Below are 143,806 nucleotides of genomic sequence, written 5' to 3' on the forward strand. Positions count from 1 at the left end.
ACGGTCTGTCCTTTTAGGGTACGTTTACGCAACAACGATGTACTCAAAACGGAAAGGTTTTTTCTTTGTACAGATGACAACATTGTCAAAATGATCCCTATTCACACGGATCTGTAAAAATGACTAAAAATGCTGTATTATTCATGCCAGGCCAGTAGGTGGCGATGTCACTTTGTAAAGAAACACTATGCGCCTATAGACTGAACACGTATTTCGCATGTCCATGCCATCACCGATTTCACAGATTCACGTTTTTGTAGTTTACAATAAGGCGGTAACGGTATCGTTTTCAAAAACTTGCACTTTGAAACCCGTTTTCAAAAGTTTGCATAAAAAATGTATTAAACGTTTTCAGTTTTTAGTTGAAATGGCCCCTTAGTATTGGAATAATGGCGGATAAGTTTACCTTAGCTCAAGACATTCTCGCATCATTTCATTCTTACGCTACCTGATCTCTGCTGGTATCTGTATCTCCTCATTAGAGTCATAAGCCATCTTGGGGCCCTCATTCATTTGAGCGATCATGGTAGCAGTGTAATATATAAACGACAAAGCAGAAATGAATAACAATCAAAAGCAAAAAGCTCCAGGTTGTAGTCATGAAAACTGTGGCTTTTAATGTAAACACTACATTCGATTGGTTTTCCAGCACGAACATCCCACATGAAAGAACAACCATTCACTAAAGAAGAGGGAGAAAAAGCAGCACAAAAGCATTCACTTGGAGAGGAAAAAGAAAGGATTTAAAAAAGAAGGGAAGGAGAATCAAAATTAACAGTAGTGTAGGTAATTGTACAGGTTATTTTTTTTTCAATTTTTCATTGATTTCAAACTGAGAAGGCAGAGAGGGAGGATAGATACATCTTTCCAAATCTACGTGTGATAGGTGAGAGCTGTGCTTTTCTATGCAGACCTGGAAGGTGTTCGAGTACAATTCTCAAAAAACCAAGAGAAAGCGCATGAATCTGTACAGCCGTGCACAGCCCCGCCCTCTCCAGCACCGGGGACGGGGCCGTGCCACCAAAAAGTGGTTCGTTCAAAAACAAAAGAAAATTAAAAATTAAAAAAAAATTAAAAAATCAATACATATACTGTAATTCAGGCTTAGTAAAGACATTGCAATGCAGGGCGAACAGGCAAAAAGAATCAGTACAGTTCATCAACATCAACATGGGTAAGTCAGTAAGAATGATTCAAGAGTGGATCACAGGAACCCTTGCAAAATTCTTTTCTTTTTTTAAAAAAGGGGGAAAGAGGGAAAAAAAGTTCTGTAGCTACAAAGCACAAGAAATATACCTTTAATAATATTACAGAATAATCATTGATATTGGTTTTGTAATCATCATCATCGTTGTCGTCATCATCATCATCATCGTTTGTTGTTATTATTGTCATCCATTTTTTTTCTTTTTTTTTTCTCAATTATTTCTACTTGTAAAGATTCTAGAACTGGAGGATCTACAGCTTTCTACAAAGACTGACAGCCCAATGACCTTCGTCTGTAAGCCTCCACATCATTTCTCTGAGCCCCACATATACCCACCCTCCCCCCTAACCCTGCCCACATGATGCCCTTTCTTTTTGCTGCGTCTGTCTTCTCTGTTTTCTTTTTTTCCTCTTTTTTTGTTCTTTTTATTTCATGTTTTATTCTTTATTTTCGCACCATTAGCTATGTGAAGCAGTTAGCTGTTTCTTTATACAAAGGCTGAGGGGTCATGCTATCAGTGACGGGGACTCCATTACCCAGCCAACTAAAACAGGAAGAAACCTAGGAAAGAGAAGGAATGAAGAGGGAAGGGTGACAATGGACGAGAGGTAGAAGAATGGACAAGGTGTAATAAGTACAAAGGAAGTGTGTGGGACAGATGATCAATAAATAAATTAATAAATTAATCAACAACAATACAAAAGTAAAAGTTCCTTACAAGACAAATGTTAATAAGTTCTCATAACAATGACCTAGTGTTTCTAGTACTATTCCCAGACACGTCATTCTCAGAAGGTTGGCACTGATATGATACTTGCAATCATCGGACTGGTTCGACAGGCGCTAAGCTGAGCCGGGACCTCCCCAGAAAGCTGACCTACGGAAGTGACGGGGACGGGTAGACGAAACGCAAGAAAAGCCTGGTGGGTGCGATCCTGGGTGTTTCCATTCTCTACGATATCGAACGGTACTACGGTGATTACAACTCGGGAGTGGGAACACGCTACAACTGACTTGAACCATAGTGCTTGAAACTAGCATAACTGTGGTTTCAGCTAATGTCACATTATCGTCAAAGTAAATTCATATAGCCAGGCAAACATGTACATCCCCCCTGACTGATATTCATGTAATAAATATACATACAATGACATAAAACATAAAAAATAGTAAAAGAAAGACATTTATCAAAAAAAGAAAATGAGGGTTGTTTAGTTCAAACGATAAAGACACAATGGAAAACGGGGAGAACGAAACGTACGACAGCAAAGGAAAACAAAAACACAAAAAAGGTCCCAACTTTGTTCTAAAACCATAAAGGCTGGGTTTCTATAAGAAATCAGTTCTGTTGGCAGCTCTTTGAAAGACAAACTAAAAACATTTCATATATATATAATATATTTTTATATTTGTATATGCCTATTTTAAAATTATCATTATCATTATTTACCAACTTGCATTTTCAATAGTAATCATTTCCAAAGAAGTGGCTCAAGAGGGAGGGGGCGGGCCTCAGTACAAGCCGCAGCCTCGCAGGTTGTTGGCGATGATGATGTCGGTCACGGCATCGAACACCACCTGGATGTTTCCTGTATCCGTGGCACAGGTCAAATGACAGTAGATCTCCTTATTAGGCGAGCGGTTCTTGCTTTCAAATTGTGCTTGAATGTAAGCAGCTGCATCGTCGTAAGTGTTTGGACCTACGGAGGCAAAAAGAGAACAAATGAATATGTGAGAGAAAGATGTTCTGATATTATGAATTCTACCAATGTTCTTCTAATATTATGATATTAAATGAACGATCTTGTCCAGTCTCAGTCCTTCAGCTCCAGCTTGCCTCAACACACCTGCCTGGAAGTTTCTAGTATGCCTGGTTCAGGTGAGTTGAATTGGGGTTGGAGCTAAACCCTGCAGGACTGTGGGATTGGACACCCATGCTCCAGACGCTCGTTAACCCAATATTTAAAATGACCTCGGTGACTTCTGACATTAACAAATGTCTCTTCTCTTCTGTTCTCTTACACATCCTTATGAAGCAAGTGCTTCGTGTAAAAGCTGATGAATCTATGTATTATGTGTGAGACCTTTTGGACCAAAAATGATTTGGACAATTTTGGTCACACATTCAAAATGTCTGAATTCCATTGCATTGGAAAAAAAATACCAAAACAAGCGGCACCTACATAAAGGTAATACTAGACGATCCTTTTCTCAGGGAGTCCTAGTAAAGTAACCGGATGGACTTTATCAAATTAAAGACATGATCCACAAACGTTTGACAACCACAAAGTGTCCCATATCTTAATTTTGAACAATATATCAAGATGATATATTGTATATTGTTAATAATTTGCTTATTCATTTATAATTATATTTATTAACTGATTTAATGATTAAAGATAATTATAATTGGCACATTTAATTACCTACATATACTGTAATTGCCTATACTTCTTTCTTAATTTTGAACAATATATCAAGATGTTGTATATTATTTATTAATTGTAATAATTGAATGAATTATTAAATATAAATAATCATAAAATAATTTACACATTCAATTTAAATACATATACTATTATTGTCCAAATACTCATCTTAATTTTAAACAATACATTAAGATTTAATGTATATAATCATGAATTAATTAAAAACTTATATTTATAATTGATTTACTAAAGTTAATCATAACTTAAACATTTCATTTAATTACATATACTGTCATTGTCCAAATTATTTTGTCTTAATTTTACACACTATATAAAGATTGCAAGATGTTGTGTACTATTTAATCATTCGTTATTATAATATTGAAAACATAGTGTAACTAATTCGTTCATTAAAATTTTGAAAAGTGTGCTTTAAAAACACTTGGTTAGATATTTGCAAATAAGGAAATATACATTTTCATTGCGACTTCAGTGACCGAATGCTTTTTACATCGAAAGCAACACTGAGGGTGGAACGGGTCTAACGGACGCATTGACTTGTGTTCTGACAGACCCGCAGACATCCCTCTGTGCCCACCTTTTACCCATGACTGCACATGCAAGACTCAGATATCCTTTGCCTCCCACGTTACAGTGACTTTAGAATGTAGGGTGGTCTGAGTCTAGTGTTAAACCTGACCATAACATCAGAGGGCATTCTTACCTGTGTATTCAGGGAAACAGATACTCAGGGGGGATTTCTTGATCTTTTCAGCGAACAGGTCTTTCTTGTTGAGGAAGAGAATGATGGAAGTGTCAATGAAGAATTTGTTGTTACAGATGGAATCGAACAGCATAAGAGACTCGTGCATGCGATTCTGCAAGAGGAAAAGAAACCAGAATGGAGGATAGACAGAGAAAAAGAGGCAGAGAGAAAAACCCGGAAAAAAAAAGTTTAGTGGAGATATATAAACAGCAAGAGTCAAGATAAGCAACTAGCGGAAGCCCACAAAAAGCAAAACATCAAGTGACCACAAAGAGACATCTTCTTAGAGTCGAAATATTGGCATTAGCCACATCATGTGATCACAGATACGTTCAGATTATGAATACAAGTCTTGGTAACAGTTTGGTGAAATGATTATTATCTGCTCACTCCAATAATGATGATTCATCACCACACTATACCCTCGATTATGCAGAGGAAATAAGCAGTACTCAAAAACGGTTAATTTGCAGATGCAAGATTAAAAAATGAGCGTCACACTTTGGATTTCATGACTATTTTATTCATTCATGTCATATAAATAGACATCCATTGTTCAATAAATAATCACAGCAGTGAGACACATCCAAACAATAATTACAGCAATTTGACAAAAAACAAACATACAGAAAGTGATGTGTGGTAGGAGTACAGTAAGAAGTTTGAGTACAGTAAGATGTTTGATGGGAGAATCTGGCTCCTGTCTGCCTTGTCCCCCTGTTTGTAATCAGAATCAAATATGAATTAAATACTATAAAGGAACACACTATTTTATATGTAATTGCCATTTCAAGTGAATTATGCTGTAACGTACCACTTAAACTTATTAAATTAGTCAGTCTGATGAAAGGATTCTGGATACATCACCAACCGCTATTTGTACTTTGGCTAAAGGCCAGGGATCAAATTGGCCTTTGTCCCTCAGCAACGGACAGACTCAATTACCCTTGAGTTTCTTTATCTTGGCAACTAATTATGTGTCTGATCTGGTAACTGATGTACATTATCCATCCGTCTTGTTACTTTACATTCTTTAAAAAATAATAATCAAAATTTTATGGCTGATCAATTTGGGATTAAAGTCAAAGGCATTTACTAAGTGCTTTCCCTTTAGGATCTTTGTTTGGCTTCTAGAATGAAAGTAACTATACGCCAACTCATATGCACTGACCAATAATGTGAGAACTGACCAATAATGGACCTAAACAATGACTGAATTGTACTCAGTACTGACACTGGCCTTAACAGTACACACAACTGCTTATACGCTTATGTCACGCAGCCGTTATTTTGAAATCGAAAGCGTGGCTCCGGTGGGAAGAACCCCGGAAGTAAAGATAAACAACAATGCCTTGGACTACCAACCTGAAGCTGCTGCCGCGATTTACACTATTGGATGTTAATATCCAATATAGGATATGTATATAGTTCGTTCCTGCTTCTTTTTTTACTTTCTGAAAAAAAAATTGTATAAATGATTTTCACTGTATATAGTCTAAATTATGAAAGAAATGTATGTACATTTTTAGATTTACTCATTTCTACATTAAACACAACAATACGCCATCGCATTCGCGACTCTCCTATGATTAAAGGCGACACTTCCGGTTTTCTTCCCACCGGACCCTCGCTTTCGATTTCAAAATAACGGCTGCGTGAAATAAGCGTATAGCTGGCACAATTCAGCATCTTTTACAGTGCAAGGAACCCCCTTAATTATGATCTAATTAAATCAAATGGTTACTGTTTTGACCTTTTCTATGTGAAAGGAATCACTGTACTTTTGCTGTCTGAAGCAGTTGATTGAATTCAATCACATTTCCCATAGATTAACAGTAGCTAATAATGGACTGAGGTTTAAAGGTCATACAAGATGATGTTTTCCTGAAGTCAGGGTGCAAATTATTATGCTTAAAACCTCCAAAGACAGTCAAAGCAAAAGGCTATAGGCTAGGTCTTTTACTTTAGTGATGCTGTGCTACAGGTGCCAAATTCCAATTCTGGTAGCATTTCATTTCAATGGTCCACTTTAGTCATTCTACTAACTATAAGTAACTTTGCAACTACATGTCAACTAACTCTCATTAAAGTATTAGTAGACTGTCTGCTTAATATCGGCAAACACTTTATTTTAACGCTCTCCCAACAGACATTCTACTGACTATCAGTAACTTTGCAACTACATGTCAACTTAACCCGAACCCTAATATACTGTATAACCCTAACCTAACCTAACCATCTACAAACTGTCTACTACTAAGTCTACAGTCAACTAATACTCTGAGAGTTAGTTGACATGTTGTTGCAAAGTTTCTCATAGTTAGTAGACTGTCTAAAGTGGACCATCAAAATAAAGCGTTACCATATTTGTTGCACAACATTTAAAAATAACAATAATTTGAAATTGTCCTCTTCCCTGAAAGTGGATGTATAATTCACACACACTGACTAAAGTGATTGTTTAGAGAGATGAAGATTAAAAGTGCTGTTCACATACATTCATAGCAGCAAACGTCCAAAGCATATATGGCACTGTGAGTTATGGCCAATTACAGATCTGTATTTCACATACTCAAAAGCAAGCCTAATGGTCAAGGCCTTAGTTCAATGCAATGCACGTGTCTGCCTATTCTAGAGCAAACAACAGTTTATCAGCTCATCCGTCTTTTCAGCTCCGGTTCATTCAGTTCCTGTTGCAGTCATATTCCTGCAATGACTAATATCACAGCTTGTTGCTCTATAGTTAAAACTGTGTCACCTCTAGATATGACTAAGCCTACTGCATACTGTGACCAGTTAATCAAGCAAGATAGAATTAAACAGACTGCATTACACACAAAACAGCAATGTGTGGTGAGACAGCTCAGGGAAAACATACTTGCTCCAGTTGTTGCAGGTGTGTGATTCTGGTGTTATTTGTATGTGTGTGCATACAGTTCAAAAGTTTGTGGTCAGTAAGATTTTTTTTTATATGTATAAAAGGAATTAATACTATTGTTCAGCAAGAAAGCATTAAATTGATCAAAAGTAACAGTAAAGAGTTTTACATTGCTACACGAAGTAAAAAAAAGAAGCATTAAAATAGAAAAAAATTCAAATTGTATTAATATTACTGCTTTTAGTTTTGATCAAATAAATGCAGAAGCAGTAAGCATGAGAGACTAAGATGTAATGTGTGTGTATATATGTATATGTACATATAGAGAGAAAGAGAGGCACAGCTAAATGTGACACTGAATGGGTATATGTGAAGATTTATTTTGCCTATTAATGCTTTAAATTATACTGTAATGTTGAACGGCTATCATTACTTATTTAATCTCCAGAAATTAAGAAAAAATCAATTTAATAGAGACATCAGTATTACTGGCCTTCGTTCATGGTACTCAGTAAAAAGATGAAAATAAACAAATTTAAATACATTTATTTGGAGATTCAATGTGAAAATGTGTATTGTTATATAAAAAACTATGTGTGTGTGTGTGTGTGTGTGTGTATGTTTTTAATGATCCTACAAGTTAAATTACACTATCAAAATGTGATGAAAATACTTAATATTTTTTAAATACAGTATGAGAGAAGAATAAAACACAAAAACTTGATTATGGTATTTATCTGACAATTATTTGGGAAAAAACTGTCTAGCTACAGCCTTTATTTTACAATGCTCTTGATTTTGCATGTGTTCATAATTTTTTTCTATGACTGGTCAAAAAATTATTTCCACACAATGTGCCATGTTTCATTGCATTATCACAAATAAAACTATTGACTCAAAGCACAACTAAGCAATATGCTTACAAAACCTATAACACATTTTTAATAAGTTAAATAAAGTGTGAAGATGCCAATTTCCAAGGCCGGACAACACTTTCGGCCACTACTGTATATATTATAGTATGTTATTCGGTTTCAGTTGGATGAATGTGATATTGTGATATCATGTAGTTATTCTCTCCTTATAAATCAGCTTTGTCTTTTCTTTACACAATAAAATAAAAATAATAAAAATACTTCTTTTTTTTTTTTTTTGTCCATGTTCTGGGTCCAAGGTCCAAAATCCAATTTTGAAGAGTAACACGTCCTATTGGTTTTTTTTAGAATGCTAAGAGGCTAACATTTTTGTGGTTTGGCTCAGGGCATAGGACATTTGCACTCTCTTCTAAATGCCAAGTAAATGTCAAGCCTAGTGTTTCATCAACACTCTGAGATGCCAATTCAGAACACATGTAAAATGAGCCAGCTTGTGAATATTCGTGGAATTCATATCCAAAATGCATTAATCTGAAAAATGTGTGTATAGAACATCATAATAATGCCACCTACATAATCACTAGAATTTAAAATATTGCCATAACCTTATTGAATATGGTATCATTAATCTGCATACCATGTAATAAGGACCAAAGGATAGGTCTGAATTTACAAGCTCAGTTACATTAGGATAAAAGTAGCAAGTAGTGGAAGTTTGGCACCCATTTTCCTCAAAATATCTCCTGACCTCTCTCTTACACACCAGGAAGGTGTCAGGAAGGACATTCAAATCCCTGAATCAATAGTTCAGACCTTCGGTTAAAATTTAGCACATACATTAAAAACAGCTCTGTGAGAACTATAACCAGATTTGACCCAGTTCCCACCTTATAAAAGAACATCAAAAGCTGATGGTCACCAATAGAGACAATTGAAAGTATAAAACAAGGACAAAAAGTCACATATCCGACAACAGTTGCCATTGTATTGTGGGCCTGTAAAAGAGCTGGACCACACTGTGAGTTAGTAAAGACCACAGAAGCGCAGGTTGTTAGCGATGATGACATCAGTGACAGCGTCGAAGACGAACTGAATGTTGTCTGTGTCTGTAGCACAGGTGGTGTGCGAGTAGATCTCCTTTTCAATTGACTTGTTCTTACTCTCATACTCGGACTGAATGTAGTTCACCGCTTCCATGAATGTGTCCGAACCTGCAGCACAGGATGAGTCAGGTAAGGATGGAAAAGCAGCAGATGAATAAAGGGAGGAGTGAATAAAAGAAAACAGTGGGAGATACAGAAATTGAGATAAAAAAGGCCAATTTTTTAAAATAGAGGACCATTTGGAAAGACAGCAAAAGAGAGTAGAAAGAATTGTGGTAAATATAAACTGGAAACTGAACACATTATATGTGCATATTATATTTTACAAAGAAAAAAATATAATATATATAAATATAATATATTTTCTCAGGCAGAGAAAATTATTTATTATATATATAGTTCCTCAGCACATGCTCAAGAAAGTTATTTCTGTTTCTCAAACCTATTTGTGATTGTTTGTGCAGCTTGTCTCCCATATATCATTCAGTATAATGAGAATGAGGAAATGTTTAAGAGCAGCTATGGAGGAAGCTGAAGAGCTCAGAAAAAAAGCATAAAAAAGAGGAAATGACAGATGACTGTTTCTCCTCAGTGCTGGAGAATAAAGAAATACAGGCTGTCCAGATTAAGGGAGAGAATCCATCCAAAATGAATAAAATAACAGGATGGTTCTGAAGATTTATTGTCCTAATTGGCTTCTGGAGATTGTTTATCCAATCCTCTCCTCATCAATTGTTTTGTATTTTCATCCTATCTGTCCTTTCTTTCTATTGCTTAACACCGGTGTATAATGAGTTTACCTGTGTACTCTGGGAAGTAGATACTTAAGGGAGATTTCTTAATTTTCTCCTCAAATATGTCCTTCTTGTTGAGAAAGAGAATGATGGAGGTGTTTGTGAACCATTTGTTGTTGCAGATGCTGTCAAACAGCTTCATTGACTCGTGCATGCGGTTCTGAAGAAAGAAAAATAAGACATCAACATCATATACAGACACGAATCCACAAACATCCACATATTTACTTAGCTATATAGTAAGGTTTTGTCAGATTTAACTCACAAAATTGTCTCCAAACTATAGCAAAGTAAACCACACACACACACACACACACACACACACACACACACACACACACACACACACACACACACACACACACACACACACACACACACACACACACACACACACACACACACACACACACACACACACACACAGGTGTAATCACTCTCTAAGTGTAAAATTAGAATATGAAGTCAGACATGAACAGAAAAAAAGAAAGGAAATTTAAAGAAAAGAAAGGAACAGCAAAAAAGCCAGAAGAGGAAACAAAACATATTCGCTAACTGAAGAATGAATTACTCATCTCATCATGATCAGACGATATACAGTGAATCTCATGTTATTTATAAAGGGAAAAGGGTAAAGATATACACTGCCCTTATTTCCATATGTGATTAATAAATGATTATTCTGCTCATTATTTGTTTGTCATCTGAATGGTAATGAATTCAGAGTTGGAAGCAGTGACTCTCTCTTTGATGTGTCCGGTCATTTCAGGAGGAAATGAGGTCAGACTATCATTTTTACCAGTAACAGCCTATTAAAAGTTATGGTTTTGGAAAGAACCAGCAATGCTGGCATATTTCAGAATCAAGCACACAAGCAAACACTTAAAGGGATAGCTCAGAATAAAAAAAAAAAAAAATAATTTCGAGTTTACATTTCACAATTCAGACCTTTTTTCTCGCAATTCCAAGTTTATCTCACAATTATTAGAAGAAAAATCAGAATTGTGAAGATATAAACGCGTTACTCTGTCCTTTTTCCACAGAATTGCGAATTTATTGTAGTCCTATTCATGCTTTAATAGACCGCAAACATCAGCGTTTAAGTCCGAAGGGTCTTTGAACACGGTATTCTATAAAAATGAAGACTCTTTTTTGCATTCCGATTCTGACATCCAAAGGCTGATCAAGACATTTTTATCTTATTCCATTGATTTTGCCCCTTTTCCTCCACTTGTTACCACCGTTTTTATGCCACCACAATGCAAGTAACAAAACTGTGACATCGCTCCCAAATGGTCAATTCTTTATTCTGTGAACTACAAAAGATGATCTTTCAATTGTTTTCATCCATACAATGAAAGTCAAAGAGGTCTAAAACAATATTTGACCCCATTGATTTTCATTGTAAGGATGTAGAATATTGTTGAAATGATGACAGAATTTTTATTTTACCTTTAATTTACCGCAAGGCACAACATAAAGCCTACTGCTTCCAACTCTTTTTAGTATGTACTTCAACTGAGGTTGCTGACGATAATTTCATACCTGTGGAAGGGCCGTCTGTAGAGCTGGGCTGGATTGTTTAGCGATTGCTTAGAGAAGAAAGCCGATGGCGAGAGATGACAGGAGAGCAGCTGAGATGTTTTGAAGGAGAGACGCAGATGCAGAGGTGGCCGCTTGAGGCCACAGGAGCAGCTGAGCGGAACCGGACATGCACCAGAACCCAACACTTCACCACATCACTCACATATCCCACCCCCATTGCTGTTCACACTCACACGTACATTTACACACACACACACACACACACACACACACACACACACACACACACACTGAAATGCTAAACAATAGTCTAGCAATGCAGAATCGTTCCATGCTTTGTCACACATGAAGAAAGGAAGAGCTATAAACAGATGAAAGAAGTCGCACACAGGTCAAACTGGAAAGGAACGCGCAGTGTTTGAAGGAAATAAACTTATGTTTTTTGTTGAAATGGAGGAGGAAAGGGCACAGGGTACACAGGAGGGAATGTTGGGACAGAATGTCAGACAACAAATGCGTAAACACTGATAGAGGGCTGAATGGATGAGCACTGACAGGAGACACGTTCTTGAGTGTGTATTCATAGCATCTGTATGTGTGTTTATCTCTGTCCGTTTGTTTCGCCAGGACATTCTTACAAAATAATAGAATCTGTCTTCTCTTTTTATCACTTCCATAGATCAGGTGAATATGGGCGCATGAGGGTTGCTGTATTTATGGGCGTCCTCTTTTCTAGCCATAAAAGTCCTTCTATATCCAAAACACATCACCGTAAATCTCTCTGATGTTGTAAAAATTCTCTTATCGGAGTTTGTCGAGAGAGAGTGTGTCTAGGCAGATCTGAGGCCTGTGCCACACAGACGTCCAAACATGACTCATCACACCGGCCATGATTCAATTGGTACGGTCACAAAATCAATCAATTGTGGCAATTATTTGTTTCTTCTTTTAAAGGACACTGTAAAAGTGTTCAAAGACCTTAAAAATAAGTTTTGTATGGCTTTTTGTGATGAATGTGTCTACTTAATTATTTTATGTAAACATATTGCCTTTTACAAGTTGTCATAATTTATAATTTGCCTATAAGAAAATAACATTAAATAACATTAAAAGAAAGGTTGGGTCAACTTTATTGTTTCCTTCATTTAGTTATTTCTACTTATTATATTATTTAATATTCCATATGTAGTTCCATTTGATAACATTAGTTAACATTAATTAGAAATAATTGTAAAGCATTTGTTAATCTTAGTTAATGTTATTTGAAATACATTATTTAAAACAAAACTTGTGTCTTTTAACATTATTTAATGGACCTGAGATAACATGAACTAACAATTAACTAACCTTAACAAAGATTTATTACAATAGGGTTTCAGCACTACGTGCTAGAACCCCTAATAAACATTGTAAAAAAAATGAGTTGATGCATTAAATAATGTTAACTAATGGAAACTTATTGAGTTGTTACCATTTTATTTCACGTTGTCTATAAGAAACGGACATGGTGAGGAAACTACTTGTTGACTTAAAGCCCTGTTTTAAGATCGTTTCTAATGAAATCGAACGGTTAAGATAAAAATTTGGACAAATGCTGCTGTCCCGAGAATTTTAGGTTTTTGTGTTAGCACCCCCCCACCTAAACAATGGTTTCATAGGTGCATTGGAACAATCATTCATATAAATGGATTAAATTTTAGTTTACAAAGACGTGAAACTCACCGACTGGTCTGGGGTGTGCACTGATATGCTCACGCAAAAATCGCTGCAAAAGATGCTTTCCAACAGGTTTTATCGTAGTTTTTGGAAGAATGTCCGGTTGTGAGGCGTTGGAAAAATAGGTCCACAGTTTTACAACGAATGCTAAAACACCTGTTGGAAAGCATCTTTTGCAGCGATTTTTGCGTGAGCATATCAGTGAACACCACAGACCACTCGGTGAATTTCACATCTTTGTAAACTAAAATTTAATGCGTTTATATGAATGATTGTTCCAAGGCACCTATGAAACCATTGTATAGGTGGGGGGGTGCTAACACAAAAACCTAAAATTCTCGGGACAGCATTTTGTGTCCAAATTTTTATCTTAACCGTTCGATTTCATCAGAAACGATCTTAGAACAGGGCTTTACTTGTAAAACGCCGAACTTACCCTTTAAACTAATGACAACATCACATGAACACCCAGGAGACAACCTACGCTGATCCCAACACTTGACTAGGTTAACAATCAACAAAATTAGCATTTTAACATGTGGGACAAATGCATCGTGACATCACAAGTTAGAAAATGTGTTAGCAAAAAAAAAAAAAAAAAAAAAAAAATATATATATATATATATATATATATATATATATATATATATATATATATATATTTGAACCTTTGTGACCACATGGGAGCTCCAGCACTCTGAGAACCCATTATATGCACAGTTAGTTAGCACGGGCTAAGCATTTGCAACACGATACTCAAAGCTATGCCGTTATTAGACTTGTCCAAGTAATTGGTCCAATAATGATGGTACAGTGTGTGGAGAACCAAAACATGACCCATTATTGAAACCTAGATGTGACAAGCAGGGCGGGGCCCGGAGCCCAGTGGCGTAGCGGACAGGCACACAGGGCATGAACTGCGAGGGGGTGGGTGGTTGGGTCCCGCGATAAGCCCTGTGCCAGATTGCGCCCATAGACGATGATATTGTGTATTGACGATAGCAGAGATATTGTCAAAAGCATCAGCTATCGGCCTTATCAACAGGATTTGTCAGATATTAAAAGCTCGGTCAGTTTTTACTTTCACTTTCTGTAGTGGATAATAAACTGGGGTTTGAGACTTCTACACCGCCATAACTCTAGAGCAAAGTTTGCCTTTTGGCTTTGCGCTACGCCACTGCGAGAGCCGTACATGCTTTGTCCATCATTAGAAAGGACGCCTCTGAGAGAGTAAGTGCATAGCATTACATTTTCATCACCATACAGGTTATAAAGCTGGCTTTAGCTGTGTGGACGTTCAGTTATATATATAGTGTTTCTTGAGTTAAGAAAAAAACTGTTCTTTATTTACCTTTGCATTGCAAACAAGCACAGATGCTCCACAGACTGAGTGAAGGAATTTTTCATTATTATTTACTATTTCTAAGAATTTTACAGTATGTACAAAATGACACATACACAGTATACGCATTACCGAATGTGCCGCTTAGTGTGGGAGTTCATAATGGAGGCTGATTTATAAATGCCACTGACCTTAAAAATTTCTAAAAACCAGCTATTTAAAGGTCCCGTGGCCCTTATTTAATTATAAGGCTTTGGATGATCACACAGCACACTATGGTCATGGTCACATGATTGGCAACATGATTGTGATTACAGTGTTCTGATCAACTTCAAGATCATTATGCCTGCACCAAGACGTCATGACCATCAGGATTTGTGATAAACATCTCATCTGAGGCAACTTACAAATGAGAAAACATGTTCAAATACCCATGAATTTTTTTTTTAGTTTGTTAGGTGTGCACACAGTGTATTTGAAACACAGTGCACGAGCCTGTGTGTGTCAGAGCATAAGCACAGAAGTGTGTGTTTGTGTATGGATGCATGTCTGTGCGTGTGTATTTAGTGCTCACCGTGGTCTCGTCTTCATGGAGCACCTGGTCGTATCCACTCAGAGCCACACAGAAGATAATGGCAGTCACATCCTCAAAACAGTGGATCCATTTCTTCCTCTCCGACCTCTGACCTCCCACATCAAACAGCCTGAGAAGACACAACTCAACATGAGTTCACCACAATCACAATAATGCACTGCATTACAGGAGCAACACACACTACCATTTAAAAGCTTGGGGTTAGTAAGATTTGTTTTTGTTTTTTGAAGAAAATAAAGGAGTCATATAATACCTTTTACTGTTTTTCTTTTCCTTTAGTGTGTAATGTATTTGTTTGTGCAATGTATTTGTTTGTGCATGTATACGATCTGCAAAGTTACAGTCTCCCAACACAGTGGTTTATTTTATCTAACGGAGAACAATGATCCAGATCTGCCTAAAACACCTCGGTCGAAGTCCAGATATTACTTCATCAAACGTCCAAGTTACAATGTGAAATATTAGCATAATGCCCATCTCAGGGCATACGCAAAGAAAGAAGGCGAGGTTTCAGTGATTTGAAGTGTGTATTTGGCGTTGTGTGTTTGGATGCGAAAGCAAAACCGAGGTTAAGATTTGTTCATAAAGCTGTTCCTGAGCAGTACAACTCAATGTTTGCTTGTGGACAGCACATTTTACAGAGGCCAGCTTCCTGAACCTGGGAGAACACAACGCAGACTGCTTATCACTGTCAAACGTTCTGCTCATGTCGTGTTTGCAAAGTTATTTCCAATCGAACGGCTTGAACATCCGCATTTCCACAATCCGACTCAGACTCAAACTGACATGGTAACCAACGACATAATTATTAACTGTGTTTACAAACCCTATAGAAGCCTTGGAAGCTGAAGCTCGAGATTATGGTAAGGGCCGTTACATTTCCGACACACACTTGATGTGTTTGACCAATCACAATGCATTAGGTCAGCTGGCCAATCAAAGCAATCTGAGCTTTCAGGAAGGAGGGGCTTTGTAGAAACCAGTGCGTTTTTCACAGGGAATAGAGGAGACTTAATAATGTACAGTATGTGAAAAATAATATATTTTTTGAACATCAAAGCATGTTACCTATTCTATTACACCCAATCAAAATAATTAACTTTTAAAATAGTAACATATGACCCATTTAATACTTTTATTCAGCAATAATTCACATTAAATTGATCATAAGTGACAGTAAAGTTAAACATTTATGTTAAAAATTAGTTCTATTTCAAACAAATGCAGTTATTTTTTATTCATCATAGATTATAGAAAATATAGCATATTAGAATGATTTCTGAAGGATCATGTGACACTGAAGACTGCAGTAATGGCTACTGAAAATCCAGCTTTGCCACAACAGAAAATAATATATATTCAAATGGAAAACCGTTAATTAAACTAATAACATTTCATAATATTACAGTTTTCCCTGTATTTTTTATTAAAAAAAATAAATGCAGCCTTTCTGAGACTTCTTTCAAAAACATAAAATATTTCCGCTCCCAAACTGTTGTACAGTCCTGTTCCACAGCTAACATGTGCCGTTTTTTCCTCAAAAACTTTCCTAAAGCGACATGATTATCCATTAAACCAAAATCTTTAAACAGTAGTGGCCAAAAGTGATGTCTGAAGGGGATAGGTTAGGAGATTTGTTTTTAATGACCCAAAAAGTTTGATTAAACCACTTGAATATGAGGAAAGAACAAAACACTAAACTTGGTTAAGATCTGACAAAATTATTCAGCAAAAAAAGGGGTAAATTACAACTACAGGTTCTCTTACGAGAGGTTCTCTCGTATTGCGTAAGTTAAGCTTACGCTACGGGAAAGATTCATCTTCTCAAGATACTGAAGCCAAAAAATTATCTTTAATTTTGTATTCATTGTCAACGCAGTGCAGCAGCTAGCAGACCTAGAGCAGGCCATCTCGCGTGCTCATTGGCTGCCCTGCGGGCAACTGCTGCAGCCTACCAGTGAGCCCGGCGTGACGTCACGCCCAATGAAGGGCGCCCACGCCTTCATAGCGCTACAGCCCGCCAGAAAGGGCGTGGCTTAGCGTATAAAAGTAGGGGCTGTAGGCTGACTTCCCTGATTTTTCGTCTCTTCAGGGAGCTCTTCGTATCGCTGGATCTGAGAGAAGCCGCCGCCGCCGTCGAACAGCGAACAGCCATCTTCGCCACCTTCAGCCATCCGTGCGAGCTACTCTATCCGGCGACGTATCCTTTTGCCTGCTATATATATTCTAAAAGAGCAGCGAGCGTCTTTTTAAAGATGCCTTGCACTTCCTGCGGCTCGTGTAGAGCCCCGCTCAGCGCCGGAGACCGCCTTCTTATCACTGCCGTCGCATCGGAGGATGAGGCCGAGGAACACGCCACGAAAGACTGCTGCTCCATCCTGGCATCGGACAGCGAGGATTGGTCACTTCATTCCGCCACCTCGTCGATCCAGGAATCTACCCGTACCCGCGCTGGAGCTGATGCGCCTGCTGACACAGGCTGTTGACCGTCTTGGGCTCGAGTGGTCGCTGCCAAAGGAACCCGCGCCGAACAGGCTCGACGGTTGTTTTCTTCAGAGTCGCCGCCGCGCAGCTTCAGCAACTAGGCCCGCTCCATTCCTGCCGGAACTTCATTCGGAGCTGACGAAGTCGTGGAATACACCATTTTCCTCAAGTCTTCAGTCACTGGCCTCCGCGTCGCTCTCCCAAGTGGACGGTGCCGCCGAGAAAGGGTACACGGCTATTCCCCCAGTGGAAGAGGCGGTCGCAGCGCACCTTTGCCCGCCCTCTGCGAGATGGCGGTCACGATCAGCCCTCCAGTCTAAAGCCTGCAGAGCCACGTCCGCCTTGGTCGGCCGCGCTTATGCCGCCTCCAGCCAGGCCGTGTGCTACAGATCCTGCAAGCCGAACTCCTCCGTGAATGGGATGTGAAGGGCCGGGATCCAGCTGCGGTTACGGACCTGAGAAGTGCGACGAATCTCTCTCTCCGCGCCATCAAAGCCGCAGCCCAAGCCATCGGACGAGCCATGGCCGCGTTAACTGTGACAGAGAGGCACCTCTGGTTAACGCTCGCGGATATGAGGGAAACTGAGCAAGCCACCTTCCTGAACGCGCCGCCTCTCCCCCACTGGTCTCTTCGGCCCAGCGGTGAACGGGATCGTTGACCGCTTCTCTGAGGTGCAGAAGACCACGCAGGCGATGAACCTCTTCCAGCTGCGACGCTCGAGTTCCGCCACAGGCCGCTCTCGCGAGAGACAAAGCCAGCCTCCTGTGCGAACCAGCACAGCCTCAGCCTTCACAGCGTCGTCAGGGCGGCCGCCCTAGGTCGCGCTCAGACAGCCGTCACAGACCGCCGCCCCCCAGAGGGCCTCGGCAAAAAATTACACTGAAGTCTGAGCACGCGAAGCCCTCCTAACAGAGAGAGAGAAAAGACGCGCGTGTCCCGCTACGGCCGGACCGCCATCAAAGTTAATTTCCCTGTCAGTCCCCTTCAAACAGGCTACTGCAGTGGTTCAATTAGCAGCCAACAAGCCGGTTTATTCACCCTCTCGCCTGCACACAAACGCCGTTTTCAAGGCGACCCAGAGAAATCTCAAAAAGAGTATAATGTCTGGTCAGGCTCACGCCATCAGTGTTTTAAGTGTAGTGAAAGTGCCCACGCCCTAGTGTTCACACCTACACATAAGCACTCCAAATCCCGTGTCACTCACAGAGCACACTCTCATAAAGCGCAGAAAAGCCGCTCGAGTGTTGAATGTAAGAAATGTATCCACAGGTCAGTGTCCACTATCTGCCCGCTCTGTTACACGATCAAAGAAGCAGGTTATGAATGTAAGTCTCGTGCCCGCCAGAGAGCGCTCACGCTTGCTAACACAAACCTCCCCCCGGGCTCCGCCCGCGCCTTTAAGTGTTATCACAAAACGCAGGGCGTTAATAAAACGCTCCCCATCCATTATGATCGGGGCGTCAGATACAGTTGTAAGTCTCGTGCCCACGTACACGCGCTCACGCTTACAGAAAGCTTTTACGCCCGGAGCGCTGCTCGCGCGTCAAAAAGTGAAAAAAGAATGTTCCCCACCCCTTATGATTGGGACATCTCACATAAATCAGCCGGTTTCGGCTTTCAGCGAGCAGCCATTGCCCAGAACCGAGAGCGCGCGCGGCGCACTTTCGGCTCCGGTTCAGTTTCACAAGCCTGCAAATATGGGTATGAGCCAGCGGCTCACATAGCTGCGTTGGAAACTATCCTAGGGATTTCAGAATGGGTGCTGAGCACATTAAAGCAGGGCTATACACTTCAATTCATTCGCCGTCCCCCGCGCTTTCAAGCCCGGACCGCGACGATAGTGAATGCGGAAGTAGCACACCTACTTCACGCAGAAATAGCAAAGCTGCTGTGCAAAGGGGCTATAGAAAAGGTACCGCCTTCTCTGAGCGAGTCAGGCTTTTACAGCCGATATTTTCTCGTACCCAAGAAGGACGGAGCCTTCAGACCTATCCTAGATCTGAGACATTTGAACAAAGTGCTTGCGAAAAGACCATTCAAAATGCTTACGACCAGGAAAATCCTCGCGCACGTTCGCCCGAGGGACTGGTTTATTTCTCTAGATCTGAAGGATGCTCTATTTTCAGGATCAGATAATACCCCGTCACATGCAATTTTTGAGATTCGCCTTTGACGGTCAGGTATATCAATACACCGTCCTGCCGTTCGGCCTGTCCCTAGCACCCCGTACATTTACGAAGTGCATGGACGCGGCACTCGCCCCCCTGAGAAGTCAGGGGCTGCGAATAATGAACTATCTGGATGATTGGCTGATATTGGCACAGTCAGAGACAGAACTGCTATCTCACAGGACAGTGCTTCTCAGTCATCTGGAAAGCTTGGGTCTCACGGTCAACTGGACCAAGAGCTCGTTACTGCCCAGCCAGTCAATTTCCTTTCTAGGAATAGAACTGGACTCGGTGACCATGACGGCTCGTTTATCGATACAGCGTGAGCGCCGTGTTTGCCACCTAGCCGCATCTTTCCAGAAGGGCAGCTTTCTCCCTTTGAAAACATTTCAAAGGATGTTGGGCTGTATGGCATCAGCTGCAGTGGTGCTTCAGCTGGGCCTACTGGACATGCACCTGCTCCAACGCTGGTTGTATACTCGCGTGTCCCGCCGAGCCTGGCTGTCTGGCGGCCAGAAAATCAGAGTGACTCAGACCTGGATAGCGGCTCTGCAGCCCTGGTTAGTGGCCGACTGGTACCAGCAGGGAGTAAGGATGGGAACCATCTCTTATCGGAAAGTCATCTCGACAGACGCGTTCAACTCGGGTTGGAGCGCGCTGTTCGAGGGCAGACCGGTCTTTGGCCAGTGGTCAGACCAGGAGAAGGGGTTTCACATAAACTGTCTGGAGATGATAGCGGTCGAGAACGCGCTGAAGTGCTTCCTCCCATTCATATAGGACCAGCATGTTCTTGTCCACTCGGACAACATGTCTGTGGTATCCTATGTAAACCGTCAGGGCGGTGTCAGATCCAGAAATCTCTGCAATCTGACGGAACTCCTCCTTATTTGGTCTCAGATGCACCTGCGCTCGCTGAGGGCGGCGCATGTGCCTGTCCATTTGAACGACGGCCCAGACAAACTGTCCAGGGACAATGTTCCCCCAGGGGAATGGTCCCTGCACCCCCAAACAGTCCAGAAACTGTGGCGCCTATTCGGCAGAGCGGAAGTCGACCTATTTGAGTCAAAAGACAACGCTCAATGCCCGACGTTCTTCTCGAAGGACGAGGACGAGCTGGCCCAGGTTTGGCCCAGCCTCCCACTATATGCTTTCCCTCCGGTCTCTCTGTTACCACAGGTGATCAAGAGAATCAGGGAAACACGCTCCTCATAGCCCCGTGTTGGGAGAATCAGATTTGATTCCCGGAACTAGCACGGCTGTCACAAACAGCTCCGTGGCCGATTCCGGTGAGTGCAGATCTCCTCTCTCAGGCTCGCGGCACGATCTGGCATCCCCATCCAGAGCGCTGGTCTCTGCATGCATGGTTGATCAACGGGTACTCGTTGCCCTGCCAGAAGGAGTGATGAACACGATCACGCAGTCTTCAGCCCCTTCCACGAGAAGGCTCTACGCGTCTAAATGGTCGGTGTTCCCTGGATGGTGCACCGACAGAGGTCTGGACCCGCGGACATGCGGGGTGGCGCATCTGCTCACCTTCCTACAAGAGCTGTTGGATAAGGGAAGGTCCCCATCCACGCTCAAAGTATACGTGGCGGCCGTGGCAGCGTGCGCAGAATCGACGCACGGCCAGTCACTGGGAAAACATGAGTTGGTCATCCGCTCCCTTAGAGGAGCTAGAAGGATGAATCCGCCGCACCCCCCGTCGGTTCCAATGTGGGATCTTTCATTGGTCCTCGAGGCCCTGAAAGCTTTTCCTCTTGAACCACTAGACTCCGTGGGGTTGAAATATCTATCACTGAAAACGGTCTTTTTTACTGCACTGTCGTCAGTAAAACGTGTGGGGGACCTGCATGCGCTGTCTGTCAGCGCGTCGTGTCTTGAGTACGGGCCGAATGACTCTAAAGTCATCCTCAGACCTAGACATGGCTATGTTCCTAAAATGATGGGCACTCCATTCAGAGCGCAAGTTATTTCGTTGTCATCTCTCCCAGCATCTGACAGCGAAAGTGATGTGAATCTCCTCTGCCCTGTCAGAGCCCTGAGGTTTTACATTATCCGCTCTGCCTCCTTCAGGCGTTCGGAACAGCTTTTTGTTTCGTTTGGTGGGCGCACAAAGGGTCTCGCCTCCTCGAAACAGAGCCTGTCCAGATGGATAGTGGACGCTATAGCAGCCAATTAAGCGTCAAAATGTCTGTAATGCCCTCTGGGCATCAGGGCTCATTCCACGAGAGGCTCGGCCTCTTCGTGGGCATGTTCCAGTGGAATTTCTATCCATGACATATGTGTAGCGGCGGGCTGGAGCTCCCTGTCTACCTTTGTCAGGTTTTATAACCTAGAAATTCCAGCCTTGCAGGCTAAACTGTTGTCAGTTTGAAGGAGAGGTGTATTCTGCCCAGATCTCCTGCTCAGATCACTCTCACATGACTCAGCTCTCCTGGTTGAGCTGCACTAAGTGGGGTATGTGCCATGTGCCTATACAGACCGGCACGCTGCTCTGTATTTCCCTATGTGTGCTTATGTACAAGTGATGGCCCGCGTGGCTGGCCACCTTATTTTTCCACTTATGGGGTTCCCCTGAAAGTTTGGGGTCTCATGGTGGATGCTTGGCACGCACGACGTTGACAAAGTGTTCCCGTAGCGTAAGCTAAACTTACGCAATACGAGAGAACCTCTCGTAAGAGAACGATACTCGGTTAATAACGTAACCTCGGTTCTCTATAGAGAGGGAACGAGTATTGCGTAACCGGCCGTGCTCGCGTCACGAGCGACTTCGCTTCAGTCGACGAAAAAACAGGGAAATCAGCCTAAAGCCCCTACTTTTATACGCTAAGCCACGCCCATTCTGGCGGCCTGTGAGGCTATAAAGGTGCGGGCGCCCTTCATTGGGTGTGACGTCACGCCGGGCTCACTGGTAGGCTGCAGCAGTTGCCCGCAGGGCAGCCAATGAGCACGCAAGATGGCCTGCTCTAGGTCTGCTGCACTGCAGCTGCTGCACTGCGTTGACAATGAATACAAAATTAAGGATAATTTTTTGGCTTCAGTATCTCGAGAAGATGAATCTTTCCCGTAGCGTAAGCTAAACTTACGCAATACTCGTTCCGTCTCTAGAGTTCCCTCATGCTAGTATCAGCTTCAGGACATGTATTTCTGCTGTGCACTGAGGTACTGCCCTTTTCTGTGAAAACGCTAGTTTCTGCCGTAACAGTATGATGTGTTGCTAAATCCGTCTTCAGAATAATGTGGCAGCTCTATCTGTCCAACTCCCATCAACACTTTTTATTTTAGTCTTGTATTTTCATGTGCTATCAGATGAGAACGTGAAAAAAAAACCTGTGAATGAGGAGCTGATATGAAGTGAGAGAATGGCAGTGTTTGGAGATAATCATCTGTGTTAATCTTCAGCTGTATTGCGAGAGTTAAAAACACTTTCTGCTGAAAAGAGTCTGAGTATACATATATTAAATCAGACTTTTTTTTCATCTAGCCATGGCCTGATTATGATTCATGAATGAGTGAAAATGATAATAACTGTAGTACTCTAACAGCCAGAGAAAGGCTCTGAATTACACGCTGTACCTTGAGATGCATAAATAACACACCAATCAGTCTCTCACCTGAAGTGCAGGTTCTTGAAGGTGAAGTGGGTTTCTACAATCCCGGTGGTCTTCACTCGAGTTCGCAGAATGTCCTGCTCTGTGGGCTGGTAGTCTGGAGCACCAATCCGATCTAAACTGTCTAAGTAGCTGGAAGAAGAATGAAAGACAGTATGTTAGGACCCACAGTTTTTCCACAGAATCTGACCAACTGTCATTCACATGATGTATAAAAGTCTCTTGAGATACTAGTAACTTCTCAACCAAGAAGATCCAAAAGTTGCTGTTGTTTTTCTCAAATCATAAAAGCATCATGAATCAGTCTCTTAAGAGATTGTGGGGTGAATTCACTAAACAATAATGCATTTCAGTGCAAAAACTTATCTTTTATACACTAATTCAGCCACAAAATAGCTTAATCATGTGTTAAATGCACTGGAATAGTGTTATGCTGTATTTAAAATCAGTAACGGTCATTTTAGTTTTACAAAATGTACATTAGGCTTATTATAGTTTGTGCCTTATTTTAAAAAATGCTATTTATTTACCTACCACAACTAAAACACTGTTTATTGTGTTTACCATGACATCTGTAATTCATCAGTAATGATGATATTATAATCAGGCATATGCTATACCATTCAAAAGTTTGGGGTCAGTAAGATTTGTTTTGCACCAAATCAGCATATTAGAGTGATTTCTGAGGGATCGTGTAATACTGAAGACTGGAACTTAGCCATCACAGGAATAAGTTACATTTTAAAACATATTTATATAAAAAGGTAAATCATAATATTATTTCACAATATCACTGTATTGCTGAGTATAGGAGACTTTAAATTTTAGGGTACGTTTACACGACAAGAATGTACTAAAACCGGAAAAGTTTTCCCTTTGCGTTTCTCCCAATCCCCTTTCACTACGCGCCTATAGACTGAACGTCTGAGTAGGGAACGGAGACGTTACGTCGGATGACGACGAATGGGGTTTCGCTTAGAAAGCCTATCAACTTTGAGTATTACAAAACGAGCCAATGGCAAAGAAATGCCATGGGTCTGCGGAATTTGCATAGCGTAACTTCGCCCCACCTCGTGGTTATAAAAGGAGGAAGCCGGCAACATGCAGATATGTTCCTTCGCTGAGGAGCCAAGACTGAGCTCAGGCGATCCCCGCGGTACAGCGTAAAGTGGCAGGCAGACGTAACGTCTCCGTTCCCTACTCAGGGAACGAGGGTTACATACGTAACCGAGACGTTCCCTTTCGTTGTCACTCCGAGTTACGTCGGATGACGACAAATGGGGTCACCAGTCTAATCATGCCACCTTCTCGGCTGTCTTCCAGTGCCCTGTGTAAATCTGAGATCCTTGTCGTGAGATTGGCACGGACGAAGGACTCCTATCTAGCACAGGAATACCAAGGTACACTGGGGAGCATATCCCATAGTTTAGAGGAAATATGCAAAATATTGCCAGCCCAACGGCGGAGACTTAGAGAATACACATATGACCCGAAGGATGCATATGGAGAACACTGTGGTGTCCAGGGGTGGCAAGGTGGCTTGCCAAGGGAAAGTGGAAATACACATGTGGGGGTCGCTCAGAGGAGGGACCATGCACACGGGAGGCACCTAGCCGACGCGCAGGCAATAGACACTGGCGCCGACGTAAGGAGTGCTGGAGGAACTCAGGGCTTTCGGAGAAGCTCACCTGATGAGAATATCGAACGTATCCAGTCCGTGGAGTGGAATGGCGAGCAAGCGAAGACACCTGAGCGGATCCAGTACTAGCTGGTTGAAGCGAGTACATGAGAGGACACTGGCTCCACTCGGAGATTGTAGAATCTGGCGAATGTGTTAGGTGTCGCCCAGCCTGCAGGTCTGCAGATGTCTGTTAGCGAGGCGCCATGCGCTATAGAGCCCAAGAGGACGTAACATCTCCGGTGGAGTGGGCAGTCACACCAAGGGGGCACGGTCGACCTTGCTGCTGGTATGCCAAGGCAATGGCATCCACTATCCAGTGAGACAACCTTTGCTTGGAGAGAGCCTTTCCCTTCAGCTTCCCACCATAACAGACAAAGAGCTGGTTTGAGGTCCTGAAACACTGCGTCCTGTCTACATAGGCGCGGAGAGCGCGTACTGGACAGAGCAGAGCCAAGGCTGGGTCTGCCTCCTCCAGGGGCAGCGCTTGCAGGTTCACCACCTGGTCCCGGAAGGGATTGGTAGGAACCTTGGGCACATATCCGAGCCGGGGTCTCAGGATCACGTGAGAGTAAGCCAGCCCGAATTCCAGGCACGCTTCGTCAACGGAGAATGCGTGCAGGTCCCCTACCCTCTTGATGGAGGCCAATGCGACCAGGAGCGCTGTCTTCATAGACAGGAACTTAAGCTCCACTGATTGCAAAGGCTCAAAGGGAGCACTCTGCAGGGCAGTTAGAACCACTGAGAGGTCCCAAGAGGGAACGAGAGGAGGGCGAGGAGGATTCAGTCTCCTCGCTCCTCTCAGGAACCTGACGATCAGGTCGTGCTTCCCAACAGACTTACCTTCGACCGTGTCATGGTGTGCGGCAATAGCGGCAACATAGACTTTCAGGGTAGAGGGAGACAGCCTTCGCTCCAACCCATCTTGAAGGAAGGAAAGAACGACACTAATCGAACATCTCCGGGGGTCTTCTCGGTGAGAAGAGGTTCCACTCCGAAGAGGTTCCACTCCAACGCATAGACGTGTCTAGTGGACGACGCTCTAGCGAAAGGGATGGTAGCCGCCACCGCTGGTGATAGGGTACTCAAACCTGCCTCGTCCCATCCAGGAGCCACACGTGGAGGTTCCAAAGATCGGGACGAGGGTGCCATAGGGTGCCCCGTCCCTTAGAAAGGAGGTCCTTCCTCAGGGGAATCGGCCAAGGAGGTGCTGTCGCGAGGAGTACTAGTTCGGAGAACCAGGTCCGGGCGGGCCAGTATGGCGCGACCAGAATGACCTGCTCCTCGTCCTCCCTGACCTTGCGCAGGGTCTGCGCAAGAAGGCTCACTCGGGTAAACGCATATTTGCGGCCCCGCGGCCAGCTGTGCGCCAGTGCATCCGTGCCGAGCTTCCCCTCGGTCAGGGAATAATACAGGTCGCAATGGGTCGAGTCGTGAGAGGCAAACAGGTCTATCTGTGCGTCCCCGAACTGGTCCCAAATCAGCTGAACCGACTGGGGATGGAGTCGCCAATCTCCCGGGAGGGGCTGAAGCCGTGAGAGCTCGTCGGGTGCACAGTTCTGGGCTCCCGGGATATAAATGGCATGAAGCGACCTCAGATGCCTCTGACTCCATATGAGGAGGTGGCGGGCGAGTTGCGACATACGGCGGGAGCGTAGACCCCCTTGATGGTTGATGTACGCTACAGTGGCGGTATTGTCTGAACGGACTAGTACGTGTTGGTTCTTGAGCACGGCCCGGAAGCGGCGCAAAGCAAGACGTACGGCCAGCAACTCGAGGCAATTGACATGCCAGAGGCGTCGGGGTCCTGTCCAGGAGCCCGCGGCAGCACGTCCATTGCACATGGCACCCCAGCCCGTGGAGGAGGCATCTGTCGTTACAACAACATGCCGCGAAGCTCGTTTCAAGGGCACTCCGGCCCGTAGAAAACTGAGGTTCGACCACAGGGTGAAGGTTTTCCCAGTTGACCCGAAGGCCCAGACGAGCTAGGTGCTGGAGCACTAGGTCCCTGTGTTCGCACACCTGGTCTCGAGAGTGAGCTAGGATCAGCCAGTCGTCGATATAGTTCAGGATGCGAACTCCGTGTTCCCGAAGGGAACAAGGGCCTCCCAACAAGGTTCCCACAAGGGCTGCTTCGACGACCTTCGTGAAGACGTGAGGAAACAGGCCTAGCCCGAAAGGGAGAACCGCGTACTGGTATGCCTGCCCCTCGAAAGCAAACCGTAGGAACGGTCTGTGTCGAGGGAGAATGGAGACATGGAAGTAGGCGTCCTTCAGGTCGATTGCTGCAAACCAATCCTGGGGCCGCACACATTCGAAAATGCGTTTGGCAGTGAGCATCTTGAACGGCAGCCTGTGAAGGGAACGGTTCAGCACGCGCAGGTCCAGGATTGGCCGTAACCCACCGGTTTTCTTTGGGACAATGAAGTACGGGCTGTAGAAGCCGGTCCTCATCTCGGCCGGAAGGACGGTCTCGATCGCACCCTTCGCCAGCAGGGTAGCGTCTTTGCTCTCATGATAGGGGCGTTGCCACCGACCAAAGTGGAGCGGACTCCCCTGAAACGGGGAGGAGACCGCGCGAACTGAATCGCGTAGCCGAGTCTGATCGTCCGCGCAACCCAGCGGGACAGGAGGGGAAGCTCTAGCCAGGCTCCCAAGAACTGTACCAGCGGGGTCATACGAATCACAGACTTCCCACCGGTGGTGCAGCAGGGCGGAATGACTGGCCCAGACGTGGACGGCATAGCGGCCCGGTGTGGAGGCACAGTCTTTAAACGCGCCCTGACAGAGGAGACCAGGGAAGGATGAACGTTCCACGGGGGTCTGCTCTGCCAGGGGGCTGGCGACAGAGGTGGATGAGAGCGGCACGGTCCGGGGACGGCGCGCACTGTCAACCGGCTCTGGAACAGAGGGGGACGAGGGGTGCACAGCTCGGGGGCGGCGCACCGTGTCGTCCGAGAACTCTGTGTACTCAGGGATGGAAATGTCACTTCTTTCTTTAACCACATTAGGGTGCTGCCCACCCGTGTGTGAGCAACGGGGAGTGGAGAACAAAAGATTCTCCCCCGGCCCTCCACCGGGGGAAGGAGTGGTCCTGCTACCATCTGCTGTGAAGTAACTTTCAACATCCCTGAGCAGCCTGTCTCAGGGGCGCCGCTTGGCCCGGCGTTCAGCGGGGGGCGGGGCTGGAGAGGGCTGGGGCGCCTTCTTACGGCTTCCTCCGTGACCGGGCCCGGTTGGAGGCTGCTGCTAGGGCCAGGCGGGAGGGGCGGGAGCCGCAGGAGGGCGCCCTCGGCGGCGAACAGACTGGGGGTTCTGCCCGGGCGGCTGGGTGGAGGCAGCAGCGGGCCGTCGGGGCAGAATATGCTTAATGGCCTCAGTCTGTTTCTGGGCGGTGGAGAACTGTTGGGCGAAATCCTCCACCTTACCGCCGAATAGGCCGGCCTGGGACATGGGGGTGTCGAGCAGGCGGGAACGCTCAGCATCCCGCATGTTAGCCAGGTTCAGCCATAGATGTCTCTCCTGGACCACAGCTGTGGACATCACCAGACCCAGGGAGCGTGCGGTCACCTTCGTCGCCTGGAGGGCGATGTCGGTGGCGGCGCGCAGCTCATCAAAGAGCCCTGGGTACGTCCTACCCTCGTGCATGTCCCTTAGCATCTTGGCCTGATAGACCTGCAGAGTGGCCATGGCATGCAAAGAGGCAGCCGCCTGTCCCGCCGCTCTGAGGGACTTCGCCACTAGGGTAGACGAGAACCTACAGGCTTTGGATGGGTGCTTAGGCTCGCCGCGAGAAGAAGCACTCTGAGGACACAGCTGCATCGCAACAGAGCACTCAACCGGGGGGAGCCCAGTGTACCCACGGGCAGCTGCCCCATCGAGGGGAGGAAAGGCGGATGAAACCAGCGAGCGGTCGCGGGAAGACATGGGAGTCTTCCAGGACTTCGAGATTTCATCATGCACGTCCGGGAAGAAAGGTATTGGGGCAGGCTGAGGACGGGAAGCCGCAGCTGCACCCAAAAACCAATCGTCCAGCCGCGAGTGCTCAGGACAGGGTGGAGGGGTCCACTCTAAACCAATGCTTGCGGCCGCCCGGGAAAGCATGGCCGTCATCTCTGGATCAGACTGAGCCACAGCCGTATTCACACCCGAAGGTGGCAGCTGTGAAGAGTCGTCACTTCCAGATTAATCAGACCCGCCTTGTGATGCTGTGATTGACATCACGTCTTCCTCTGGAGCGCCAAAGGAAACCCGCGGGACCTCAAACGACGGTCCCGTGGGAATCCCCTGAACGCTCGCGGGTTGCAACACTGGTGAAGGTGCTGTGGGGCACGGACAAATAGTCGGCGCTTAGTTCCACACAGTCACCCTCAGATCACCCTGGCCACCAGCCGAAGTAGAGCCTCTCGAGGAGGCGCTAGATCGGGGTGTGGATGAGGGGACTCTCACTCTTGCAAGATCATTGAGTCTCGAGCTAAGTGTTGCGATGGTCATGTTCCCACAGAGAGAAAATGACTCATCCACGAGCGCTGCTCTAGCGTGATTAATGCCCAAACAAACCAGACAGCGCCTGTGCCCATCAGAGTCAGACACAAGCCGACCGCAACCAGAAGTGCACGGGCGAGGCATCTTTAAAAAGACGTGCCGCGTGCAAGCTCTTTTTGTGAGAGAAACTCAGTGCTGAAGCGCCCGCAGAGGACACACTCGCTGGCAAACCACGCTCAGATAGGCAGGAAGTGTGCACTCGCCGGGAGATCGCCGTCACACCAACACTGGAGAGTTGCTCGTCTCGTAAGAAGCTGACAATCAGAGATAGCTGAGGGAGTGAAGAATTACACTTGGCTCCGAAGCGAAAACATATCTGCATGTTGCCGGCTTCCTCCTTTTATACCCACGAGGTGGGGCGGGGTTACGCTATGCAAATTCCGCAGACCCATGGCATTTCTTTGCCATTGGCTCGTTTTGTAATACTCGAAGTTGATAGGCTTTCTAAGCGAAACCTCATTCGTCGTCATCCGATGTAACTCGGAGTGACAACGAAAGGGAACATGATGTCACCGTTTCCACAATTTTGTAGTTTACAGGGAGTAACATGCACATTGAAAGCCGTTTTCAAAACACCAAAACACCGTTGTCATGTAAATGAATGGCCAAAACATGTTTTTGGTTAAAAACGTTGTTGTGTAAACGGCCCCTTAGTGAGTTCATATTTTGTTGACAGATTCTCATTTATGTCAGCTCTGACAGAAAAATTATTGCTTTTCATATAATAGTGACTGTCAACAAATCAGATGAGAGTCCATCCCTACTAAAGACAAAATCTTAAACACAGGACAGTCAATCAGACTATAGGACTATGAGTCAAAATAAAACATCAAACATCCTTCTTGTGCCACTCACAGTTGACACATTTATACACAAGTTATCTCTTCAAAACACAATAGTGATGCAAGCAGACCAGAAGGACCGAGCCTGATTTTCAACAATTTGTGATCTATATTCTCTAAGGGTGTGGATGTCATTTATCCTCCAGATGAATATCTGTGTTTCAAAATTGGATGCCAGTTGAATTGAAGGTTGAGAACCACGAAACGCAGAAACATCCATCAAAGCATGTGGCTGGTAATACTGGTAGACAGTAGACATCTAATGGATGATTACATCAAAAATGCAATTTCAAAAATGTTTTGACACAGTTAGAGGAAAATTACAGCAAGTATTTCTGCTGGAATTTCAGATCAGCTTGATTTTTCATTTTGTGTCTTGTGTAACTATATCATGTATGCTTCGGTGTACATTCTGCTCTTGCTTTTTATTTTGTTTGCCTATCTTTCTTTCTTGTCTCCCTTCTTTTCCTGTCCATCTGTGGCATTGAGATGTTGCAGTCGAAGGTTTCCTTGGTTGCAACAGAATTCTGCAGTGAAATGTGAACATTCCACTGTCACTACTGTCTTCAGTCCTCAACTAACAAAGTCCCTTTAAGACAAGTCAGTTCACTCAACAGGCATCTTGGATATTTCCCCTATCCAACTTATTTTTAATGTAAAAGCGAGCACGGCATTTCGTAAATTGAATGTTTTTAGCAGTACAAAACATCTAGTTAATGCTTATTGATATTGCAAACTGGTATTTCTTATATTATTTTAATGCATTGGCTTAATTATAAACACACTGAGTTTGTAGTGCAAATAGGTTTACCATTGACTGCACTTTGTTATTCTTCTATTTTTCTTATTTCACTATAGCGGCTAATGAATCGAAAGTTTCACACTTTCAAAGGACATATAGCTTACTTCTGTTTGGAACAATAAGGTGGATAGCAACATAGATATTTTTCTATGAACACTACCGTTTGGTGTTAGTACTTTTTTTTTACTGTAGGTATCTAGTATAGGTATCAACTTAAATTTACCTAATTGGGACCGACATATCCAAAACTGTTTGTCAAGATTATGTGGCAATGATATATTAGATTTAAATCTGTCAACAATATCTTCATACAGTAAATGTTTCTTCTCTAGCTCAAATCACGCTTTAAAAACCCAATATTCATCAGGTTTGTGCAGCTGATGTGCAAAACAAGTCTATCACAATGGTAAATGGCACTAAAAGGCGGGACGCCCCCAGTTATTAAGCGTTACAGTTTCTCACATTAATTTTACTACTAGTTATCCATCTTTCCCCCTTGTACCGTCCCTGGCTACACGTACAGCCTTCTGACCTCATAACCTCCCTTCCACCAAATAATTCCACAGACTTACAACATCATGCAGCATCACTTATCACTAAATCATGATAAACAGCAGTTAAATCTCTGATAATAATGTGAAATTCCCTGTGCCAAGTCTCCACAGATGTAGTGACATGGAGCCAGATTCAGACACAGGCTAAAATGGATATAAGGCCTGAAATAGAGGGAGAGAGAATAGAAAGAGGACTGAAAAATAAAAAAATAAAAACGAATAACACAGCACGTGAGGGCAAGGTCTATGTTATGTGGTCCAAAAGTCTCAGACCACTGGGATGATCTGGGAAACAAAATCTATTTTAAACCTGGAAATAAACAGAACGTTTTAGCATTTTAACCCTCTGGGGACGGATTGGGCGGTACCGCCCAAAATAACATACTTTTACAAATGTGTAATTATCTTAAAAACTATTAATGATAGAGAGGTGCGGTCTTTTTTTGCCGTCTTCCTCAGATTCCGCTGAAGACAGTGATAACAAACTTACCCGGCTTGTATACACACTTCCTTGTTGCTCAATACCACTTCGTCAAAGGCCAATGAAATCGATGTTGTTTGGCAGATTCCCGAGCAACAACCAATGGAAAAATTGCCGATGGAGGAATATTTTTCTTACCCAATCAGAGGAAGGTTACCATGACGTATTCTAGCAAATCGGGGGACTCTGTAGCCTTGCAGGGGTGGTGCTATATACTATTACGCAAACAGCATTGAGTGGCAGAGACGACAGAAAGCGGACGGACGCGTCGAGTATAAACAAGGCTTTACGGAGCGAGAGCGCACAGAGATATGAGAGAGAGACAGAACAATTATAATATATATATACACACATACAATTATAGAATTATTTATTGTTTTTGCACTTTTATGATGGCACGCAGTAAACGATTTACGGTGCGTCATCAGGGGTGGTGATGGCGCAATGGATAAGACACATGCCTTTGGTGTGAGAGACCCGGGTTCCTGTGGTGGCTTGTCAGTAGAGGGCGCTGGGGCGCCGCCCCAATCAAGATTCAAGAAATATACATATACAAAAATTATATAAAAATACAAAAATAAAATAGTTTTTTAATACGATATGCCGACTGGTAGTAAGAAAAGCATCAGTATTTAATAAAAACTGGCTTTAATCGGTCAACTATTTTCTAAGTTTTTCAATGTGTTTCATGCGGGACGCCGGACAAATGGAGGTCTATGTGAGACTTTACATTTTCGGGCAGCATGTGACCTGAAGCTGGTCTCTAATTGGTTTCTTAAAGATTTTCCTCGGGGCGCAAGTCGTTGCGTCCCTGGCCAACCAGAATTAGAAACATGCTATTTTATCCAATCTGATTTGTTCTCGTCACCTGTCATTCAACTTTACGCTCTGGACCACTACTGAGTGCGAGTGCGCAGGCGACACCACTTCGACTCCGTCAAAGCCTTGCTAGGCTGATCAACATTTTTGTATAAACAATGGCAGCAGTTCATCCAAATTCTGTAATTTACTTACAAAAAAACCCTTTCACAAGGCTTTCGCTGGAAGAAAAAATAAAGATAAAGGATCTCGGACCGGACCAACCCGTTTTACAAATCCAGCAGCAGGCCAGTGACAGAGGACGAAGCTACACACGGAGCTTCACCCGCGCTTGTTATGAGAAACGGAGGTGGCTGGCTGGATGTCATGTTAGCAATTCTCTGTTTTGTTTTCCCTGTCTTTTATTTCAAAGTGTCGGCACTGAAGTTTTGTGGACAACGACGGGGGTAAGAGACCTCAAACATCTCTCTGACAAATGCAAACGTCATGAAAGTAGCCGCAGCCATATTGATAATAGCATGAAACTAACGTTTTTGGGCAGAGTTAGCATTGCTGAACAACTAGATGAAGGCTACAGGATTGGCATTAGAAGGCACAACGAAGAGGTGACAAAAAATCGACACATACTGTCCAGGATAATAGACTGTGTGAAATTTTGTGGAGCATTTGAGTTGCCGTTACGTGGCCATGATGAGCGTGAGAGCTCAGATAACCCCGGTATATTTCGCGGATTGGTGGATTTTGTTGCCTCTCTTGATGGAGCAATGAAAGAGCACCTTGACAGTGCTACTGTATTTAAGGGAACTTCGAAAACTATACAGAACGAGCTACTGGACTGTATGTTGTCTGTTACAAGAGAAGAAATAATCAAAGAAGTCCAGACAAGTATCAATCCAGGCAGATGAAACAACAGATATTGCCACACAGTCCCAACTTGTGCTTGTGCTGCGCTACATCAACGACAAGAATAACGTGCAGGAAAGATTTTTTGAGTTCATCCCTCTGCAGTCAGCTACAGCTGGGTGCATTACTACTGCACTAAAAGAGCGTCTTTCTTCTATCCTTCCTGAGGATCAGAAAAGTAAGCTCATCTGCCAGGCATATGATGGGGCCAGCGTGATGAGGGGTGCCACTGCAGGTGTTCAGAGGAAAATACAAGATGTGTACCCAAATGCCCACTACATCCACTGCTACGCACATCAGCTCAACCTGATAATGCAACAGGCCACGTTTCACATATCCAAGACCAGAATTTTTTTTTTCTAACATTGGTGGATTTGCCAGCTTTTTTTCTAAGTCACCCAAGCGGACATGTTTTCTGGATAAAGTGGTTGCCCATAGACTGCCAAGATCCAGCAACATCAGATGGAACTTTCATAGCCGTGCCATTAATACGATTTTTTAGCACAGAGAGGATCTCATTCACTGTTTTGAGAGCATACAAGACTCAGGTGACTTTGACCCCAATACTGTCAGAGAAGCAGGAGCTCTGGCCATGCTACTGGAGGATGAGGATTTTAAGTTCTTTCTGGAACTTTATCACCACATCATGCCACATGTAGACTATGCCAAGCTCCAGAAAAAGAACATTGATTCGGTCCATATCAAAGTGAGCATCCAACAGTTCCAAACGGAAATACAAAAGATCAGGTAACTTTATTCCTGTAAAATTTAACTCTTTATCCCTTGCCAAAATTTGATAAATTATCTTTGTCCTTTGCAGAAGCTCTCTCCACTCCATTGGTGAGCAAAGCAGTGATTCTCGTCCAACAAAGAGGCGCCGGGCGCTCAGTTCGGAAGACCGTGAAAGGATTGCAGCAGAGGTGAGTATGATATAGAAATCAGTCAAAATACCATTTTACATTATTGTTGTGCTGCAGAGATGTCCTGCCTACATATCATATTCTACAGACTCAAGAATTTTTTTTTAGTTTGGTATAAATCCTTACAAAAATCATAATTTTAATATTATACAACAGCATCCCAAAAATAATAAATTGGCAACATAAAAATAAATGATAAAATGAAATTTGAAGCCACCAAAAACTACAGTCTTGTATGGGACAAAAACTCAAATGGCTCTATTTTTCTTTTGAAAGTTATTGCAACTGTGACAATTAGTGGTCTACTCCAGGCTACTACCTTACATTTATATATCTATTTGTTTAATTATCTCTATAGGTCTGTGACACAATCTTGGGACACACTAGGGAGCGTTTCTCCTTCACAGACCACCTTGTCTGTGCCACCTTGTTGCAGGGGGACAGGTTTGATGAGTACAAGGATACCTTTCCTGAAGATGCATTGAGCAGCACCATGAAAGCGTATCCGATGGTCAGTGGAAGCAAGCTGAAGACAGAGCTCAGTCTCATCTACAGCAAGGAAGAGTTCAGAGCCTGCCGTGGTGCTGTGGACCTATTCCAGCTGTTTATGGAGAATAATCTCGAAGAAGTCTTTTCCGAAACTGTGACTCTCCTAAAAGTTATCATTACCACACCCATGACCACGGCTGAAGCTGAGAGGTGCTTCTCAACCTTGAAAAGAATAAAAACTTTTCTCAGAAACACCATGACCCAGGAGAGGCTGAATGCACTGGCATTGCTGTCCATGGAAAAGAGACTTGTTACGGAGATGACTGACTTTAATCAGAGAGTAATTGAGAAATTTGCTGGCCAGAAAGAAAGAAGAGCAAAATTTATGTTCAAGTAGGAAACATGCTTTTTGGTACTACTTTGTTGGTCTGAAATGTATATAAAAGAGAGCAACATTTATGTTCAAGTAGGAAACATGCTTTTTGGTACTTTGGTCTGAAATGTATATAAAAGAGAGTGACATTTATGTTCAAGTAGGAAACATGCTTTTTGGTACTTTTGGTCTGAAATGTATATAAAAGAGAGCAACATTTATGTTCAAGTAAGAAACATGCTTTTTGGTACTTCTTTATTGGTCTGAAATGTAAATAAAGATCATCAAAATTTATATTCAAGTAGTCAACATGGTTTTTGGTACTGCTTTGTATTAATTTGCCCCCCTAAATAAAATTTTTCAAAAAATGCGCCCCCTCAAAAATAAATATCACCAGCCGCCACTGGCGGGTTCGAATCCACTGTGAGACACCATTGTGTCCCTGAGCAAGACACTTAACCCCTAGTTGCTCCAGAGGCGTGCGACCTCTGACATAGATAGCAATTGTAAGTCGCTTTGGATAAAAGCGTCAGCTAAATGAATAAATGTAAATGTAAATGGAACAAGCTCTGGAACAATTACTGGAGAGTGACGAGGAGAAAGCATTCGTTAGAAAATTCTAAGCATTCCTAAGAAAAACGCCTGGGACTATTTGTAAATAAAGTTAAATTTTCCATTGTTCTTTACACATTTTATTTAACAATTACACATGTCTGTCAAGCAAAGGCTTTGACAAATATATTTTTTGTTCAAAAACTGTTCACTATTGTTGTGTGATTTACAGAAAAATAAATACCAAAAATCAAATTTCCGTTTTTGAAATTCTCTAGTTTATGGTACATTTTCACTCATACTTCCTTTATAAACATATTACATGTGTGCTTATGTTAGCTTAGGGTCTTCTGAATCCATACATAGCAAACACATAGTGTTCCATCTCCATTACATATAGTTTATAAGCCCAATTGTAAAAATAGAGAAAACGGACCAAAAAGAGCTTAGTCCCCAGAGGGTTAAAAAGTTCTTGCTTCCATTAAAACACAATGCTCCTTTGACCATTCTTAAATGCTGGATCATGTTCCTGGATCAACAACATTCAACAATATTCTAATCAACCAATCAGATTTGAGGGAGAAGTTTACAGTTTATGTCAAGTTTAGGCTTACAACCAGGGTTAGGTGCCTCTACATCAGTGTTATTCACATATTATTTCCCTCTGATTTTAGGGATACGTTATTGGTAGGGTTAGGTTTATGGGTAGGGTTAGGGTTAGGACTACATTTTCGCACAAAATATGTTGATCCATGAACATGTCTTTCTTGGCAAAGTCAAGGTGACACAGGTTTTACACAAACCTGCAGTAATTAAAAAAATAATTTAATAAAAGAATATGTCTGGACCCACTGTATATTGTCAGCCATAAGGAAACAATATAAAGAGCTTTTGAAAGAAACCTCAAAGTGTATTTTGCATATTTCTCTTCTTATGGTGGTTCACTACACTGACTCTAAGGGGTGCTGTTGCTGTGACTGTGACTGGCTAAGTTGTATCAATGTTTATGAGTGGCACTTTTGGCTTTCAGGATCGCTTAGTCAGTGGCACTTAATCTCAGGTTCTTTCAAGTCTACTGACACAGTATGTACTTAAGTATGAACTGCTCTCATAGTACACAGTCTCAAATGGGACATCAGTTGAACAGCACTAATAAGGATGACTGTATACTGACACATTCTCTTCTCTTTGATAGAGTTAGTGCTGTCTTTCTCTCTCTCTGGGGCACGTTCCTTTGTGACCTGTATCTGCTGGCTGTGCACGCGTCCCTCTCAGCATATTTTGTCTATTAACAAATAGCAGATTTAGGGCGGCTATGTTAACTGAGGATTTCCATAAGCTTTTTTTTTAGAAAGCAACTGTCCGCACTGGCCAGATAAAACCACTATAAGCATTGGTAATCTTTCATTTCATTTGACTAAAGGCAAATTTTTCTAGAGTCATGGCTCAGAGACAGGTACAAGTGTTGCCTTTGGGTGAGAGAACAAAAATCCTGGAAATACAAAAGAAAATTGTCTGAAATAGTTCTTGAAATACAGTATTTATTTAGCCATTATATACATAGATACATATATATATATATATATATATATATATATATATATATATATATATATATATATATATATATATATATATAATATACATATATATACATATATATATATATTAAATACATTATTATTATTTTTAAATATCAAAAAATATCATAATATACTAATATACATAATTTCAACTCCTTGTCTGCTTAGTTGGCTATAGTATATTCAGTAAGGAAGAATTGTTGGATTTTATGTACAAGTACGTGTGCGCAAGTGAATTTTGTCATTCGCAGCAGGACTACTGTTTTTATCACATATGCACTCAATGCCCTGATGGTGTTCTGTGGAGTAGCTGTATGTACTATTGTAAATCTTTTATAAATATGACGTCACTATGTGGACTTTACTCTGTCGTTTTAGGCCTAATGGACATGCGTGCAGGGTTGTGCTGTAGGGTTTCTTCACTTCTCTCTCTTTTTAGTATGGAAAACTCGTATCTCTCTACCACTCAGCCTGCTTGCCAGCTCTGCCCTTCCCCCGTCTCCCTCTCCCTCTCTCATACACCATCTTTCTTTCTTTCTCCCTCCACCCTCCCTCTGTTTCCTGCTGCTGCTTGAGTGCTCTGCCTGGCAACACCTCTCAGCGGCCTGCCTGCTGTCTGCTGCTCCCCATCATAGAGAGAGAGAGAGAGAGAGAGAGAGAGAGAGAGAGAGAGAGAGAGAGAGAGAGAGAGAGAGAGAGAGAGAGAGAGAGAGAGAGAGAGAGAGAGAGAGAGAGAGAGAGAGAGAGAGAACTACAGAACATTGGAGACATTGCTAACAAAAGTAGTAACAAAAAGGTTTGGAAATTCAGGGTGCTGCAAGAATGTTACAATGAGCCATTATTACTAATATCATCACATATAGATATATAGAATTTTACCAGTATCTCTCATTGTTGAGAAAGTTTCTTGACAATGACAAATGACCTAGCTTGCCAGGATACAATTTATTTTGATTTTGACAGTAATTCAGTGAAGATACACTATCACACCCACAAAAAAAATTGAGAATAAGTGAAACTTTCTACATCTTCTAAAGGCAGAGCCAATGAAAGTTCATCTGAAAAATGACACTGTCCAAGACTTAAAGGGTTAGTTCACCCAAAAATGAAAATTATGTCATTAATGACTCACCCTCATGTCGTTCCAAGCCCGTAAGAACTCCGTTCATCTTCGGAATACAGTTTAAGATATTTTAGATTTAGTCCGAGAGTTTTCTGTCCCTCCATTGAAAATCTATGTAGGGTATAATGTCCTTGTCCAGAAAGGCAATACAGACATCATCAAAGTAGTCCACGTGACCTCAGTGGGTTAGTTCGAATTTTTTGAAGCATCGAAAATACATTTTGTTCCAAAAATAACAAAAACGATGACTTTATTCAGCATTGTATTCTCTTTCCGGTTCTGTTGTCAATCCGCTTTCACGAAGCCAGTGACGCTGCTGACGTAAGACGCTGCTGACGTGTTATCTGGTGCGTCCGTGTATTCGGGTTCAAATAATATGTCTGGTTAAAAAAAAATGCAAGTCTTCCCCTGTGTCGAAATCCTTAGACATGTTTGCAAAGATTGTTTTGTTTACAGCGTGCGTCTCCCTCAGACTGTAAACGAAGCTCGGGCGCACCAGATAACACGTCAGCTCGTCTTACGTCAGCGGACTCATGAACGCGGATTGACAACAGAACCGGAAGAGAATACAATGCTGAATAAAGTCGTCGTTTTTGTTATTTTTGGGACAAAATGTATTTTCGATGCTTCAAAAAATTCTAACTAACCCACTGAGGTCACATGGACTACTTTGATGATGTCTTTATTGCCTTTCTGGACAAGGACATTATACCGTACATAGATTTTCAATGGAGGGACAAAAAGCTCTCGGACTGAATCTTAAATATCTTAAACTGTGTTCCGAAGATGAACGGAGGTCTTACGGGCTTGGAACGACATGAGGGTGAGTCATTAATGACATAATTTTCATTTTTGGGTGAACTGTCCCTTAAATTAAGAAAATAGGGATTTCCTATATGCTCTATTTGCTCTGAAAACGTCAAAAATGAAGGTGCTGAACTTAAAAACACAAAATCTAGCAAGTTTTAATTCAGGCCAGAGCACCTCCACAAGCAATTATGACACAGTCCGATTGGAGCACATCTCTTTTAACCAGAAGTAGAACATCTTTCTCTTTAACTCTATTATCAGAAAAGAATACTGAAGAAATTAAATTGGCAGACCTAGAATTGAAAAGAAGAAGTCAAAAACAAAAATAAAACTGATCAGGAACAAAACTGAGAGGACAAGAGGAACACAACAGGGGTGTTTTGCGGTCTAAAAAGGGAGGAGCTTTTAAAACATCCGTCAGTTAGGCCGGACAAGAGTGGATGATCCACAGCACCATAAAGTGGATGTTATCAGAGTAATACAGAAGAAGCTGGTGAGTGTGAAAGAATGAGCGGAAGGACAGAAATGGTGGAAGAAGTTCAGATAATGAAAGAAGTTTTCAGAAAACTATAAGGGCTGATCTATTCCTGTTACAGAATTTCACTCTGGAAAAGACCACTGCGCCTCAATCGGAAATGTTCAGAAATGTCTCCTGATATATTCAGCAGTTCAGTGGACCTTTGGGAAAGACAAGACTACAGCAAAAGACAGAGGAAGCCAGTGTGCTCCACATCGTGCACCGCCGGTGTAGATAAACAGCCCAAAAGAAATTATCTTCAATCTCTCTTGAACTCATTTTCTTACAGTCAATGATTGATGTGAAAGAATGATTTAGACATTCAAGTTGTACCTGTCAAGCTGGTCATGTCTTTAGTGTAAATACACACACATCCAAGCTAAGAAACATAAACACTGGTGTGCAGCAGTGTTTCCTGTGCACTGCGTAGCTACTAAATCTAGAGCACAACCACAGGAAATATATTTTGCACTCATTTGTTGTGAGTTAACTGTCTGAATTAAATGTGACGGGATAAAAAGACTGGGTACTGCAAAATAATACAAAGACGCTAAAAAGAGACATGACTTCTTTATATTGGCATACACAAAAACACATACTAGAACAATATTAAAACACACAATATAATAAAATAGAATAAAATAAAAACATAAAACATAATAAATATATAAATAAAATAAATAGAATAGACAATATAAATACAATTATATTAAATGATTATGTAAGAAGAAAATAGTATTGTTTTAAACAGAATTAATTAGGAAACACTGCTGCACAGTAGAAAGTGTTGCAGACATTGTAAATGGGTCAACCGAAAAAAGTATGTGCGAACAAATTCAGGTTATGAATGGAAAAAGTGTGCACGCGTGTGTGTGTGGGTGTGCATTCACAGAATCTATTGAAATCAAATTCTTCCTAAAGAATCAGAGTTTTTTCAATATTAGCAAGGTTACTGAATATGAACAAATTCTCAACTGAATATGGTAATATAAAAAAAGCCTGTTAACAGTAAATGTCGTTTAGTGATGTAGTTCAGTCGTGCATCTCTTTCAGTTCCTAACACCAATCTATCACAAAACATACATAAATCCTCAAATTAAATTTATTGTCCTTCCACCATTTGGTATTTCTGTTTTCATACACCTCACCTACACTTGAAACACTACTGGAAACTTTGTTTGTCTTACTGATCATTCATGTGATGTACTGGCTTGAACAAAAGACAGAACATTTATGCAAAACTTGGTGATATTTATGCAAATAATTAGGAAGAAATCGTCTCTCCTAGGCTTGTCTAGCAAACTTATTTTTTGGTACCCTCAACATTAACAGTGTGGTAGGCAATTTCGGAGAGGCAAGCAATAGCAACCTAGCTTCGAAAGCACAAAGCCACGCCTCCTTCAAAACACAAAAGCAGTATAAGCTCATTGTTTTGGTTCAGGAGGAACTGTAAAAGATGGCTGCTGTTTGTTAACGGCGCTCGGTGCCAGTCTGTCTACAACTCTGCTTTGCCTCATGGTGATGACGTGTGATGTCTGCGCAAGAATGGTGCGCAGACTTATGGAAATACATATGTTGACAGAACATTGTATCATTGCATTCGGACCAAATGCAATTATTAGATTAACATTTTTTGGTCCTGTGACTTCCACAGAAGATATACAGTATGTACATGTTTTAATATTTAGACCACTTCTATTATTGACTGCTATCAAGTATCAACCAATATAACAAAAACCTTCCCTACCTTTAAGTCTTTCTCTCCCCACATGTGCTTCATTGCAACATAATCTATGTTGTCAATCTGTGAGCAAGTAATTTGTCTAACCACAAAATCTGAAATGTAATGCTGAATAAACTCTTTCAATGTTATTACACACACATACTGTACAGCACAAATGCACACACAACCTCAAGACCTTTCATCAGCAGATACTGTAATTGCATCTGTGAATTTATCTCTCTCACTTCAGAGTGACATTTTGCTGATCTCATGTAATACTCTAAAAGCTCCCTGTTCAAACAAGCATAGAAAATAAAGACTATACATATTATAAAGTAGACGCTACCTAATTTACAGTCCATAAAATATATGCCCTGTTCCTCTAAAATGAACAGGACTGCAGTGTGATAGTCAATGATACAATAACAGATGCGTATATTTCAGCAGAATGCTCTTAATGAAGCGTAAAAGCACTAATGGCTCTTCCCAGCAGAGAGCCATACTCACTATTGGGCGGAGTCATTGAGCTGGTACTCGCGGGCACGGCTGAAGCACTCCTGGATGCCTGAGTCAGACCACAGGCGGATCATGGCGGACAGCAGCTCTGGAGAGTAGGGCTCGGTATCCTCCATACGGCTCACAACATCACAGACCATCTTAGCATCAGCCTGTCAGAAAAAACACACAGAAGAGACTTACAAACACAAGAACACTTAGTCACAAACTGTGCTCTAAATTGTAATAGTTGCAAGTTTGCAATTAAAAGTCTGAGATTTAAATATGAACTCAAACATTTCTCATCACAATTTCAAAGCCCTCTTCAGGGTTGTTTACAATGACTGTTTTTGGCAACAAAGGACATTTATTTTGCAATTTTCCAGTGACATGAGCAACCACGGCCGTTGGTGATGAGACAAAGTCAAGCAGAGTTCAACTTTATGCAAATAAGTGTTGCGATATGGGAACGCCTACTAGCAACCCTACTAACTACTATAACCCTACTATATGGGAACGCCTACTAGCAACATCACTGAGAATCATAACCTGCAGCTATTTTTTTCACTGCAAGTGTGATTGTGGCTTTACTGTGTCACGATCGACTCATTTGTGCCTATTTTTATTCCTTCCAAATAAGTTTAGCAGAAACATGGGGCAAAGTTGATGCTAGAGAGAAACTTTTTTGTCTTGCTTTCCAATAAACATGCTTGTTTGCTCACAAAATGGAGGTTTATATTTAAAACATCCTGGAAACTTATATGCCATTTGATTTAAGGTGTGTGTTCTGAAAACAAGTAGGGTTTATAATGCACTTTTTTGCTGCTCAAAATATGTATCCTGTTTTAAATGTTTGTTTTTTATTGGCAAATTCTTTTTGCTGGCACTAAATGTTTTATAAAGCCCTGTCCATAAGCTGGCTCCTGCAAAAAAAAACTACAAAGACCTCTTTGGTCAGTTATTTTTGCATTATAACTTTGGGTTATACAAACTTGTGCAAGGGCACAATGAGAGAGCATAACAGAAGGAAACAGATAACAGAATCAGCGAATATTCTAGTACTATCAACGGAAAGTAACATATTATTATAATCATTGGCTGTGCTGTTCCTCATTTACTGTACATACAGTTGTTCTGTTTGAAAGAGAAGAACTTTAAGGGCACACTCAAATGTGTTGGATTTTGAGAAGGAGCGACTCATAGCAGGTCTTTAATGATGATGACAGTGCTGAGATTAAACTGCATGCAAACCACCAACCTGAGCCAAAAGCACAAACTGTGACTCATAAATCGGGTCTTGATCCCTAATCACCCTTTCTGCAATGATTAGCCCTTATTATACAGCGAAATCTGATGCAGAGATACTGTCTGAGACTATCAGCTGATCCGGCTCACCATTTTAAGAGGGGGAAAAACACAGACGAGACACGAGATTGGGTTCACAAGAACGAGACAAGATTTTTTTTTTCAGAAATCCTCAATGACAAAATTCATGACTGGAAAAATTGTCTGCAGTTGCATTTTGAAATGTTTTAACATTTAACTCTTCTAATGCATGTCATTTTAGGTCTACTTAATGATTATGAATTATCAAATGCATTGAAAGAAAACAATTTGCAAGCACTGTAAAAGTTTTTTACTGACTGGCTTTTCTCCTGTATGATTTCACATGAGTCTCTTCAGACCTTACTGTATACATTTATGAGCTTTCAGAACTTCTGATTGAGGCTGTGTGTGACCTCCTAACTGAACTTCCTTACACAAATTGAATATAGAAATAAAAAATACATTATTTATAACAAAAATAAATAACGGTTTTCTCTTAGTCTTCTTAAGTGCAAACAATAAGTGGAAGTGCAATAATCAAAGAACAGTACTGTAGCGCGCAGACTCTTTATAATTGTAGTCAAATTGTGGTTTTATTTTTATTTACTATATTTATTTATTTACTATACCAGTAGTTACAGGGTTAATGCTGTGAGTTCGGATTTCGGAAAAGGGCGGTAGAGAGAAGCGATATTTTAAGAAACGGAGCCTACCTTGTCTGTTGTCAAGACATTACAGTACTCTCTCAATATTCGAAGTGTAAACAGAGACCATAGCCACAATTCAGAGATAGGTATTGGGTGACAGACTATTGTATGTGCCTGCCTAATTTGCGCGCATCAGGGAGCTCGCGTTTTACTTTCACTTTTAAATTCGTGATCCTAGAAATCTAGACGCACCCTAGCTGCAGCAAAATTTATTTAGCAGCCAGTGCAACCAACAGTTGAGGTGAATGTGAGTGTAGTGGTGGAATATTTTATGCTTATTTCACCCTTGCGCTCCGTCATGGCGATATCGTGAGACAGCTTTTCACTGGACGGGAAATCTCGCCACATTTTAGTCTTGCAAGATCTCGTGGCACGAGATCTCGTCACACCCGTAATATATATATATTAGGGGTGGCACGGTACATGAAAAAACATCCGAACCATTCGGTTTGCTTGTCTCGGTTCGGTGCGTGTGTGCGTTGCACGGTTCGACGCATGCGCAATGTAAGCTCGTGCCTGTGACCTCAGACAGTGTGTTTACTTTTCGCGCGAAATAAGAGATGTGTGGACAATGGACCGATCGATGAATAAAATCAAAGGACCGCTAGAGCAACGGCTCCGTATGCTTTTCAATCACTCTCGCGGTACTTTGATGTCATACACCGATCGGTCTGTGCAGCGCCGGTTCAAGTCGAACAAGCCTATATACAGTCAAAGTGGAGTATGGAGTGCTGCAGGTCTCGTCACGCATAGAAATGGCAAGTGGGAGAGATAAGGAAGGCTAACCGGAGTTGAAGGATGCGTCAGCGTCGTATAGCCAAGTCCGGTGTGTGGGAACATTTTGGATTTCATGTTACCTATGATATTGAAATATATACAGTGACACTAAGTTTAGATACGAACTCCAGTCTATGTTTCCAAATACTGCACTTTAATTTCAAGTGAAAAAAATGTGTCCTCACTCTCAGGGAATAGAAGCATTGTTGATACTGTTTTTGTGTTGAGGTTGAACTTATGTTTCACTTTATGGTTATGGCCTGTACTATTGTTATAGCCTCATTATTGGCAATTATGTGTAACATATTTTGACTTATTTAAAAAATAGTGTTGTAAGAGTTCTTCTCTTTTTCTTTTAAAGACAAACATTTAGTAAGAGCTACACTGAAGTTAACAGTTTGATAAATGCAAGTTAATTTTAATCTTTGTGTGCTAAAAATGCACATAAGTCCCTGTAGAGATAGCAATACACATTCTCCTTTTTTGCCAATTAAACAAAAGCATTTCATCAATGTCTTCTCTCTTGCTGTATCAAAATGTCACCTAGCTTTCCTCAGATATGATTTCAATAATGTGCTTAAAGTCAAGTCAAATTCAAGTCAAGTTTGTGCATGATTACATGATATACAATTTTTTTAATACTGTATCCTAAATTGTGGATACTTAAGCTACAGTATAGCCTATATCATATGGTGAAGTACATTTATGGAGTGTTAAAGATTAAAAGAAAAAATAACAACAAGAACCGTACAGAACCGAAAAACGTGACCCTAAAACTGTGGGTTTTGTGAACCATGCCACCCCTAATATATATATATATATACATATATATATATACACATACCAAGTTCTGTCATGAAACTCTAGATGGACCAGGCTGATAGGTTGCAAATTTAACGCAACTTGCTTACAATTCCACTGTAGACTACACGGCACAAGCTGATTGGTTGCTGTTGCATCTGCAGCCAATTAGCTCGTTGCTCAAAATTTAAATAGTTGGTAAGTGTTTGTTGTAGCTGTTCGCAGCGTGCTTTCAAAGTTCCTCTGAAACCTTCCACCATCCCCAGCTCCACCTGTATAGATCTGCTATGGGTACTTTCATATATGCTATTTGTTCATGCTCACAGCAGTGTGTCGTTTTTTATTCTGAAGCAGCAGCAGCAATAACAGCAGCAGCAGCGTAGCAAATCTTTTCTGCCAAGAGCAAATATATTAACATCAGTGTCATATCCATTATTACCATGCTAAACTCTTCCGAGAGTTGTAATGATAGAAATATACACATTATATACACTATTATAGTTTATATACACATTGCATGACTTCCTGTTTCTCTTTCATTCTTCCCTCCCTCTTCCTCTCACTTATGAAATCACTCCCTTATAAAAACACATTTAAAAAGCTTGACAGCAGTAACCAATTCTGAAAGACCCGTTTAGTTTCTTTTAAAGACATCACAATCGAGCTTACTACTCGAAGGGGCTGGGTTCCACCATCCCGCAAATTCACAACAGAGATGCAACTACGGAAGCCAAAAGAGGAGAGCGTGAGAAATGGACTGGATGAGTGGAGTGAAAAGAAAAGACCCATGTTAAATAGAGAGTGGAAGAGAAGATGGGGTCAGTTCAAGAAGGCTGGTCTTGCACCCTCTCCATTATCTGCGGTGAGAAAGAGTAAAGCGTTCACACACTAAAAGGAGTGAGATGGGGGGCCTGGGAATGAAAACGAGGGGAAGAAACAAAGCATGGATGTCGCTAATTAATCTACAATTAATGCAAATGCTATTTTTTTTAAGTTTTTCTACTGTGAAGATGCAGACATATTCATCTGGATGATGAAAATGGATGCATCTTCCGTATGACTTGTCAATAGGGACAGATATTGCATCTCCATGGTGATTCAGCGGGGGCAGCATCAGCAGCAGGAGGCCGTATGATTGGCTGAGGGAGCCTCCCTTTCCTTCTCCCCCAGTGAGTGTGACCTTTGAGAGCAAGTCCTCTGAACTCAGCATGACTAAACCTTCTTGAGCCCTTATAACTCACACACATCATACTCTAACTGCAATAAATCATAATAGATGCTTCTATCAGATAGATTTTTTTTACAAATTAAAAATGAATGTAATAATATGAGCAGAATACAATGTACTATTAATGATTAAAATTAGTCTAATAATCTATAAGAATAATGAATTTATTCAGCTTTACAACACAACATGAACCAGAGGATTACCTCAACATTACTCCTTCCGGGGAATTATGGGACATCAAACTGGCGTCCAGAGGCTCTTTGAGCCTTTAAAGTGACAGATGCCTTGGTCCCAGGGCTAGAGGTTTGCGACGGGAACATTTTTGCCATGCATTTTTCTTTTGAATGAAAAAATTGCAAGAATAAACCCAAAAAGCAGACAACATTCAACAGGCATGCACCTGTTTCCGGTCTCTCTGTGCATCTATCTTGCAGGTGGGTCCGTCTCTAATGTCACGACATTGGTCACGCCTCTCATTCTTCATTCTCTCTTTCTATCTCTGTTTTAGTTTTTTTGGGGAAGGTACACGGTACCGAAAGACCATGTGATTCCTGAGTGATTGCCTATTGAATTTAGATCAGGCTCATAGAGACACATAATAGCTATTCATTATGGCCCTTGCACAGACTAAAGAGAATGGACCATCAGCATTCATTTATTAGAGGAAACAGCGCGAGGAGAGAACTCAACGCTCTGTAGATTTGAATCGCAGATCAGTCAGTAGCCCGGCGTGACGGACAGTATCCTTACAGACACCCTGACCCTGCACCTGGTGAAAATACAATTATTGTAAGAGTGACGCAAGTAGGCACAGTGAACACACACATACAATAGAACGGTCATTTTACAGAAAATGTTGGATTCCTCAAGAGTATCATTAGGCTTTTTCACTTCTCATGTTGAGTGTTGAGTGCTGAGGGTGTCGCTGGTTGACACAACATGATGGTGTCTGTGTCTGGTATTGTAATAGCAACACTGGCTAGGGTATCTGCAACTACCTTATGATATGTTACACATCGCAATACGTCACGATTAACTATGTGACATTTTATTTGGATCACAGCTGAGACGGACACAGCGTGTCCACGAGACAGGATATGCGGGATCAGTTTCAATACCTCCCGTGTGCTTCGTAAACGTGGCTAGGACCAGACTGAGAAATGCTTCAGTTTTTCAAATTATTTAGATGAGGGACAGACGGATGGAACTGTATGATCTGAAGTACAATGAAGTTCAACTGCAACATGGCATAATCACTCTAGTGTTGTAGGTATTCTAGTGATAGTTGTAGTTTGCTTCTAATCTTGCAATGAACAGGAGAGTAACATACAGTTCCTTATCAGCCCCAAGGTCTGGGGTCTAATAATCTATAACTGACAATTAAACTTTCCCTTTCAAACTAGCACAGAGGAAAGAGAGATGCTCCGCTTTGCTGAAAATGTATAGACCCTACTCAAGTTCTTTATCAAAGTCCATGACATAACTCCCTTGACATGGATTTAAACTACAAATCGTCTTTTCAAGGTTACAACCACTGGCATGTGGTGGACTTCTAAAAGGCTGAGAGGTCAAGAAAAAACAGATTTTTAGTGAATTTCAATACAGACATGACCGAAAGAGGTGCTGTGAGTGGGTGAATTGCTAATTAATCCATTAGTTTCCACCATATCTGTGAATATGGACCTTCACAGCAGTGCCAAAATGTATCTATGAGAACTAAATTAATTCAATAGAGCCAAAGGAGACATGTCGTACTTCGTTATTCACTAGTGTCAGCTGTTAAGAGTATTTAGTAGTGTTAGTAGTATTTGTTGTGGATTCTCTGAGAACCTCTCGGTTTCCTAATCCTTGTTATGATTTGAGTGTTAACAAATGTCCTCATAAGAAGTTTCAAATAAATTATTACTTCTAAATTAATGTCCATGGCATTTCTTGTAAGAAATAAGGGAAATGCTACTAGCCGCACATCCTTTAGTAACCATTGCCGATATTAAAAGCACAGAGGTGTGAAAGGCATAGAAAGTCAAGCATGGAGGCAAAGTCCCTTCAGATAACCGCACGCACGCACGCACGCACGCACGCACGCACACACACACACACACACAACCATTATGAATGTGCTTTAATTATAAAACAGAATAGCTATAGCTATACATTAAAAAAATCTCAGATTCATTTATCAGGGACTCACAAAAGATTCCTTCATTCATACACTTCGTCAAATTATCTTGGTATGTTCCAGAATGTAAACTGTATACTCATACAGACATATATACAAAGAACAGTGCAGCCCTAGAGGATCCCTGAGGTACTGTATGAAATGAAAAAACACTATGTATTTCACTAACTGGAACCACATTGAGTCTTTACCATGTTTTATCAAAACATGCCAATGATGATAATGTATCATGCTAATCATGTTAATATATTTAAGGATTTTGTGTTTTGGGTCTATATCCATGTACACACTGTAAAATTTAGTAGTGAAAATCGCATTTAATCTCATATAAATTATCATGTGAACGGATTACGACTCACTTTCTTAATTGCGATGACTAACACAGTGGCATAGCAAGGTTCTGGCATCTCGCAATATTTTTGGCCAAAGTAACATTACAAAGACCAAAGACTTGTTATTTTTCTGCAATTTTAACTAAACCACCAGTTTAAAAAAAACGATATTAACTAAACCACCTGAGTCTTCATGCTTTGTATTGGAAGGCTGGTTCATCCACTTATTTTAAGTGTTTTTATCTAAAGTGTTTTTGAGCTTGTTTTTTGTTTTAGAATGCTGTTGTCACTTCCATAAATAACTGAACTCTGTATGTACAGAATAGATTTAGGCACTAAAAGGTGAATTGACAACCGAATATAGCTGCAGTGTGTACAGTACGTGGCCTATGAGAACTTGCCTTTTTTTTTTCCAAAGCATCCCTTTGGCCTTCATGTTGTGTACAGTATGGCTCCCAGGGATTACACAAACTTGAAATAAAATTGAATGCAATGCAAGTTGCTTTAGATAAGCGAGTCTGCCAAATGCATAAATATAAAGAAATTGAATCGAAACAATATGATCATAATCAGTCAGTATTTAAAGCAGAGTGAGAAAAAACACAAACCATTCATCTTCTGGCTTTATCATCTTAAGACATTCAGAAATCGTATAGACAGAAAACATACAGACACACGCAGACCTGCATTATTAAGAAGCTGCAGGGTTCGTCTGGTTCACTCACAATGAGAAAGTCACAAGAGGAGAGACTGTTGATGCACATTGGCATAAAAAAAACACGGGGACAGGACAGGACCATGTTTCTCATATGGGTCAGGCATGCTGAGGCCTGCAATGACTAATACTATAGTCCTCTAGGTCTAGAAGACTGAATATGACACCAGAAGGATGACAAATCACTGACTCATTAAGATTATATGATTTGATCTGATATACAAGGCACGCTTTTACTAACAAGCATTCAACTGCAGATCTACAACAGTCACTTGAATTCGAACATCTTTTTAATCTGTCGACACTTGTGAAAAAAAAAAAACCTTTTAGCATATTCTAAAATGTAATGTTTTTGGACACTTAAGCCTGGTTCACACGGCAGGATAATTAGGCCGATTTTAGCCCCGATTTACCCCTTCTGACAATCTTAAGGATGCTCCGATTATCGTAAAATAATCTGATCAGATATTCCTGCCGTGTGTGGTGTGTTAAGAGTGCTCTCGTCTGCTCGGAAGGACGTCGGGACCGCTCAGATCTCAAATCGGGTATATCCAACATGTTGGATTATTTTGGCCCGATTTCTCCTTGTGTGTGGTGTCCCCCGGGGACAAACGAGCACGCAGACTGTGGACTGTGGCATGTAGCCAATCAGAAAGCGAGGTGACGAGGCGCAGAGGAAGCACCGGGAAACAAAATCAAAACAGCCGGCGGCATGGCGCACCAGAAAGTCCGGTGGACGTCGGAGATGGATTCGGTTAAAAACAAACTACAAACTATCACCACTTCATCCTCTTCGTCCACCATGATTGTTTACTCTGAAGTCACGTTTGATCGAGGAATTTTGCGAGATTTTCCGTCTGGCCTGGGAATGCTCGGGAGTCAAATCGGTTCGTGTGTGATGTGTTGATTTTGCCGTGTGGCTGCGCACCACACACGGTACGACCAAAACTGTTAGACCCGTGATTTTTAATCGCCAAGTGTGGGGTCTCTCAGGTTTGGAAAATCGGCCGACAATTTTAAAATCGTCCCGCGGGAACTAGGCTTTAATTGCATGTCAATTGTAATTAAACGAATTATATGTTACATTTACATTAAATGCAATTAGCTCAATTTTTCAGTATTTTTTCACCCACTAATGTAGGACTTAAAGGGATAGTTCACTCAAAAAATGTTGCTCACCCTCGTGTTGTTCCAAACCTGCATGAATTTATTTATTTTGCTGAACACAAAAGATATATATTTCAGAATATGGGTAACCAAACAGTTGAGGGGGATGGGGGGGGGGGGCATACCTCAAAAGTCAATGGGGCCCAGCCGTTTGTTTACCGACTTTCTTGAACTATCCCTTAAAATAGGACACAATTACTTCTGTAGTCTTCAAAATATGGTTAAAGTGTACTGTCAAATGTACTGACAAACATTTATGGTAAACTAAAATATACTTTAATGTAATTTCTATTGAAAATTTAAATATTAAATATAATATAAAATAACACTACAGTTAAAATTACAATCAGGCACTTTATATGTTCTTTAGTATAATAGCCATATCAAAAAAAGCTTTACTTGTTTAAAGCATGACATATAATCAACTTAAGTTTTTTGAAGGATGCCATTCCAGAATGTACTGCAACAAATACTATGAAAAGGTAAATCGAAGTAGGCAGATGAGATGACAGAAATGATTGTAAAAATGTATTTAAAGGGGCATTCGGCAACTCTAGCTATTTCTTCGCTGAATTTCACTTTTGTTGTCGCATGTTTTCTCAGCGAGCTCCCCCTACAGCTGTGAGGCGTATATTTCACAACAATGTCTTAGAAAAACTCACTTGCGGCACCGTCCTCCCCCTTTCTACCGCTGCTCATGTGCATTTGTTATCGGAGACAGCCAACTTTATCGCCAGGAGCTATGTCTACCGAGGTGGGTTATACATCATACACATTGAGGGCGGCGTGTGTGTTTATGTCGAATTGCCGTGAAGCAGTTTGTGTTTCTCGCTCGTTCTAAGACTTCCTATTTCCAACTTACTGTGATGTTAATCCTCATGTTGCAAGGTTGGTTTTCCACCTAGGAACGTTGGGGGAACGGGGGAAGTCACCATTCTCACCAAAACAGGTTATTTAACCATCCAAATGATTCATAAACGGTTTTATTAAGTTGAAATAGTTGACGAATGCCCCTTTAATTCAATACCGAGATCTAATGAATAAAAAAAAGTGTTCAGTCAAAGTAAACATGTAATATTTTACCTAATATTTGTCTGTGCTTTTCATTTTTTGTGTATTAGGGTACCTAGCTGTTAGCTTAGCAGCATGCTAACATCAAATTCTACTGAAATCAATTGCTAGATTTATGATTTACAACAAGTCATGTATGGTGCCTTAGAAGTCAGCTTTCTATGTAGGTGATAGGCAGCTCACTAGGTTTTGGAATAGAGCTCCAGACTATAGGCATACTATATTACACAAATTATATATTGTGAATTATGTAATATGCTTGAACTGAACACGATGTGTGTGGGAACTTGGATCAAAAACATCTAAATCTTGCTAATTAAGTGTGCAGGATATTTCCCACAATTCCAGAGCAGCCTCGTCAACACAGAGCTGCCAAGAAAAAAATGGAATTACAAAATAAACTGAATCCTTTTGATGCTCATCTACATTACAAGGATTTAGCCATCAAAGAGCACCACTATGAAAGGTGTTTCATAAAGCTAAATACAATTTGAGCAGAGCAAGGCCAGTATTAGCTAACAGAAAATGGTCTTTGGTTTTCATACTACGCTACTCTCCTAGTTATCATCCCCTGCCCCCTCCTATCTCAGTTCATCAGTCTTAACATCTTTTAACTCTCTTTCTCTTCACAATTGTTATGTCACACTCATAAGTAAGCAGTCTGGGTGATGGGAAGGCTTTTGGTTTCCGCTGACATGAAGCAGAATTGAGGCAACACAGAACTCGACTCAATCTGCTCTCAACTCACTCCGTCCCGTGATTATCATCTCTCCTCTTCTTTTCATAGGTCCCCTCCCTCTTGCTCCACTCCTCCGCATCATGTGACAGTCATCTCCTGTTACTATGGTTACTGGGCCTTTCTTGGGGAATGTGATTGCAGATTTGCTGTTCTTCGCTTTCGTTTTCTCTGTATCTCACCCTTCCCTCCCACTTTCTCACTCTATCTCCTCCCCTCTTTTTCTTTATTTGCCTCCCATGGCAGCTGTTAAATTATTGATTTGATGAAAAATTTATCTGTTATTCTTCTCTCCTGCTGAAGGCTCCAGTTGTGGCCTAAACACAGGAGGTCCTCAAGCCCAGAGTGGAGACCACACCTCTGTCGATCTACTCACCAACACGGATGCCCGTCACTAGAGAGGCCACACCCACCTGGCACTGTGACCACATGAAAGCTTTCTCTCTTACTGCTTCAAACATCATTCACATCTGTCATTCTCATAACATATAGTTATGTGAAGAAGGAAATCAATGCTCTTTAAGCAATAAGTCCATTTTAAGATCAATTTTCTCTTATCTAGCATCCACAAACCCCTAATCCATCTTTGTGACTGGCTAATGTCTGTCTGCTGAGAATGAAAGGCTATTGGACTTTTTTGTACAATGTCGATACTGAAAAAAACAATATCTTTCTACTATATCAGTTATACAGAATACCAATTGCTGTCACTGCACTCTCACCAAAAAATATGCTAATTATAACTTGTACTGTAATTTCACACAATAATTTTCACAATAATAACTTTGTTTAGTTTTTTATTTGTTTAAAATCTAAATGTTTATTTGAATATTTGGTTCAGATAAATGCCAAGTACTGTAACTGGTTTACTTAATTGTTCTATTGCTAATAAGTTTCTCTGCTTTTTTATATGGATAGCGACCATTTACTCGAATAATTGCTCTCTCTCTCTCTCTCTCTCTCTCTCTCATAGACACACACACACACACACACACACACACACACACACACACACACACACACACACACACACACACACACACACACACACACACACACACACACACACACACACAAGTAGTGTGTTCATAGCCTATTGCTTTTTCTGAAATGGATATCGATGGTTGTAAAGTTCTGGTGTTCATATAAACTGCTGAAATTTTGCTTTCATGACACCCCTAGAGTAAAGAGACGTTAAACCTCCTGCATGTCAGCCTGACCTGGCAATGTTCTCCCAGAAAATAAAGCTGAGCCGGAAAAGTGTGCTGTTGCAAAGGAAAGGTGTGCTGTTCCATTACTGGAAAATCAACATTAAAATATTTCAGTTTCTTTACTTGTGTCTCTCTTTCCCCTCTATGGGTTCTTCAGTGACTCAGAGAAAAAGACCAAAAAATAATAATAATAATTCGGGGTCAGACTGGCCCTCCCTCTGCTCTATGACCTACCCTTAGTAAACTCTTCCTGAAGAGGAGCACACCAACACTCTGGGGAATTCTCTTTTGGGATTTATGGAGGAATAATTACATTCACATTAATAATCACATTCTAAACCCTGCCCCCCACCTACCATCAGAAGCACTTATTTGATTAATGTCAGGTTGGAGAAAAATGGATTAGTTATGAAAGAAAAAAAAATGTCTGGTTAAAGGAATATTTCCCCACAAAATGTTTATTTTCTCATAAAGGGTCCAAAAAAAGACAATAAGCTCAAAAAAAAAAACATCAAAGTGGTTCATACGACTCATGTGCCCTATTTAAGTGCTGTAATTTAAGTCATCGTTGACTGATAGTCTTCCTCTCTAGTGAGTTTGAGAACCAGAGCGATTGGACCATTGAGTCGAGAACCAATGATTTTCTTCTCTTTTTTTTTGGGATGGTTCTTTTCAATTAACCAGTTGATGCTGTTTGCAATGAATGATCCATTCTGGAATCAGACTAAAACATTAGTTTAGGATTCGTACTGAATGATTTGTTCATAAATCAGATTGAACAATTTGTTCACGAATCAAAGCTCCACTCACAGACTCAATGGTCAGGTTACAACAGTTCTAGGGGAATCAGACTGAAAATTCCTTTAGGAATCATTCTCAAATATTCGTTTAGAAATCAGACTGTTGCTCATGAATCAGAGTTCACATTCTGTGAACGATCGAGTCACAATGGATCTTGAGTTCAGAACAGCTTGCTAAAAGGGGAAAAACGACTTGTGTTTTTGTCAGGGTCTCACACAGAGCTAAAGTATCATATGGCTTGAGGAGATTTACTGTATGGCCCAACATTGTATTAACCACTTTTACAATGTTCTTTTATTTATTTATTTTATTTGTATTGAAAAATGCTACATTAGGGTTCATTGTTCCATATTTGAAAATCACATTGGTTAATTTTTGGTTGAACTACCCCTTTAACATTCTTATGTTTTCATGTGCTTTCTCTGCTGATTTTCACACTCTCTCACTCATCAACAGAGATACTGACACAGACAAGACGGAACTGCCCCCCCCCCCCCCCCCCACACCCACACACACTCCTCCTCTCTCTCTCTCTCTCTCTCTCTCTCTCTCTCTCTCTCTCTCTCTCTCTCTCTACAGGCCTGCAGGTTTGTGTGGAGTCTGCTGAGGCCTGGCATTTATTAAAGTGTGCTGTTCGCTCCTCTCTGCTGCATACCTGATCTGCCACCACTGCAGGCCTCTTTTAAATACATTTATTTTTAGCCAGAGGCCAAAAAAAAGCTATCATGCTACCAAATACTATGCTTTTAACACCATAAAGTTTCCTTCACACTTTAAGCCCCATCAGTGCCCTGATATACACACAGTTGTCCCCATCAGTGACCCGATTAACATTTTTTCTAAAAGAAGGCTTTATATACATAGTGTGTGTGTGTGTGTCCTATATATATATATATATATATATATATATATATATATATATATATATATATTCTTCAGGAGATCTGACCATGTCTACTAGCCATAAATGCATTGAGTTGCTGTTAAGTTGGCTGTTTAGATATCTGCATGAATGAGCAGTTGAACCGGTGTAACTAATAAAGCGGCCGGTATTTGTCAGATTTAGGAGCCATTTACACGCCACTATTTTCAACTAAAAATTGAAAACTTTCTATGTGTTTTGGCCGTTCATTTACACAACAGTGCCATTTTGTGGCCCTGAAATTGCAAACTTTCGAAAATAAGTTAAAAAACCGTTTAATAAGTTAAATAAGTTTTAAACCGATACAGTTATCGTCTCTGTGTAAAATGTGAATTTGTGAAAACAGTGACGTCATGCGTATGCTCATTACGTGTTCAGTCTATAGGTGAGAATAGTGTTTCTACTGGCCTTGCAGCAATACCAGAATTTTTACTCGTAATTGCAGGTCCGTGTGAACGGGGATACTTTTGACAACGTTAACATCTGTAGCGAAAAACGTAAAGGAAAATGGTTTCTGTTTTTAGTACATCATTGCCTTGTAAAAGTACCCTCAGTTTTAAAATTTGACAGGTCTGGCAACAACATCTCATCTATTCGGGCCAAGTTCAGGCTTCAAGTTCAGGTCCCAGTGTAGACCTTTGACCCCTAAGTCCCTTTTGCCAGAATGTATAACAGCCAACAAGATGCTGAAATCAATTGAAACAGAGTCCGCTTATAACGACAAAATAAGGCGTCAGGGTCCAGGATGCAGTCAGAGCTGTATTGGCTTAGTAATTAGGCTGAGCTCAAGGTGCTCACACAGGAGGAAAAGTAAAGAAGAAACTGAATTAAGGTGAAGTGAGGTTGACAAATGTAGCATATCCCCGCCCTAAAGAATCCCTGAGGTTCGGCAGGAAACAAGGGAGCAGTGCCACTGTGTGCCTCATTAGCTACGGCCTCACTGGGTCATTACAGTGGGTTGTGCTAATTGTGTGTGGAATCTCTAGGCTGTCATCAGCTTTGTAAAGGGCACTTGGGTGTGTTTTGAGAATTTGGAGATGTAATGGCAATTACAAAGATGTACTGAAAGATCTTAAGGCTTTTTCATCAAGTAGTTTTTGGTTTAGTTTTCCAAAGCATTTTTTTTCATCTTCTTAACATGGCTTAGATTACCATCCTTCAACAAAAACAAGCAAATTAGCAGCATTATTCATCACAAAACATGATGTAAGATTATATTTCTTTATCAGTATCATTAAAATAAATTTACAAAAGATAAAAAGAGTGTAAAAAAGAAAATAGAGGCGCAAGAAAGAGAGAGAAAGAAAATTAGTGGCATAAATGAAGCTCATAAATGGAGGCTAAAATGGCACATATGCAAACCTAGTCTTCCACTCCAAGTGGTCGATGAGCTACATCTCTACGGCAACCGGCAGTTTCCAAGCAGCGCAACACAGCTTATGGAAAAATGAATGAAAATCTGCCAACTGAGATAGAAAGTCCATGAAAAAAAAAGAATGGAAGTACAAAAAACACAGAAAGACAATACGGTATGTTCCTGTCCATATTTAAAGAGGCAAACAGTATAAATTACAAATGAAAGACAAAAAATAAGATGAAAATGACAGACAATAATAAATCACATCCACACCCACAAGAGCACAAACAGACACGCTATCATCAGTTGAACAAGAGCGCCTTGTTTGACGGGAGGCCTAAATATAAATGTAGCCCGACTGATTGGATTAGTTTGATAATGATAAAGCTCATTAAGATAAGGGTTGTTGAATTAGATTATCATACTGTCACACATTGTGGTGCTACTTTAAGGATGCTAACACTGCTAGCTATAAATAACCAAGCAAAGTGCATCACTCCATGAAACACTTTACTGACGAGTATGTGTTGGGTAGACAAAAACACAAATATACACAATAGCATACGCCTTTTATATTAACGTCAGGTTTAAAAGGTTTATATTTGCATTTATTTAGCATATGCATGCTGCAAAGAAAAAGAAATAGGGAGATAAACTAAATTAAATGAGAGGTCATATATTATTCTAATGTTTTATTTTGAAAGGCTAGAGTTACTGGACCAAGGAGGAAAAATCTAACAATAACCATTCCCATTAACCATAAATGTCACTTCCCCGGCCTGGAAGTACATGATATGAAATCGGCCATATTTGCTCATGATTGCTGGGTTGTTTTATCAATATATTCTCTAGGAGTGGTAACCACTGCTCATACAAAATTTTCACCCACCCAGGATTATCAGGGTTACTGAGTCCATCACATCAATCTGTTTATTAATCTTTGATTTATAGTACACTTGTACAGTACTCTGCATTCTCATTCATATGCCGTTAAAAATCTGCATTTCCTTCTGGAGAAGCTGAGAAGTGATTAGAGTGGTTTATTTTTGACATTTACAGTGTGGTCACTGGCTTATCTGTAAATTATTACACAAAATTACTACAAATTCAGATTATCTGTGGCCTTATTTTTTTCATTCAATCTGCATGGTGACTAGATTAAGATATTTAGGATTAAGTCTTTTTTTGTTGTTATTCACTCTTTGGGTGTGAAAGTTATTAATCTGTCTGATGTGTTGAAATGGGTGATTTTAAATTCCCCTGACTGCATTAGGGATTACTCTGTGTCTACACCAGATGCGAGCGGCGTGGCATAACAAAAGCTAATAGAACCCATTATAATCAGTGATGCTGTCTACACTGGATGTGGCGCAACGCGACAACAAATTCCCGAAAGTAAACTAATGCCCTATTTTATTTCTGACATTATCATAGCACTCGCACAACTTTTGACACAGAGCAAACGGATATGCAAAGGTCGCCTTGTCGCGTCCAGTGTGGACATCTTCAAGGTCACATCCAATGTAGACACGGTGTTATTTTCACCTGATTTTCTATGATAACATTTTAACGTTTGAGGATTATCCAGTTGCAATTTTTGTCTGTCTTATTTTATAATTTCAATAAAGTGATTGTTTCTATCACTATCTAATGTTATGTATATCTTTAGGAGATTAAATGTAGGTAAAAAATGATGGGGAAAAAAACATATTTACGAAATCAAAATGAAAGCAAAATTAATTTCTGTACAAATAATTGATATTGTATGTGTATATATAAAGTATTTGGTAAATAAGTATTTGGACACCCTGCTATTTTGCAAGTTCTCCCACTTAGAAATCATGGAGGGGTCTAAAATTGTCATCGTAGGGGCATGTCCACTGTGAGAGACATAATCTAAAACAAAAAAAATCCAGAAATCACAATGTATGATTTTTTTAACTATTTATTTGTATGATACAGCTGCAAATAAGTATTTGAACACCTGAGAAAATCAATGTTAATATTTGGTACAGTAGCCTTTGTTTGCAATTACAAGGGTCAAACGTTTCCTGTAGTTTTTCACCAGGTTTGCACACACTGCAGGAGGGATTTTGGCCCACTCCTCCACACAGATCTTCTCTAGATCAGTCAGGTTTCTGCGCTGTCGCTGAGAAACACGGAGTTTGAGCTCCCTCCAAAGATTCTCTATTGGGTTTAGGTCTGGAGACTGGCTAGGCCACGCCAGAACCTTGATATGCTTCTTACAGAGCCACTCCTTGGTTATCCTGGCTGTGTGCTGCGGGTCATTGTCATGTTGGAAGACCCAGCCTCGACCCATCTTCAATGCTCTTACTGAGGGAAGGAGGTTATTCTCCAAAATCTCGCAATACATGGCCCGGCATCCTCTCCTTAATACAGTGCAGTCGCCCTGTCCCATGTTCAGAAAAACACCCCCAAAGCATGATGCTACCACCCCCATGCTTCACAGTAGGGATGGTCTTCTTGGGATGGTACTCATCATTCTTCTTCCTCCAAACACGGCAAGTGGAATTATGACCAAAAAGTTCTATTTTGGTCTCATCTGACCACATGCCTTTCTCCCATGACTCCTCTGGATCATCCAAATGGTCATTGGCAAACTTAAGACGGGACTTGACATGTGCTGGTTTAAGCAGGGGAACCTTCCGTGCCATGCATGATTCCAGACCATGACGTCTTAGTGTATTACCAACAGTAACCTTGGAAACGGTGGTCCAAGCTCTTTTCAGGTCATTGACCAGCTCCTCCCGTGTAGTTCTTGGCTGATTTCTCACCTTTCTTAGGATCATTGAGACCCCACGAGGTGAGATCTTGCATGGAGCCCCAGTCCGAGGGAGATTGACAGTCATTTTTAGCTTCTTCCATTTTCTAATGATTGCTCCAAAAGTGGACCTTTTTTCACCAAGCTGCTTGGCAATTTCCCCGTAGCCCTTTCCAGCCTTGTGGAGGTGTACAATTTGGTCTCTAGTGTCTTTGGACAGCTCTTTGGTCTTGGCCATGTTAGTAGTTGGATTCTTACTGATTGTATGGGGTGGACAGGTGTCTTTATGCAGCTAACGACCTCAAACAGGTGCATCTAATTTAGGATAATAAATGGAGTGGAGGTGGACATTTTTAAGGCAGACTAACAGGTCTTTGAGGGTCAGAATTCTAGCTGAAGTTCAAATACTTATTTGCAGCTGTATCATACAAATAAATAGTTAAAAATTCATATATTGTGATTTCTGGATATTTTTTTTTAGATTATGTCTCTCACAGTGGACATGCACCTACGATGACAATTTCAGACCCCTCCATTAATTTTCCAAGTGGGAGAACTTGCAAAATAGCAGGGTGTTCAAATACTTATTTTCCTCACTGTATATATACATATATACACACACACACACATACACACAGTAGTGGCCAGATGTCCGGCCAAGGAAAATTGACATCTTCACCCTTTATGAAAATCTTATTAAAATTTGTTAAAGATTTTCTAAGCATATTGCCCAGTTATGCTTGGAGTCAATTGTTTTATTTGTGATAACGCAATGAAATGTGCTAAATTGTGTGGGCATAATTTTTGGTCAGGCTGTCATACAAAGAAATTATGAACACGTGCAAAAACGAGAGAACCAACAAAATATTAACTATGCAACAAAAAAACCTATAGCTGTAATTTGCCTTTTATGCCAAATAATTTTGTCAGATAAATATCTTAACTAAGTTTAGTGTTTTGTTCTTCCCTCATATTTAAATAATATAAAATATTTTCCTCATATATTGAGTATTTGATCTAACTTCCAGATATCAAATATCAAATATCCCCTCAGATATTGGCCCATTTTTTTTTAAAGATAAATTTTTGCCTTTATTGTGATAAGATGGTATAGAGTGGACGGGAAGCGAGGGAGGATGGGATCAGGAAAGGCCCATGAGCCGGGATTCGAACTCGGGTCACCCGAAGCGCAACACCGATAAATGACGACGCGCTGCCCACGAGGCTATCGGCGCCGACAGCCAATCTTATTTTACAGTATAAATGTCTTTATTGTCATTTTGGATCACCTTAACTCTGTTTGCAGAATAAGACTATTAATTTTATTTAATAATCTTACTGACCCCAAACTTTGATGGTAGTATATACTTAAATATTTTCCTCCTTTAGTCTTTTTCTCACCAAGGGCTCCTAGTAAGCCAAGACCAGGGTGTCCCCTCAGACAAAACAGGTGTATATCATCCCTGGATAGCACCCTTAATGAAACTCAGATGCAGAGCAAATGATGCAAGATATAGAGAAATAATGAAAGGAAAATAGATGAACAGATAGACCGATCTTGCAGATACCTGACTGAGAGAGTGAGATAGAGAGAGAACTGCACCCTTGGAAGAAAGGCTGCAGGCTCAGCTTGGCTCACTTCTGCTCTCTGTGTGCTAAATGACTGGAAAGCAGCGGCTCTGCACCAGCCATCTCACTGACTTAGCAGTTTCAATGCACATATCCCCCCTTTATCTTCCATCCTTTTTCTTTTCTCCCCCTCTCTTCCATCCCCTCCCCCTCCAGCCGTTACTAGTATTCAGTGCAGCTCCATTGAGGACCATGGCCCTCTCTTTCTCTCTCTGCTCAATGCATACAGCACTGCTGAGGGCCACAGACACACATGCATGATGAAGTACATTAACCCAAGGAAACCAACAAACACAACAATACATATATGCAGGGGAAGGCACTGAAGCATGAAACATGTGATACACAGCAGAGCACATTGTTAGTTCCACACTAAACAAATCAGCCATTGACTTCTATTGATTTTAAACAGAGCTACTCATTCTATATCCCCTATTCCTTAAACGAACCCTCAGAGAAATACAATATTTTTTCTACTATGCAGTTTTCCTCACAGGGACATTGGGCTGGTCTGTTAAATGTAGGTGATTCAGTTTTTACTATCCTTGTGGAGATATCTGGTCCTCAAAATATAGGTAAAACCTCTCTCTCTCTCTCTCTCTCTCTCTCTCTCTCTCTCTCTCTCTCTCTCTCTCTCTCTCTCTCTCTCTCTCTCTCTCTGTCTCTCTCTCTCTCACACACACACACACACAAACAAACAGACACACACACAACAACTGAGCCATGAATGCTTACATCAAATGGAAAAATTATGAAGGTCTGCCTTGAAAACACACACACACACACACACACACACACACACACACACACACACACGCACAAATGAATGATGAACACATGCAGAGAGGCTGTTTACAAGAAAGAAAACACACACACACACACACAAACACGCATTCAATTCGCAGGGGTCTGTGGGTTCAAAAGCACATGATAACAGAGGCTTTCCAACAATGATGACGTGCGCTCAGTGAGTCTTGAAAATTCTTGAAAAATTCTATAATAATAAATATGTGTTTGAAGTGTTTGTAGCCAACCTCTAAAATATTGTTTCAGGTAGAAATTGATGAGAAATTGCAATTTCTGAGTAAATAATAATAATAATAAAAAAACAGTACCATGAGTTTCAGTTTGAAAATTAATTATTATTTCATTTACAAAATTAATTATTGATAAATTATTTTATTTATTTATTAACCTTCCTAGAATCTGTTAGAAATATCTCAGCCTACATGCTCATGGCCACATTATTCTTGGGACAAAGGGGAACCTTGGAGTCAGAAAGGATGAGAACAAATGAACTACACTATCTTATTCCAAAAAGCATCTCTCTCCATCAACCGCCATTCAAAAATAACCATGTATTTTGAAAAAACATTTTATAAATCATAAATATTTCATTATATTCCGTAGGCTTTTTTTGCCATGCAGTGTCTGATCTGTTTTAGAATTATATATAATATATATATATATATATATATATATATATATATATGGATTTATATAACTCCAGTATGTTGCCTTGTCTCCGCTGTCAGAATAGTTGCTAGTGTATGTGATGCCATTATCCAATCAGCATTGTCATGACATCAATAATATTCCCATGACATTTAACATAATCAAATTATTGGCTGAATGCGGAAATGCCCAAAAATCTTTTATTTCCCGGGTGTCACAAACTGCCTTTAAAATGAATGGGAATGCTAACGAATAGTTTCTCCAGGAGTTGTAGATGTCCTTGTCATGTATAGACCTTATTCAGAGCAGCGCCATGACAGGTATGAAAGGGAGGCTGTGAGAGATAGACTTAACGTGTTTTCAAAGCTGTATAAAGCTTCTAAATCACTTATAATTTTCCACAGCTCAAATCGTCTGGGGGGATTTGTCAACAGAAATTTCTCGGGAAAATATTTTTGCAGTGTTTCGTCAGCAGGAAAATCCAAAGACACATTAAATAACAGTAAAACCCACTGAAGAGTTGCATGTCTATCCCTCGCAGCCTCGCTTTCATTCCCGTTGAAAATCAAAAATGGAGCTGCTGTGAATAAGGTCTATACTGTGCGGATGACTTGACTACCTCAATACCACATCCTTTCTTTTGTCCTCTAACTGTGTTCCTATAAGGGGAACCATCTTCCTCTACATTCAATCAGAATGCCTTCACTCTACGGCAGCTTCCTTGAACTGTGATTTTTTTTTAATCTCTCCCCACTGTCTAGTTGTAAATAATTCAGCATATGAATAAATCAAGAGAGCGGCTACAGTGGAGCAACACAGATGGAGGTGTAGATATAGGTAGCGATGGATATGTTTGGAGTATGCGGGCCGTTAACAGCGATGTAAACAGTTTGCGGCCTGGAGACGGTCACAAAACAATAGGAGTGAAAACAATGAAATGGAGAAGAGAAGGGAGACAGAGCGAGAGTGCATCGGATCAGTCCATTAGGAGCCCAGACACATTGGGGCCTTCCTCTTGTATCATCTCACAGTATCTCCCACCTCTCTGTTTCTCATCCTCTCCCATCTAATCAATAGATGAGCACTTATAGTTGGGCAGAAAGGGAAGCTGGGGCTTCATTATGGGCCTAGCTTCCACAACAACACACACCTTCAGGATTTGCATACTGTTCTCAAGAAACAAGCAGCCGTACAGAAGCGAAGAGCTTTCAGAAAGTCTTCTGAGTGTTCCCATTAGAGGTGTGGATGTGAAGAGGAATTTATGGTGATTTTTAATGGGTGTTTGAGACTATGCAAGTGGGAAGATCTTGAAATTATCCAGCCAATCACAACACAAAAAACATTTAACAACCTCTTACCTCAGCTTACTTTTCAATTCTACTGGTATTCTCCACCTCAAATCCATATTCTATTTCATAATTGGTTCCAAAGGGAACTTCGAGCTCCAACTCCTGTACCCGTTTGCCCTCATTGCTTAATTAGATTATATGAATGTTAATTCATGCATTAAGTCCATTAAAAGCTCAAATCCAACTAGATATAAATGGAAGGGGGTTTTTGAGGGGTAACTAAGTATCTTCATTCACAATATCAAGTAGAGCAGTGGGTCATAACCCAAAAAATGGATCACAAGTATGATAGGGTTGTGAACAGCAGGTTAAAATAATGTAAATGCAAATAATAAAATATAACTAACCTTTAAAAAGATGCATAATTATGACAGCAAATAAAAAGGATCATAAACTTTTAAAAAGGAGAGGAAATGTTTAGTGTATGATTTCTTGCTGATGCCAAAATCCTGCTGTGCATCTAATCAAACTGTATTGCATTTTGGCACCATTAAATATACAAATACATTTTATTTTGCTTTTATTTTTAATATATATATATATATATATATATATATATATATATATATATATATATATATATACACACACACACACACACACATTAAACATTTAAATTATAATTTTCCCAAGTGTAAAATTATTTAAAGAATATATTAAAAATGTATTTACATTTTTTATTTTCTTTATGTATGTATATATATATATATATATATATATATATATATATATATATATATATATATATATATATATATAAATAAGAAAATAAAAGATGTAAATACATTTATAATATATCTTTTAAATAATTTTACATTTGGGAAAATTATAATTGTATATATAAAATGTATATTTATATAGAATCTAATTTCAATTTCAATAGAGTGCCGAAGTTATGACGTCACTTTGTAGGACAACTCGGAAGTTAGCGGCGCATGGGTTCCCTCGATTCGAAAAGCTATGCATTTTCCCCATAGACTTTTGGAAAATCGCAAAAAATAAGATCTGTGTTCAACAAAGAGTTGTGACCCTTACACGTTTTGTCTATCAAGATAATCTTTACAAGTTAATCCAAAATGTATACATTTTGAAGTCTATATAAAGTTGTAAAAAACCACAAGCAGACACAATAAAGTTTAAAAAACCACAAGCAGGTTATAACTAGTGTGTTTTATGTCATAGATCAAAACGTGAAAATATTTAGAGGTTTGTTAACCACAGACCTTATTTCAGGCGATTTAGCAAAAACCCATTAAAAAACCCATAGACTTTAGGGCGAGGGAACCGGAAGTGCTAAAATGTTAACTCACTTCCGCGTTTTGGCCTACAAAGTGACGTCATAACTTCGGCACTCTATTAGGAAAAATTGTGATATACTAACAAGTACAATAAAAACACCTGCTATCTGTGTGCATAGCGGACTGATAAAGATGCGGAGCTGATCCCACCTCTCAATCGAACACCCCCTCCCCATCTCCCTCCCTCGACAGGGGGACCCATTTTAAACGTAAATAATTAATCCACAGACAGATGCAGCTTTTTATTTGGAGTGAATAATTCAAAATGTGGTCTCTGCACTTCAGAGAGGAGGCCCGCTCCACCAGTGGAACATTGTAGAAGACAGGAAAAGAACCGGCGCTTCTTTTTGTTCCTCTATGCTCGTAAAAGCTAGAGACAGATGCCACACCTTGCTGCTTAAGCATTGTCTATCTTGATTGGAGCACCATGGGTCGATTTGTGGTTGGAAAGTAAAGTGTACATTCTTGAACTGAAAAGATTTTCAGTGACCGATTGAGACAAGCATTCATGTGCTTCACACACAGCATCTCCCAACTGGGCTTTGAACTATTCATACCGAGCTTATGCAAATGGAAATGAATCAGGCTTTATGCTGGGAGCCTCACAAATGCACAGACACACATTACCTAGGACACACACAAGCACATGCTCATAAACACAAATACATTTATGTCCACATAAATTCAAATATACGTGCACAGATATTTTCCCTTGTAGAGCTTCAACCCATGATGCAACACTGCACAATGCCTTGACTGCTTGCAAAATATAATAGAGCCTGTCTCATAACAAATGGATTCCATTAAATGAAGGCCTACATTTCCAATCAGAAGACACTTGGTTACAGCTTGGGGGTGTGATTACACACAAACACACACAAGTACACACAAACACCCTGTTCATCACCTGCTAGCTATCTCATTTTCACTTGCACCTGTATTGTCTGTAAGAGAGATTTTTTTATTGTATGCAAAGAAACGAATAAGAAATACTAACATGCAAAAGCCTTTTCATTGATCTTTGACAAAGCAACAGTAAATGATCTACTTACTCACTTCAAGATCTGGGTTTCACAGAATGCAAAATTACTGACTTGGCATTCTTATTTTCAGAAATTACAGCTTGTCCTTCACTTCCTTCAAATTCTGTCTCTCTTTTTATTCAGGAAGGCAAAGTGGTTCTTAGGATTAGATCTAACTAAAGAACATTTTCAAAAAGAGGAAACATGGGGAAAATAATCTAGATAATCTAATACAATCCAAACTAATAAAGGCATTATTAAACATTAAACAAAACTTCCACCTCTAGAATCACAAAATATGTTCACTGGGATTTTGGCAGAATCAATATCTACCAGTTTTGTTTTGTTTTGTTTTGCATAAAAGATCTGTTGGAAAATCCATCTTATTTTGGTAGCTTGGTTTTGAAAAATATTAGCTAGTTTCTAGCTGGTTTAAACTGGTCATTAGCTGACTGACTTAAGATGAAATGATCAAATGGTCAACCAGCTTTTTTTTCTTTCAGGTAGACAGTCTGATAAACCAAAAAACACTTAATTCTAGTATAGGTGCACTATAGTTGCACTATAGTTGCACAGGTGCACTATAGTTTAAGGTAACTTAGCAACAAGTGTTTTTTTCTGCCAAATAATGTAAATGTATTCTGTAATTGCCTAATGTTTGTATTCTATGATGTAAAGCTTGTGCTGTATGGTAAATATGTTCAGGTACAGTACAGTAGGTGTGGGTATTATTGATTGAAAGGGTGATTTTTAAAGGGCAGAGATAGAGAGAGGAATGGAGCCTCTCTTCTGCATCAGCGCCATCTCAGGCACACAGGTCTCTCATCTCTTAACCTTCAATTAGTGGCCACAGACAGCGCAAGGCATTGATTAAGCGCTAAATGCCAGTGCGACACACACTGGCATACAAACACACACAACACACACACACGCACACACACACACACACTGTACTGACTCTTCCTCAGTCTCTGCATTATTGAACAGCAGCCTTGCTAATTACAGCACGGAAGACACACACACACGGCAGGAGGGAAACGCCTACACACCTGTGCTACACACAAACACACATCTAAATGCGCAGATACAAGTGATAAGCTTTGTCCTTTTTACTGACAAAACCACAGACATGAATAATTTGAAAAACTGACCAACAGACTGACAGTATTTCCTTTAGTGAAATGGATTCATTACACACACAGATACAGCACAAATGCACAAACACACACAAGATTAGGCACATTGTGGCTACGTTTTAAAACCTAGTGAGCTGTTTACAGAGACAGCATTTTAAGGCATCATAGCCAATTCATTTACAGTTTTTTTCAACTGCTTACACACATTTTCAAAACTTTGCCTCTTTTTTTCAAAACGTTACACAGAAATCCAAAAATTTCCAACACAAAATGCAAAATGCCTCACATTTCTTGCTAAATGAAGTACTGCATTAAAAATTTCATGAACACATCTCAAAAGCAAACATTTGTCTTACGTTTGCCATCACCTTTGCCATAATATTATATTTTGGATATATCATATACACAGTTTTTCAAAACCTAAAGCTCTTCTTTCATGAGCTTCTATGTGCATTTCTGTACAAGATTGAAACCAAACTATTTATTATTGTTTTATTGTAAGCGTTTGTGGTTGTTAATACAGTATTACACCATCCGAAAAACCTATAACTTGACCTTTGGCCTAATTATAGGCCTAATTCTAAAGTCATGATTGGTTGGTGTTAAGTAAAGCAATGAGTGTTTGCACATGTGAGGAGTTAATGTGAGGTACTGAAAAATTAATGTGGCATTTTGACAGGTTGTGTTTGAAAAAGGAAATCAAGATACTTCCTGTTAGATTTTTGTGTGTTACATAGAGAATTGTGTGTTGTGGTTTGCAAAAAGTGTTTTATCAAAATAAAAACTGAGTCGAAGGCCAAGAATTGGTGTATGGTTTTGCAGATTTGGTGTGTAGTTATGGTGTTTGAGTGTCCGGTTTTAGAAATTTAGAAAAAGTAAGGATTTTGTGTGTAAGCAGTTGAAAAAAACTGTAATGAAGAAAATAACTACAATCCCATGAAGAATTGCAAATGATACAATCAAATTAAAAACATACAACTTTTTATGCTTATAGAACAATATGTTGATGTTTATTTCAAAATAAGCATATAAGTAAGTCATTTGAGAGTATAGGGAGCAGGCGGGTGCAAAAAGAGTTATTTTGGTGTATTTTTAATTGTTTAATTTTTTATTGTTGGTATTAAAAAATCAATTCATCTATGAAAATACATAGTTAGCTTTGCCACAAGCTAACTCAAAGCTCTGTTGAAATGAGTCATGTCTCCAGTTCGAAGAGCTATTTTTGTAGTGCGTGGAGTTGCTACCTGTGAAAAGTATTCCAAATCAATCACTCATGAGGGTCCATTAGGATTATTGTAGGTTACCTTAGAAGGAGGCAGCCTACAGTATGTACAGTAGGCAGCACGCTAAGTTATGGAACAGAGCTTCTGTGTATCGGGAGTCATTTGACTCATTGATGCGGTGCAAATAATAGCGGATTTAATGAAATATGCTTTGCCTCCTTCCATGCTAGCTGTGCGATACTTTACACGAGGCTCTGTAAATCTGAGCTGCCTGCAAACTACAACAAGAGATTTAGGGGATGCTCTAGGTAGTATCTCACTGTTTACCAGAGCAATAAAGAAAGTAAGCTAGAGAGAGAGAGAGAGAGAGATGGGGGGGGGGGGGGGGGATGGGGGAAAGAGAGCATATTGGACAAAGCACTGACTCAGCCACAGCAAAAGGCAAAGGACCATTAAACTTTGCTGAATCAACCACACACACCCAAATGCCTTAAAGGTAAAGTGGGTAATTTTTATACTAGTATCATGAAAAGAAATTGCAAACAATAATGACAGGCTTTTAAAATTGGTTTCTGTGAATATTGTTTACAGTTGGTCAGACAGACAGATCAATCTGACCCATTGTTTAAAGCAGTGTTGTTATATTTGGCCGACTTGGGATGCTCAAACAGACTGTAATTCTGTTTGTTGCCACTAATGGTGAACAAATTACACACTGCATCTTTAAAGTCGGCATGAAACTAACATTGTGATCTACATCCGAGTAAAACAGCTTCTCGAATGAGAAAAAAATGTAGAGTGGGGCTTGATTTTGTCCAGCGGGAATTGATTGGAAAATTGGTTCATGGTCATTTGCCACTTACTGCAATATTATGTGAGTGATAAGTTGCTGGAAGGAAAGGATTATTGTCCCGCCTTCGGGGAGGGGAAGTTAATGATTTTGATTAAAGATTATGAGGGCACATTTTAAAAATAAAATAATGGAGTGCACTCATAAATAATTTTTATGTCAATTTTGATTTCATGATAACTTTGAGATAAACACACACTCACATGAAAACTTCCCTTTTAGTTGAACCTGCTCATTACACACAGTTCTGTAGTAATATCTTGCTGATTCTGATTTATCATTAAAGGTGAGAATATTTCCAAATGTCTGCAAAGAACATCAAAAACAGATGAATAAAAAATATTTTTTGTGTTCGACCTAAAATGGCTAGAGGCAGACAACATCCTTAAAATAAACAGACGTCGAGCATTACATGAGTAAACACTGAACATGTCATATTGATACAAACACACAGGCAGAGAGTGCTAAGCCCTGACCTACAAGCCAAAGAAACAAGGAAAATTCCTTACTGAAATAAAGTCAGCTAATGTTGAACAGTACATAAAAACCATTTCTATTTAAAGCTGCAGTCCGTAGTTTTTTTCTCTGTCGCCATCTCTGTTCGAAATGTGTAATTGCAGTTATTCGCAGAATTATCAACTTTACGTGGGTTGTGACTACATTCAATGCCCTTCCAATATTATCCTTGTTTTCGCATGGGTCCAGTTGCAGTCTCGTTTTTTTCTGTAGCCACTCCAAAGTCTGAACGAAGTCTTTTGCATTTTACAACAGGCGAGTCTCCAGTTGTTTCTGTTGATTGTTGTTTGAACCTTTCTGGATCCGCCATCAAATTGATAAGTTTAATTATATCAAGTGCAGTGAGAAAAGGATATAAATCTCCACCTCCAACATCCTCACACGTAATATAGCCTACTAGCCGAGACACTTATTTATGTGTGCAGATGTGACGTAATGACGCAAAGACATGCTCAAATTTCCTGCGGAAATCCACCAGTACCACTGGAATTAAAAACATTATTACAAGCTTACCGTTTTGAATGAATCAGTAAGAGAGTGTTGTTATATTAACCACAGCAGTGCTCAGTGCATTAAATCACTAAGACCAATCAGTCAGATCGAAAGAGTATTTATGTCTGCAATCTACACTGCAATGGCCTAATATTAGGATAGGAACCATTAACATTCTGCTATGCAAAAAAATGTAAACATTTCTAGCTATGTAAGCTTGACTTTGCGCATTGTTACATTCTGACATGTGTCAGACATAAATCCATAATGCAAGACAAGTACATGAATCATTCTCAGTATTGCCACAAGGGGTGCTATAGCAAACCTTAGAATAAACTGCATAGACAGATTAATATAAGCATATACTTCTATGGCCAGTTTTATCTTTCTAGTGAACTACTCTCATAACGGAGCATCTTTTTCAATGAGATCTAGTTAAACAAATTCATTAGTCCTAATTTGATGGCACAAAGACTTGAAGTTACCGCTTAGTACTGAAAGTTTTGAGATTTATTATTGTAATAGCAGACGCTAACAGTCTACCAGTGCGGGTCCTCCCTATATGCAAAGTACGCAAGTTGCGTATGGCCCCCGAACCACGAAGAATGATTTAGGGCTGTGTTTTAGTTTCGTTTATGATTTTGGTCTCCAACAATTATGAAAACATAATGCCGCTTTCCGTTCCTTTTCATTTAAACCGGTGCACTGTCACCCATACTTGACATCCAAACCAGTCGAATCATGTAACGTCATGTTTAAAATTGTACTGAGCTGCGAAAGAGACTCTGTTCAACAGGCGGCTTTCTGCCCGCGCCACCCCAGATGGAGAAACACACAGAAAGGCTACTTTGGGCTTCGGGCATGCGCTTAAAAGAACTAAAACACAAAAATATGTCAAATATATGTCCATCTTGGGGACGCATTCAGTTATGTCTTCAGTGGACATAAACAGCTGGTAAAGTAATCGATTGCTTGTCAGTGTATTAGGTCTGAGCATTTGGTCCTAAAGTGAAAGCAGCCTATTTAACCTGCTGCTCTCTCTGTCATTTCATGTTAATCAAACAACAAAAGAAAAAGAGAGAATCATGCACTGCTCTTTACTAAATAACATTTGTAACTTTAATAAGAATCAATGTATATTCATACAGTAAAGACTATGACATGTTTTTTTTTTTTTTTTTTACATTTCATTACCTTATTCAATTTCTGCAAAGTAGGCTATTATTAGTAGTAGGTTCAATTGTTCATTTCATTCATATATTTTTCTGTTGTATTTGTCCTATTGTTTTTTTTTTTATTATTGTATTACTGAATGTTTCAACTCACTGTTTGTTGACAGTGAAACTGCTCTGAAAGTCAGGTCATTTTGGGGTTTGAACGTACTGACTTGGGCCCCCGAAAAAAGTTTAGCTTAGAGCCCCCAGAAGTCTAGGAAGGGCACTGCTGTCTACACTGGACGTGAGTGGTGTAACACGTCCAGTCAAAAGCAAACAGATTCCATAATAATTAGTGATGTTGTCTTCACTGGATGTGGCATGACATGACGAGAGAGCAATAGTAAATTTGTGGCCAGTTCTATTTCTGACATACTCCATACACTTGCGCTACACTGTAAAAAATAAATACGTAAAATAACAGAAAAAGTACTGGCAGGTTATTACCCGGACATTATACAGTAATTTTAAGGACATTTCCGTTAACCCTAAAACACAATGCAATGAAGTTCAAAATTCTAAATACGGTAAACACCTTTAAAAAATAAAACGGAAAATTCCGCCAAAATAATACAATGCATTGTTGCCTATTGTTCTGGATTTTTTTGTTCTGAAGTGTACTTCGACAACAAGACAAACAGATTTGGATCATTCACTTTGAAGCATCCAGTGTAGACAGTCTCAAGCCGTTGCGATGCGGAGCAAAGCGACAATGGCCACACCTGGTGTAGACACGGTGCAGTTATGTACAGTTATATACAAGAAATAGTACATGTGATGCATTTGTAAAACACTACAAGTGTTTCTGTCTGAGTACGTCACTTACTAACATTAGCTACATTCTTTCTTGATTGTCACTCACAAAATGTATATGCATGACATTGAAACTCACTATATTGTCTAAGTCTATTGTGTTCCCTGAACCCCAAGCCGTCCCAGTGCACTCTTCCCATCATAAAGCCATGCACAGTTTGGTCAAGTCCTATTCCTGCCATAAATTATAAATGCAAACATTCTGTATTATTCAGAGTAACAGCAAAATTGTCGTTCTCAGGCAGTTCTGGTGGGGCATGCACTGAGGGAAAAGAGAGGGTAAAGTGGGGGTTGGGGATGCACACGTCACAAAAAAAAAACTGGGACATGCTAGAGAGTGTGAGCAAAAAAAGCTCCTGTGTTAAGAGATGTCCCAAATGCTGCCAGTCTCATCACGGCCCAGCTCTGGACACGCAGACTGGAGGAGCATGCAGCTCTTAAACTCGTCTTATCCATCCATCAATGAGCCGAGCTGCTCTTCTCTCTTTTGTAGTCTGCAGTCTCTACTACATCTCCATCTCCAGCTTTAAATCCCAACATAGCTCCTTTGAGCACACACAAAGACATGCACACCTAAAAACTGTTTTAGAGTTATCTTTGGGGTTCTTTGATGAAGGATGTTGGGTAGACAAATTAATGGCACACTCTTTTTATTTTTAGCACATACAAACCACAGCTTCATTATATATGCTTGTGCACACACATAAAGAGTCCTCCATTTTGATTTAACACAAACTTTGCTCGCTCACTCGGTCTAACTCCCTTATGGCTGTCAGATATGAAGAAAATAACAAGACGACAAATCTACCACAATCCCCCACCTCTACAAATATAAGTACAGATTTGTGCTAATGAACTTATACAGACAATGAAAACATCTTAAAGATGATGTAATACTTTATAGCTAAAATACCTTCTGTAATCCCAGTATAATATGAAAAGAAAACTATAAGTAATTCGTTTGAAGGTTGATTTGCCAGAAAATTATTCAGAATGTGCCTGTGCGGTCTGTGGTGTTATCAAAACATTACTCTGTTTGTTTGCAGGTGAAGTGTTCAGAGACCTACAAGAAGGCTCTTAATTTCACCAAAACTGCATTTATTGAACCCTCTGGGGACTAAGCCCTTTTTGGTCCGTTTTCTCTATTTTTACATTTGGGCTTATAAACTGTAATGGAGATGGAACACTATGTGTTTGGTATCTATGGATTCAGAAGACCCTAAGCTAACATAAGCATGCATGAAATGTTTTTATAAAGAAAGTATGAGTGAAAAATGTACAATAAACTAGAGAATTTCAAAAACGGAAATTCGATTTTTGTCATTTATTTCTGAAATTCACACATCACACAACAATAGTGAATAGTTTTTGAACAAAACATATATGTTTCAAAGCCTTTGCTTGACAGACATGTGTAATTGTTAAATAAAATGTGTAAAGAACAATGAAAAATGTAACTTTATTTACAAATAGTCCCAGGTGTTTTTCTTAAGAATGCTTAGAGCATTCCTAAGAAACCCTAAGCAATGCTTTCTCCTCGTCACTCTCCAGTAATTCCAGAGCTTGTTCCACCGTAAATCGTTTACTGCTTGCCATCATAAAAGTGCTAAAACAATAAATAATGCTATAATTGTATGTATATATATATATTATAATTGTTCTGTCTCTCTCTCATATAAATCTCTGCGCGCTCTCGCTCCGTAAGCCTCGGTTCGCTCTCTGTCGTCTCCTCCACTCGACGCTGTTTCTGTCATATCCCTTACTATATATATAAAATATATATATATATATAAAAATAAATGTAAAATGTAAATGCTCATTTGGTACTCAAGAAACATTACTAATATCAATGTTGAAAACAGTTGGCCTGCTTAACATTTTTTGTGGAAATCGTGATAAATTTTTTCAGGATTCAGAGCTTCATTTATTTGAATGAAATCTTTTGTAACATTATAAATGTATTTACTGTGACATTTGATCTATTTAATGCGTCCTTGGTGGATTTTTTAATTTTTATTTCTTTGAATACAATCTTACTGACCTCAAACTTTTGAATGATAGTGTATTCCTGTCATGTTTTGTATGGTAATGGATATTACAATGTTGATCGTTTGGTCTTGGCGGTATACATCTGCTGCTGTAGGTTATTGCTGTACGGGACTACTGCCAGTACATACTGTACGACACGCTGCTCTGAGCAAGAAAGTCATGCTGCTGCTGTATAATATAGGATACGTGAATTACCCATAGCAGATTTAGACAGGTGGAGCTGGGGAAGATGAGAGGGTTTCTGATGAGGGCAAACTAAAAAAGTTTTTAAAAAAAGTATCTGTATCAGTAGCTCATTGGCTACTGATACAGCAGGAACCAATCATATTGAGTTAAGGACCTCAATCATCCTGTGCCATCTAGAGTTTCATGACAGAACTTCATATTTCTTTAAACACATCTACAGAACAGACTGCAACAATGCATTGTCTTAAAGTCCCTGTAAAGTCAAAATGAAGTATGTGTTCTGAGTTTGTCATATCACATAAAATGTGTTATTAGCCACCCAGCCAAATTTGAATGATAAAAAAAGCTGGCAAGTACATAAAATAAGCTATCAAAATCTTGAAAAAATGAGCAGTAGTCTCTGCTCTCAAACGCTGGGGGCGTGTCCGCTGGCTGCGCTGTAACCACGCCCACTTGCGGGACAGCTGCCCGTGCCACACTCAACTGTCACCCGCTACAGCCGGAATTGATGCTCCTAGCAGCTTATTAGGTTAATTATAACATAAGCACACAAGGCAACTTACACTCATTGGTGGGCACGCACTACCGATGATGGCACCAGCTGTCGGCGCGACGGGAGGATGAAGGCCGAGGCGGGAGATAGTCGTTCGGCCCCATTCACCAGTAACAGCGGATTATCAATGAATCCCAGTTGTCTCCGACGAAAGTTTATAAAACTATCCTGTGTAAAATGATCACTACAGAGGCTGGTTTTGGTGGTGATCCTCAGCTCTCTATCAAGGTGGCTCTTCACAAAATTAATCCACCTCTTCTTGATGTGATCGTTTTTAGGAAATTTAAATAAGGACATCTGTTTTGTAGACATGATCGCATCCAGGTAGTACGCATTTCCGTGACGAAGACATAGCTAACTAGTGAACTGTACGTTGTAGTAACAAATAATAGTACTGACAGTAACTCGCGATTGAGCGCCAAACTGATGCGAATGTGCTCTATTTAAATTGTTAGTGGAGCGGCAAGCCTCAGTGGCACTAGTGCGTCATCAAGTAGGAAAATCCGGAAAATAGCAATGGTGAAAAACTGTTTAACGGTCTAACTCCACAATTCAGTACTTCACAGTTCACAGTCTTTGTAATATGTTTTAGCAATACATTTTTAACATTTATAATGTGTTTAGAATTTTTTTTTTTATTGCCTTTACAGGGACTTTAAATACAATAACTAAAGCATTGCATTTGTTTAAAAAAAAAACAGATGTAACGCAATGGCTAAAGACATTCCTCTGCATACCTACATAGACCAAAAGAACTAAACTATTACATCAAAGACCTATGGATCATGTTTTGAAGTTTAACCGTAATCTTGAAATTTATTGTTGAATACAATGAATTTATTACACAAATGCTACTGCTTTAAGGAGGATCAATATAGAGGCATGACATTTTTCACCATAAAACCCCTAGAGAGACGTTGCATCTCTTAATTCATCTACATTTTAGCACCGTTGCTAAAAATATTTTTTAAATCTACACTAGCCAGCCTCACTGTCAGGCAACTAGTTGACTCCTCCCTACCCCTCTTTTTTGCCTTTCACTCCACTTACTCACCACTCACATCTCTTCAACCCCTTGTTACTCTGTCTGAAGCCCAGCCAGTGCCTTGGTATCCGTGTATGTGTGTGTGAAGCAAGCAGCTTCATTGAAAGAGCACTGTGGCCCCTTGTCTTGTCAGCTCTGGTTAAGAGCCGGACTGGTGGAGGCTCAGCTGTTTTCTGGCGGGATTAGTCCAGTTCAGCACACATCGTGTTTCCCAATGCCTTGCCAGCCCTGGCGCAAGGACAAGATGGGAGTGGGGGCGGGGGTGGGTGTGCACTGCTCTTCCAGGCACGCAAAATGCCTCGACTCCACAGAGACACTCAGGTCGAGGAGCTTTCATGGTACGGACATTACTGTGAGATGTTAACAGAATGGAGTGACTGACACAATGTGCTCAGGAGGCCCAGGGGAGAAAGGGGAATCTGCTCCTGAAGGCATTTGAGAATCCAGAAGAATCTGTATATAAATGTAAAAGCTCTTATTCAGATTATCTTCGTTGAACAAAATAAAATAAAACCATCACAAAAACAAAATTACATCATGTCAGTAAAATCAAGGCCCATAAGGAAAGACTTACAGCAGGTTAGGGACGAAAAAAAAATTTCCTTAGCAAAGGTGACCCATGATCACCCCCCTAAAGAACCTCTATAGAGATTCTAATTATAGCTAAATTACACATTAAGAGGAAACTCAGATTAGATTATTAAATCAGCTTAAAAAACTGTGAGTAAAAAGTAAATGAGAAAGGAGTCTACATTAGATAAATATTCACCCTATCGATTTTTGAAATACTTTTTTTTTTATCTTATTGTGAACGATTCATCCATGTTTATTTTTGGAACAGTTTGTTTTCCTTGTAATGTTAATTCGCTACTTCAGTTTAATTGTGACATTAAGCGACGCTAACAGGCTAGCTTGGGCTTTCTGACATCATCATTGCTATATAGCTCAAGAGCCCATTATCTCAATACAGTATGACTGGGAGTCAAGATGACATGGTCATCAGATAGAGTAAGTGACATTACTTTGTATTTATACAGCATCAAACCTATTGAGGACACTGTCCAGCAGATTCTCATGTCCACCATTTAGATGTCTTTCTTTCAGTCACACGAGCCATCAAAAGTCAAGGACATCAACTGAAAATATTTTTTCAGTTGACGTCCTTGTCCTTTGATGCTGAAAAGCATTTTCACTTTTACCTGGTGCCTCCCAGTGTCAGCTGGTACAATAACACAAGTATGTGTAGATGCACAGCTCAACTTCAGTCACTCCGAATCATAATTCATCTTTTTATCATTTCATGTAAATGCTTTAGTGTGACTGAATCGTCTGTGAGAAAGCACATAAAAACTGTCCTGATTCGCAGTGATTTTGTTCCTGGATATTGTATAAGATGTATATAAAAAAACATGTTTTAATTGTCATATTATTTCTTTGAAGTTTATACTCCCTTTGTAGGATATAGGACAGCTTGTACAGTGATGCAGTGCAGAAATCTCTTCTGAGCTCCTAACTCACCAAATAATTTTTTTTCTTCCTGTTGATCACGCCAGCACTCTAAATGTGTTTGAGGTGAAGCCACCTGATATATTGCGAGCAAATGGTGAAGAGAGTTTATATTTACCCTTAATAGGAAAACCCTCACCTAACTATCGTAATTCTTCTGAAAGACACAAATATATACACTATATTACTTCCATAAACAGCCAGAGTGAGACTCGGCAGAACAGCACTAGGGCCAGTCACTATCTGTAAAACTGTAAGGTGAGTTGCCCGCTAATGCCTTGTTTATCCCTGATGCACTGACTATGAACCAATGCAGACGTTGCGTGCTGCTCACGAAGCTCTAGAGTTCCTACTTTAGACATTCTCTGTTATACTAGTCTCTAATATGACAGGCGGCAGCAAAGAGAAAATATCAGCTGAACCAGCATGAAAGAGAGTCCAAACCATACAGAGGTTAAAAAAAAAATTCTTCTAAGTGTTTTGTGTTCAAAAGGGACATGATAATGATCTTTCTAAACAAGAAATTCTAAGCAGTCTGTTTCAAAATGTTATGTAGCTTTTTAATTTTTTGGTAGTTTTCCTCGAGCAGTAATTGATATGCAGATGCATCTGCGCAGCCAACCTTGCATACAAAAATTTAAATCTGGCATCAGTGCAAAAACAGCTTCAAAATATATAATAAAAAAAAAAAAGACTTAATAAAGTAAAACTCATATTATAAAATGGACCGTTTTGACTAATATTAGGATTGGATGAAAAGATCTTGGAAAGATCTACAGTACAGTCGAATACACTATGGCTTTTTTTGGAAAGTAGATCAAGAGTGTAAAGCATCATCACAAATCTTTCGACCAAACAAGGTGAGCTTAAGTGTAAATGATGTTCTACACTGTGACCACAGGAAACTAGGCAATCACAGTGGCCTCGCTGCAATATAATGTGCTATTTCTCTTCAAATTTTCCACTGGATCATTTCTCACATCTACAGTAATCTCACCCCAAGGGCCATTAAGATCTGGCAAAATCTGTCAATTTTTAGGGTAAGTGCAAGAAATCATTTCTCCATTTGTAATTGCGGAGGCTTAGTGCTGTTCTAAACATCATCGCTGCAGGTGCTGGTGCTGTTACATCCCCAGAATCGTCAAATCCCAAACTCCCAGTCCTGTTCCATTTTATTAATGGTGCTGGTAGTTCTACCAGTCACCAATTACATCTAAATCCAGTGCACTACAGAACCTCATTGCTCTCCAGCTTCAGCACTGTGCTTGTTTAATCTGGCTGGGGGTTGAGAAGGCTTTAACAAATTGACAGGTACTGAAGGAAGGGGTGATGAACCTGTTTTTAGCCTGAATGTCCATTTTGGACATGCTGTTCATGGGACGGGTCATATGATGCGAAGGAGTCATTCTTGGTTACAAAGGCAAAGATGTCTCTGAGGGTGCTACGAGGAGAAATTCTGAAAAACAAGTCAAAGCGAATTGAGATCAAAACCAAAAGCCCCAAAGCTGTTGCTGTTATGGGATGAATGCAGAGGCATTTCTGAATGAGGCCAGAACTAAAAAATACTGCCATGTCAATTAGGCTGAAATCCACACAGGCATGTAGAGACTAGAGTGTTACTGGGCCGAGAGTATCCAGGTTTTCTACTGTACATTTGAAACCCCTTCTGTTGCCTTGAACACGGAGTAGCTGTATTTAAAAGCCATTTTTGTAGCATTAAATAAGACTCATAAGAATCCAAAGCTATATTCTTTTTATGCAATGATGATGGACAAATTGCTTCCCTATTCTTTTCTTGGCCATTTTATTGATTAGGATAATTGATTGGCTTGAAGATGTATTGTAGTAATGCCATTCTCCGGGTGCCAATCAACTACTGATTGTTAGCCTGCGAATAAAGCCACTATGAATGGCTTTATGTATACATCAGCAATAAAATATAAAAAATAAAATAAATAAAACAAAATAAATCCCAATAAGACCACCTCAAGCCAGATTTGTGCCTCCATTGAACAAAATAAACATTCCTGTTACCCTTGGGGAGCTTTGTGGGTCGGGTTTAAGTCAATTTTATGCTCTCATTCTTCCATTTTTGTCGGTTTTAAAGAGCACTTTCCAGGGCCATTTACTTTAATACAGTGTTGGTAAAGAGCTTAACAGTGGTGGACAGTAAAATTTGGTTCTGGTTTGGCCAATTAGAAAGGTAATTGTAAAAAAAAAAAAAACAGTAGGAGGTCTTCATCTCTCTTGTGCGAACACAAATTGGTTGTCATCACTGTATTCCAGAGACGTGTACAATGTGGGTGTCATGATGGCCATTTAAATATTCATGTGTTGGTCATACTTTCAACAAAACAATTATTCCTTTTAGTCTGCCCAGAGGCTACAAACAACAGAAACCATGAGGAAAACTATCAGTGGTATGGAAATAACAACAAATAGGAAAATAATGTCATTTTACATTGAGGGTGATCCTGTAACTGTACTGGCCATAAATATTTCATGCAAGCCAGACTGCAACAAAATGGATACGTACATTTTGCAAACTTTTTTCCAGCCGGAGTGACTTAACTTTGTTTAGGTTAAATTTTTATCCACATCCCAACTTAAGCTACTGCTACTGTCAGCACAAGTTACTGTCAAATATACATTTCAATGAGACAAAACATGTAATATTATGATTTTTTTTTTCTCACTAAATCAGGTACTGGTGTCACCTTCCGTTGGCAGTACCGGTGTCACTGCTCTGAAATGTTAGTCTGGAGCCCTAATACTGCAATATTTTTGTCTCAATAATAATGGAATAATTTATCTATTTTTCCTTGAATACTTGATGAACATTGCAAGTCACTGTATCATTCAATATAACAGTTGAATTTAGATTTTTTTTCCACACAAAATGAAAAAAAAAATGTCATGAATTACTTACCCTCACGTCATTCCAAACCCATAACACTTGTGTTCATCTTCAAAACACAAATAAATATATTTTTATGAAATCTGATATTTCTATCCCTCCATTGATGTACACACAACTACCACTTTGTCTTTACAAAAAGTTGATAAAAAGATTGTAAACCTAATCCATATGAATCAAACAGTTTAGGCCAAATTTTCTGAAGATACTTAATCGCTTCATGTGATGAACAGATTGAATTTAGGCTTTTATTCACATCTAACATTGATCACCACACATTAAAAGAAACTCAACCATACTTGCTTGACGTGTGAGAACAAACCTCATTGGCTCTTGCGGAAGCTCAATCGTGCTGCGTTACACACGAGAATGAACCTCAGAAATTTTGGACTAAACCGCTCAATTCATATGGATTAGTTTCACAATCTCTTTGTGAACTTTTTGAAGCGTCGAACTGGTAGTTTCGTGGACTTTCAATGGAGGGACAGAAATCTATCAGATTAAATTTAAAATAAATTGATTTGTAATTTCAGGGCTCCAGACTGCGACCAAATGGTCGCATTTTGCCACCAAAATTTGAGAGTGTGCGACTGAATTTTACATCCAGTTTTACATGCGACCAGTATATTTGTATATTGTACAGTATATTATTCAAAAAAACACAGTGGCCTGATTGGAGGTAGCTCGTCTTTTGCGCACTCAAGTTCGTTATTACAAATGTAGGAAGCTCATAATTGAAGCAACACACTCATTTTTTTCGAGGCGCAGCGAGATGAAAAATCCATTAAAACTTTGTCGTTGTGGAGAGCGCAGTGCATGGTTGCATAGCAACGACAGACGCCACGGGAAAATCGGACCGAATTTTACTATTAATAATAAAAGATAAGCTAATGTGCATTGTAAACGTCAGTAATTTATCTTTTTTGACTCATTATTTTTATAAAAATGATTTAACCATTTTACACTCTGATCTCTGGCTGACTAGACTCTCTATGAGGGAATATACCAGCGACTCCATAAAAGAAACATTTGTAGAGATTCAGATCAGATATTCTAAGGAGCAACAATAAAGGAAATTCCGTCTTTCGGATGAGACGTTAAACCGAGGTCCTGACTCTCTGTGGTCATTAAAAATCCCAAATTTGCCCCTTGGTGTCTGTCCATCATGGCCTCCTAATCATCCCCATATACTGATTGGCTTCATCACCATCTCCTCTCCACCAATAAGCTGGTGTGTGGTGGGCGTTCTGGCACAATATGGCTGCCATAGCATCATCCAGGTGGATGCTGCACATTGGTGGTGGTTGAGGAGATTCCCCCTTCCATGTAAAGCACATTGAGTACCCAGAAAAGCGCTATAAAAATGTAACGAATTATTATTTTTATTATAAACTCATTCATCCTCTTTTTCTTTTCCCATGATGTCAAACAGCTTGTCAGTAAAGCTCTAATGTTATTACAGTACTCAAGGGCAAATATACAGCCTGTCACAATCACACTCTCACATGTGCACTCTCATGTTTAAACACACACATACACAAAGACTGATGTGTCTGTTGTAATAAGAGCTGGCCATATGCCGAAGACGTGTCCGGCTCGCTAGCCCACTAACGGGGACCATCTGGCTGAGGTGATATTTGTTCCTGATCGCTTTATTTTTGGCTCTCCAATTAAGATCTCAGATTTGCTAGAGAGTGACAGCAGCACAGTTTGGGCAAGGGCAGCACTGGGGAGACACATTCATCATACCCAGCTTCATTGATTGGGTTTTAGAACTTTGCCAACACATTTTGCTAGCAAAAGTAAAACTCAGACAACTCATGCTGAGCTGATTGCACAAATAACCTTGCTGAAGCATGAACCAGCTAAAACACGGACGTAATATTCAGCTCAGAAGCATCACACCCATTCAAACACGTACCTCCTCAGATTTTTGAGCAGTGCGTTTTGAATGTGACTTCCAAAAAAAGTATTGTAAAAGTATAAGAATGTCTTTGATAATTCAAAATTTTGGATTTTTATTATTTGAAACTATCCAAAACAATAGATGCTATTTTCCATAAAAGGAAAATGCATGCTCATCGGCTATCAGGTTCAGTTGCAATTTTGCGTAGTTTACTAAAGCCTACTAAAAAATATTAAGTCTGGATTGCAGTGTCCTACATTCTAAATGAAAATTGAAAACTTACATATTTTACTCATATATGTAAAAAACTGAAGATAAAGATACACAATAAAATGACTGACATTAAGTAAAAAAAAATATATATATATATATATATATATATATATATATATATATATATATATATATATATATATATATATTAAAAAAAGATTCAAATATATTTAAAAAAGTAAGTCGAGACAGTTGAGATTGTGGGGAGAGTGATTCAGTGATTTATTAGAAGTGATCTATCAAAGTGTGCAAAATACCCATTTACCTATTATTATTAATTTTTATTATTATTTTTTATTTTATTTTTTTATTTAAGTTAAGCTCAAATTAACTGTAGGGTCTGTAAACAGTTTAGGATTGTGAAAGGGGTCCTTGGTTCGGAAATTATTGTGATACCAAGTGTACCAGGATCACAAACAAGTAGGTGATATTCCTGACATAGCCTACAACTTGTATTAAAAAAGCAACAGCCCGGGAAACACAAGTAGGTTCTCCTGAGTAAAGATTCAATGAGGTAAACTGATTAACCCAATATGTAATTAAAATGCGTCAGAAATAATTATATTTGGGATCTGTGTAGATGAGCTGTAAGGCTGGGGAGAAGGGACCCAGGCATCCTTTTACTAAATCCAAGCACCAGAGACATGACATAAAAGAGTCTCAATTAAAATGGAGGCTGCAGTGTAATCTGCTGGGATAGATATCTGTTAATAATTCTGGAGGGCTCTCATTCTGCCTCACGCAAAATTCATTTACACATCCTATAAATACACCTACCTTCCCCTCTGATTTTTAGCAATGGTACTGGCTGTCTGCAACAACAAAGAACGTACCAAAATGCAGGGTGACCTAGACCAAAAAGAGTATCCAATATGCATATATTTTCACATTCAGGATGTTTAAATGTGAATTTACGACTATATAATGGGAGAAAACCCAACTCATGCTACTTACTACTCCCATGGCCACTGTTAGTATATACAATCTATACTAATGTTTTTACCTAAAGTCACTAAATGAAACTGCACAACATTTTAGAAAGAAATGAATGGAGAACAGGATGTGGGTATCTCAAGCAGTATACTAAAATATTGTGTATGTCAAACTGGAGTTTATTTTCTCCTTAAACTGCTTATCTTAAAGTCACCATGAAATCAAAATCGACAATTCTTGTTTCTATGGAATATTACAGTATTTATTATAAATTATCTGTGGGCATCATTCTTTTATAAAATCTTTAATCAAATTTAATTCCCCTCCCAATTGCAGCGACATCCATTTTCTTCTCTGATTTCATGTTTACGTGAGAGCGGGACAACCTAGCAAACGACAACAATCTAACAATCCAATCAATTCTTGATGGACAAGACCAGCCTTAAATTTTTTCTTGTTTGAAAAGCCGCATCACTTGGATAAACGTCACAATATGGAAAAAAGTCTGTTGCAGCTTCTGTTTCATGTCGACTTTACATAAAAGCAAAACTACAGTCTCTTCTACATATTTTTCAACTTTTAAAGGTGTAGTTATTAACATCATTGCTAAGAGTTTCGCACACAAGAGAAAGATGTATCATGTGCACAAAAATAAATCCCTAATGACAATACAGTTCTCAAAACATGAACATGCAATACCGAAATGTAACCCATTGAACCACATCATTTGCATGTAAGTTTTCACTATGAACATCTAAAGGGGTTTTACCTTGAAGTTCTATTTGTAAAACTATACGTCATTGGCCCTATTTGGATGTGACTAGCTTTACCAGATAAATAAAAAGTATAAATTTTACCAAATAAATATAAATTTGTGTTTTACAAAGGTGCTTTGTGAATTAGGAATAGGAATGTCCGTCCTTGCAGTATATTATTATTATTATTCCTCATCAAATCTCATAACGCTTCTAGATGAAAAATATCCCACTAATTCAGTATGAAGCAATATAAGAAATAACGGATAGATTGTGTTAGTAGTCTAACTGTAACTCAAATGTTGTTTTGAAAACTAACCTGAATAATGCTATAGTCTTCTAACAAGGAATTTTTTTTATTTAAATACCAGTATATAAACCCGTTGTTTTTTTCCAGGTCAGCCTTACATTAAGACTATTAGCTGATGATGAGGCTGTTCAGATGAGTTTTCTCTGGATAATGAGTGGGAGCGTGAGCACCACTGGGGCGTTGCCGGGACTGCAGGGAATATTCTGGTGCCAGCACCCTCTCTTCCTTATTCCCCAACTGTTTTCCCTCAATGACACACGCAGAGAAGCCTGCAGACTCATACAAAATAAACTACCAAATACCCCAGTGACGGTTTGCATAGAGAGCAATGAAGGATCTAAACCAAAACGTAGGGCTGCACGATAATGGTTAAACTGATAATCACTATTATTTGCTCAAAAATGATAATCACGACTATTAATCATAACAGTTCTCATTTGAGAAATTTCTTTTTACATTTTATTAGAATTATTGCACTTTCACAAAAGCACAAATCAAGAGTACGTCAACTCATATGCAGGGTTTATTTAACCTCATCTACTGTAGTTTCCTGATTTGTTTCATTTATCATATAAATGAACACACTTTCTACATCATAAAAACGAATTAAACTTTAAAAAGATTCTCTCAAATCTGAAACGTAATTCCAAATAATATTCAATAATTCCTAATTATGTTAATGTTTTTCTATTAAAACAACAAAAATACTTTGTATTAGGTTACGTAAGTGCATTTATTCAGTAACCACAACCGTAAACAATATACTCGAGATTGATGTTTGGAATTACTGTTTGTCACTGCTAACAGATTTACAGTAGTTGCAGTAAATAATACAAGGAGCCTCATAAAGGAACACAGACTGGCTGTATTACACTTTCATTTGAGCAGAATATTTAAATGGATATCTCTAAACTACAACACACATGTTTGTCTGTGATTATCAGAGCTTTTTGTTGCAGTGCAGAGACAGCACATGCACATGTTTGCCAGGTGGGGAAGATATTAAAACACTAGGTTGAAAAATGCACCCATTTAAGTGAAGGGAGATTTAAACTCGTGGCATCTGGCAACTCAAAGCATAAAAGCTTGTGGAGGCTTGTTATTAACAACGCAAGATAACAAATGTCAAATAAATAAATAAAAATACAAATAAATAAACAGCAGGCCAATTATGCATAATTAATCAAGAGAGGCAGAAATCGTGATCATGATTAAAATACAATAAATCGTGCAGCCCTACTCAAACTAAACACAAAGAATGCCATTTTGCCTCAAGTCATGAACTACTGCAAAAAGCCACCTATGGGATTTCCATTAAGTTTAAAGGAAAAACAAAGCATCATTAATGTGTCTCAATACTTTAAAAGCCACTGTTTGTCGATATATTCCCAGTGGCCACAGACAGCAATTCATATGAGTGACTGCCCGCATCCAATCAGTTTTGCCTGAAAGAACAGATTTTTCACACACTGCAGCACTCCATCCATAAACTAACTCTTTGTATAACCCAGAAAATATATAATTCACCACTTAATATGCATTTAATTGATTCTGCATGCACATATTTATCGTTATAAGAGAATAAGTAATAGAAATGGCCAGAGAGGAGAGCTGTCGCCAAAGTGTCAGCTCTAATGCGAGATAAATCACTTTCAATTTAGAGCTTTTCACTTCCGTCTCTCACTCAAAGTCATTCCATGAGCAAACACTCCTGATTCTGACTGCAATCCTACAGCTCAGTTCTATTTTGGGCCATTTTTTAATAGAAATGTGCATGCATTTAGCACATAGTCTGGTGACACCCAATTGGGTTTGTAGAGTTTTTCACTCGCTTCGTCATGATGCTGCAGTCAAAGCAGGGGTTCAAGAGGGCTTGAATGGCAAAGCCCATCTGTGTCCATCTGGGTGCCAGGCACTGGGCTCACGGCCCTTGCCCACCACAGACTGCCATTTATATTATCAGTCGTGGTGTGGCTCAGAATGTGTGGAACCCTGGCAAGGTCACAACAACATGTTGGAACTCCTTATGGAACCCATTTCGCTCAGAACGGCAGCCATTTTGCTGCAAGGTAGAGGACCATAAACATGGCATCAATGAGATGAGCTGGGTGAGTGAGCTGTGGTGAGCTCTGAATCAAACTAGGATGAATGGACTTTCTGCCACAGGCCATAACATCGTCCACTATTACACTACAAAGAAAAAGGATCCTGGGTGATTACCAGGACAGCTGCATGTAGACATGACAAGAATGTATATGGAATATGTGTGTCATGTATATATGGCATATACAGAACATATAAAAATAGACAGCAGCTCATGAAAATTGACTCCTGTAACAAATTATCACAGAGCGTAGCATAACATATCCAGATATCGGCATCATACGCTTACGCTGGCAAATGTGTGGTAAGCCTTGACAGGGTGTTTTGTAGAAAAGTGTGTATGGATTTATAGAAAAGCATGAGGCAGATACATGCTTTTTTTCCAAAATGACAGAGACAGGATGGTAATGCATATACATATTATAAAAACCCAGAATGCATGTTGAACTGTGCAGTGTTATTTAAGTATTATTGAGATACTATTAAAATATTTTAGTTTACTTATATTTTAGTTTTCATTTTAATTTTAGTTTTAATATTTATTTATTTATTTTCATCAACGTGATCTCATGAGTATTCATATGCATTTTTACATAACGTGTGGTTCCTCCACTTGTACTTTACACTGACACTGAAACGTAAAATATTGACGTATTAACAGCACTAAAATTGTAAATTATTTACATATGAACAACTTCGCAGGACCAATCGTCAATTTTTTTTTTTTTTTTTTTTTTTTTTTAATTCGTCAAATACGATTGATCAATTAGCATACAGTTTGGATTGGCGGTATGGTTCTTTTCTGGGCAAGAACTCCCTGTGCATCCATGCAGCCTAGCATGGATAAAAGCAGGGAGAGCAGCAATAACCCCCCTTAGGGTAAACAGAAGCAACGCAAATGTATGGCAGATATCATTAATTAATAAAGATTTTAATGTATAACATAATAGATAATTTAGTCTGATTTAAGAGGGGAATCAGAATGCCAAATCCTGACTGAGAAAGGAGGAGCTGGGGATGGAGGAGGGTAATTAGCTTCTGAGAAACGCGATAGCTGCTGATAATACTGAAGGAGCTTATATATGTATACAGTGATAGTAGGGCTGCATGATTTCGGGAAAATATCATATTGCGATTATTGAGGTCAATAATGCGATGGCGACATGCGATCTAATAAACAAATGGTTTCATGAGTCAACTTGCTTAGTTCTCAAGGAAAATGCACACACAGATTAGTGATAATGCTGATATGTGTATTCCTCAACAAATTAAAATAATATTTTTTACAAAATTAAATAATGACATTTTTGCATTACTGCAAACTTGTTATTGTCTCAATAGTAAGCTACAATAGTATAAAATATATAGAACAATAAATAAGAACATTTGAATGCTTATGAAAATAAGATATTTTGAACATTCTGTCCAGACAAACAGGGGCATTTAAGCATGATGTAACTTTGTATAAACTCAGTCTGTGGATCATTTTTGTAAACAGAATTTTGTTAAGTTTAGTGACAATATGTTACAATGTTTACATGGTACAATGACTGGTAGGCTACTGGTTTTATTATTGCTTGATCTTGTGATTTGATTCCAATCTTGATTTAATATCGATTCATTTTGGATAAATATTCGGTACAGTAGATACATGTTAATTTTTCCCAAGAAAATAAAAATATCTCACCTAATGCTGTAAACATCCAGAGAGCCGTGTCAGCTGGTATTATTATTAAAGGTTAAAAATAACAACTCAAATTAAATATAATTAGTTTTTTACTAGGCTATAATAACAATGTTACAATATTTTAATGATATAAGTAAAAATATAATAAATATGTAATATAATGCACATAGCCTATTTAGCAAAATACTCCTCTCTATATATAATTTGTCTAGCCAACTAATGTGCTATCATCAAATGGCTTTCCTGAGGTAAATGTAACATTATGTGACATAGCCTATTGTTCTCCAGCTGTTTTATTGACCTCAGTTTGACAGAAAAATTGACAGAATCTGAGCTGATGATTTGTTTCATGTCAAAAGTAACCTCTGTCTAGTCTGTCGGTGTCAGTGTCCTCTTTAATTCGCGATTTTTCTCCGCGTTAGAAAACAAATGTGTAGCATGAGAGCATGTGAAAAGTGTCAATTGCGTGAGTCTCACGCTGAATGAGTGAGAGTTGGCAGCCCTGCTCTCTGCTCTCTCTCTGCTCAGTGTCGGTTATCTTATAGCCAAAATATCCACCAGTTCAGTGTCCGTCTGCTCGGCATCCATCTTCACCTGTTCTCTGCGCTGCCGGAAAAAATCACGACGTGACCATACGCGCCACACGTGCCACTGCCTAAACTAAAACTGACTGGTCTTCTTTTTATTAGCGGTGTAGAAAATAGGCAAACAGCTCTCAGAGAGAATGGGTTGTCATGTCCACACAAGCATTTACATTCATAAAATCACAGCATTTTGCGTCATATAATCGCATAGGGCTTGACATCGCGATTGCGATATGATTAATCGTGCAGCACTAATGATAGGAGTCATCTTCCTATAGGTAGTCGTGGATCAGCTGAGAGTCAGCTGATGCGAGCTTGACTAACGTGACCTACCAGAACTGACACTATGCTTGACGTGTCTATCGATAATAACGATAAATTAATATTATCGTTACCTTAATATTTTTAAATGATAACATTACACTCTGTTTTGTGTGAAATCTGCTGCAAACTCACTTTGAAGAACTACATAATTAACATAAAACTTTTCTGTAATCGTTTAACTATTATTTATCAAGTAATTTTGCTGTTGAACATAAATACTTAAATGCTTCAAATGCTCATTGGCTCTCGCCTGCTTCGTCAGTATCGTCACAGATGGACATGCCGTGTTTCCGTTGATGTGCGTTTAAATGAGAAATGTGCGCCTTCAAAGAGTGGATCGGGATAAGATTTTCACAGATAACTCAAATTTGGCTTTTAATCATACAAAACTGTTATATAACTGTTATATACTGTGACCTCAACACATCATCATTTGAACTACTTTTGGAACCGCTTTTGACATTTTTGCAATAAATAATTGTAATAATACTAATTTATTTATTGCAAAAATGTCAATGTCAAAAAATAATACATAATATAATTAAATATTTTATAATCAACAATTACATATTTTTTTCACACAGTTATCTTAGCAACATGATAGCATCAAACTCAAATTAAATTTATTGCAACTCAAGTCTCTCTATATAGAGCTTTTGAGCATGCAATTCACATGTTTTGGAACAGCGCAATAGTGTTGTACTCTTTGAGGGGGTGTGGCCCACTTCTCATTCTGGTCACACACACTGCGTCTATGGTCACATGAGATTGTTGCCTCTTTGGTGCTGGGCAGAGTGCATGCGAGTGACATTGCCCATGGACACAGACTTGTGGAATGCATTGAGAGAGAGAGAGAGAGAGAGAGAGAGACGAAACAAGAGGTTGTCATGGCAACAGGGCCAGATTGGTGAGAGAGAAGAGGAGATATGAGGAGGAAGATATGAAGGGTTGTGCCTGTGCATACACAGACGGACAGATCAGTGAGAGAGAGAGTGAAAGCGGGAAGCTGAGAAGGTATAAAAGCAAGAAACAGATTGAAAGAGAAAGAAAGAAAGAAAGAAAGAAAGAAAGAAAGAAAGAAAGAAAGAAAGAAAGAAAGAAAGAAAGAAAGAAAGAAAGAAAGAAAGAAAGAAAGAAAGAAAGAAAGAAAGAAAGAAAGAAAGAAAGAAAGAAAGAAAGAAAGAAAGAACAGATCTATAGAGGCTAGGTTGTTTCAATAAAAGCTTCACACTTCAGATTAAAAATGTGTGAGCCAGCTGGCCTCCACAGCCTGAAGGAACAGAGGGCTGAAGAGTTCGTGTGGATGTGTGTAAGTGATCTGTTCTCAGGAATAACGTATACATACTGTATGCACTTACATTTAGTCATTTAGCGATTTACAATGAGGAAAGTGTCATATAGGATCCTCTCTCTATAGCTTTGGAACACAGAACTCAGCCCACATGGAATTGGTGCACAAAAAACTCTGAAGGATCTATGCAGACTTTGCTCAGGGCTGTATTAGAGGAATGTTACGGGTTCAGTACAAGTTAAGCACTGTTGACAACATTCGATTAACAAAAGAATTAAGGTCATTCCTTTTCTTTAAAAAAGGCACAAATCTGGTTTATGAGGAGGCTCTTACGATGGAAGTGAACAGGGCCAGTCCATAAACGGTTTCAAAAAACAGCCAAAAAACATATACAATGTGTGTGTGTGTGTGTGTGTGTGTACACACACACACACACACACACACACACACACACACACACACACACACACACACACACACACACACACACACACACACACACACAAGTAGTGTGGTCATAGCCTATTGCTTTTTCTGAAATGGATATCGATGGTTGTAAAATTCTGGTGTTCATATAAACTGCTGAAATTTTGCTTTCATGTGACATGATTTTAGTGTGACAAAAATATATATTAAAATTTTCATTTAAAAAATGTAATAACATTACATGTTTTGTACAACATTTGTACAGCATTTTTTGGTAAAGTTATATCCAAGTTTACCTGGATATAACTTTACTTTGGGTTTTGCTTTTTTTTTAAGAAACAAGGGATGCCGATAATAATTATCTTCTTTTTTTTTTAAAGATTACCAACAAATGCTGTCACAAATGCTGTTGAATGAGCTTAACTTGTACCAAATTGTGCTTCTCCCCAACAAAAAACAGTAGAAAATGCAGAAAAGTCAGGTTGCATGCATGTAGGTCCAGTAGTCACATTCCAACACACTTACACATTATGCCACATCGCTATCTGTAACCTCTCTTATTAGGTACATAGATCTGATGCCCTTCAAGGCCGGCTTCCTGAGCTGTAACTCAACCTGGAAATGAAGACATGTTCTATTTCTCACAAGAGAAAATATCTCAAATCGATGGATATTTCAGATGACTGTTCCCTCCATACTGATAGCTTTGGTTTGATTAAAGTGAAACATTTCTTCCTGCTAAAGGTCAATGAGTTCACTGATAATGACATTATAGTGAGAAAGCTTTTGGGAAAGGGCACAATGGGATTATGAGTCTTATATTGTCACTGATAGAATGCATTAGCAGAGGAATCTAAAGATGAAGCTTCCCATCAGCACCAAACCATTTTACTTATATATTAGGCAGAGGGAAACGATATCTGATGTGGCTTGAATCTATCGATGTTTACCACATCTGTTTTCCTTTAGATTAGATTACTGGTTGTGTCTTTAATGCATAGAGTCTTTAGTAGAATGATTTTAATTATTATTAAAGGAACATTCCAGGTTCAGTATAAGTTAATATCCATTGACAATTGTGGTATAATGTAATCAAAATGCTCAATGTTTCAACAGTATAGCCAAAGATTTAAACAATATGTGTGTTAAAGGAATGGTTCAAAATTCTGTCAATTTACTCGCCCTCCAGTTGTTCTAAACCTGTATGAGGTTCTGTCTTCTGTTGAACACAAAATAAGATATTTTAAAGAATGTTGGTAACCAATAAATATACTATGGAAGTCATTGGCTACCGTCAACTGTTTGATTACACACATTCTTCAAAATAACTTATTTTGTGTTCAGCAGAAGAAAATAATTCATACAGGTTTGGAACAACTTGAGTGTGAGTAAATTACAAAAAAAAATTGGGGGGTGAACTATCGCTTTAACATAAATCATGATTGAAGTTTGGAAGAAAAAAACGTATGAACCTGTATAAAACTAGATCCAATTTTACAACTTTGCTGCCACGATAATGCAATACCATAAACCGTAAAACAACTATAAAAATGATTTAAACAGCTCTCCAGCTCAAATATTACAAGTTTTAACAATAATATAAAAGTTTTAATAATTACTATATTATATTATTTATTCACTATACTATACTATATAAATGGCCCCCTTTCATCTCATTGCTATTTTTTTAAGAAAATGAAATAAACTGAACCTGGAATATTCCTATTAAAAAAAATGTTTTACCATTCCCATTAAAACCATATGTATCCTTACTGAGTTCAATTCATTATAGCTCATAGTTGCAGCCACAGAAACTAAAAAGCTAAGGCTACAAGCCACTGTCATTTACCCATGTCATCTGATTTTCCTGAATCATCTTACACAGAACAGTATATATTTGTCTTGCATAAATGTTCTTCGGTCTTGCTTTGAAGTAAAGTGAAATTACAGCTGATCATAAGTGTTTTAATTATAATCCATAAGGTTATAATCGCAATGGGAATGGCACTCTTTAATGAGTGTTTCAGCTTATCAGGGTTTGTGTTGTACTCACTTTACGCTCCTTGTCTCCGTACTCCAGCCCCAGTGTGTCCATGGCACGCACGATAGCGGCCAAAGACTGGATGGTGTTGCTGAAGACCACTGGCTTGTACTGCTTCACATCATCACCAGAGAAACCGTCCTCATGGATAATCCTACACACATAACAGAACCCATGTTAGAGAGCATGCAATGTGTGTGTGTGTGTGTGTGTGTGTGTGTGTGTGTGTGTGTGTGTGTGTGTGTGTGTGTGTGTGTGTGTGTGTGTGTGTGTGTGTGTGTGTGTGTGTGTGTGTGTGTGTGTGTGTGTGTGTGTGTGTGTGTGTGTGTGTGTGTTCCTGGTCAAAGGAACCAAACTCTAGTCAGCAGGCAGGGATCATGTCCCATTTCACTGAAATGTTCACTACGTGCATCAGTTCTTCTCAAGATCACAAACTACACATGACTCTTCTAGACTGACAGTCTCTTGACCTAGCTATGGTGATAATACTAAAGCAGAGGAAGTTTGGATATGGAGATAGAAAGCAAACAGTGATGTTCAAGTATGTACATATAGGGATGCAATATGTCTTGTTATCTCTGTGTCACGGCTTCAATGGGACTGCTGATCCGCTATGCGGCTGTCCTACCCTGCTCTCAGTATTGATACATTTAAATAAAGTTTACTTTAACGATATTACAGTTCATTTATGCATAATTTCCAAAGTCTGTGAGTGACAATTAGATGTAACATGATCTAAATCAGAGGCACTCAACTTAATGAGACCAAGAGGACCAAAAACAAATGATAAGATTATAATCTTTTTAATGTAAGACTGAATGCTATTCAGACTAGATTCGTTTACACAAACATATTGTGTTATTTTAATCCTATTCAAATCAAGCAATTCAAACATCAAACATTGTGTCACACAACCTCTGTAAAATATTAACTGAGCAAATTACCTACTGTTTTTCAGCAAATTCCACAGAGACATTTTATTTTATTTTTTTCACAATGTTTTTCCTCATTTATTTTTGCTACCATTCATTGAATATCTTGTGACTATCATAACTAACTTTCTGGGTAAAATAGGTAATGGTTGAAGTATTGTTGGCATCTCATATATGCACATTCATTATCCATTAGTTTCTACAACCTATTGGCAACACGCACTTTCAAAAAAAACAAACACTCCCATCTTAGTAGTTACAGAGATACAAATCCCATCCAGATCAATATATTTGACAGTAGCTGATTTCACCTTATGTGTCAGTCAGTCAGTCAGTCAAAAAAAAAAAAAGAATGTTGCAACATTTTGTAAATGCTGCAAATTATGTTATGCAAAACATTTTGCAAAAGCAATCAAGGACCTGTAAAGTCTGGATGACGCATTCACACAGGCATTCTAGTGATGAATACTTTAGATGCACATTGTCAATAAAAATTATATATGAGACGTACAGTAAAATTAAAAGCACACAAATCTTCCTAGAACTTTTTAATTAGTATACATTCATAACTACGCATGTCAAAAGCCACATGGCGAGTGCCTTCTAAATGATTAATACAATTGATGAATGATTAATGATTTTATTAGTTGACTACTACTGTAGCCACAGTATAACCAACTAGCTATTGTCTCCATTTTGTGCTACTGAAAAACCAGTGGAAGATGAAGTTTTGTGATGAGGAGGGGGTATTAATCATCATGTTCAGTGGATTACAGCATTAGTTGTGTCTCTATCATCCAACATTGTGTCCTATGTAGACATCCTCCTGATTCCTAAGTTATGTTGTACATTAGCATGTGTTTTACTGTCTCTAATTAAATGCCTTTTCCCTCACTCACTCTCACATTTAATATTTGAACATCATTGCCCATTAGCTACAATCAAATGGTGTTATTTCTTCGATAGACAGCATGCCTGACTTTGATCTGGGGAAAGTACAGCATTCGGAACAGCAGGGATGGGTTTCTCACGGAGAATATGACCCCGCTGGAGCCACACTACAAAGGGGGGCCCCAATGGCACTAGGTTATTCTCTGGCTCAAACGCCTAATTCAATTGGTTTAGCTGAAATTCGGTTTGGACATCTGTCAGTTCTGCAATACTGAAAGATGGCAAGTCATTTTTAGATCATGAGGCTTTGACCCCCCTTTTCAAATAATTTTATATGCATTTCTTTGATGGATAATGGCATTGTCTGGCCTAAAAGCGAAAGCCAATGAATTATCACATCAGCGCTCGGCTGGTCTTAGTAAATGGTGTTAGTGCGGCATGAGAAAAGCCAGACAGACTGGCAAAGCCTGGCATTATGCAGACCCAGACATCACACTGGTTTATTAGACTAGTGCCAGTGAGAGGTGTGATGAAGCATGTGTTTGGGGGTGATATTTTTGACCACTTTTATGTGCGCGCACACACACACACACACACACACACACACACACACACACACACACACACACAAACACAAACACAAACACAAACACAAACACAAACACAAACACACCCACACCCACACCCACACACACAATTCCAGGTGACCTGAAGGCTGCTTCCTGTCTATCATTAGCTCAGCATTGCACTTAGTTCAACCAAAACCACTCTTACTGTGAAATTATATTTCTAAACCAGTTTACAATTCATTTTATTGAAGCAGCAGTAACATTATTTAATATTTTGATCTTAAATGCTTAATTTGGTAACACAGTTTGGTGTACGAAGTGTAAAATACAAAGTGAATCGCATTCAGTTTCAAACCATTCAGTGTCTTTGTTAAGGAATAAATTAAAAAAATGTACGACAGATGATGTTTTATTAATGTCACTGGTGGTAAACTACAAAATTAATAAAGAGATTAAATAATAATTACTTGCTAAAAAAAGTTCTAGAAGATACTGAAATATACATTTTCTGGTGCTTCTATTAAAATTAATTTACATCACAATAACACAAAAAAGCTAAAAATAAAATATAAAACTAAAATCAAATACAATTTATAACACACAAAATAAAATAAAAATAAAATCCTGAAAATGACGACTCTATAATTTACTGTTCGATTGTTTGAAACACCTGTGCTACTGCTCTTTTTATGACTGATTTTCAGGAATCAGATGAAACTGATTTAAACCGTTTAATTAGTTATAATAAAATGTATAGGATTTAATATATATATATATATATATATATATATATATATATATATATATATAATACATTTCCAATATGAGCAATTAACAGCTGGTGCTAGCAAACCAATAAAAACCAGTGAGATTTGTGTGGCCATTCCCAAAATATCTCTATATGTCTGTCTGTCACTCTCACTCTTTCACTTTTCTCAGATGACCACTAAATAATTCAGGTGATAAAAATAACAAATATTTAGGGTCTTTTGAAAGTCGCAATATAAATAAGGACATCAGTTTTTAATTCCCGCAGGAGGATGGAAACATTGATCTGTTTCAAATGTGAGACACTGAAAGTAGACTCTCACTCAGAGGGCTCCTATTCCAGTCGACCTGGCAAAGACCAAGGGCCTGACACACACACACACACACACACACACACACAATGTTGGGTTTTCATGTTCTATGGGGACTTTCCATAGACATTATGTTTTTCATACTGTACAAACTGTTTATTATATCACCTAACACTAAATTTTAACCCTTAAAAAAAACTAAAGCATTTTTACATTTTCAAAAAACATCTCTTAGTATGATTTATAAGCTGTTTTCAAAAAAAATTCCCCACAAGGACAAGGATTTCTGAAATTGCCATCTTTGTTGGGACACTTTGTCCCCATAACGTGGGGTAGACCTGAACCACACACACACTGTATTAGGCCCTGTTTACACTATTAAGATGCACTATGGTTGATCAGAATTACAAAATGCTTACCTGATTTAAATGTAACAAATGTAGACACAAATGTTTGAAATACACAACTGTTCATAAGTTTGGGGTAGAGCTGTTTTGGATAAAAGTTTATAGTTCAGATATAAACACTGATGTCTACGGTATAGCAATCAAAGTAGAGAAAATAACGTTTTAAGGTAACAATGCTTCAAATAAAGATTGTATCAATTACATCGTTACACCAGTAGGTGGCGACAAGTGACTTAAATGTATTCGTCATTGAAACATTAATTCAAGAGATTAATTTAAAATGTTGATACATCCATTAATAAAACAAAAGATGTCTATATGATTGAGTCATTGAATCATTCATTCAACCCAATCTTTTTAAATAATTGATTCAAATGAATTGAACCTGTAGTAAATCACGTTGTTTCGTTTAGTTATATGTTCTGAATCTTGGGAGAACCATGATCTCTATTTTATACAAACAAATTGTGATTCCTAATATCAGCTCTAGTGTTGGGTCTTGTAAAGTCAATGTATAGTCATTGAATCATTCATTAAACCCAATCTTTTAAAATAATTGATTCAAATTAATAAAATATGTTTAAAATAGACTGAAGCAATTAAAATTTTGGCAGAACCTGTAGTAGCCTAAGTTAGTTATATGTTCTGAATCATGGGAGAACCATGATCTCTATTTTATACAAAAAAAATCGTGATTCCTAATTTATCCAGAATCGTGCAGCTCAAGTGTTGGGTCTTTTTTAAAAGAAATTAATACATTTGTTCAGTGAGAATGCATTAAATTGAGCAAAGGTGACAGTAAAGAAAATCGGGTTTCAAATAAATAATCTGGATAACAATTTGTTTTTCCTTTGTTAAAGGGTCTACTCAACACATACATAAACGCAAGTTTTATGAAAGTCTTAATACAAGCCCAGCCACTTAAATTATGGTAGAAAGTTCACCCTATTGTCTAATGAGCAGCAAAAACCACCAGAGGACCTCACAAACATTCCCACACAGGCATAAGAGCCCCGTCAAACTATGTTCTAACAGCTTCGGTGATTTTAGGACTCACATAAAAAATAGGATAATGAAGAGTTGTAAGTAACAAGAAGAGAGAAGACGAGGGAGTTTCTTGGAAAGTTTGTTTGAGGTTAACAGTCATTTTCATCTTCTCCTCTCCACTGATAAGGGCTGATCTCTGAAAGCCAGCATGTGGGCGGAGGACAGACATCATTACAGCAACCTTTCCTTCAGATGAACTTATTATAGAACAGCTCATTAAAGACGAGAGAGAACAGAGTGAGAGAAAGGATCATCTCAGATTGGAAAACTTATGGCATTCATGCATGAAGACTAATTTCCCATATCTTGCGGCTGTCTGTAAGGTATGTGTTTGTGTGTGTGTGTGTGTGTACTAAGAGGTGGAGGATCTGGCCAGCACGAGCTCCTGCTGAGGTTATTACATGATCACGCCAACTGCGCTCTGTGACCTGTAACTTGGTTTGAGTACACTCAACCTTATTCACACAAAGGGACAATTCATCACGGCATCCATCAACGTGAAGAGCATGTGCAGAGTGCAGTACTACGGATAGCTGAGTGATTTAAAGGATTAATTCAAAATGTTCATGTAATTTCAAACGTGTTCAACTTTTTCTTCATGTTGTTCCAACCCCATATGAATTTCTTACTTCCATACAAAACAAAAATAGGCTAATGGTTTAGAAGAGTTTCCAAGTTCCCCTTTTCCATATAATGAAAGTAAATGGGGACTGGGACTGTCAAGCTTTAAAAAAAATTAAAAAAAAGAACATAGTCCACATAGCTTTTGCACTATATTTCAATACTTCTGAAGCCATTTAATAGCTTCTCTGTGAGAAACAGACCTTAACCACTCAACAGGCGAAAAAATAAAATGAAAACATAGACCTATGTGAAAAACTTTATTGAAGATTGTAAACAGCTAATAAAAACTTTATTGAAGATTGTAAACAGCTAATAAATAAGAGTAAATAGAAGTATTATTATTTTATGCAATATTTTTGGTAAACTAGTACTTTAAGGTAAATGTTTTTGGCTGTCCTAATGAATTTAGAATGGTCCAGTGATGACACAAAAAGTCAGATGAATGAAGTACACATACATTGTGATTGACAGGACTAAATAAACATGCTCCTCCTGAACTTTTGTTTGGATGGAACTCCATTTATCAGATCAGCGAGGTTAAGAGAAGACGATCTATAGAGCAACTCACCGATCTGAATGTCTACAAGGTTTTATTTTAAAGTAGTGAGGTGGAATGTGATTTAAAGGATCTCAAGAGTGCAAACCGGTAGCCAAAATAGAAATATAAAAACTCTCACGCACACACACACATACTCTCAACGGCCCACACTACCTCTTGCTCCTATCTCGTAAAGCTGGCTCAAGTCATCTGTAAGAGAATCCTTTGTCCTGATGGTGTTTTTGAGTGCTGTTTCTGTCATCACCCTCCGGACATGGCCACTTATCCCACTAAACACCGGGAGGGACATCTATTTATAACAATAATCAAGGCTTCGCTTTCTCAATCACACAGAGAGTTCGCAGGTCAACCCTTCCCTGTTAAAGCCTAACATCTGCCCAACATGTAGGCTGGCCATTCCTTCTGTTGTGCACAGATGTATGCGAGTCATGTTCTATTGGATCAATTCACAGAAATGCTTGTCAAAGAAAAGGGAAACTACAGGGCGTAATTACAATTATGAAACAACAAGCCGAATATGATGGGTCTATAAATCCCTCCCTCTTTCTCTTCCTTTCCAAACATCTAATTTTCTCTCTCTGCCTTTCTCGCAGAGTTATGTCAAAAGCAAGCTTTAAGAATAATGAAGAAGGGGTAGGTTTTTGAATAGCAATTACACAAGGTGTGTGTGTGTGTGTGTGTGTGTGTGTGTGTGTGTGTGTGTGTGTGTGTGTGTGTGTGTGTGTGTGTGTGTGTGTGTGTGTGTGTGTGTGTGTGTGTGTGTGTGTGTGTGTGTGTGTGTGCGCAATATTTGTGTTGAAGCACAGTGAGTTGTTGCCCATGTAGAGCATTCTGTTTGATTTGATTGATTAGCCTGAAAAAAATATGTCACTTTATACCTACATGATGTGAAATTTAGCCTAATATTACTTTTTCTGCACCCACTCAGCCTTGGTTATATAAACAGAAATGAAAAAGTAATTTCGTAAGTGAAGAAATTTACATTAACATTTTGATATAAGCTTTTGAATACTACACACTGATGAATCATACCAGTCATTTATTAAGAAAGTAAACGGGGTCAATTTTAATTTCATGTTGCTTAAAAGCAGGACAATGTTAATACTATCAGACTAGCAGATTACTACGAACTGGTTGTGAATACATAATATTACTCACACCCAGATATGTTTAGCCATCATCCTGTACGCTCCCCACGGCCAACCCCCTGATTCACTCCCACTTTTCTTCTGATTCACAGTTCGCAGTAACTCCCCCTCCCCCTTATCTACTCAGGGTCATTTGTCATCCTCTAATTATGGCAGCCATTGTCATCTCCATGGCAACAGAAAGAAAAAGAAAAGAGGGAGGGAGGGAATACATACGGGTAAATGAAATAAGGTAGCACATTCTTAACATTCGCCAGAGGAACATGCACGCAGCTGAAAGGACCGACCGTTACTTATGGACTACAAAGAGAAAAACCGTCAGCTGTTCCTGACAAATGATGTTACGTGTGATTACCGTAAACGATGGGGCAACATCTGTACTTTTCAGTCAGTAAAAAGGAAGCGAACACTGCAAAAGCAGAAATGCTCCACTTGGTGTGTGAACAAAAGGCCACAGGCGGAGTCCCAACTGAATCTACAATTATACCTTAATTAAAAGTTGCTTGTGTAATACCCAAGCTTCATTTGCGTTTCTGTGTGTGTGTGTGTGTGTGTGTGTGTGTGTGTGTGTGTGTGTGTGTGTGTGTGTGTGTGTGTGTGTGTGTGTGTGTGTGTGTGTGTGTGTGTGTGTGTGTGTGTGTGTGTGTGTGTGCGCACGCACACGTGTCGGCTCCCCAGGGCCAAAGGTTGCTGGAAACCACCAACAGACAGACCAAATACCTACTTGCAGTCAACAGGTAAAGGTTACAATGATACACACATGGCAAAACACAGTCTCAGCAGGATGCAATTAAAACCCTTCACTCACATCACCCTACAACACAGTTTTCATCAGTGCCCCACTAATGCTTGCACACAACTAGGTGTGAAAGATAGAAGCATGTGACTTTCTAACATTTAAAGGGACAGTTCACTTGAAAATTTTAATTCTGTTATACCCACCCTCATGTCATTCCAAACCTGTATGCTGTTATTTTTCTGTTGAATACAAACAAAACAATTAAAGAATCTTCACATAGATCTTCTCCATATAGTATAAGTAAGCTGGCTCTTTTTCCTCTTTTATGTTATTTTTATAGTACTTCACAGCTTGCGGACAGTATGAGCATTATATAGAATCATTGAATGGAAAAGATATATGTGAAAATATAATTATACAAGTAGTGAGATTTCTATTTCAAATAGGCCTAAATGCTGCTCTTTTGAACTTTTCATTCATCAAAGAATCCTGAAAAAAATCTATCAAGGTTTCTGCAAAAATATTAAGCGGCACTGTTTTTAACATTGATAATAACAATAAAAAAACGTTCTTGAGCACTAAATCAGCATAACAGAATAATTTAATATACCACTGAAGACTGGAGTAATGGCTGCTGAAAATCTAGCTTTGCCATCATGGAATAAATTACATATTAATATACATGCTATTTATATAATGAAAGTATATAATATTATGTTGCATCCCTTCTTATTTAGTATATTTTTAATTAACTCTTTTCCCACCATTGACAGAATTTTCCAGCTTTCAGTGTTTTCACTGTTATACGGTAGGGGCACTATTAAGCATCTTCTGAAAGAGAACTGGATCTCCAGATAAAAACACAGACAATAAGGAAGCAGAAACAAGCGATAAAAGCATTGTTAATGCACGTCTTTTTTCTCAGCTTTTTGTTTAAAATGTTGCTTTTACTTACCCACATTCAAGTGTTGATAAAAAAAAGAATGCATAAAGCTAGAAAAAAAAGCTTGTTTTGTTTTTTAAATGCAAAGGCTCGGTTCTTTGTTCTGAAATCTTGCATGTTCAGATATTCATACAACAAATTACTCAAGGGGCCATGAAAATTTCTGTAAAAATCTGCAAAAATGCTGACAGTGGCTTGTAACTTTTATTTTTTAAAACGCTGGCAGGGAAAGAGTTAAGGACTATGCCACAATCTGATCCAGATACGCATTATGTAATTGGACCATAAGTGGAGTTCTATGGAAGCTTATGTGTAGCAATATTCAATTTGAAATGTAATATGCAAAATGATAATGCATTATGTAAAATGACAAGGCAATATGTAAAATGGCAATGCATTTCTGTATTTAAATTGACATTTTCCCATTACATGTGCAACGCTTGGTGCAAAATGAAAATGATAATTCAATTATATAATTTACATTCGCCATTTCATATATGTTTTAATATGTAAATTGAATACATATTTTAATGCTTTATAAGTTGCAAAATTATAATTAAAATGTATTAAAGAAATTATTAGATCTGTTGAAAATGTTCAAGCAAAAACTGTAGCAAAATGATCATTTAAATGTTATTTTTCTTAATTGCATTTACACTCACAGTTAAGACACTTGCGATTGCATTTTCATTAAATGTCCCGCAATGAATGTAGCAAAATTCAATGTGCAAATGCATTCCAAGCCGGTCACGCCCTTGCCCCGCTCCGCCCCGCCCCCTCCCGCTCTTGTCAATCACTGCATCAAGGCGGGGCTCGGCATTGTCGGCAACATTTTGAGGTGTTGGAAGGAAACATGGCGGCAGAGCTGATACGAGCGTAAATTTACTGGCAGATGAAGGGAAGTGAACAGAGAAATTGTAGTGTTTCCGAGGATTATTAGGCGTTTGCAGGTGATAGAACGTGCGTTGTTGGACCGTCTGGGAGAATGTTCTGCCTTATCACCCGTTTGATGTCAACATTATGCTGCGCTGTTGTTGTCTGATGCAGGACTCTGTTAATGATTGTTTCGTTTTGTATTAAATATTCTCATTGTCTGATACACATATGCTTAACTATATTCGTATTACTATTAACTATAATTACCCAATAATGTTGGAGATCCTACAGGTTTTCTTTACAAATGCGTTGGCCTAATACTCTAAGATCACAGAATATGACGGGTCAAATTCACAGCTATTTATTTCTTCCGCTCTTTATTTATTCATAACTGACTGTAATGTTCAATAAAGTGACTCATGTGATGTATGACCATCTCCCATTTATATTTTATTAAGCATATTGATTAGATATATTGATAAATACACCAGCTACAGTGTCACGGAATCTGACGGGTCAAATTCATACCGAAGAATGTGGCCGCTCTTTTATTCACCATATCTGAATGTAATCTTCAATAAAGTGACTCATTTGATGTTTAACCATCTCCCTTTTCTATTTTATAAAGCATATTGATCAGATATTTATAAATATATAGGGTCATCACGGAATCTGACGGGTTTTGATGCCATCGTCTATAATTGGTCTAATATTTTAAAAACCGAAGCCGCACAAACAAAACTTTAACCGGCACAAACGAACGAGACTATTTTATTTGGAGGATGTGGGGGACTGGGTGACTTCAGAATGACCTATAAATATTCTTTAATTATCTAAAAAATCGAAGCAGCACAAACAATAAAGCAAAGTAACAGCACAAATGAAGTAAAATCGATTGGGCCTATTTTGCCGACGTTTTGCATTGGGTGGGGGCGGGGCCAACTTAACGCAGTGATTGACAAGAGCGGAAGGGGGCGGGGCGGAGCGGGGCAAGGGCGTGACCGGCTTGGAATGCATTTGCACATTGAATTTTGCTACATTCATTGCGGGACATTTAAAGGGTTAGTTCACCCAAAAATGAAAATTAAGTCATTAATTACTCACCCCCATGCTGTACCAACCCCGTAAGACCTTCGTTCATCTTCGGAACACAAATGAAGATATTTTTGATTAAATCTGAGAGGTGGATCACTGCTACATAGGCTGCCAGAGGGAATGAAACTTGACGGCCCAGAAAGTCATTAAAGAACATGTTTAAATAATCCATGTGCCTACAGTGGCTCAACTATAAGTTTATCAAGCGACGAGAATACTTTTTTTCCGAAAAAAAAAACATAATAACGACTTTATTCGACTATTCCTTTTCATTCCTTGTGGGCCTGAGACGAGAGTTCAAGAGATTTCCACGACGCATGCGCGAGAACTGAGAAGAGGACGTTCTTCTTCTAATACTTCTTGTTCAGTTCTCGCGCATGCGTCGTGGAAATCTCTTGAACTCTCGTCTCAGGCCCACAAGGAAGAAAAGGAATAGTCGAATAAAGTCGTTATTATGTTTTTTTTTTCGGGAAAAAAGTATTCTCGTCGCTTGATAAACTTATAGTTGAGCCACTGTAGGCACATGGAATATTTAAACATTTTCTTTAATGACTTTCTGGGCCGTCAAGTTTCATTCCCTCTGGCAGCCTATGTAGCAGTGATCCACCTCTCAGATTTAATCAAAAATATCTTCATTTGTGTTCCGAAGATGAACGAAGGTCTTACGGGGTTGGTACAGCATGGGGGTGAGTAATTAATGACTTAATTTTCATTTTTGGGTGAACTAACCCTTTAATGAAAATGCAATCGCAAGTGTCTTAACTGTGAGTGTAAATGCAATTAAGAAAAATAACATTTAAATGATCGTTTTGCTACAGTTTTTGCTTGAACATTTTAAACAGATCTAATAATTTCTTTAATACATTTTCATTTTAATTTTGCAACTTATAAAGCGTTAAAATATGTATTCAATTTACATATTAAAACATATGTATGAAATGGCAAATGTAGATTATATAATTGAATTATCATTTTCATTTTGCACCAAACGTTGCACAAATGTAATGGAAAGTGTAAATTTAAATACAGAAATGCATTGCCATTTTACATATTGTATTGTCATTTTACATAATGCATTATCATTTTGCATATCACATTTCAAATTGAATATTGCTACACATAAGCTTCCATATAGTTCACATTGCACTGCCATGCTGTAAATCAGCTGACCTCAGATCAGATGAGCAGAACCGCCCTGACTGCCACCCCAATAAAGCTCTTTTGTGTTGGTGTTGAAGGGGCTGGCCTAGGACCTGCATTATGGCCCAACACAAACACCTCACTAAGACAAAGACCCTTTGTTTGATCACCAGCACATGGGTCAGCCAGAACTCCCTACACGGCAAGTACATATGGACCCACCACAGAGAGACCAAAAGAGATGGAGAGGGTGGAAAAAAAGAACCGGTGAGAAAACAATGGGTCACCGAGGGGTTCAGTGAAGCACTTGACATTCCAACCCCACTGATTCCCACTCTCCAGCCCAACTTCAGGCATCGACTCTTTCACAGCCGTAAAGAGAAATCTGCTTGGGATTGGACTGCTTGGACTGAGTGAGAAAAATAGAGACACTTTTTTTTTGCCTGAGCTGAACACTTCCCCTCTACCTGTGTTTTTTACTCACAAGAAGTGAGAATAAAATTACTGCACAGTAGCTTACGTAGAAACACGGATACATGGCTCTATAAGCCAGGACGTAACAAAAAGTGGGGTTTTATTCCCAAATATTGTGCTATTTTAGTTCTCAATACAGCATCAATACTCTCAATTATTCTCAAACCAAATTAGTAGTTACATTAAAGAATACAATAAATTGACCGGTGTACAATAAAAACCATGGTATAGAAGATCTGAATGTTGCATGTAGGTTTGATAACTTTGCATGCTACCCAGTAGCGTTCACAAATCAGATGCAAAATACATGCTGCCATGGCACAGTATAGAAACAAATATACACTTATTTAAAATCATCTCCACCTCATAAAGAATTGAGGTGTGCATTGTTCAGTCACACTGTGTGTGCGGGCCGAGCCAGAGGGGATCATGCCAGAGTATTACATTCAAAGCTCTGGGAAATCAACACATGAGAACCATTTGTTCTCCCTGTGCTCAGTCAACTCCAATCACATCAGCTAGACACATAAAACCCCCCTCTATTACAGAGGGACAAAGTGTCAGACAAACAGTCAAAAGATCACCGACAGAGAGAGAAGCAAAAATGGACGGGGAAACTATCGTTTGTACTGTTCATTTCACCAGCCTGTGTGTTACATCAGAGCTCCTTCCCTTTTTTATAGTGACTGAGAGCTTCCCCAATCACACACACACACACACACACACACACATTATGGTTGCAAGTGTGTGCACTCACAGCCCCACCCAAACCCACTGCACTTGTTGATACATTAAAATATATAATCTTCCTATAGGTAGCAAAATGCAGAATTTGAATGATTTTGAACCATATTTTACAAATATGTATTTCTGCACCTCATAATATGAAATCATATATTAATGGATCCACCGATTAAAATGATCTCCACAACTGATAAGCAAATCATTATTTTCATGTTATGGCTGATAACCTATAAATGGTCATTATAAATATATATATTTGACCCTGGATGACAAAACCAGTCTTATGGGTCATTTTTTTTTAAATTGAGATTTATACATTATATAAATCTTTATTTATAATCTTTATATAAGACTTTATAAATAAGCTTTCCATTGATTTATGGTTTGTAAGGGTTGGACAATATTTGGCCGAGATACGACTATTTGAAAATCTGGAATCTGAGGGTGCAGAAAAATCGAAACATTGAGAAAGCCGCCTTTAAAGTTATCCATTTATGTTCGCGATTGTGCTGCATTCACTCACAAAAATAAATGTTTTATACATTTACGGTAGGAAATTTACAAAATATCTCCATGGAACATGATCTTTACTTAATATCCTAATGATTTTTGGCATAAAAGTAAAATTAATAATTTTAACCCATACAATGTATTGTTGGCTATTCGTATACCCGTGCTACTTAAGACTGGTTTTGTGATCCAGGGTCACATATATAAAAAAAGTATATTTTCTTTTTTTAAATAAAATTTGTAAAATTTGTTCTTAATAAAAAGAAAACACTACATTCAGTTCTTTTAAAAGCCACAGGCAAATTTAGGCATCAGAATATTATACAATTTTCACTATAAAAAACACATACAAATACATTTTGTAATCTGCCTAAGATTAAATTTATCAAATTACGAGTGTAAGGAAGGTAATCCAGGTCATCAGAATCATATCAGCCAATAATTGCACTGATATACTGAGTATCGTATCCATACTTGCCTGTATATATATCAACTTGCTAACATTTAGTTTTCTAACCTAGAATGTTTGTCATGTCAACCTCTAGACACATACAGTAATGTTTCATGCTCTGCTACTCGATTGGATGGCCATAGTTTAGCTGCATGGATGTACAGATGGAGTAAAACTGAACAGCTGGGTCCTCTGCTTCAACCCTTCAATTAGCCAGCTACAGGACAGCCCGGCATATTGCATTCTGCAGAGATCACTTTAGAAAAAACAAACATTTTTAATCCTATCCAGTCTATCCATGAACAGAAGTCCGCTTTTAAAGGATAATATGACGAGTGGCCTTGGATTACAGTTCACAGATTAGACAATAAACCACTTGAGGATCAGATGGCAAAATAGTCTAAATTACGATTTCATTTTTACTACACGGCTAGTTGTCCAGAAAAGTAGTAATCCAGTAAATGTTTATCTTATCTGACTTAGAATATTACAGCATCAGCGTTTTTTTGCAATTCCAACATTATTCACATAGTTTGTTATTGAGATTCCTTCTTATCACCCATTAGATTAAGACTGCATTGTCATGTCCCATTCGCTTTCAGTTTCTCTCACTCTATGACATGTGATTAGTAAAAGGGATGACACTTGATTAGGATGACACATGATTAGTATCAGGGCACTTTGCAAGAATTTTGACTTGTATTTTCACTTCAAATTAACTCAGACCATCTCATGTCTGCAATACCAGCAAGGTTCCCTTATTGCAAGATGTGTGAATGCAACTGCACTCCAAATTCACTCTATAGTCACTTCATAATAATATAGTTTGACAGTTTACTACACACCACTATCATTCAAAAGTTTGGGTAAGATCTTATGTTTTTGAACATATTTACTAGTTAAAAAACAGTAAGACTGTGAAATATTATTAAATATCTGTTTTATATTTTAATATATTTTAAAATGTAATTTTTTCCTGTGATGGCAAAGCTGCAATTGACAGCATTTGACTTTTTCTTTAGAAGGCAGGACTTATATTTTGCCAAACTGCCCGCTGCACTTTCTCCCATTCATAACTAATATGAATGCCCCGTATTTCTATATTTAAATTTTTTGGCGTTATTCAGTAGTCTTCAGTGTAACATGATACTTCAGAAATCTTCTGATTTGGTGTTCAAAAAAGATTTCCTATTATTATCTACACTCACCTAAAGGATTATTAGGAACACCTGTTCAATTTCTGATTAATGCAATAATCTAATCAACCATGGCAGTTGCTTCAATGCATTTAGGGGTGTGGTCCTGGTCAAGACAATCTCCTGAACTCCAAACTGAATGTCAGAATGGGGAAGAAAGGTGATTTAAGCAATTTTGAGCATGGCATGGTTGTTGGTGCCAGACGGGCCGGTCTGAGTATTTCACAATCTACTCAGTTAAGGCGGGCATACAACTGTGCAATTTTCGTCCGATTTTGAGCCGAATTCTGACTCGTGCGACTCTTTATCGAGTCGGGCCGATTTTCAGCTTTGGCCTGCGTCGTTTGTCGTGCAGTGTTCGTGCAGTGTACATGGAGAAACGAGAGGCGATAACCTCTCCCAATCGGCAATCGGATGGTCGGATGAATTTCTGGCATATCAGAAATTTTGGTCGCTCCTCGTTACTAAATCGCACAGTTGAAGCAGAGCTACGAACCGATTGCCCTAAACTCAGTGTTTTTCCCTCACTGCGCCTGCGTGAAACCAGAATTTTAACCATTTCAATCTGCAGCAAAAAAAAAAAGTTCTGTAGTTCAAACTAGCTATAAATTACTGTTGCCTCCAGTTTGTGCAGTTATTACTTACCCACGTCTTCCAAGCCACCTACGATGTAACACCGTGCCTCTTTTAATAATTTGTTAAAACAATGTTTTTGAAATAAACCTGTTTTTAATTTTCATTGATGACTAATTATTGCAGTGTTCAGACATATTATAGACTGTTAATATAGTTATATGCCTATAATTCATTGTAATCGACCTAAATGTTTTAGACAATTTTCAATGAGGATCCTCAATGAAAATTGTCAAGTCGCAGCTCGACGTTCGGACCGTATAGTGTGAGCACATAAATCCTGAGCTTTGGCTTTACATTGCATGCGATTTACTCGTTCAGTGCGAGTAGGAACCTTGCTGAAATTGCACAGACATCGCACAGTGTATGGCCCCCTTTACTGGGATTTTCACGCACAACCATTTCTAGGGTTTACAAAGAATCCTGTGAAAAGGGAAAAACATCCAGTATGCGGCAGTCCTGTGGGCGAAAATGCCTTGTTGATGCTAGAGGTCAGAGGAGAATGGGCCGACTGATTCAAGCTGATAGAAGAGCAACTGTGACTGAAATAACCACTCGTTACAACCGAGGTATGCAGCAAAGCATTTGTGAAGCCACAACGCGCACAACCATGAGGCGGATGGGCTACAACAGCAGAAGACCTCACCGGGTACCACTCATCTCCACTACAAATAGGAAAAAGAGGCTACAATTTGCAAGAGCTCACCAAAATTGGACAGTTGAAGACTGGAAAAATGTTGCCTGGTCTGATGAGTCTCGATTTCTGTTGAGACATTCAGATGGTAGAGTCAGAATTTGGCGTAAACAGAATGAGAACATGGATCCATCATGCCTTGTTACCACTGTGCAGGCTGGTGGTGGTGGTGTAATGGTGTGGGGGATGTTTTCTTGGCACACTTTAGGCCCATTAGTGCCAATTTGGCATCGTTTAAATGCCACGGCCTACCTGAGCATTGTTTCTGACCATGTCCATCCCTTTATGGCCACCATGTACCCATCCTCTGATGGCTACTTCCAGCAGGATAATGCACCATGTTACAAAGCTCGAATCATTTCAAATTGGTTTCTTGAACATGACAATGAGTTCACTGTACTAAAATGGCCCCCACAGTCACCAGATCTCAACCCAATAGAGCATCTTTGGGATGTGGTGGAACGGGAGCTTCGTGCCCTGGATGTGCATCCCACAAATCTCCATCAACTGCAAGATGCTATCCTATCAATATGGGCCAACATTTATAAAGAATGGTTTCAGCCTTTTGTTGAATCAATGCCACGTACAATTAAGGCAGTTCTGAAGGCGAAAGGGGGTCAGACACAGTATTAGTATGGTGTTCCTAATAATCCTTTAGGTGAGTGTATGTTGAAAACAGTTGTGCTGATTAATATTTTTGTGAAAACTGTGATACATTTTTAAGCTTCTTTAATGAATAGATAATTCAAAAGAACAGCATATTTGAAATGAATTTGATATATCATATTATAAATGTCTTTACTGTCACTTTTGATCAATTTAATGCAACATAGTAATATATAAAAGTATTAATTTATTTCCCAAAAAATCTTACTGACCCCAACATTTTAAATGGCAGTGTACAAAATTAGTATTGATATAAATATTCAACTACAGTCAGTGCAACACCTAGTCTATGTTTAACAGCCTTATAAACAAGAATCAGATCCGGTACCTGACGACATACATACTGCTTTAATATGCCACAATATACATTTTATCTGTTTTCTGAAGGCTTTTGATCATCCATGCATGACACGCGTGGGCGAGGAAGTGACATGCACGATGATGACACACACAGCTCCGTCTCCAGGGTCTAAAAACTGTTCTCCATCACCATATACTCAGATTTGTATCTCTCCCCCAAACACACAAAATACATCTTCAATTGCTTATATTTCATTCCCATAGGACTAGGTGCCAGGAAGATGACCGCAGGAACAGAGAAAGAGAGAGAGAGAGAGAGAGAGAGAGAGAGAGAGAGAGAGAGAGAGAGAGAGAGAGAGAGAGAGAGAGAGAGAGAGAGAGAGAGTGCCGTGAATGTGTGATGTGATCAGATACTGAGAGCAGCCTGCACACACTTAAACACTCCCCTCTCACACTGAACTAATAAAGCAGATGGAAGCACTGTTGACTACACCATAATCACAGGGTTTACCAACATCTCCCCTCCTCATGCTGCGCCCTCTCTTTCTCACCATCTTTCACACATCACCCAGTTCCCTGGTTTACTCTGACATGTTAAGTGCACACCTCCTTGTCTCATCCACACTTTTTAAGCCATGCAATACAAAATACTGTTTAACTAAAGGCTAGAAACTATCTAACACACACAGTGGAAGTGTTCCGATTAGTTTGTTGCAATGTAAATGCTGTGGTCTGGTTCTGTTATGTCTAATATGGCTTGACAGTTAAGGCCAGACCAAAACCACTGATCTAGATTCAACATAGCTCTGATTTTATCGCATGTACATAACATTTCCTGAAACATGTCATGACATACATATAAATAAAATCAGCTCTGCCAACCATGTAGAGATTGGCTATTTCACATTAGAGCAAAAATTATATATATATATATATATATATATATATATATATATATATTTGTTTGTTCTGGATTCTAATAACATATAACAGATTGTAAAATTGCTTTTTACTGTACGCACTTCACAATGCAACATAATTACAAGTAGCCTACATTAAATGCAATACATTATATTAAAGCTGCAATATCCTAAAAAGCATTTCAAGTAAGTGACAGTGGCGGAATATTTAACGGTCTAGTTAAGCTCATCAAAAGCCCTAGAAAAACAACTAATTCATGGCGTATTACAGTAAGAAGACCAGAGCTGAATACTCCACTCCTTCAGGAGCCAAACAGTTTAACCAGCTCCGTCATGAGACACTCTTATTACCCAATTAAGCACATAAGAGCAACAATGAATCCTTAGAGAGGAAATATTCATCACTCTTTGGATGACTTAGAAATATGCCTGCGGCATTAGCTACAATGGCTTAAAAGCACAGTGGTTTATACTGGCATTAATTTGTTCAGCTGACCAAGCAATTTGAAATTGAAAAATTATATCATTTTGGTTTCTCCATATCCTCAAACTTAACTTGCAATATATACCCTGTTGTTGATTTTCATCTTTCTCCCTTTTGGGAGAAATTGTACAGTCAGATTTATTAGAAATTCTCCATCTGAATAAAAAGATATCATAACACAAACACTATGCTAGACTATATTGAAAAATAACAAATCCTACAAAAGAGGAAAACACTGTGGGGACATTTTATGCACCCACAAATTTAAATATCTGGGGTATTTGCGTTTGCATTTTTGCCCTGCAAATTTCTTCCTCTGCTCGTCAGCTGGTTTAGGTTATTTTGATATTCGTCCCAAGCTAAGCATTGTATTTATTGAGTAAAACATTCACACACAATATAATACAAAAGAATCGAAGTAGGTGGGTGTATGTCTCCCTGAGCACAAGACGCACAAATCCATCCCCTGTTTTCCCTCTCGCCACAGGTTCAAGGCTCTTAACAACGGAGAAAACCGAAACTAGCCGAAGAAAGCCGATCACAGAAAAAGACTCTGCTGGGCGCTGTCCACCACTGACACCGCCTGAAATCGTTCGATGTACAATTTCACAACATTTCCGAGCTTTACGTGTATTTTCCATAAAAATTGTTTGCAACGCACTACAAAAACAGCGTGATATAATAGCATAGCCAGACCAGATAGCCTATACAATGGCATTTTACAAAGGCTACAGATTTCGAAAAAGGTAGGGCTCGTGCACACATTTGAGAACGGATGCGTTTCTTCATCGAAAGCTTTACACTGAGCAAGCTTGCTACAGCTCGACGTTTAAAAATCTCCCTTGCATCGCTTAGCCTACATTATAACGTATATTTACCAGTAAGCATACTTCATTAGCCTATATGAATTCTATAACACACACCATGTCCAGATGGAGACAGTGACTATAAAAAAAATTTGATTATTCCAAAACGAGTCAAATAATATAGGCTAATTACAGGAGCTGCATTTAAGATTCAATTCAAATGAGCATATGACATCCAAACCACAAGGTAAATGAACAGATCGATTTCAGTGAAGCGTAAAGAGGACGTCAGTGCATAAAAATGGCCGAGAGGAAGTTGAACTGGTTGGGTGTCAAACCGTCTTCCCTCAATATGAGCATCAACCCAACACAGACTACAAAAGCATGAAGGCCTGTTCATGTTGCACCAAAGCCATGCACACACAGCCGACAGCATTATCTCCAGGCACCATTTGCCATATAAGCTCTGCCTTCACCATTCTCAACCAACAGAAGGCTCTTAACACCCTATTAACTGCATAGTATAAACCGACTGGTGGTGGGGGGTTATAAGTTTACTTTTACAATAGCTAATTAAAATATGCAGAACCATTTTTAATTGTTTTATTCCTGATTTTTGACACAAAACTATAAACACTGGACTATAATAAAATACAGCATAACCTGCATTGTGAATAAATCAATTAACTTATATTTTATTATGTAGTTATTTATGTGAATGTAAATGGCTTTAAATGTATTTTAGAGCTAGACTACTAAGCTTAAAATGCTAATAAATTTAATTGAAAATGAATGGCTGATATGCAAAAGCTTGCAAACAGTACTTTACTATTAAGGGGATGCCATTTAATACTGAAGAAACCAATACTGAAGAACCAATAACTAGTTAAGCAGAAAAGTGTGAATATGGTTAAAGAAAAATATGGGTCAAATCAGTAGGGCTATCGGTCTCTAGTGCATATCATTTAGGTAAAAGAATATTAATCTCTAAAGTGATGCTGCAAATCTGAAACAACCATTTAATTTAAATTATAAATTATATATAAATATAAATATAAATATATATATATATATATATATATATATATATATATATATATAACCAATAAACGTTAATGCATGCATATATTTGATTGATTTATGACGTTTGTCATATCAACAAATGCACAGGAAGACATCATAGACATCCGTAAATGCCCACAGGATGAAGTGAAATCGGGGTGGAGTGTGTCAGTGGACGCCAATACAGCATTAAGGATACAGTCCCCCAGTTGACTTTCAGCACCATTTTCGTGAACAGCACATCGACGGCGCCTCGTCTTCCCGAACCCACTAATATAGATACTGCGGATCTGCTACACCATATCATCATCATGTCACTGCTACAATGTATGTAACACGCTAGTGGAGAATGAACTCCTTGATAATATGGCGGACCTAAGAATTCGCCATCAAGCAATAGAGGGTGTGTGTGTGGGTGGGTGGTTTCGTGTGTCTCACACAGCGCACACCGACTGATGGATGTCATTTAAAACATGCCACTTACTTCATCTGTTTCACGATGGTACTTTTCCCAGATTCCCCGGCCCCTGTGGAGAAGAGACAGACACAAGGGAATAAGATCGCCTGTCAAAATGAAGAGATCCCATACATGTGCATTGATCATCGGATGAGACACTGCGATGTGTAGGATACAGCTAGATTTGAAGGGCTCCACTCCGCATTACCTAGCAGGAGTAATTTCACATCTTTAGCAGCAGTCATTCCGTCTTCTTTAAGGTTTTTCTCGATGGCTTTGCTCCTGTCCAGAGCCGCTCTTTCCTCTGCGCTCAGTGTACATCCCATGACTAGATGAATCTCGGCTCTTTTTATCTCCAAAATGGTCCGGGTGAGAAATATCCTCGGTTTTTTCTTCCTAATTCCTCTCTATGGCTGTCCCTATCCCTCTCTCTCACACACACACACTCTCTCTCGCTCGCTCTCTCTCTCTCTCCCTGTCGGCGACTAGCTAGAGCATTAAATCCCGCAAAAGACAACGTTGGGCTGGAACATAAGTCTCTGGCGCGCGCTCTCGGTCTGTGTAACGGGGTCGTGTTGCTCGGTCCTCGGGCTGGGAGGTCTCTACTGGGCGGCGGCGGCGACTGCTGCGAGCGCTGGCATCGTTAGCGTGCTCACAATGGAGGGTCAGTATGGAGAGAGAACGCGCTGGGCTCGACGCTCTCAGACAATCTCGCTGACGTCAGGAGCAGAGAAGGAGAGAGACTGAGCGAGCGAGCGCGCGCGCACGAGCGAGCATTCGAATCGCGCACCACTAACTACAGCTAGATTTATGCCGTTATCTGCAGGCGGAATAAATGCGCTTTTCTTGGCATTTCACGCAACGCGACCGCTGTAAAACGGTGTGTGAGCACGACTATGGGATCAGTGCTGTGTTTCTGAGGGGAGCGGATGACTTAAAGCCGATGCGCGGGCCCTGGCCACAGGAAGAATCACAGAAAGGTGTGGCCATTAGCCTAGTGTCGACAACCTGTAACAGCAACGCCAAATGACTAGAAATCTGATGAGAATGGGAGAGAGACGAAATTATAACAAAGTACTGGAATTGAAATTTTAAAAAGGGTCTTAATCTTTTTCAAAGTTGCCTACTTTATTGGCAAAGTTGTTTAACAAATCCAGTATGTAAATTATAGACTACAATGACTTTCAGGAGAGTCGAATACAATAATTAAACTTTAAATGTAGGCCGAAGGTATTTTTATACACACATACACACACACACACACACAAACACACACACATATATATATATATATATATATATATATATATATATATATATATATATATATATATACTGTATAGCCTATACATTGGATAATTGACATTTAGCTAAGTGATGCTAATTTACAAATTGTGTTGAACATAGGCCTACATAAATATACGTATATGTAGGCTGGCCTAATAGTGTGCCAAAGCGGACTGCCTGCAACCCCTTCAGCCACAGCACTAGCAGTTACCACACAATACATATATTAAAGCCAAAAAATATGTATTAGTGCAACTTTCATAAAGTAAAATCACTAAAAGCCTTAACTAAAAGTTACATTAGAAGTTACATTATTTCGCCGTTAGATGGCAGCAAAGACTGTCTTTATGAGTGAGTCAGTCAGTGGAAAATACTTTTATATTGAAAGGACAAACTTTTTGTGAATACGGAGAAGCAAGCAAGGCATTACTGACAAAGTGTCAGTGGTGAGGTTACGAATTGCAACCAACAAAAGTTATGGTGGCCGACAGGAAAATTGTGTCATCGTCTGAGAAGGCAGAGAGTAGCCAGTTCAGCAATGATGTTTCTTTAAGGATACATTAAGAAATTATGTTTACTTAATTATTCAGTAAAACTATATATTATTGCGAAAGTTATTGATACTTGTTCATCATTGTATCAGTGTTTTATTCGCTGAACTTAGCTTGCTTCCTTGCACGAAGAGCATCATAGTAACGAAAGGCATTTGTCCGTTTAGGGCTACGGTAGAAACATGATGACACGATATGTCGACCTCCATAGGGTGTCCACGGGGGGCGAAATTTCTTTTCCCAGGATGGTAGGAAAAGTTACCGCCTTTTTCGCCTCTGATTGGCTAGAAGGGCTCTCCTCCGATTGGTTATTTGAAAAACGAAGGGTAGGTTTTAGTTGCAGATGTAAAGAGGGAACCAATCGGAGTAGAGCCCTTCTAGCCAATCAGAGGCGAAAAAGACGGTACCTTCCCCTACCATCCTGGGGAAAAAAATATCGCCCACGGGGGTGCCTGCGATTATGGAGATATAAATGTCTCATTCTGGTAATAAAAACATAACGGTTCATTATGCAAGGTCTTTATACACCACTGAAAACATTTTTATGGATCTTATATTGCATTTCTGTCAATAGATCCTCAGAAATATTACACAATGCACTTTTAACTGTTAAAAGGACAATATATCGCAGCGGACATTCGAACGGATTTTCTATTTCGAATATAGGACTGACCTGAAGGAAGATGCTATATCTACTGTAAATGCAGGTGCACTCACTTACTAGATCTCTCACAATACTCTACAATGTGAACAAACATATAATACTCATACAATGAGAACAAACATATGTTAAAGTTATTAAGAGTGGTTGCTAGCGTTGTTGTGTAGTGATGCATAGAACCGGTGAAGCGGTCATTGCAGTGTTTTATCGTGAATAAAACACAGCTATTGAACAATCAGAATCAAGGACTGGAACTAACGGTTTTATAAATACACACACACACACACACGTGAACACACAAACACACACACACACACACACACACATATATGTATATATATATATATATATGTATATATATATATATATATATATATATATATATATATATATATATATATATATATATATATATATATGTATATATATATATATATACATATATATATATAGGCCTATGTGCAACCCAAATTGTCATGTAGCATCACTTGCACAGCTAGCTAAATGTCAATTATCCAATTATTTAAAAAGTTATATTTGTTAAACTATAATATTATGTTAAACTATAATAAAGTGATACAGTATGTGTTCTTATGATGCTTTACAGTTACTATGAAATCAAACATGACAATTACATTTTTTTAGGCCTATTATAAATGATTTTTTCGTGCACATAATATTTTTAAATTAAAGGTGCTCTAAGCCATGTCGGGTGACATCAATTCTTGTTGACGTTTAAAGTATTGTCAAACAAAACGAAGGCTAGCTAGACCCTAACCCTTCTTATCGGTTATTGGCTGGAACAGTTTGTTATGTTTCGTGGTGCGGGTAAGCCCAGTTTGTTTTTGTTGCTGTTTGTGGAGCCTTGGGTGTCTGCAGAGACCGTGTTTTTTTACAGTGTGTTCAGGGGACAGGCAGCTAGCGGATAGTGAGGAGATGTTTGTTGTATGTGACAAAAAATGTTTTGGACTAAAAAACCCGAGACATCGCTTTGAGCACCTTTAATGTGCCCTCGTTATCTCTAATAAAAAAATACATCTCTTCTCTGATGACGTGTGCACAGCCGCAAGGGCCTATTCGGCAACTTGTCACACATGAGATCTCAGTAGTTAGCAAACAATAACAATTATCCAATCAATTCCCAATAGAGAAAATCAAATCACATTCAAGAAGCTGTTTCACTTGGACATATGCGTCAAAATATCTTTTATCGTGATTATTCTCTTACGGGACATATCTGAGTTTACGTCAGAAAATCCATAGGCTACATATGGAGCTGGTTATATAATGCAAACTGCAAAATATTTAGTTTACAAATCATGCACTATGGTATAATGATTTGAGGTTATAACAAAGTATAGTGCAAGGAACCCCGCGAAAATATGAAAAGGAATAAGCCTAAAGCTTATTGGTGTTTTACTGCCTCTAGTGTTCATTTTAGCTAGAAAATTTTGTTAATGGCATCTATAAATAAGTTTTGGGAGTTTTGGAAAACTGTAGTTTGAGGCACATTTTCCAATGAGCCTATGGTTTTTTAGCCTTTATTTGGCCTACTGGCCTACTGCTAATTTTACTTTTGTCGTAACTAAAACATTTGAAAACCATGTTGAAACCTAATAACCTATATTTAGTGCCCTGTTTACACCAAATATTAATATACATTTCGCTGCATCAGATTAGTGGAGAATGCTAAATACAGGTGTCAACAGGGTGCATAATGTTTTAAGACTGCCCAATTTAAACCACATTTAGAGAATGGTAAAATGCTTTTATATAGCTTTGAAGGACCGTTGTGAGACATAATAACCTTTGTGGGACGTGTTGTGAGATTTAAATTTTACCAGATGAAAAAGAAGACAGGATTAAATAAATAAACTGGATCTCTGAGTCAGCCAAACCAGGTGTGCAGCAGCCTTTTAGATCTCTCTGCTAGAATAACAATATACAATAATGAAATAAACATTCGTTAAAAGCATTAATGAATATTGTCACAGATGCACGGATAACACTAGGCTATGACGTGCAGCTCATATAAAAAAAAGTACATGTACATATGAAAGCGCTATATAAATGCCTCATTCATTCATTCATGCAGTTCAAATATGCCAATGCATGACTGGAACTGGAATTTGGTCTTTTTCTGACAATTTGGGGAAATGTGAAATGAGGTTTGAAAGATTCATTCTGAAATTCAATTGCATTAAAAATTCAAGTGGCACAGTATTCTCCTGTTCCAAACTATGATATAAACCCATGAGCGCGAGTGGTCTAGAAATGGTCTGTATAATCTAATGAGCATGGAATTGAGTATGGAAGTCCTATTCCAATTTTATTGCCTGCGTATTTCAATTTACCTGCTTCTGTCAACACTTTCCTGTTATGGGTATGAACTGATTTAATTTTCTGGGTCGATCAATGCTAAATAAAGTATTTCCATTAGAGGTAAATTATTCTATTACAGTCAATTATTATTATTGAAACAGGAATTTAAAAAAGCAAAATATAAACACACCAGTTTCATTTATTTCATTTGGCTTTAATCGACCCATTGAGAGGGGTGTATATTCACACATTACACACAAACTCAGAGGTGGGATATTGTCAGTATTGACAGTAATTTACTATTATGATATCACACTACTAAAAAAATATGCCTAGAAATATTTCTAAAGGATCATCTTAAAAATAAATGTATCTGCCACTATGGCTAATAGCAACCATTCAGATGCTTTGCAATAATATTCTATTATTAACAATTAGGCCAGTGAAGCTTTGTTGATTTGATTTGACTTGATTTGAAAAGGAAAGGAAGGGAGGAGAGCGAGACCAAAAAGGATAAGACTGAAGGACGTCGATTTACAATCCCTCTTCTTAACGAATTGGAAATCATAGTTTTCTTAAAAACAGTGTATCTATTCTGGCATTTATGCTATAGGCAATGTCTGAATCTGAGAGGTGATTGAGGGTCTGACCCATGTTAGGAATACAATGACAGTTTTTACTCATTCAGCCCAGCTTCCACAGGATAAATATGTACTTATTTTGTAATTTATTACTTTGCCTATACAACCAAATTAATCAAGAGTTATTTTTTTCAGAAAGAGAATTGTCCGTTTGAACTTTATTCTGCTCTTCTAATGATAGCTGCTTGAGGCATGAAAGACAACGGTGTTTAAGGTCATGACGGTCAACAATTTATCCACTAACACATATGCACTTAGCATGTGTAATTCTTTTAAGGATTTATAGGACAATTTGTCACTATATATGTTAAACTAGGACAGTGACAGAACAAAGCCTTGAAGGGAAAATATATCACTACTGTTTTATCTAATCGTGCTTGCAAGGGTTGTTTATTATTATTAGAAGTTTGTGACCATGCCAAAGGTGTTAGGGTTCTGAGTTAGAGAGGACCCAAACGCAGAGATGAGCAATGACAAGATTTATTGACAGGACGATTGACAAGCACAAGAAGGTTACTAAAGAGGGAAACAGTCCAAACCGCAATGGCAGGGCACACGCAACAGGCTGGTTGGGGGTGAGACCAGACCAGACACTGACGGAGACTAGACAGCGGCAGAGGCTTGACGTAGCTCCAGACTAACTGGGAGAGTCAAAACTAGGAACAGGAAGCAGGGCAGGGACCAACAAGACAAGAGATAAATAAAAACATAAACAAAATAAAAACTGGCAAAAGCTAGTACTAGAGAGAAAAAAAAGAACCTAAATATATTACTGAGTTTGCTGAAGAAAATAAAAAGTAATAAACAAGAAATAATTCAAGAAATAAACTTTTAGTTTTTAAAGAAAAGGGGAAACTAGTAAAAACAAGGGAGAACCAAGAAATAAGGCTTGTGAGAACTAGAGCAAAAATAAAGACCGTGACTCGACTAAAGCAATCAAACAGGGAAAAAGAAACCCTAGAAAAACCAAATGGAAATAATACAAGACTAACAAGTGTCTAACAAGACTATGGGACTTGTTAGTAGTGTCTAACAAGTCCCATACACCGGTAAGCTAAAATGCGTACAAAGTATGCAGGCAAAGCAAGCATGCATGTAACGAACCAAGAAAAGACATGAGGGAAAGGAGCACAATATAAAGGGAGCACCACATGAGGATCAGGTGAACACAATCATACAAACAAGGACTAAACAAGGTGGGTAAGTAATGAGAAAAGAGTGGAGAATTTTCCCTGCGTCTCAGTGTCCATACTTTTCATCCTAAACAGTATGTGAGATTAAAATAAGTGTGTCCAAAAGCATAGTATGTTGAAAAGAGTATGCCAGCAGAAGTCCCCGGAGGGCCTACTATTTCCGGTGGATTTTCGAAGTGTGGATCCGTGCTCACAATAGCAGCTAATATTCCCCAAAACCCATTGAACTTTGGAGGAGGATCCAGTTCAGAACTACAAAACCGAGTAAAAAGTATTCAGAAAACTACAAAACATGGCGGATGTTCACGATCGATGGTTAAGTATAGAGAGGTTTAGATAAAGGGGTTTGAGTGATTAATAATCAACATTTAAGCTAAAAAAATATATTTATGTAATATTATCCATGTTATATTTCATCTGCAACAACAATGTGAACTTTTATAAAGATCCTTTAATCCATCAACTTTTAAATGCATCGTTATGCCTGAATATAAGGAGAGTCTCCACATGAAAGACCCGTGACTAGCAGATCAACGTGCTATTGCATTTCTCTCTGATACAGTAGGAAATTAAATTAAATGTGGAGTTTAACAGTTTACGTGACAGAATGCGTGTAACTAAGCGACAGAGAGCAAACGTTAAAGACGCTATTTTATGACATGACAGTAGTATGTCCCAAAGCTAGTCTACTCTTCTGCTACACTCAAAAGTATGTACTTTTTCTTCACAAAAGAGTGCATACTTTTAGGGCGTAGTATAAGTAGGCGAATTGAGACGCAGCATGTGTCTTCAGTAAACTCTGTGTCAACTGATTGAACTTCAACTTTGACTCCTGGTCTTCATTGAGCATATTGATGTCCTTATGTAGTCTAACAGTTATTCCCCTACAAGACAGAGAAGAGGTGAGAGAGACAGTGGTAGGAGTGATTGAATCTGTGAATCTGGCAGTGGATATCCACCCACGCACCTTTACGAAGCAGTTTGCCCAGGCTTGTTTTCAGCGTTCATAAGCATGCACATAACTGCTGACATGCTCAACTTCACTACACATACATGTCATGCGACTCATGTAGCTTATCCTTTGTTTATCTGTTTAAAATAGAGATCAAGAAGGGTTGAAAATTTGAATGCTAAGATGATTTTTAGTCTGAGATGGATGTCAATGTGCCAGACACTGACCTGTTATATTGTTTTTGTATCTAAACAAGTCATGAGAAAATAGAGACGGAAGCGAGACAACAGACTAGAATCAGTTCTTCTTATTTCCTATAATCCGTTACCTGAAAGTGAAATCTGTACACAGCCTGAAATGAAACTACATGTTGGGCTGTAGTAACAAATGTGTAATATAATGATATATTAACGCTCTAAATTTAAAAAGGAAAAAAAAAGCTTCTCCAGGTGCATTTCACACATGAGTAACTTTATTATTCTGTGAAAACAGGACATTGAGTTTTATAGCAGCCAAATCCTTTTTTACATTAACGATAAACTATGAAGATTACAAAATATCGTATAATTTTGTGTCTATTTACAGCAAACATGCATCCACCACACTGACATTCGTTTCCTGACAACATTTGAATTATCTTACAGTGGAGATCAACCACCAAATAACGCCAGTATTTTAGGGTGTTACTATCACTGCCATTGGAAAAGGAAAATTGGAGTCACACAAAAAAATAAGGGTGTGTGTGATCAAACCCAAAGGTCAGAGGTAATGCAATAAAATGTTTACGAAAAGTAGACGTAAGCATTCAACTCCTTACAATTCCATTGTTTCTTTAGCATTCATTGCAAAATGATGATAAGGAAGATAACAAATGTTCTGTTTTGAAATAAACACTAAAACAAATGGATACCAGTGTCATTCAGTTCAAAATCATCAGAAACACGGAATGGAAGGAATGACACAGTGACCATTACAACCTTACACAATCAATGCATATGATGTAAGAATATCAAGAGCATATTTATGCATGAATAAGGGTCTGCATGATTGTGAGACTAGTTAAACCACAATGACACTCTAAAGATGATTGTTATCATACATTAATGCTAATTCTAACTAAAGACCTTTATAAACAGAACCTCTTTCAGTTGTTGTTAGTGATCTTGTTGAAATTTACACAAAATAATATTTTGGCTGTTTGCTCATCTAAAAATTTTTCTTTTTAGATATTTGTTATTTGCACTAAATTGTATTATGAAAATGAAATCAGATTGCTTGTTTATTCCATTTATTTGCATATTACGTCTCATCTCAGCTTAAGCATAATCTCACCTCTTAACCACAATAGTAATCAATAAAAAAAACTGAACTTCCATAAATTCTTTTAAAGATCACTGACAACTCATTACACAAAAAACTCACACACATGACTGCTTCAATTAACAAGAGTGATTTATATTCAGGGAATGGTCACAGAATACGTCATATGAAATTGGTGTGATAACATTGAATTAAGATTAACATCAGTACAACTACTTAAGTTCAAATCAATCTATTCAACATGTGTGGAAATGCGTGTCATAATTTTATTTAGTAAGACCAACCAGCTAAAAATGTAACAGAGTGGCTTATAACTGTTTTGGTAATGCAAAGAGACTACATTCAGAAAAAGAAAGATTAAACTGTGAATGAAAAAAGAAAGAGTGTGAAAGCAAGAGAAATTCCACAATGTGAAACAGAATTGGGATTGCAATAACTTCAGTGTTCATGTTCTATCATTATATGTCTGTTTATGTCTTATAGTTATAGTGATGTATGTGATTAGCAGTAATGCGGTTTGCTTGAGGTTTTTTTATGCCATGATGACTGTCAGGATGTGGCATGAGAGAAGGGAAGCTCTCAGGCTACAAACTAACACAAGATTATCACTTGTGTAAAAGTCAGAACTGAGTTAACTCATGAAATTTGCCTTTATGAGGCAGTTTACTTGGTATGTTGTTCCCAAATATAACAGTAACAATGAAAATTGCAATAAAGCTGCATATAAATAGCTAAATGTGCTACTATATGACCACATACAGTAGACTCTACTGTGGAAATGCCCCAAATGCACTTGATAAACATTAACAGAAATGGAAAGGAAGAAACTATTTTTTTCTTCAGAGTAGTGCTCAAAAACTCTTTCTGCTAAACAAATAATGTGTTGAAGCCTTTTGTCTCCTTTGCACTGACTGACCCCTTTCAGGAGGTGGTGAACTTGATGATTGCTTTCTAGAACTGAACCATTAAATCCTGTGCCAAATTGAATTTGCTCAGTTGTAACTGAAAGTAAATCCTCCGTTGAGACTTTTCTACAACAGAGTCAGGGTTAGTCTTCAAATTCAAGGCCCTGTATGATTATGGTTTGCAAGACCTTGAAGGAGACAATTTTAGACACAGTCAAGTGACTGACTGAAGCAAAGGCTCTGGAGCTCCAACTGAAGTTCACAATCATTTCTACAGTCTTCAAAGCACCAGCTCTGATTTGGTGTGACTGAACCGAGAAGACTTACCATTTAGCTTCCTGTCTCTATGCAAATATTTTCCCATCTTTTGGATACAGTCTGTTTTCTTATCATCAAGACTTGTGAATATACAGTAGCCCTGAAAGTATTTTGAAACTTCTAGAAAATTTTTTGTAAAAAATCACTTTTCAGAGCTAGTTTTCATATTGAAATGCTTTCATGTATTTCAGTATGTCAGTTACCATCAAATTACCCTAACGTTTGAAAAAAAGAAATAATAATAATCTGTTTGTGAAATGTTTTACATGAAAGTGTGTTTGTGAAAAACATGTTGCATGAAATTCTTGCACTTTTATCATTAAAATAAATGCAGCTCGGTTTGACATTGGCTGTACAAAAAGATATTCAAACATTTAAAGTGTGATTTAAGTGTACACATTTAAGTGGCCAATGAATATGTTTTTATCACTACATGTTTAATTTGTGATGGTCGACTGATGCTAGATCTTTCACTAAACTTGATAACACAGAATTAAAGGGTTAGTTCACCCAAAAATGAACCTGATCCCATAATTTACTAGGTGTCTGTTATAATGTCAGTCTGTGTTCCCCTGTCATTTCTTGTCTTATGCCTGGTTCAGATTACACGATTTTTTTGTCTGTTACGATAGTCACTGTGTCAGATGAAGACTAATTTTGACTCCTAAAATCTTGTCGTGTGGTGGACAAGAAACATGTCAGACTACACGTTGCTTCCTGACCACTCATCGCGTGCCGTCCTTAACATCGACGCGCGTGATGTCATTGAGAAGGCGAAACTAGTAGCGAGTGACTTCTGGAAACGAACGTAAACAAACAATGGATGAAGCGGTGAGTGTTGTATTGGCTGTCCTGTGTTCAGAAAGACTTTAAAAAAAGAAAGAAAACCCGACAATTGACACGTTCCTGGATTGCTCGAAGAGGACAGTATGGGCTGTCAATCCTCCAAAGAGAACTTGAGGTAAAATATTGTTTTCTTACGAACCTTTCCTCCATGTCTTAACTCCACCAAGTAGCACCATCGTCTCTCTTTCGTTTCGCCATTTTTGAAAGTTGTGTACGGAAAAGCTTCTGTGCTCCTATTGGTCAACCTCATACATGTGACGGGACCCGTCGTGGGCGACCGTTAAAAAAATTAAACATGCTAGTCTTTTTGTCGTGATGTCGTGAAGCATCGCAGATGCGACGTAGGTTGTCGCCCACTATGACACACTACGTATACAAGATGATAAGATCGAATCCTGCGTCCCGACGCCCGTTGTCGTTTACGAATCCCCACGACACCCTACGTCAAACGGATCGTGCCAAAATCTGGCTAAAATCGTGTAATCTGAACCAGGCATTAGTAGTTCCCCATCATGTCTAGTCTTCCCAGGTGTTTGAGATTAACAACGCCCCCTTGTTATCTTGTTCAGCTTGTTTGCCCTTGTATTTAAGCCCTGTGTTTCAGTCCAGTCCTTGTGAGTTCTTGTGTGTATTGTACTGTCGATGTTGGTCGTGCTTTTTCTGGGTCCTGTTCCTAGCCTGAGTCTTTGTCAAGTTTGGAGGTTGTTTAATAAAGTGTGTGCTGCAAGTGGATCCTGCTTCCTTGCTTCAACCGCCATCATAACAGTGTCATCCTAGGTGTATATGAGTTTCTTCTTTTAGCCAAACACAACTGGAGTTATGTTTAAAAAATATCCTGTCTCTTCCCAGCTTTATTACGGGAGTGAATGGTACCTTAGATTTTGAAGCCCAAAAGAAGCACATCCATCTATCATAAAAGTAATCCATACGGCTCCAGGGGGCTAATAAAGGCCCTATACAAATAAAGGCCCACTTCTGAAGCGAAGTGATGGGTTTTTGTAAGAAAAATATCCATAACTTTATAAACTATAGTCACTGGCTTCCGGTAACAGCCGTACGAAAGTTTGTACGAAGTTCTGGCTGAAGAGTGACCTATGACCTTTATTAACCTCCCTGGAGCCGTATGGGTAAGCCATTGATGACAAATGATAAATTATGCTCACATATTTTGCTCCCTCTAAACTGCATAAAACATTTTTATCTATTGCGCTCTAGTTTCTGCCTTTCCATATATGGACTGTCAGTTGTGAACAAGCAAAATGAGTGACAGGCAGAAGGCGCATCGCAGCCTAAACAAAAAAGCACTGACTTTTTAAATTGTATTGTTTACAGAGGCTATAGGGCTGATAAGCATATCAGTTACTTTACTGACATCTTTTAGGTAATTGGATAATTTTCTGCATACCATTCCATATTTATAAATAAAATGGTGATTTGATATTGACCTCCCTCTACTGTCAATACAGTTAGTTTTGCTTTCTCCTATTCTCTCTATATAGCACTTGACTGAAATGATATCTGATTAACTTGTTTAACTAACCTCCTGAAATTCCAAAAGAATAGCATCACCACTATCTTTCCAGTTATTTAATCTTATCAAGGGATCAAAAAATGTTTCACTACAGAAACATGAAAAGGCTGAATTCCTGAAGTATTTTATGAATAAACCAGCTGTTCTAAAGGAGGCACCAGACTTTCTTTCTTTTTTTTAAATAGAGCTCAACCAGGTGCCCATGACAGTGATGAGCACCAGGTGGCAGTTTCACTGGTTGTCTTATAAATTCTCTGGAGAAGGGCTGCTTTATGAGATTTCACCATGCGCTAGAACTCATAACTCCATTTTTAACACATACACAGAAGGATAAATTAAATGGTCTAATCTGAAAGGAAACCCAGTGTGAGACATGTCTCTGTCTCACACCGAGTTGCCTTTCAGATTAGTACTGAGGAATGCCATACTTCACATTAAAGCTGACGTAGCCAGAAAGTACTCATGTGAAAGAAAAAAATATATATTTCAGGTTTAAAGATTTAAAAGTAAAACAGTCTTTGTTGGCCTGACTGTTGAAATCAAGAAATGGAGGAGATTAGCATAACTGATGCAAAACTGTCACAGTCTTCGTCTGCACCACTCTGTCTTCGTCTGCACTACACTTCCCAGAATCCCTCGTTTCTTCTCACCTGAACTCACTCCCTTAATTACCCACCTGTTCATGGTCTTCATCATCCGTGTCACCTGTGATCACCTTGTTATTGTTGATTTGTATCTGTATTTAGTTTCCTTCTGTTCTGTAAGTCCTTGTCAGTTCTTGTGTGTTAATGTTGCATCGTGTGTGTGTACCCTCTGCCCGTTTGCCAGCCTGTACCTGTTTTGTGATATTTGGAACCAGTAAATGTTTAAATTGGAACTTTGGTCTCCCCTTACTCTTCAGCCCGTGACACAAACTTTCAAACTTTCTCTTTAAAAATTACAGTTGCATGACGAAATTTAATATATGTACATAAATGAATCAATATATGGACTATGCTCATATAAAGTAAAAACGTATATAAATTCTTTTAGAATTGGAACGATTCCATATATTGACATAAATATATCCCCTATAAATATATATGTTTATGTATGTGTAATGCAAATTTTGACATACTACAGTATGTCTCATATATTGAAATATTTCCTCAAAAACTGCATATTCACAGATATTGTTGTATACTTCTTCCTTTTTCAGTGTAGAAAAACTCAGAAGCGAAAACCAGGAGACTTATTTAAGCAGGATTCTTTATTTGCTGTAGTCTGCTTCGTAGCCAAGTCAAGTCAAGTCTAGTCTAACTAAGGCAGTATACATTGAGTTCATATATACATTTCAAGGGGGAGGGATTACATTGTGATGAACAAAGCACAAAGGATTAGCAAGACCACCTTTTTTAGTTGTGGAGATTAGCCTAGCACTTTTCTTAATCATTTTGTGGATGTTTTTGTTACCACACAAACAAACACTAAAAGTTCTCTGATATCTCTAGTTTCTCTAAAGTTCTCTAAAATCTTCCCTGCCTGAAAAAAACATTTGCCACTTCCCTGGCAAAGCAGAGGATAAAACAATATTAACATGTACGTTAATCTTCCCTGCCTGAAAACAGAGGGTACAATATATTAGCACTTGATGCTAATCTTCCCTAATTTTATAGAGGATAAAACAAACAAAAACACTAAATCTTCTCTGATCAAAACAGGCTACACTCGATAACACAGTTAACCTTCCTTGCCGAGAGCAAAGGGTAACACACAAAATATTAGCACGTTACACTAATCTTCTCTAAAAGGAAATGCAAAGGATCTTTCACCTTCCTAACTTTTAGAGGATAAACACATCCCTGTTTGAACAGAGGTTCACCAATATTGACACATTAGAGGATAACTTTAGTTAACAAACCCTACAGATGTTGGTTAACTTCTTCTCTGATGGCGCAGAGGAATAACAGATTTTTTTTACTGGTTTTTCAACGGTTCTTTGAATGGAGTGAAACTCACCAAATTTTTGTTGTATGGAAAAACTCCATCTGGAAACTCAGTCAGAGATCTTGTTTGAGCTTGGTTCTGGAACTCAGTTAGCTTTGTTGAGATCTTTGTTGAGATTCAGTTCTGGAACACAGTCAGCTTTGTTGAGATCTTTGTTGAGATTCAGTTCGCGAACTCAGGCAGCTTTGTTGAGATCTTTCTGGATTCAAAAGATTCAGTCTGGAACTGGAAAGTCAGATCTTTGTTGAGATCTTTGAGCTTTGAAGTTTCAAAAGTTCATTCTTTGTTGAGTTTCAGTTTCTCCATCCGGGTCACGGCACCATCTGTTGTATACTTCTTCCTTCTTCAGTGTAGAAAAACTCAGAAGCGAAAACCAGGAGACTTATTTAAGCAGGATTCTTTATTTGCTGTAGTCTGCTTCGTAGCCAAGTCAAGTCAAGTCTAGTCTAACTAAGGCAGTATACATTGAGTTCATATATACATTTCAAGGGGGAGGGATTACATTGTGATGAACAAAGCATGTAAATGAGCTGAGACAACGAGAACAGGAAAAGCCTAGCCTTCTCGTACTGAGATGGGACAGTCAGGAATATCCCGCTGGGAACCCCTACCGTTTGCAGAGATTTCCTGGTCTCATCATTTCTAAACTTTCTCAATATAAAATACTATTGTATTGGAAATCTAAATTAAACATTTAAATACATTTGTAATCCTACATATGAAACCGATTAGAAATTGGAACAACTCTATATATTGACATACATTTATCCCATATAATATATGTATGTATAATACATAGTTTGACATATTTGTCATATTTGAAATATCCATACACAACATATATGCTCACATTGTGTAAACATATGTGTATATGTTCCCATTTCTAATATGTTTAATATATGGCTTTACATGTATGTACATGTAAAAACATATATGAAACATATTAGAAATGGGAACAATCCCATATACTAACATATACATTTTTCCCATATAATATATATTAATTTTTGTATAATAAATATATTGACAAATACCTACCATTTATTGACTTGTGAAATATCTATATATCAAATATTTCCTCATATAGAGTGAAAAGATATATGTACATATTACATTTCTGTATGGGCGAGAACGCATTTTGATTGTCTTATAAGCTCTGTAAAATGGACATAAGGAAGATATGTTTATTTAAAAGATTAGTGAACTAACATAATAAAAATAACTTTGTACAGAAACTCTATTATGTTAAAATGAATATATGAGCTGACATGAAATTTCATTTCAGATCATTTACAGGAAATATGTTAACTACAGTTTTACTGTTTTTTTGTGATTCATGCATGAAACTGAAAGTTCAAGCAGGTAAAACCCTGACTTTTTTTTTTAAATTAGCCAATATACACATGGCATTTGGTTTACACTTCAGACTGTGAAACTGAAGAAATCTGTCAGTTTAAGCACACAGATTCATGACATCCTCTAACTGTTGACTTTCAGTTCCTTCAGTGTAATTCCATCAGAGGAAATTCCATCTTCCTGTGTAGCAAAGCGATATTTCAGTACAAACGTCATTTACCAACTAGTTCAGCTTTCACGTACAGAAACATATAATTCCTTCATGCACAGGATATCTCGTCCAAAAAGGTGGGGGTGGAAAAGGAGCTTATAATACAAAAAATGCACATGAAATAGGGAGAGAGACAAAAAAAGGTGTCCAGCAACACATTGAAATATGTGAAAGGATTTAATTCACACTAGCCAGACTCAGTCTCACAGCGACTGACAGGCTACATTAAGAGACTTTGTCACTAAATATTATTTCATTTCATCAAGAAGAAAGACACTAAGCAAAAGCATGACTTAATGAATCACATGAAAACCCTTGGAGCACCACTGCAGTGTTTGTCCTTGTTTGAAATATATTGAGAAACTTGGGCTCACACTCAAATCAACCAATTTTCAAGCTATTTAATCTTGGCCTATATCTGAAAGAAAATGTCTTATTGTGTTGAACAGTCGTCTCAAGGTTAGTACAATATTTGGCAAGCAATTATTTCATTAAAAAGTAAAGGGGTTCCTCACATAAGGATGATCATAGCTGGAGGTCTGTGGAATCTAGACTAAAAACCCCTGTTCTAAGACATGACTCGGGCGACTAGTGATTGTTGTAATGTATTTTGTTAAAACATCTGTAACTCACTGTTTTTTGTGCGTTGAGTCAGACTTTAATGTAATATTTCCATAATCACATGCATCAGATAAAAGTATTTCAAAGTGAAGTATACCGCTTAATTTAAAATAAAATATAATAATTTGTAGAAAAAACATTTGTGTCAAGAAAAAAGTTGTTACTTTAAAAGTCTGCCTTTTGTGCTCAACACGACACAGTTTTCAACTAAAAACGGACAACCTTTTTATGTGTTTTGGCCGTTCATTTACAATTCAACGGCGTTTTGGGGGCCTAAAACGAAGTTTTTGACTCGATGTAAATCACATCGACATCATGCTCATAATTATACATGTTCAGTCTATTGGCACGTATTGTTTCTTTACAAAGTGTTTTCGACAACTACTATTTCGAACACTACTGTTTAATAGTTTTTGCAGCTCTGTATGAACGGGGTTAATTTTGACAACGTATTGTAGTCTGTAAGCAAAAAATGCAAAGGAAAAACGTTTCCGTTTTAAGTGCATCATAGTCGTGTAAAATGTATATACTCTCAGAAAAATAGGTATAAGCTGCCGGTACCCTTTCAAAAGGAGCACCTTTGTGCACCAAGAGTGCATATTAGTACCTCAAATTTACATATTGGTACTTTTAAAGGGTACAGTCCCAGTCATTTTGTGCCATTTTTTTCTGAGAGTGTATCCTAAGATACAGAAATGAGAATTCTCATGAAAAATCATTGTTTTGGTGTATTACTCTAAAAACGTAATTAATTAGCTACTAATTACATCTTCAACAGTGTAATTAGATTACTGTAAATACTCTGTCTTCAAAATATTGCATTACTTATTACTAATTTCTTTCTAAATCCCATCTCAACCTCGACCAGTTGAACAATACAAGGATAGACATGAAATTGCTCTTTTAATTCTTTCAAATAAATAACATGAATTTGCATAAATTATTCTTGAACTTGTCACAGGTTCACGCACACCTACACTCTCATCCGAGTTCTGTTCCCCTGCACCTGTCCTTCATCAGCACATCAGTACAACAGTACAAGAGCACACACACTCATCCTGGTCGTCAATTTGGATTACTGACTCCTTACTGGCTCTACTCTCCTTGGAAGTCTCCTATGATTTCCTAGTGATACTCCAGCGATCTCTACAAGAATCCTAATATCTACCTGTGATACATCAAACGATCTTCTGTCATGTGAACTCCACTTCCCTGGCTGCTTACCAATGTCAGCGAAGAAGTGTGTGCTCTCCTGCTCCATCACGCTCCAGTCACTGTCTATAACACTAAAACCTGGTAAAGAAAGACTCGGTAAATACCTACCTGTTTGATTTGAACTAACTCTCTGTCTCCGAGTCTGGTATTCCCAGACAGAACTGACCAAAGTATTAAAAGGGAGAAGGTTACATTTAAAAGCACAATTTAACTTCTATGTTAAAATGTTTGATGTTTAATCCAATATTGTTTTATACAAAATTATATATAGTCCATACAGTAATGCAACTTCATAAGAAGTAACTGTAAACAAATTACAGAAAAAGAGAAATCCTTAGGTTTCCTTTTTTAAGTTAAATGTACTTAACACTCAGTAATGCATTATACCAAATACTGTTAAATGTGCTGTACATTTAGAGCCATGAAGTCCCATTCAAAGTTACTTTGATCAGAGGTGTTGCACTTGCATTTGCATTTATACACTGTATGTGACAAATGTATTAGTAGGCCTAACTGATAGTATGAGAATATTATGTATTAAACATACAACATGCAGGTCTTGCTTTTTGGTGATAAAACGAAATTGTCATGTCTACTTTCTTTATAATCCCTCAAGCCTTTTAGAAATTACAGGCATTTACAATAAATCCACTCTAATCCCATGAAACACTGGAAGCGTATGATTGGACGTTCAGCACAAACACATGACAGCATATGTGTCCCTGCCGTTTACACTCTTTAAAAAGAACTGATTCTATACAATGTACTGCAGTTCCCTTAAAACCATTATTTTAATAAAAAACACACTTTTTCATATTCGCTGATTCTACATGTTCAAAACCACCCACATGAAGATTCCACAGTAATGGCCAGTATCTTCTAAAAAGCTCCCAAAAGCTTTAATTTAATGGAGTATTCAGTGAGTAAGCATTTCCCAATTGAATGCGATGTGTTCTGCAGGGTTTTGAGATTTAAGAATGCTTTATAGACAAAAATTGCACTTCTCTTTAGGGAAGGCCCATGAAGGCCTTTGATCTGGTCAGATCAGGTGACAAGATGTTGAAACAAGTGTTGCCATGGGCTCTCGTTGCTTTAGTGATCTGGCTTACATGGAATAGCTTATCTCAATCCTCTGTGTTTCCAGGAACACGTTGTCACTATTTAGTCCTTGCTGGGCAACTACTCAGATATAAAGAGAGGAACAAAGAGAGCACAGTTTCATTTATATATAAATGGTTTATCTTTTAGCTTTATAATCATGGATAGTTTAAAGAAAAGTTGGAAAAAGTGGATAATTAATATGCCACAAATCCTTACGATTGTGCTTAAGTTAAATTGATACAAGAATGGATACAAGAAAACTATAGAGACTTAGGTCTGTACGAACATAATTCGTTACTCTACTTCATTAGAAAAGGATGTCAATCTATGATCGTCAAAGGTGATTTTTTTATGTATGCCATGAATGTAACCACTTCATCTAGGGCAGCAGAAAAATGGGTTGTGTGCACGTTTTGCCTAAAAATCGTACATAGAGTACGACCTGGCTTGTATTTAAAGGGTTAGTTCACCCCAAAATGATAACTACCACTTTGTTGCTTCAAAAAGTTCATAAAGAGATTGTAAAACTAATCCATGTGAATCGAGAGGTTAAGTCCAAATTTTCTGAAGAGACTCGATCGCTTTATATGATGAACAGATTTAGGCTTTTATTCACATAAACATTGATCAGGGAACTTAAACAGAAGCTTAACCGTACTTGTTTGATGCGTGACAAATCACACGTCAAGTTCTTGTAGAAGCTCAAATGTGCTGTGTAACACGAGAATGAACCTCACTGGTTCTTGCATGTCAAGCAAGCATGCTTGATCCTCCATTTATCATATCTGATGTGTGCGTTGATGAATGTTTATATGTGAATAAAAGCCTAAATTAAATCTGTTCATCATATAAAGTGATCATGTTTCTTCAGAAGATATTAAAGTGTGTATTCAGGAGTAGATTTTAAAGTTATATTTTTTTTTCACTGACGTTGATATCCATTCAAATGTGCATTTAGTGATTTAACGATTATGTATATTTCTTGCTTATTTGTTTGCTGCTTGTTTACTTCTCCATCATTCATAATCCAAATTTGAGTTTGATGATGTTTTTACCATATATATATATATATATATATATATATATATATATATATTAAATACATATATTACATATTAGGTCTTATTCATTGTTAAATTTATCACACATCCCAATATATACCGCATAAATGTTATGAATGTAACCAATGTAAATTACTTGTATCCAATGTGATTCAGTTAAAAATACAATTGACACTGGTAATGTGCTGACATGTCCAGATGTTTGAGGCTAAATTTCAAAGCTGTAAGCTGAACATTTTCTTTAAACATTTTTTTACAAAAAAGTGTTATGGTACTTTTGTTTTCAGTTTACACCAGAGAAGGAAACCATCTGTTTTAAAATCCCCAGAAACAGCACTTTCAAAATATGTCCAGAACCATCATGTTCAGCAGTCTGCCGCTGATATTGTATGTGTTGCTCCAACTTTTACATCTGCATGAATAAAAAGAGATTAGCTGTTTCAGCCACTGTGCTTTTGGGTGTCTGAGAGGCGGCTGGGGTTCAGGAGCAGTTCTGTGGAGCAGAAGGAATGTTACTTTGGGGACTTGGCTCTTACTAGCAATGTCTCTGAATAATGCACATGCTTAGACCACAAAAGCGCCTCTGTCATTCAGTTGCCTCCTGAATAAAACACAGCCAGAGAACCACTTGAGCAAGAAGCAGCTAGCAAGGAAATTAAAAAAGGGATAGCGAGAAAGTGAAAAAAGCTACAAAAATACAAAAACACAAAGACAACAACAAGATAAAGTAGATACCATATATATATATATATATATATATATATATATATACATATATATATATACATATATATACATAGGCTATGTTTTATATAGCAAATATAAGTGAATTATTAGCACAACAATATGAGTTCAACTGCTGTGAAGTTAACACATTTTATGTTCACAAATGTGAATGGAGGAGTGTTTGGGTAACCAGTTTGAAAACCATAATTATTTTTGCTATGACATTTTGTGATTCTAGGGAGCACACTTGAAATTACACACTTCAGCTTTATCATCAGCCAAATTAATCAATAATCACAGCACACAATAACCTACATTACCCTGGTTAATCAAACAGAGCAGACTTGATAAAGGAAAATCATAGATGTCTATTACAGTAAATAGATCTAATTTCATGCATTGACTTTTTCATTGACAGAATCATATTGAGATGATGGTATTTCAAAAAACAGCGGTCTAAATTATTATACTGTTGCATATGTTTATGTAGGCTCCTAAGTAAAATCAAGGGTCTGCTTTAGCCGCATGTTTATTTATATCCTTCGATGATTCCATTGGTTATCGAGAAATCATAAATCATAGGAGTCAATTGGTTTGTTTAAAACACTGAAGAACTGTAAACCTTATAAGTAGGCTAGCCTACAGTGTACATGTAAGTGTCCTTTTGATCTAAAGTGGCTGCATTGTTTTCGTTTGCAACATGCCGTGAGTGTCTAAAATCATGTGGAGGGCCAAGCTAACAATCATGTAGATCTTTCCAGGCCCGGGGTGGGTAATCGGGAGAATCGGGCGAATTCCCGGTGGGCCGCTTCACTTTTGGGCCGGTCGAGGATTTTTTGGGTTTTTGGTTTTTACATTTTGTCACGTTAGTTCAGGGGTCTCCAACACGTCGCTCGCGAGCTACCAGTAGCTCGTGGCCTGATTGGAGGTAGCACACCAAAGGGCCGTTTATATCGCATCTTTTGCGTGCTCAAGTTCGTCATATTTCAAATGTTTCCAGGCTCAGCGAGATGAAAAAATCCATTAGCTACCAAAACTTCTTTGTCATTGTGGTGAGCGCAGTGCATGGTTGCATAGCAACGACAGACGCCACGGGAAATCGGACCGAATTTTACTATTAATAATAAAAGATTAGCTAATGTGTATTGTAAACGTCAGTAATTTATCTTTTTTGACTCATTCTTTTTGTAAAAATGATTTGAAGGCTGAAATATGCGAGGTTTCTTTTTATAAATCTTTGTGGTCGAAACTTATTTGAACTTGTAGGCTACATGTTAGTAGATAACATGTGGCAAGACACTCCTTTAAAATCTGGCCATCATTTTAATGTTGTTATTTTAATGTTTATGTAAACAAAAAGTGCATATTAATGCTAATTATATTTGTTATTTGCTGATTTTCTACATAAAACTTGGTGAATTGATTTTATTGTTAGTAGGCCTACTTTTTTAACAGGATTCTGTGATAACCGTGATCATTTTGGTCACTATAATCATGAAATGAAATTTTCATGCCATTTCAGTTAAGATGCACTATAAAATCAACTATAATTATGTGTTTTTACAGTATAATTTGCAAAGTACAATTTTCTTTAAAAAAAATCTCTGATTCTGTTCTTTTCTCTGACATTTAGAGGATACCAGAGTAAACGATATGAATTAAAGCTATTTAATGTGAGAAAGAGCAGTACACTTTTGTTAATTTATCAATCCTTGTGGAATAGTGGAATATTTTTTTTAGTAATTTAGTAATTATTATTTAACCTTTATATTATTTGTTGAACCATGGTATTAATAAAAACTACACAATAGTAAGAGCTGAACTGTTGCTTTTATTCATCCAATTTCCACCATCATGGAAAAAGTGGGCCGGTCTTAGGCCTGAAACTCCCGGGCTGAAAAGTGTCCCCACTCCGGCCCTGGATCTTTCTACACACTTCTTCTGCTCTGAACACACATGATAGTGACATGTGTGCAGAGAATGTGAACGGGCTTTGAACGCTTGTAAAAATCACCTTCACAGATCAACTAATCGGTTTTGCTGTTGGTTTGTGTGAAGGCAACTTACTGTCTTCACCATCTGCTAAACCAGACTATTCTTTGTTTTCATCCTCTTTCTTATTTATTTATATATACATATAAATATATATACATACATATATATGCAGTCTCTCTAAACCCCTCCTTTCCACCAACCTACTCTGTTCTGACTGGTCAACAGCCCTGTCTGTTGTGATTGGTCTACCACTAACAGTGCTTGTCGGAAACTAAGCGCTTATGAACATATGTTCATTTCAGGTCCGAAGGCTTCCTCAGTGCTTGATACTTAGTGATACAAACAATGGCGTCGGTTTTTCCATATCAATTCCAGTGTGAGTCATCTTCCTTCTGAAGTCCATGCAAAGTGCATTCTCAGCTCTGAAAACAGCGTCTTCTCGATATATCGACAACACGAACCAAACTCTTGGCTTCAGCTACAAGTATTATACAGTATTTGAGGGAGGGTCAAAGTAGACATAATTCGGGGGCAATTAATGAAGACCATAGGCTGGCATTATGCACATTTGTTATATTGTTACATGATAATTTGTTAAGTCAAGTCAAGTAACATTGTTACATCAGGGTATGGCAGGGTGCCTGGTCAGGTCAATGCAAAGTAAGATATTTTTATTGCAGCATTAACCGATATTACTATGTGCAACAAATCAGTCTGTGAAGTTTCAGCTCAAAATACACCACAGATTATCGATCATACCATGTTGTAACTGCAGATTTTTGAGTCAAAGGAAAAACATACTGTTTTCCTGTATGTATCTTTAAATGCAAATGATCTGCTGGTCCCCACCCTGCTTTCCAGAAGAGAGGGTAGGCCAAAAACTAAAGCATCTGTTTGGTTTTGATTATCATCTCTTTCACGGTGACACTCAAGTGACATTGCAGTTCTTCATCATCGTGAAAATGTATTATCTGCATGCGTTTTAAAGTCATATCTGTCTAAACTTCTGATATGTTTTTCTGAGCGCACACATCTGAAGCATGCGCACAGAAAGCTGGATGTCAGACGGTGCGTCCCGTGAGTATTAAACTAAGTTCTCATTCACGTGTTTTTGTGCTTAAACTGTTACATACACACAAGGTTATGTCAAAAACACACAAAGTTCACATAAACACAGACGAATATGTCTGTAAACAACAAACACCAAGTAAAGAAATTGCATGTGTATAGTACATCCGTATTAAAATAAAAGCAGCGTAATATACAGTACCTGCTATATATGCTGTTAATATGAATCAAACAACAAAAGAAAAACAGAAAATCACTCACTGCTCTTGATATAACAACTTTAGTAGCTTTAATAAGAATACATTTCTTACTTAAATGCTGCTGTTAAATGCTCTGGAGGGGAGATAAACATGGCGAACTGTGTACAGCTCACTCAGGGCAGGGGCAGAGTCCGTCAGCACTCGTGGGCGGGGCCTGTGCAATGTGACGTCTCAAAAACTAGAAACTGCAAACGGCTTGTTCTGAGACACTGCTTATGATTTATGGGGATTAAAATAAGAGGAGTAAGGTGGATTTTTACCATTATAAGGTGGTTGTGTACACACACTGCCAGCACACATTTATGTTCAAACACCATGTAAAAGTGAATTTTGCATAATAGGTCCCCTTTAATGCAGGGCTCTCAAATGTCACGCATTAAACGAATCACTAATTTCGGTCTTTTGTCACGCACTCCCGCCACACATTGAATTTTTCATGCGGAAAAACTATTTATGAAATATTTAATATGCCGCAGCACCTAAAATTTCTCTGGCCTCGCCGCTCTCACTATGGAACCGGCAGGAATCAAGCGTGTCTCCCCTGGTGTTATTGGTCGAGCTACACAATATCCAATCAGAAAATAGCACTATTGTACCTGGGTAAGATTTAACGCAACAACCAATGAAAAAAATTAAAATTGTCATGAAACAACCCCATTCCCGCGACCCGTCCAAACACCCCACCCCCCCAACGGGGTGTCACTCTTGCCTGTTTTCATAACTTGAGAGCCCTGTTAATGCGATCTGGTTGTTATATTCGTGTCATGTAACAAGGACGCTGCAAATGTTTCTATTTACAACGTGATTTTTGCAGCATTGAGTATTGTAGCCAATCACAGGCATTTCTTTTGAAAAAAGTGACCAATCAGAAGTGTTTAAGTTTTTAGTGAATTAACGCCACGGAAATGAAACTGAAATTGGTGATGGCTCGTTTCAGAAGTTCAGAATCGGTTCTTTCTTTTAGAAGACAATAATAACTTTATTTGTTTTGCACTGTGATATTTAAAACTTTGCAGACATTTTACATTTACAAACAGCTATATTACACACTGCATAAAAGGTCATATTCAAACAAGTATAATAGGGGCAGTTTAATGCACTGTGCTATTTTGCATGTTTTAAAGTCAGCAGGAGAAAGTCGGACAAGGGATGTCCACCTGTCCTCTCAACAAGCTGTATGATATGAGGTACCTTTCAAATCTATGAATCTGTTTATATTCACCACCATTCAAAAATTAGAATTTTTTTTTAGAAATGAAAACTGCTAATTTGCAAGGAAATATAGAAATAATCAAACATGACCAAAGTTTTCTATTTCAAATAAATGCTGTTCGCTTGAACTTTCTATTCACCAAATAATCCTATCTTGGTTTTTACACAAATATTAAACAGCACAGCTGTTTTCAACATTGATAATGATAAGAAATGTTTCTTGAGCAGCAAAGCAGGATATTAGAATGATTAGGTTCATGTGACACTGAAGACTGGAGTAATGATGCTGAAAATGTAGCTTTGCCATCACAGGAATAAATTACGTTTGAAATATTTCACAACTTTCCTGTATTTTTTATACAATTAATGCAGCCTTGTTGAGCAAAAGAGACTTCTTTCAAAAAATATAACAACCCACAGACCCCCAAATTTTGAAAGGTAGTAGGCTATATATACAGTATGAGGAATGGTCAAGATGAGGCTAAAATAATCAATATCATTCTGTATTTCATCCCTGACACACTGAAATGCAGACTAGTTTTAGATATGAATAAGTTGTTTCTCTATTTCAGAGCGTGTGGCTTTGATCTCACTTATGACCTTATAAACGTCTCAGTCCCAACACACCGGTCAAACTGAAGTGTGTGAGATTGGATACCTCCTCTCTCACTCATTTGCTCTCTCTCTCACTCGCTCTCTCTCACACCACCCTCATATTTCTCATCTCTATCTTCTGTTTTGACAAACCCTCAGGGTCACCACTGCATCTTACAAGTATTTAATGAATTCAGTTATATCTGTTTGATTATTGACTATTCATTTTATCTCTGATTTCTATCTCCAAGTAGATTCTAAAAGGATATGGACGGACATGTGTCCATGGTACAAATTCCTCGTAGTGTTTAATCACTAATGGATTATATGTTTGGTCAGATTAGCATTAGCATAAAGCTGCATAAACGCAGCTGTGTTGACACCTTGGCTGTTCAAACCGAGGCCACCAGTTCATTCGTTTAATCCCGGCTCTCAACTTTATTAATAAAAGATCTTGATTGACCTCGCAGCTGCAGTCACTTATGGCTGTTTCAAATCTTACATCATGTGTTGTGTGGCCCTGTGATGCTTACATGACATACTGTGGCAGATTACGGATTTGAGTCCAAACTGAAAATATTTATTTATTTGTAAATTATGACTGGATTCTGACATTTCAGACTTGCAAAATGTTGAAGGTTTGAAAGTTGATTGCATTTATTTATTAATATATTGACATTATAACTAATTATAAAGGACAACTTGACTTTTGTTCTTTACTATTTTATTTTATTGCACAAATTAGGCTTGTGAAACTAGTTTAAATGAACCACTTAGGGGGAAAAATACATTTCAATTTATAACTTTTGCAACATGATGGGAAAATCACCATAAGATTTGAACAAGTTTCTTCCTACTCTGATATTTGACTTGAAGGTACTTTTATACAAATTTTTGGTATTTTAAAATAGATTTTCAACATTGATTATGCCAATGACACAAAACAAACAAGGAAAACCATGTATTGTTCTTAAATGATTTAGATTATTCATTCTTTTTTTTTTTTACTTATTAGCTTTTTGTTGGTCATTGCACTAATGCTTGAAACCTAAATAAAAAACAAAATACATAAATAGTTGTAAATCTCATAAGCGGAGTACCAGATGATTAATGGGACAAAGACTTTTTAGGCACCTGAAAATCTTTTTTTTAAATATGTAAAACAATATAGTCAAATTATTTCATATTTTTGTTTCATAGAATGCTAAAATTATGCCTTTGGCATTAAGTTTCTTGGCTATTTTTAATGACTAATACATTTTGATAATGACCAAACAAAGTAATTTCATAAATTCAAACTTGGCCATATGACATTAAGGACAGTGTTGATGTAATTACAGAAATGTAGTTTGTCCATGCAGGTCGGCTAGCGCTAATATTAGTACTGCCACTATTGGTTTTTACAGTGAGGAGTCAATATCTTGACTGTGATTTATCTCAGAAGCAGAAGAAGAGAGTACAATAAATGCTCTTGTAAAGATGCAGGATAACTTCAGGAGATGGAGAAAATTGATAATAAGATGGAAATTGCTGAAAAACAACGTAAAGATTTATCCATAATTGAGTCTAATTTATCTACTTAGAAAACATTATTTTGTAAATGCCTAGCAACTAAAAAGCCTTGCCTATTGTTAATGGCTTGCAAATAGTCCCTTAACAAGTTACTACTAGTGGGTACACACAAAAACACAGACCTACCTCCCACA

General features: G+C 38.7%; 1 protein-coding gene across 4 annotated transcripts; it reads right to left on the reverse strand.

The window, feature by feature from the left end:
- Positions 1–1,572: 1,572 nt before the first annotated feature.
- On the reverse strand, positions 1,573–117,163 carry gnao1a (guanine nucleotide binding protein (G protein), alpha activating activity polypeptide O, a). Of its 4 annotated transcripts, none has more exons than XM_077248824.1 (8): positions 116,376–116,826; positions 116,195–116,237; positions 94,734–94,875; positions 42,736–42,896; positions 23,518–23,646; positions 15,230–15,359; positions 4,361–4,514; positions 1,573–2,907 (listed from the first exon to the last, which is right to left on the reverse strand). In XM_077248824.1, the coding sequence occupies exons 1-8, from the start codon at positions 116,491–116,493 to the stop codon at positions 2,720–2,722; spliced, it is 1,065 nt and encodes a 354-aa protein (XP_077104939.1). In that variant the 5' UTR covers positions 116,494–116,826; the 3' UTR covers positions 1,573–2,719. The 4 variants fall into 4 exon arrangements, with proteins under 4 accessions (XP_077104939.1, XP_077104942.1, XP_077104940.1 ...); XM_077248827.1 differs by lacking the exon at positions 4,361–4,514 and adding an exon at positions 10,059–10,212 and having other exon boundaries at positions 1,614–2,907; positions 116,376–116,627; XM_077248825.1 differs by lacking the exons at positions 1,573–2,907; positions 4,361–4,514 and adding exons at positions 4,904–9,366; positions 10,059–10,212 and having other exon boundaries at positions 116,376–117,163.
- Between the last annotated feature and the right edge of the window lie 26,643 nt (positions 117,164–143,806).

This window comes from Siphateles boraxobius, unplaced genomic scaffold (assembly GCF_051911475.1).
Source record: "Siphateles boraxobius isolate OS27281-9 unplaced genomic scaffold, OSU_SipBor_1 31, whole genome shotgun sequence".
Taxonomy (NCBI): domain Eukaryota; kingdom Metazoa; phylum Chordata; class Actinopteri; order Cypriniformes; family Leuciscidae; genus Siphateles; species Siphateles boraxobius.

Coding starts and splice junctions, on each gene's coding strand:
- gnao1a (XM_077248824.1), bottom strand. CDS start 116,493: ATGGGATGTACACTGAGCGCAGAGGAAAGAGCGGCTCTGGACAGGAGC. Junction 116,238..116,375: donor TGTGAAATTACTCCTGCTAG/GTAATGCGGAGT, acceptor TCTTCTCCACAG/GGGCCGGGGAATCTGGGAAA. Junction 94,876..116,194: donor ACCATCGTGAAACAGATGAA/GTAAGTGGCATG, acceptor TTATGTGTGTAG/GATTATCCATGAGGACGGTT.